We start from the raw sequence: 144,179 nt of genomic DNA, 5'->3' as shown, positions 1-144,179 counted from the left end.
TTAGCTGTGTTATATCTCCCAGCATCCCCTGCACTGAGACTGTACAGCTGAAGGGGATTTTGGGCTGGAGCTGATGAGCATAATAGTTCCTGATCTTAGTCCTACGATGCTATTGGCTGCCAGGTCTTTATAGCCTCTTTGCTCTCAGCTACAAGTGCCTGTTGTAGCATTTATCTGGGCTGATCTGTTGCTGGTGTGTGGTCAATCATCTGATTTACTGTTGCTGACCATTGCCTGTTCCTGACCTATCGACTGTATGCCCTTTGGACCGACCTTTTGCCTGTGACCCTGACTCTGCTTGTTCTACTCCCTGGATACCTCCTCTGGTGGACTGATCACATGTGTATGACCTTGGCTTTATACTCCGTGTAGAACCTTGTAATGCTTTATTTGTGGGGTCCTGGTCCTCTGCCAGCCCTTCCCCAGATGCAATCCCTTGCGCATTAAGTGCTGGGGGCAACCGTGTGCTGGAAGATGCAGCCAGTCTCCCAAGGCTGAGTGGCGTCTTGCTGGTGAGACTGAGTTAGATTGGGGGATTGGCGTCTGATGCCTCCGGCATTTCCGCGAAATTTTCTGCAAACTTCTGATGGATCAAATTTGGAAAACCGATTTTGCGAACCCATTGGAAGTTACAGGAAATCAGTACAGTACATTCGTTCATGCAACCCTAGGAATCCTCCTGTGTGCGATCCCCATGCACTAGAGGTTAGTTAACCTCTAGTGCCCGGGCATCGCAGTGGATTTTCCGGGCTGCAGTCAATCATGCAGCCCTGGGAATCCTGTGTGCGATCCCCAGGCACTAGAGGTTAATTACCCTCCAGTGCCCGGGGATCGTAGTGATTTTCCAGGACTGCATTTGTTCATGAAGCCCTGGGAATCCTGTGTGTGATCCCCGGCACAAGAGGTTAAATAAATTCATTATTCAGCACAGCCTGCAATTTTTTTTTTTTTGGAATTTTTTTTTTTAAATTAAAATTGTATCTTGTATTTACTCCTGCCATTCTCGCTTACAATTTTGGTAAGCGAGAACGGCAGAATTCGCTGTAAGATTACCAGGTCTTTCTGCCTGAGGCCAGGTTACGCAGATGGATGGGCTGGGTGTAGCCTATGTGGTGGGAGAGCCCAGGAGGTCTCCCAAAGTTGAGGTCTCTTTTTGTTTTCATGCTGTGATGACTAGGAATGAGCGAGCAAGATTTGTAAGTTCAATCTCGCAGCAAATTGGGCCATTCTCACTTACCGAACATTTAAGCAAGAACGGCCTTGTAATTCGCCATGAGGTCATGTTCTCCCCGAACAAATGAGGGAAAATGCAGGAGGCAGGAATGGCGTCTATTTCCGTCAGGAATGGCATGGCTGGGAGCTGGGAATCATTTCCTCCCAGGATGCACAGCAAGGCCCAACAGCCCAATCAGGAGAGATCTGAGCACAGGCATATATACAGGGAAGGGGGGAGGGATTAGTAATTCTATCTTGTGTTCTGTGTCAGAGAAAGAAGCAGGGAGAGAAGTGCATTGTGACAGGGACAAGTTAGGAGCCTTCTGTATATCTTAAAAAATATACAGATTGTGCAGTTTTTGATGCTACATTTTGTTATTTAGCGAAAAAAGCAGAAACATTTCTGTCCTACTTTCTAAAAAATACATATAATTCATTCTGATAGCACATGCTATCAAAAAAGCCAGAAAAATTTCTGTATTTCTCTCAAAGAATTAAGATATTTCATTCTGATCCCACTTCTTATCTATCAAAAAAAACAGAAAGGAGTGCGCATGCGCCGCCGTCCATGCTGGCAGCATTTTAGACGGCTCGGCGCTTCCCGGATCCCCTGAAGGCGTTCCCCGGTAACTATCTTCGGCAGCCACGCTACCTACACTCTCCTCGGGTACCGGATCTCCTGCTGCAGCCCCTCATGATGGTGGGAAAGTCCGGGGTGAAGGCGAAAGACCGCATTCTGCGGTCTCAATCTTCCAGGCCGGCCCCCAAGATGGCGGCCGCCCAGGACACACACGAGGCAGCGGCAGTCCCACAGCCTGAGAAGCAATCGGCTTCCCCATCAGGTACGGGCGGAGGGTTAGGGATAGAGGGGGGAGAGAGGAGTTTCTCCCATTCCCCACCATCCACCCTACAGGCAGTACAGGACTCACCCAGCCCTCAGCCCCCCCAGCACCATTTCTCACTGGGGCCTATGCCTGCATTGCAAAGCCTCCCTCATACACAAGGGGAAGGCTCAGCTTCATCTAGCCCTGAAACATGGCTGCACGCAGAGGGTTCCAGATATAGGGTTCTTACACAGGATTCCTCTGCACATTCTCCTCCACCTGAATTACCAGAGGCAGAGAATAGGCTCTACCTGAATCTGGCTGGCCTTTTACAGTCCGAGTTGGCTAAAGTCACAGAAACTATCACCTCTGAATTGCGGCAAGACATACAGTGTTTGGGTGCAAGAATTGATGCCTTTGAGAAAAAAGTGGATGATACGGTGGCCCAAGTCAATCAGAATTCCAAAGAGATATCGGTTCTACATGACAGGATTGATGACCTTCAGTTAAAGCTAGATGACCTGGAAAATAGGTCTCGCAGAAATAACTTTAGAATTAGAGGTCTTCCTGAATCAGTCAAAGATGTGCCAGAAGCAGTGCAACGATTTCTCCGTAATCTTTTACCTGACTTGCCAGATTCTCAGTTATTGCTAGACAGGGCTCACAGGGCTCTAATGGCGCCTAGACAAGATGGCCCCCCAAGGGATGTGATAGCCTACCTCAAGCATAGTGTACCCCTGTTTAGCACGGTTTCTTATTTTGAGCAGAGTTGTTGAGGGTACTCTATGCCTCATAGTATATCTTAGTGGGGGAGCGGGGATCCGGGGGGTTACACATGCCCTCATATCTCAGGGAATCCAGTTCAGGCCGTATTTATCTGATTTGGCCTGGAGGGACTTTCCCTGCCGAGATGGAGTTCTTGGGAGCTCCTTCTGGCACAGGGGTTGGGGCGGCTCCCTGGGCCCTGGGACTAGGTTGGTCCCGGGGATTGGGGTGGGGCCAAAACCCTGTTGATGTTTTTCTTCTAATTTTTATAAGCTGGTTTCTGTTTTTGAGTCTGTATTGTTTGTCCTGGGTGATGTCCTGCTGTCCCCGTCTTGTTTTGTCCATCCCCAGAGGAAGTACTAAACTGATGCTGTGTATGTTGATTCCCTATGTTGACTAAACCTCCAGTGGCCCCGGTGGTCCGCTCTACGCTGACGCTGCTATCTCATAATGTCCAGGGTCTCAACTCCCGTGTTAAACGCTCCAAGGCATTCCACTACTATAATTCTGTACATGTTGATATCCTGGCTTTACAGGAAACACATTTTTCCAATTCATCAATCCCTAAATATCTGCATAAAAACTACATGATGTTTTATAATGCTACTTCTGACAGGAAAAAAGGAGGAGTTCTCCTATGCTTTCGGAAAAGCCTGAACTTTTCGCCCCTAGAGGTCTTTAGGGACCCAGGAGGCAGGTTTCTAATAGTGGTTGGGCAGATTGGCTTGCAATTAATTACTATAGTATCATATTATGCGCCGAACGAGGGCCAAGTGGAGTTTTTTCATACTCTTTTGGAGGAGACCTGGCCTAAAGTGAAAGGCTCCCTGATTTTATTAGGTGATTCCAATATGGCATTGGATCACATTTTAGATAAATCTAAACTGAGTAGATATAGGGATCCTCCTAAAAAAAGCCACAACCTCTCGCTCTTGCTGAGAAAGTATGACCTAGTGGATGGCTGGAGGGAGATGAACCCTTCGGTTAGGGATTACACCTACTACTCGGCAGCCCACGAACAGTACTCCCGCATAGACCATGGCTTCCTCCAGTCCCATATGATACCTAATTTGTTAGGGGCTCGAATATTATCGACCCCATGGTCAGATCATGACCCCCTGGCCTTATACTTGAAGGGATTCAGCAGACCGCAACCTGGGTTTAGGTGGAGATTTAATGAAAGCTTTATATCTGATAATATGGTGAAGAATGAAATAGAGTCTTTGCTGAATACTTATTTTCAGATTAACTTAGCTGAAGATACGTCTCCTGCCATAAACTGGGAGGCCCACAAGGCCTATATTTAGGGGTGAGTTAATTAAAATAGGAGCGGCGCGCAAACGGGCCAATAATAAACGGATAGACACCTGCCTCCTGGACTATCATAATTTACAATTACAACATAAAAGAGCTCCACTTGTAGTTTCGAAAGCCCAATTAGAAGCGAAATGCACGGAACTTAATCTGTTACTAACTACTAGAGCTGAAAAGACTTTGCGGTGGTCGGCTCACAAATTTTTTATCTGGAGTGATAAGCCGGGCAGTCTTCTGGTCAACAAACTAAGCCCCAGACCCAGGACTCATGTTCTCCCTAAGATTAAGATTAAGGGTGGGAGGTTATCACAGAACCCAGAAAAGATTTTAATAGCTTTTGAGGATTTTTACAGCCGCTTGTATGGGTCTGATGACTCAATCAGCATGCAGGGTATAGAACATTTCCTTAACAGACTGGATCTACCCAAATTACAGCCAAAACATAAGGTGTACCTAGACAGGCCTTTTACAGTAGAAGAGTTGCAGGGTGTCATGGGTCTGCTTTGGGTGGGCAGCTCACCTGGTCCGGATGGCTTTTCCAATCTGTATTACAAGACATTCAGTCCAGTACTGGCCTCGCACATGGTGGCTTACTTTAATTACCTGAGGGAGGGGAACTCTCTGATGGGTGATGCCAACAAGGCATTTATCAGCGTAATCCCTAAACCGGGGAAGGATGCCTCGGAAGTAGCTAACTATAGACCTATTTCTCTGATTAATTGTGACTTAAAAATCATGACGAAGATCATGTCAGTTAGACTGAGCTTCTTTCTGGGGGCTTATATACATCCGGATCAGGTGGGTTTTGTGCTTCATAGGCAGGCTCCAGACCAAACTAGGAGGGCCATTGACCTTATATCAGTTATAAACTCGGGTTGGGATGGGGGCCCCTCACGTCAAGCCATGTTGCTCTCTCTTGACCTTCAGAAGGCATTTGATAGCATATCCTGGAAATACCTGTTTCAGGTCCTACTTAAAATGGATTTTGGTACTGCTTTTACCAATCTCTTGTTGGCTCTGTATGACTCACCTGCAGCCAGGATCTCACTTGGGGGGTTCCTATCTACAGCCATACCAATTAAGAGGGGAACTAGACAGGGTTGCCCCCTCTCCCCGCTCTTGTTTGCCCTAGCAATCGAACCGCTGGCGATAGCCTTAAGGGCAGATACCAACATCCAGGGTATTATGTGTGGCCAAACTGAACACAAATGTGCGCTTTTTGCGGATGACCTCTTAATGTTCATTACTTCTCCGATTACAACCCTGCGTAACTTGATGAGAATTCTAGATGAATTTGCGTTAAGTTCTGGCTTGACGGTTAATAAATCCAAATCTCAGGCTCTTAATATAAACCTCCCAACTGCGATGTTGTCGGCAATTCAAGAGAATTTTGACTTTATTTGGCACAAAGGATCCATTCAATACCTAGGTATTCAGTTGACTCCAACATACGATAGTCTATATAAATGTAATTATGGTCTGTTACTCAAGAAAATATATGCAGATATTCAACGGTGGTCTTTATCCCCCCCTTCGTGGTTGGGACGGATTGCGGCGGTTAAAATGAATTTGCTTCCCAGACTGCTTTACTTATTTCGCACACTCCCGATTCCGGTTCCTATGAAAGAGCTTGAACTCCTCCAAGCCAGACTAAATCAATTTATATGGGCAGGGAAGAAAGCCAGGTTTCATAAGGACACACTACTAGCCCCCAAGCGCATGGGAGGTCTAGGAGCCCCACATTTGAAGTATTACTATGTAGCAGCACAGGTAGCGCAGCTATCATTAAGCTCCCTACAGGGGGCGAAGCCTCAATGGGTGGATTTAGAGAACCAAGATAGCTTTTTGGGATCTATAGATCCGCTGATGTGGCGGAAAAAAAATAATAGAGGGCACGTGAGTTGCCCCACCCTATCTCACTCCATCCGGGTATGGGACAAATTTAGTTCCCATTCAAAGCTTACCTCCATTCATAAGCCTTTGACTCCCCTCTGGAACAATCCGGACTTTCCGCCGGGCATGTGCCAGACGACTTTTCAGTGGTGGATCTCTAAAGGCTTTAGACGAATTAGAGACTTGACAGATGTTCAGGCAGTATTTACATGGGAACACTTATCCGCTTAATTTGATGTCCCTGCCTCGGAATATTTCCACTATCGACAATTGCAGTCCTTTATTAATCAGACAATTAGAGACGCTCCAAGACCCTTGTGCTCCTCGTCATTTGAAAGTACCTGCTTCTCTATTGCTAACACAAAAGGTCAAATTTCCGTTATTTACTCGGTCTTAATTAACCAAAGCAAAAAATTGAGATATATGAGGGAATGGGAGAGTGAATTGGGTGTCACTTGGGACTTGGAGGATTGGCAGGACATGACTTATGCTCTCTCCAAAATATCTCTCAACACTGCAGTCGTGGAAGCAAACTACAAAGTGGCCCTTAGGTGGTATCTTATGCCAACTAAATTAGCAAAGATGTTTCCTTCAACTTCTCCTTTATGTTTCAGAGGTTGTGGGGACAGGGGATCCATGATACATATCTGGTGGACTTGCCCGGTAGCTAGGAGGTTTTGGGAGGACGTATTTAAATTAATTTCCAGAATTTTAAAACAGGAAATTAAAGGCTCGTTGGAGGCCGCTCTGTTTAACAAATTTGATACCGTCCACCCGAAACCCACCCAGAAATTGCTTAGATTGATTCTAGTGGCAAGTAAGATTGCATTAGCCAAAGCATGGAAATCTCCCATGATTTCTTTGGACCCCATAGTATCCAAGTTGAATTGGATCATGGTGAATTGTAGACTTACACACACATTGAATAATTCTCTAGACAAATTTGAAGACATATGGGAGCCATGGATCTCCTTTAATACTCCATAAATCTTGATCTTGGGAAACCTCTCATAGAACGTGGGAACTGAATTCCTCGCTCTAGTACTTCCTCTTTTCCCCCCTTTTCCTGATGTGTCTTTCCTGGTTTCCTAGTGCCCTCTCCCTTTTGTCCTTTTGTGTCTTATCCCTTTTATGTTCCATGTTATATGTTTAGATTCATGGTCCAAATATGGGAAGTAATATGGCAACGTTTACTTATTTACACCCCACGCCTATACCCTTGCTTGGTATGCAAATTTTAATGTTTACAATTTAATATGTCCTAGATAACACTCCAGGTGGGGCTCGTTAACAGGCTCTACCTATAGCGCTGATGGCATACATAATATTATGTTATTTGATGGGTTGATCTCCCGTATTTTGGACTCAGTTGGTTTCTTTTATCTTTTGGATATATCTTACTTTTGTTATGTACCTTTTTGTTGTTCTAAAATCTTAATAAAAATATTGAAATACAAAAAAAAACAGAAAAAATGTCTGTATTTCTTTCAAAAAATACAGATATTTTATTTTGATCCCACTTACTATCTATCAAAAAAAGCAGAAAAATGTAGGTATTTCTCTCAAAGAAATACAGATATTTCATTCTGATAGCACTTGCTATCCATCAAAAAAGCCAGAAAAATGTATTACTCTCAAAAAATACAGATATTTCATTCTGATAGCACTTGCTATCTATCAAAAAAGCCAGAAAAATTTCTGTATTTCTCTCAAAAAATATATGCACCTCTCCAGTGTGGTCCTTTTTTACACTGAAAGACAATGACGGGTGCGTAGCATTCTGCATTCTGTGCCACAGGCGGATTCCCAGAAGACATCTGGATACAACATCCCTGCTTTTCCACATGCACAAGAACCACAAACCAAAGTGGGAGCGGTACTTGCATTCTCTTGAAGGAGGTGTAACCACGTCATCATCTCTTCTTCCACCTCCACTGACTCCTTCTCCACCTCCAACTGTTATTGCTACTACGCCTCAGGAGGTTAGTGCCAGCCAGACTTTTAGAAGCAAAGAAGTATCAGCTTCTGGCTGCAGGTTTCGTGGTGTCAGATGACGTTTGTCGCTGGAAGATGAGTACTCCAGTGATGCCTTCAGCTCCCCTAGCTCTCAGTCCCTTCAGACCACCGGAGTTCTGTGCAAGGCATCAGGCTATGGACCCATACAACAAAAGAGTCATCAAACTCAATTCACTTCTAGCAGTAGTGGCAGCAGGCCGCACACATCCAAACGTCTATGTCAAGGCAGGGGGGATTTTCTGGATGCCTGGCAAAACCTGATGCAGCCAGCTCATCGAGAACGGATGAAGTGTATGGTGCACAATTACGCTGGCTCTTTATTGGCTGGTGGTGGTGGTGGTGTTGACGAGAGCAGTTATGAGGAGGATGTCTGTCCTGAAAGTAGTGACACCACACCCAGATCTAGATGGTAGTTACCAATGCCGTCCACGTTCCGTCTCAGGGCCCACTGCCTCCTACTTCTGCTGTTGCTGCTGCCGCCTGTCCAGTAATCCATTCACAAAAATTGTATTACACACTTCTGGGTGTCATTGACAATGCACTACACCCAGCTCTAGATGTCTGTTACCAATGCGATCCACGCTCTTTCTCAGGGCCCACCGCCTCCTCTTTTTGCTGCTTTTGCTGCCTCCTGTCAGTACTCCATTCACAAAATTTGTATTACACACTTCTGGGTGTCATTAATGATGCACTACACCCAGCTCTGGGTGGCGGTTACCAATGTCTTCTACGCTCCGTCTCAGGGCCCACTGCCTCCTCCTTCTGCTGTTGCTGCTGCTAGCTGTCCAGTACTCCATTCACAAAAATTGTATTACACACTTCTGGGTGTCATTGACGATGAACTATACGCAGCTCTAGATGTCAGCTACCAATGCGGTCAACACTCCTTCTCAGGGCCCCCCGCCTCCTGCCGCTGTTGCTGCCGCCTGTCAGTACTCCATTCACTTAAATTGTTTTACACACTTCGAGGTGGCATTCACGATGCACTACACACACCTTTTGATGGCAGTTACTAATGCAGTCTAGGCTCCTTCTCAGGGCCCTCCGCCTCCTCCTGCAGCTGTTGCTGCCACCTGTCAGTACTCCATTCACTTAAATTGTATTACACACTTCAGGTGGCATTAATAATGCACTACACACAGCTCTAGATGTCAGTTACCAATGCGCTCCCCGCTCCTTCCCAGGGCCCACCGCCTTCTCCTTCTGCTGCTGTTGCTGCTGCCACCTGTCAGTACTCTATTTACTTAAATTGTATTACACACTTCTGGGTGACAATGCACTACACCTAGATCTAGATGCCAGTTACCAATGCAGTCCTCCTGCTGCTGCTGCCGCCTGTCAGTACTCTATTCACTAAAATTGTAAACTTCTGGGTGGCATTGACAATGCACTACACCCAGCTGTAGATGCCAGTTACCAATGCGGTCCACTCTCTGTCTCAGGGCCCACTGCCTCCACCTCCTGCTGCTACTGCTGCCGCCTGTCATTACTCCATTCACAAAAATTGTATTACACACTTCTGGGTGGTATTGACGATGCACTACACCCAGCTCGAGATGCCAGTTATCAATGCGGTCCCCATATCGCCTTAGGGCCCACTGCCTTCTCCTCCTGCTGTTGCTGCTGCTGCCTGTCAGTACTCCATTCACTAAAATTGTACACTTCTGGGTGGCATTGATGATACACTACAACCAGCTCTCCATGACTCCTACCAATGTTGTCTCCCTGGTGATAGCTGACCAAGGCCACACACTGCTACTCCTCTCGCTGACCCACGCTCTGTCTTTGGTCCTCCATCCTTTTGCTTAATGTCACCGCACTACTTGTCCTTGGTTGGTATTCCTAACACATGTGATCCAGGTCATGATGCCAGCTAGCAATTATTAATAATAATAAACAGGATTTATATAGTGTAAACAAATATGCAGCTATGAAAATTCAATAGGGGGCATACATTAAATAGCAATGCATTTTCCTGCTGTTTTGACGGCAGAGACTGTTGCTAGTGGGTTGAGTTCACCCTTTCTCAGTGTCCTAATATTTATCCTGCCTTCTGGACGCTGTCCATCACGCAAAAATCCTATTTCCCTGCTGTCACTTTGCCTGCCAGTTTCTGGAAAACCACAACTTTATGGGTGGCAATCCTAACACATGTCATCAAGGTCATGATGCCAGCTAGCAATTATTATTATTAATATTATTATTAAACGGGATTTATATAGTGATAAGATATTTTGCAGCTTTGTAAGTTCAATAGGGGTGCGTACAAAAATTAGCAATGCATTTTCCTGCTTTTTTGACGGCAGAGACTGTTGCTTGTGGGTTGAGTTCACCCTTTTTCAATGTCCTAATGTTTGTGCTGCATTCTTGACGCTGTCCATCACGCAAAAGTTTTATTTGCCTGCTGTTACTTTGCATGATATTTTCTGGAAAACCACAAGGTCTTTTCAAACTTTTGTATTTTTTCCTTGTTGCCACTTTTATACTTACCTAACAAATTTGGTGGTTCTAACATGTATAGGGGCTTTGCTATTAATGTTTAAAGTTGGCCCATTGACTTTCGCAAGACTGTCAGAGGCTTTCTCGCTCATCCCTATCCATAACAACCAGGTGGGTTTTGTCCTGGGTAGACAGGCTCCTGATAGTACTAGGAAAATATCAGGTCTACTGCATATGGCTCATTAAAAAAATATTCCAAGCATGTTATTGGCCTTGGACATACACAAGGCATTTGATTCACTCTTATGGGAATATTTATTTTATATATTACCAAAATGAAGATTTCAAGGCCAAATTAATGGTCTGGTTATCTGCATTGTATTCAAGTCCAGTAGCCAGAAGTAGCCTTGAAGAATGATTGCAGCCCTGAGAACCCACTGCAATCCTGAACTGCTGATGAACTCTCAATGGAGAAATTCCACTGCGATCCCCGGCACTAGAGGTTAGATAACCTCTAGTGCCGGGGAGTTTCTCAATGATTTGCTGCCACACAACTCCTCTGTTCATTTGTAGTAGTGTTATAGGTATGTTCTCATTGTTCTGTGCTGCCTGATCTTAGCACTATTGTATACAAACACACTTCCACTTGCTGTTCAAACTGGTTGTCAATTACCGTGTTTCCCCGATTTTAAGTCATCCCCATTAAATAAGCCACCCCCGATTTTTGAAAAAATAATTAAAATAAGACAGTGCCTTATAATCGGGGAAACAGGGTAGTTGTCCAGCTGAGTTGCATACTTTTTTTAACACTCCTGATGGTAATGGAAGGAGGTCCAGGTTGCCAATCACAACATCAAACCATATTTATTGCCGAGCTCACAAGCAGGGTCAAGCACTTTTAGAAATGAACAGATGTTCTGTTGTTGCTCAACCTAATTTTACTCATTAAATACTGGATTGTATGCATTATTTAGGTGTTTACATAAAACAAATAGTACTAGTATCTAAAACTTCCATGGACAAATACACTTTGTGTCAAACACATGTTGGTGCTTTTCTAGCCTTTCAGGGTGTTCATATAGGTTTGAATGGCATTTTAGACCGTGGCCAATATTTATACATGTATTTATAATAATTATATATAATATATATATATGATTAATATTTTAATATATATATATTATATAATTAAATTGATGTATATAAATATATTTGTATATATATATATACCGTGTTTCCCCGATTTTAAGACATCCCCAATAAATAAGCCTTTTCCTCCTTTAAAATTGGGTGCGTCCTATATTCCGGAGCGTCTTATACAGCGAAAAATACTGCATGTTTGTGTCAAAATATAAATGTATTGATATATAAATGTATTGAGATATATATACATATATATCTAAAGAAGCAAACAAGAACTTGTGTTTGTGCTTGTGACTTTTGTGGAAAAAATCTAGTTCGCTGGCAAAAGCGAGCTCTCGTCCGCCAGAATTTATCACCAGGGGGATCCTCGGGTCCAGCATCATATGCGTTTAGATAGGCGCCTGTGTAAAGAGCTGAAATCAGTTAACTCTTGACTGCGGCAAAACATAGCCCTGTCAACTTGCCTACCCCCCACCACCAAACTAACCCTTCCAAATCTTCTCCCAAACTTTTCCACCAAAACTTACCCAATAAATATTTTCCAAAAAACGTTTCCCACCAAACTTTACCACTAAATTCCCCCACCCCCTATTTTGTTTAAGCCCCCCCTATTTTACACAATAAACCACACAAACATTGCTTAAATGGCCCGCAGGCATTTAATAACCAAATATTAATAAATAACACATTATTAACATACAATAATAATGAATAAGAAATCATATATTAAAATATTAAATGAAAATATATATATATATATAAATAACCATTACAAATATGTAAATATTCAACTAAACAAATAAATATGGTATATTATAACAAAGATACAAATCAACAATAACATTACAATACACTCTGAATTATTGTTTACTAGTTGCAGGTCCTTGGAGGTCCACCACTTTTAGAAACCTTGGGCTCTGCACCTTACAAACAATTGCTCCCAGCTGCCCATACACCCAGCTCGGGAACGTAATGACCTTACTTGTGCAGACCCCACTGACAAATACCATACCTTAGATGGGTCCCCCCAACATAATAATCAACAAAAAGCACTTTCCCCCAAGGACCTCAACCGCCAAAACATAATTTGACATTCCTAGCAACCATAGTGTACAAAAGGGGAGGGAGGGTGGGAAAACTTTACCCTTCCTACTGCCTCTTGTGAAAAAGGACTCTATTTCCGTTTCCTGACCTTTTTAACTCCTACTGACCCCTCCTATCATCCCCTCCCTTCTGAGCGAGCGATCATTTCAGTTGATAACTGCTGGGGGAATACGCCGGCGTATTCTCGCCTGCCGAAATTTGCCTTATATTTTGTTTGGCGTCCGACTTTGGATCACAGTTACGCGCATGTGAGCGATCTTCCGATTTGGCTTGATGAATTGAGCTCCCAGTGAGGGGAAATCTCTAAATTTAGCTGAAGTTCTACTTTAAGTCAGAACACCTAAACCACACACTTGCTTAACCTCCCCAGTGGTAATTCTGAGTGTGACTCGGGGTAAAAAACACCTGCTGAAAGCAGTAACTTTGAGCCACACTCAGGGTAGTTAAAGAAGTAAAAAACAAACATGTACTGGGTCCAAATCCAGACAGAAATCAACCGCCCAGGAGGTTAAAGCCCTATCTTCGAATTCTTTATTGTATGGTCACATGATTGTGTCTCTAGGCTGGTATATGTGATAATTGTAGTTCTGCTATAAACTTATTGTAAAATGCCTTATGCCTATTCAGTTAACTACTAAATGAATGCTTGTCTACATACTTTATAATCCTGTTCAGTACTGTATGCTTTAGCCATGATTAAAAATATACATAAGGTAACCTATTTAGTTAGGATAGTTGAATAGTTAGCTGTAGAAACCAAAACACGTAACACAGATTACTAAACTCAACTTTGGAACTGTTGCAACTGACTCACACATCTGAATGGGCTGCTCACTCATCCTGGCCTGGGCAATCAAGTTAGCAAAAGGTCAGACACCTGAAGTGAACTGCATAAGGATGGCAGTGCCCACAATGGAGCGAGGACAGGTGTAAGTGTTGTGGCAGTTGCAGGGAAAAAGTGTCTGAGAAACTGATATATAGTGTGTACATATGTCCCAGATTTCTGTACTCTGCACTGCTATTTTAAAAATCCATTTAGGGATTTGGCGTTCTCCCTGGGGTAAGTTCTCAGCTAATAAAAAGACTGAGCAGGTCAGTCTAACATATTCTGATCTGGGAACCACATGTCTATACTGGACTGAGGAGAACAAAAAGGTAGTTTGTTCTGAAAAGTCTGCTACCTGTTGTTTGGGACAAACACTGGGTTTGTGCCCAGTAGGGAGTGTTTCTCATTTTTTTGTTATAGTTAGTTGCCCATCTAGTGGCAAGGTTGTTTGCTTTTTGCTGCTTTATTTTTATACATTGTAATTAGCCTGTACAGCATAAATAAATTGTTGTTGTTTGTGAAATTAAGAGACTGTCCCAGAAAGCTAAAATCCCTGCTACCTAACCTGCAAGCTACAAGTGGGCGAGGGTTGCTCCTGTGAGATTGAGAAAATAGTTTTATAGTGCTATTTTCTCTGTTCAATGTTTGTAATTAATTATAGGACTACTGTCGTTCTGCATTTAAGCCACAAGATGCCGCTGTTTCTTAACACAGCTAAACAGGTTGCCAGGATTTGTTTATTGTTAGGAGGTGTGGTTGTTCTGAAAAGGGAGAGGAAGCAGGAGAGCAGACATCTTGCAAGGACTGTGTGTGAAACAGAATCTGCTCGCATCCAAGTGTCTCAGGAGCTGTGGCTGAGTGAGGATGACCACCGTCCAAGGCAGATCCTGTTCAGAGGAAAGAGGATTGTTTTCCAGAAAGGCTGAAAGGAGCTGAGGAACGGAGCGCTGTCTGTCTTGCAGGACCTCATGTTTGCTGAAGAGACTTGTTGCTGTTGTTCAGTTTAAAGACATTATTGGATCAAGACCCGGGTCAGTAAAATTGTGCACGCACCGCATTATAGGATTGACACCTGAAATACCAGAGACTGAGATTAGACCTGCAGTAGTTAGTAAGTTAGGGTCTATGTGTGTGGCAGGTCATGAGAACCAATTTTGAAAAAGGGTGCTGTGGTGTCCTCAGGGATGAGTGTATGTGATATATTTTCTTTGTCTTATTGTTTGGAATTTTGTTTATTGTTATATTACTCAGTAAAGTATGTTCTGTTTTATATAAACTGGTGTCAGTGCTGCTTTTCCTGTTTGTGACTTTGCTGTATCCTAGAAAGTCCCCGGTACACGGCTTACACTTCCAGTAGTGAAAGGGTGCATAAGTGGTCTGTGCTTAAGTTCAACACCTGAAAGATAAGAAGCTTTAGCTAGTTTTGGCTAATGCTGAAGAGAGGAATACAAATGCATAACATACAGGCTATGTTGCAGAAACTTGTGGATGAGGCAGAGAAGGATCATAAAGATGTGAGTGCTGACAGAAAAGTCCTGACTGAGACTGCCCAGTGAATGGCTGAAAAGTCTCAGGATCATCTTCAGTCATCTGCTGTAAAAATTTGCTGGGCACAAAGTCTGACCCTGGAGGCAAAGGTACTTTGGGTGCCTAGCCTAGAGCCTAGTGATGCTTGCCTGGAAGGTCTACTCCTATTAGCGGTATGAAAAATGTTTTTGTTGCCATGAAATGGGCCATGTGGCTGGGAACTGCTCTTACTGGTGAGCCCATGCATTTGTAATGTTTTTTACAGGGAACAACGTCAGTCATTGTTTGCTACCCTTAAATGTTCAGCTATGTCTGCTGAAAAAAAAAAAAAAAACTACACCCTGTCTATGAATGGTAAAAGTGTTACTGTTTTGTTACTTTAGTAAAACCTGATGCAGTAACATCTGTCAAGTTTCAACCTAAAAAAAATATTGCAAGTGTCGATGGTTACACCCAATAATACCCCACAGCTATTGTGGAATTTAAAACTGTGTTTGGTAAACTGTCATGTTGGTGGTGGCACCACATCTCCTGCATGATGCAATAGTTGGGAGGGACTTTCCTCAATCCTGGGGCTTATGGGAGAGTTCTGGTTCTCCCAAGGTTTCAGCGTCTCAGGAAAAGCGCATGATCATCTACCATTCTGAGTGATAAAAACTCTTCTGAGGAATCTGCCGCCTTTCGTTTGCCAATGTAGGCAGAGACTGTTTCTCTCTCATCTGGAGGAGGTCAAAGAATTTGTGATCCAAATTGAAGTCCCTCCCCTCAGGCATGTTGTCTTGGCGTCACCCTTGATTCTGCCCTCTCATTTACTCCCCATATTCAGAACATTTCCAGGTCCTATCACTTCACCTAAGCAACATCTCCAAATTCCACCCCTACCTGTCCCCAGAGACCACCAAGCTCTTTGTACATGTGCTTTTTTTTTCGTCTGGACTACTGTAACCTCCTCCTCTCTGGTATGTCACTAACCTGACTCTCTCCTCTACCTCTATTATGAATGCTGCAGCCAGAGTCATCCATCCTTCCCACCGTTCCTCTTCTGTTGTATCTTTGTAGTTCTTTTCATTGGCTTCCATTTCACCTGAGAATTTAAGCTCCTATGTTGTGCCTGCATGTGGTGGACAGAATAGACAAATTACTGGGAGGGGCTGAGCATGACCCAGCTGTCTTGGTCCATTTTGGAACCAAAACAGGATATATGGAAAATGGAGGATCCTTAAAAATCAGTTTAAAGAACTGGGTTTTAAGTTGAAGGGAAAAAGACCTCCAAGTTTATTCTCTGAAATATTGCCTGTGCCATGCACAACTTGGCAAAGGCAGAGGGAGCTTAGACAACTAATTGCATGGCTTAAGTCCTAGTGTAAAAGGGAAGGCTTTGGGTTCTTTGAGCACTAAGGTGACCTTTCATTGGGGTACAACCTTTATACCAGAGATGGTTTGCACCTAAATGGAAGGGGTCTGCTGTGCTAGGGGAAAGATTTAGGGAAATGCTGGAAGGAGTTTCCCATGTTATACACAAACATTGGTTTGTGCAGTACTATTTGTACTGAAAAACAAAAGGCTTTGGCAAACAGTGCAGGTAAATGCAGCAATTGTTTAAAGAGCCTGTTCACCAATGCTAGAAGTCTGGCAAACAAAAAAAGCGAGCTGGAAGCCTTAATAAATGAAGAGCAATATGACTTTGATGGCATTAATGAAACCTGGCTTTGTTCTGCATATGACTGGGCTGTCAATATTCTTGGTTATACTCTTTTATAAAGGCAGTCAAATGAAAAGGTGGTGATGTCTGTATTTGAGAAGTGAAATTGTTGATGGAGCATGTGAATGAGGTTGAGACATTATAGCTATACCCTCCCCCACCTGTAAACAGGAAGCAAAAACAGAGATAAAGATTAAAACATTAAATTTTAAGAGCAAATTTTCCATTATTACAGGCTCCCTGTGACTTGGACTGGGAGACAATATTGTCCTCAAAGAACACAGAACAGAAATGGGAATGATTCAAGTCTATTACACACACACACACACACACACACACACACACACACACACACACCTACCTACACACCTATTCCATTCTATTGGGTAATAGGTTGTAATTTTAGCCTCTTAAACTTATGTGAATCACAGCTGCTGATAAAAAAGCAGATTGTTTATAGATTGTACTTGTTCTCCTGTAATTTAATCATAAATTCCTTTAAACGCTGTACTGTACCAGTCCAAATCATATCATATCAGATATCAATGTATCTCCTCCATAACAAAATGAGTGAGCTACATTGAAATCTATCTTGTAAAAATGATTTCTTTCCCATCCTCCAGGAAAAAATTTGCATATGTAGGTGCACAATGAGTGCCAATGACAACCCCTTCAACTTGTAGAAAATATTTGTTATAGAATGTGAGTGCGTTTCTCGTTATAATGAACTTTAGGAGTTGACAGATAAATTCTACATATGGCCAAAATATTGATCTCCAACAAAAATCCTTAAATTGTCTGAATTTACAAATTATTGGGAATGCTCCAATAGAGCTTCTTTCTTCACAAGTTCAATAGAGGTTCTTTCTTCACAAGTAACACAAACTTAATCTTCATCTTTTTTTGAAGCCCAACTTTAGTTTAAATCTGTATATTGGCCTTTGTTTACCATGTTACTGAAGAAATCAAGATGCCAAAATATAAGAAGTGTTATCCAAAGATTAAGACAAGCACTAAATTTGTTAAAACAAAATACCCTTAACACTCTCTAAAGCCATCTGATAAGGGGGTAATATTGTAATACTAATTAATGAGCAATATAAAGTGCTATAAGGATTGTTAGAAAAAATTTCATTAGACCTGATATCCAAATTTGAAATGGAATACAATTCAAAAATTTTAATAAGTATCCAGGAAAATATAATCTCTAAGGGCACCTACGAGTATTTGTATACTCCATACCATAGGCAGCCCACTTTCTATGCCTTACCGAAGATCCATACCATAAAGATATTTCAAATCCACCAGGTCCTCCTAGAATTCCTGGAAATGGCTGTTTAACTAGCAATACCAGTATGCTAGGAGATTTATTCTTAAGACCACACATGTTTGGATTGCCGTCTTTAGTACACCAGATCTTCCAAAATGATTGATGGCCTTACCAATCCTCCAGAAGCTATTTAGGTAACAATAGACGTAATAGCTCCCAATTTGAGGATTCCCAATGATTTGGGAATTCAGACAATTAAAGGATTTTTATTGAAGGGAGATCAATCTTTATGGCCATATGGATTAAGACTTTCCAATGAAGAAAGTTCCCTTGGACTGTAGGCCAGAAACCATCTTTCTTGATCAATAACTTTTTGATCCTTCAGCTGGGGTCCAGATAGGAGATAAAGTGGAGAGAGCTCCACCTGCTGGCAATTTAGAAGATTAATCTGATATTAGACTCAAATCTTTGAGCAAGGATTCCTCCTCAGAAAATGTGGTAAAGGCTAAAATGTATTTGAAAAGTGAAAACATTGCCAAAAGGGGAATGCCCAGTGGTATTTTATATTATGTGACATCAGGAAGTGCGGAAGAGGGTTTAAATGCCTTCCACTTTTGTATTTCAACTGGAGAAAGGTCTGCAAAAATCTGTATTGGGTAGCCTTTGATGGTCAAATCGGGAGTGGATCACACAATTTTCATCATGGCATCCTTAAAAGTAATTTGTTATGACTTCATAGAGACTGCCTATGCTGACCTCCTTATAAAACCAGTATTTTCAAAAGCCCCTATATATATTTATATATTGGTACAGATTTGAATGTAGGGGACATTAAAGATATCCAACTGCTATTAGAAGGTTTTTTTTTTTTTTTTTTTTTTTTTTTATTGAATTGTCATAATCAACATTTCAGATGGATAGACTTGCATTCAGTGGAGTAATGGAGATGGCGAATGAGATGTATAGAATTCCAATATCCATATCCAAGAGGATTTCAAGGCTGTATTCCAATCACCTGAATATCCTGGCTGTGGTTGGTGCTGGTTTCATCATGTGGAATGTTTTCGACCACCTTCGTTTTTGGTATACTATGATACAGCAGTATGTCATGCCTTCTCTTCTAAGCAGGACCAAACATCTCAGACAGTATGGAGAATGGGCAGTAGTTACTGGTGAGTAGGAAGATTGATCAGCATAAAACCACATAGCTAAGTTATGTTTTATTTTCTACTGATTTTGTTTCATAAAATGCCTTACACTTTTTTGCTTTTTTTTTTTTTTTTGCTCACATTCCGGCTGTGTGCTGCATTCTTAAAAACTCTTGCACATTGCTATGTGTTGCATTTGGAAGCCCATTTACTTGACTGGCAAGCCCAATGCATCATATTGCACACAAATTGTAGTGCATGTTGAAATTTTAAAGCACAGGTTGACCATGCACAGGAGTATCCTGGTAAGGTACATTGTGGGTACTTTAAGAATAAGGGCAATCTGTACACTAACATAGCTCATGTGCATTTTGTCCACATTTTAATGCAACACCCTAGTGGGAATGAGACCCAAGTGTTATGTAGCTCATTCTTTTTAGAAAACCAACAGACGGAATATTGCTGGCTGTGTGCTTTTCAAAAGATGTCCAGGACAACTGCAATTTATCAACACGTATGCAGTGTAAAGTTAGGGGGATCAGGACATTGTGGGATATTTTGAAAGTCCAAGCTTTACTCAAACACATTGTCATTTTAACATAAAAACAGTTTTGTACAGTGAAACAAAAAAAGCTTATGTTAGCAAAAGTCCCCAATGGTTAGCAAGTAATGACCTGCAGCCCAAGCGGCTACTCCAGAATTGGACCTGGTACTCACAGGAAGCACATGTTGCAGCTTCAAAGTCTTTAGTGCCAACAACATGGGCTGCTCAGTCCTGCTCCCTTTAGCCTTACTCTCAGAATCTGGCTCAGATTTAGACTCCGACTGCCCCCAACTACTTCTTGACAGCCCCAGACATACCTGTCAGGTCAGTCCGAAATCCTGGGCGGTACTGCAGTGGGATAGGAAGGCCAAGCCAGATCCTTCCCTTCTATCCCAGGGTCTAAGCCCTGTAATAAGTTTAACATTATGGCTACAGCAGGACACCAAATACATGTTCTTGACTCTTTTGCAGTACACCATCTCTTTTCAGAGGGACCATGACCTAAAGATGGGAAGAATGTCTCTACCATCCAGGACCCACCTCTAGTGTCCTGTAAAATGTGTAAATACAACCATTAAAAACCCATATAACCATAAACATGTTACATTTTGAATAAATTTGCAGTTTTCATAAAACAATCTGGTCCCCCAGCAATGCTTCTCAGTTGTCCCCCTCATATGGTGCCCTTGGTGGACAATACAAGTGACCATTCTGACAGTCCAGCCAGTCCAGAGCAATGATAAGCAGCACTAAACTGCATGAAGAAAATTGATGAAAATAAGTAAATTATTAGTAAAAAAAAATTAAAAATAAAAATTATAAGTATTTGATTTTAAAAAAAAAAAAAAAAGAAAATGTCTAAATATGAAAACAATGTGGTTCTGTGAAGTGAACTTTAACTTAATGATGCTTACATAAATTTTTAGGTACTGTTTAGGTCTTAAAGACGGGGTCAAATTTTAGATGAATACTTCAAAATTACATTTAACACCGCAAAACTTGTAAAGCCCAGTTGCTGTTTTCCTAAAACCCATTAGAAAAATCAATACAACCATTTTGATGGCTTACCTGTAACATGTGTTTTCTTCTTCCTTTTTTTTTTCTTTTTTAGTTTGAGTGGGTTCCTAATGCCGTAAGAATGGTGGCGCATATTGTAAAATATTGACTAAACAGCATTATATATCCAAAGCCAGCATTGTACATCCATTATTAGTACTATTTATTCTAATAACATTTTAGTTAAAAATGCTATAAAACTAAAGAGAAAAACCCCGTGAATCCTATGGATACACATTAGTCTGCCTTAAGGATATATTTTTAGTGTAGAATACGTGTATTCACCAGACCATTTATGGGTTTCATACCATATCAAATCTTTACGTTTTAACACTTTCACTGTAGTAATCTTTTTCTTTTCTACAGGCGCGACAGGAGGTATTGGTAAAGCATATGCAGAAGAGTTGGCAAGTCATGGTGTGAACGTCATTTTGATTAGCCGCAACCCTGAGAAACTTAAGAATGTATCTGAAGCCATTACTGGAACTTATGGAGTGAAAACTCATCTTATAGTGGCTGATTTCAGCCTGGGGCATAAAGTCTATGCTCATATTAAGGAGGCTCTAAAGGATGTGGATGTGGGTATTTTAGTTAACAATGTTGGCGTTTTGAATGATTATCCACAGTTCACTACAGAGGTTCCAGAAGACAAACTATGGGAAATGATTAATATCAATATTGCAGCAGCTGTCATGATGGTTCATATAGTTCTTCCAGGAATGGTAGAGAGGAAGAGGGGAGCCATTGTCAATGTGTCCTCAGCTGTGTGTTGCAAACCCACACCTTTAGTAAACGTATATGCATCTTCCAAGGTAATGCACCTACCCGATATACTGTAAGGCTTAGTCTACACAGACGTTTTACCAGCGTTTAACCTGAGGTTTTGAAATTTCCATACATTCCAATGAGCTAATCCGCACTAGGGATGAGCGAGATTTTAAAATTCGATCTTGTGGCGAACGGCCTGTGTAAATTCAGCTGTCAAGATAGAATTTTTTTGGCACCTGCAGAGGAGTGAAGCTGACAGCTCTGCTCCCCTGATTATTCTTTCAGCCCTGTAGTATGTGTTCTTGGATAGAGATTCTCTATCCAAGAACACAAGAGTACCGCGGCTGTGCTCATCATAAATTCAGCCGTGGGAATCATCCTGTATTGATTTCTCGATCTTCCAATGGGTCAGCGAAATTGGTTCGCTGAAACTTTGCGGGCCCATCGGAAGTTCAAGGAAATTTTCTCAAGAATGTCAGAGGCATTCTCATTCATCCCTAATCTGCACCAGGACAATCGCTTGAGGCAAGTTTGGGCATTATCTATAACGTTCATTGCAACGTTTGAAACGCGCGGTAAAATGCTTCCATTGATTTCTGTGCGGCATAGACATTTTCCAGCATTTTAAAGGTAAGCTTTAAAACCCTAATGCATATAAACGCAGTAGGAATGCTTACATGCGTTTTTAAAAACGTCCGTGTAGACCCAGCCTGAGTAAGAAGTACAAGTATAGTATGTATGTTAAAAGCCTGATTTTTTTTAAAACCGAACTAAACCCAGTCTCTCCATTCCAGCGCTACCATCTTTCTTCTATTCTTTCTCTTCTGATCTTCAGCCATCTTGATTGCCCATGCATAACCATATATATGTGCATGTAAAGGAAGCCAGGAATATTGGGTTTCCCTGGCAACTAAAGTTGATGCTGCCCATGTGCAGCTCAACGTTTTGTCAGAAACTGGAAGCATTCAGGCAGGAATATTGCATTATTGCAGAAGGGAGGTCTTGCATGTTAATTTTCTGCAATGTCATAGATCCTTAAACAGGATAATGACTCAAAACACACACCTAAAACTACATAATAATGGCTTAGAATGCATTGCCACAGTAGTCCAACAGATTTGAATTCTATTAGGCAACAATGGAAAGAACTAAAGCTGTAATGAAATCTGGCGAAGTCACTCTTTAAACCTGGCACAGCTGAATGGTTTGCTCAAGAAACTTTCCATTGACAGGTGCAGAACTTTGAGTTCCTAGATAACTTTTTTGCAGTGATTGCCTCTAAAGTTTGTGTAGCAAGATATTGAGTTAACCTTCTTAGCGGTAATCCTGAGTGTTGCTCGGGGTTAATTTTAGTAACAAAAGCAAAACCCCAAGGTACACTCTGGGTGGAATTGCCGGGGAGTTTAAAAAGCTTACCTTGTAAGTGGTGCCCGCGACATCCTCCAGTGATGCCTGTCATCTTCTTCCCCTGGTGATGCCAGGCATCAAAATACTATGTATTTTTAAATGTACTGCTTTTACATTTGAAAATACCTAATATTCATACTGCCAGGGAGGTTAAAGGTCTTATCATTTTTGTATAAGGTATTTGACATATTCTGTGTCAAAACATGGAAGCAAACATGGAAGCGTTTCGCCCTTACGGGCCTCTACAGGGGATTAGTCAAGACCCTAGGAGATTGTTATATAATTAATATTAGGTAAGTCTATATCAAATAAGTAATCTTTTTCATTATTATTAAAAACATTTCTGTACATCAATGGCCGTTGATGTACAGAAATGTTTTATACCAGAAAAAGATTACTACAGCTGTCAGGGAATTTCAAACAAATTGACAGGGGAATCATTTATAAGTGGAGCTCTTAGACTAAATTTTACATTTACTGAATTTAGCCCATTGTTTTATTTTAATAGGCATACCTGTCAAAATGTAAAAGCATTTATTATACAATGTATATACCAAATCATATTAATTTTATTTAATTTTCTCATGTTTTGTTTTATGTTTTTCAGTCTTTCATTGATTTTTTTTCTCAAGCTCTTCATTATGAATATGCATCCAAGGGAATCTTTATTCAGAGTTTAGTTGCGTATTTTGTAAAAACCAATTTGATACCATATAGTACATGCATAAGGTTCCTTATGCTTGACCCAAAGAAATATGCTCGTCAAGCAGTAAGAACTATTGGAATATCACGGAGAACAGCAGGACACTTGTTACACTCTATCCAGGTGAGAGTTATTTAAAATACAAAAAAAGTATGGTGGAGCTTACTCACCAGAAAACACACATACATTTATTTGTTAATAAATACAGGACTGGAGCAACATCAGTCCAAAGGACTAAGATAAAATCTCATGGGGCCCATTTACACAACATTCTGCATTACTTCAATGCATGGCAATTTGTCTGTTTTCTGTGGTACATTGCTTTATTTATTGTAAATATTGTATAGTACTAGTATTGTATAGGAAAGCCTAATGCAATGCAAATACTATATTCCATGTTCTATGCATTTTGGTGTACAGTTAGTAAATATGAATTATAAACATGTTTAATGGCAACCCATTAATTATGATTGGCTGTTGTGTTTCCCAATGAGATATGGATAAAAAGCAAGAGTCAGACAAATTAAAACTCCTCTCTAACTAACAATGTTTAAGCAGCTGCAGGAACCATTTTATTTTTTCTTGGGGGGGGGGGGGGGTTAACCCATATTAACAAAATCTGACCATTGTAAGCACCCCTGTCAGATTTTTTTAACCTTTAGCAACCTGTCAGTTTTAACTGTTTTATATGTTAAAGTAAAAATATTGGTCTATCTGGCAGTATCAACACATAAAAAACCGTTTAGAGGATGCTATTGCTAGAATTCAACATACACTAACCAGCCACTTTATTGGATAAACCAAATCGGCTGCTTGTTAATGAAAATATTTAAACAACCAAATCACATAGCAGCAACTCATTGCATTTAGACATTGTCAATATGACCAGCTGAAGATTACACCAAGCATAAGAATGCAGAAGAAGGTGATAAAACTTTAAATGTGGCATTGTTGTTGGTGCTGGGTGGATTGATCTCAAGTATTTCAGAAACGGATAATCTGCTAGGATTTTTATGTACCACCATCTCTAGCTTTAAAGAATGGTCCATAAAAAAGTGAATATACCCAGTGAGTGGCAGTAGTCTGGGAAAAATTTGTTGCTGCTAGAGGTCAGAGGAGACTAGATTTGTTCAAGCTGTTGCGCAACAGAACTTTTTTAACAACCCCCTCATAACCAGCTTTTTTGGTAACAAATTCATTTTTTAAATTTTTTTTTTTTTTTTTTTTTTTACCAGTTTTCAATAACTTGTTGCTTACCGAATTGGCTTTGGGTATCTGCAATAAACTTCCTAAGCAACATGATTCGACATGAACAAAATCTCCAACCAGTGAAGTTATAAGAAAAAGCACATTCCAATTTCTCTAATATTAAAATGTTAAACTTATAAGAGTGACCTTATTCTATTACTGTATTTCTGTACACAAATTCATAATGCATACACACACTTTTACTAAGTAATGCACATGCACTCATCTTATTTTACATCAATTGATCATTGGCCCAATTAAGATGTACCTTTGCTTTCTGTCCTGTTAGCACAAAGTGAAACAAACTTTGTTGTTTTGTGGATAAGCCAATTTTTTTTTTTTTTTTTTTTTGTGCCAATGACAAGTCACTAGAATTAGACAATAAACACACAATTCCATTAAGCTAAGCATAGCAAAATGTGTCTTATGGTTGGTGACGGATCACAAATATTTCACAGGATTTTGCTACTATCTCTGTTCTACTAATGACTGCCTCCAGCGAGATAAGGTACAATATTGTAAATGACACAGCCAAAACTGTTTTCAAATGCAAAACCTGTAACTAATACAATGGTCAATGTTGACTAATGCGCTCCTTTGGTTATATTGTGGTATTTATTTCTTAAGAATTTTCACAATTTTGGGTAGGTTGGAGGGGGGGCTCCAAAATGTTTAATATTTTTGACTTGGAGCTGTTACTAAAAAAGTTTCATAATTGCATTTATAAAAAAAAATTCCACCTACTACAGATTCTCTATGGTATTCTAGATTGTAAGCTTGCAAGAGCAGCAGTCCTACCCATAATGTGTTTTGTCTTGCTCATTCTATCAAATCTAAATATTTTGCTATTTGTATTTCTAAATGGTGTGTGTGGGTTTTTTTTTTTCTATACTTGAGCTATGTATGTTTTAATGGTACCAACCATGGAAGATGATGGAATGTTACAAATCAGCTTTTTTCAAAAAAAAGTTATTACTGTTATTAATAATTCTATTTAGTAAAATAGGTAAATGTGACAAGTGGATTATGACATCATTCTCAGTGAAAACTACACAATGTTTGAATATAAATAAACAAATCGTCAACTGGACCTTAGTCAAACCATTCTTCTCACGAGGCAAGGTGAAGCTTTGTACATAGAAGTGCCACAAGGAATAGCAAGAGCAAAAACTCCCTCCTTATGCCTAGAAAACTGGAGTCTGCCTCTTTTGCTCTTGTTCTCAATTGTTCATAGCACATAGGAGAATAGGTTTGGTATTAGGCACTGCCTCAGGTTTTTACAAAATATCAAGTTGGGTCTGCTCATACTTGTTAGTACTAATGCAATCATTGGAACATTACTATAAAAGTTTCCAGTAACACAGTATTGGAAGAAAGATATTTTAATATTTGAACACATGTATGTCAAAGGTTCCCTAACAAAGTAATTTGTTTGACTACCTTGCAGGAATATGTTTTCTTTTTTCTTCAACAAAGGTAATTAACCTCTTCCTTTGTGTTCTTTAGCAAGCTGAGCTATAATCTCAATTTCTATAGTCTCAATAGCTATAGTCTCAATTTCCTATTGAACAGTCAGATGCCAAATCTTGGGTAGAAGTTAAGGTTCATATTACAATAGATATCCAGCTGTGTGCAGGTATAAACATTAAGCCTAAAAAGGTAATTGAAAGCACAAGTGCTTCTAGTTTTAAATCAAAAATAGACTAGACTTTATTAGATATACTTTTTTTTGGTATTTTATTTATTTATTTTTTCAAGCCAATAACCAAAGAGTTTCTATCAATTACAACATAATAGAAAATATCAACACAGGTGAATCAACATACCATATACTAACAAATTAACAATACTGAGATACAGACATTGAGTTAACATTACTTATCAGTTATCATGCAGTTACATTTGCATAAACAAAATCATACAATAGAGGATACATTAGAGAACCATCATAATTCTGCATAAAATGGATTACAAAACTACAGGTGGATCATTATCCAGTAGCCTGGTGGCATACCAGGAAGTCTGCTCATAAATAGATATTATACACCGTTTAGTAGCCAGTGGTATCATATTTATATATGACTCCCATAACTCAAAGAAATATTGTGTCTTTAGATCTTTGTGACTTGAAGCTTCTAACCAGTCCATTTGGAAGACGTGTCTAAGCTTTACTAAAAAAAAATGCAAAGTGAGGGGGTCTGCACTTATCCATTTATGTAAAATTGGCTTCTTGGCAACCATTGATATGACTGCGAGGAGTCTGCTGCATCCTCTGGTTACCCGGATCTGGTCAGAAAATACTCCAAACAGGGCCCAGATTGGAGTAAGCAGGAGATATGTTACCAGGTGGTTCAGTGTAAACTGCACCACCTGCCACCAAAATCTTTTAACTAGGGGACAACCCCAGAACATATGAAATAAATCTGCATCAACTGTACCACATTTCAACCAATGGGGTGTCTCACTCAAACCCATTAAATAGGAACGGTGTGGAGAAACATGGGCACCATGAAAAAATTTGAACACCATTTCTCTGTACATAGTGGAGGGGATTGCCCTCCAAGCTCTACGATGGTCAGTTGGGGACCTAGTCGGAAGAAACTCATGCCATCTACTTCAACCTGTACTCCTCTCCTCATAATTAAGTGTAGGGTAGAGACCAAATAAACTGCCGTTATAGCTCTCTTTTCTGGATTCGGCTTAAACAGCAATTTATCCAGAGCATTGGTCCAATCTTTATCCATTAATCTCTGTGTTATTGCGGAGACAAATGAGCAGATTTAATGGTACCCAAAAACCTTCCTTTCCATAAAAGGGTAAAGAGACACTGCAGCTGCGTAGGAAATGGGCTTCTTAGTCCGGTTATTAGTAAAAGATTTATTCTCCTCAATTGATCTGCCCTGGATTACCAATGGCAGATCTGGGTTATTCACTATCGGAAGGTGAAGGGTAGAGTGACTATTTAATTGAAAAAATCCCCTTATCTTGTGCCAGGCTTGCCAGCCTAAGTAAAAAAGTGGGTTTGTAATCACCTCAGCTGGGAGCAGCTCCCTGTGCAGATGTAGCATATATTTAAGGGGGTATTTTGGGAACATTTGCTGCTCCAAAAACGTATCAGCATAGTCATTTGTATCATGTAGGAAAATTCAGCCCTCCATTTTTAACAGATCGGTCCATAATTTACATACTAACTCGTGCTCTATTGCTTCCCCAAACAAAAAAAAACAAATAATCTATATACCGTATTTTTCGCCGTATAAGACGCTCCGGAATATAAGACGCACCAATTTTAAAGGAGGAAAATCTAGAAAAAAAAGATTCTGAAAGATTATTCCCCTTCTGATCACTCATGTGCCATTCATACCGGTATTCCCCTTCTGATCACTCATGTGCCATTCAAATTCCCTTTCTGATCACTCTGTGCCTTTCAAATTCCCCTTCTGATCACTCTGTGTCATTCAAATTCCCCTTCTGATCACTCTGTGCTTTTTTTCCACTGTATGGCAGTTAGGACAGGGAACAGCAGGGGGCACTGTGCCGGCTTCTATTGCTCTGCACTGCAGCCAGGAGGAGACACATGCTGCTGCCAGAGAGGAGAGGAGACACACGCAGGATCGGGTATCGGGTGAGTATCTTATTTTAATTATTTTATAACACATTTGTCGTATAGGACGCACCAACTTTTCCCCCCCAGTTTTGGGGAAGAAAAAGTGCGTCTTATACGGCAAAAAATACGGTAATTCTTTAAGATCTGGTTGACGGAGTAGAATTGGTAACATTTGAATAGTGTACAAAAGCTTAGAGAACAAAATCATCTTAATCAAGCTCGCTCTACCCAGATAACAAAGTGTAAATGAGGACCATAGTTGAGTCTTAACAACCCGCCACAATGGTTTGACATTAGCATTGTACAATTTAGCTGTGTTTTTGGTGATTTGGACTCCCAGGTATTGCAGTTTCTCCTTGCACCAGACCACGGGATATAAAGAACCCCAAACAGGTCTAACACAATTAGTCAGGTACAGGGCTTTAGATTTATTCAAATTAATAGAGTAGCCAGAGACCGAGCCGTACAGGGTAAAAAGATTCAAAATAGCCGGGAGGCTAGTCCTTGGGTTAGTAATATAAGGTAGTAAATCATCTGCAAATGCCGTTATTTTTACCCTCTTGGTACCTATTAGAATACCCACAAAATCCGGGGAACATTCAAGAAGTCTCAGCAATGGATCTAAAGCAAGATTAAACAGCAATGGCGAAAGCGGGCATCCCTGGTGGGTACCTCTGCTCATCTCCACTGGGGAAGACAGGAAACCTTTAATAAACAGTCGGGTTTGCGGTAGACTATTGAGATTTTGGATAAAGGTTGAAAAGTTATGGCCAAATGCCCGCTGAGCCAAAACTGCATGTAAAAGTAGCCATTCTACCTTATCAAATGCCTTTTCAGCATCCAAACTTAATAACATTGTTTTAGGGGAGTTGGGAGCGGATGCTGCGACTGTTGCTGCTATTGCTGTGCGGACATTTATAGTAGAATGTTTGTACCGGACAAATCCCAGTTGGTGCTTAGTAAACTGGGAGGGCAAAAAATTTTGGAGCCTATTGGCCATTACCTTCGCCAAAATCTTATAATCATAATTCAAAAGCGATATCGGCCTATAGGATGAGACCGAGGTTAGATCCCTACCTTCTTTGGGTATAAGTATTGTGTGGGCTTTGTTAAACTCAGGAAATGGAGATTTTTGTAGGAGGACAGTGTTATAAACCTCGGTCAGAGGGGGTGTTACTTCCTCCTGGAGTAATTTATAAAATTCAGCTGCATAGCCGTCTGGGCCAGGGGTTTTATGATTGGACATGGATTAAATTGTCTTCTGATCCTCTTCCAGTGAAATTGGTTTATTAGGAGCTTCCCTATCCTCTGAGCCTAGTTTAGGGAGCCCAGCCTTAGTCAGCAAATCATCCAATAACACCGGCTGTGCTGGTTGAGCCAAATAAAGTTGTTTATAGTAGTTCTCAAAAATTTCTATAATTTCCCTTGAAGAATTACTCGGGACATGGGATCAACTATCTTTAAAATATGATGTTTGGGTCCCTGGGGTTTAGTTAACTTTGCCAACAATGAGCCCACCTTATTACCCCACTTGTGCGTTTGGTATCTAAGGTTGTGTTTCTACTCTGGAGGCTACATAAGTAATAAAACAAGTGATCGCCTCCTGCCATTTCAATTTTGCAGCCTGTGAACCAGTTCCTAAAAAATCTCTATAAGCCCAAGTTTCCTTGCTCTGTAACTCCTCACATACCTTAAGGTGTTCCCTATGTTTACGCCTAGTATAGGCCATGAGGTCCAAGCCTCTCATGACTGGTTTCAAAGTGCGCCAGAGCAGTATGGGCGTATCCCAATGTTCAAGATTGTCATCGAGGCTATTGGCCCAGTGGGTTTTCACATAATTTGTGAAATACGGATGATCCTATTAAATATGTTGGGAACCTCCATTGAAATGTCCTATTAATGCCTTGGGGAAGGTCTAAAATCAACACAACAGGAGCATGGTCAGATATATTAAAAAATCCGCCATTAACGCGTCAGAAACTCTAGAGTAGAGAGATTCATCAATTAGAATATAATCAATTCTTGAAAAAAACATAATGTGTACCTTTGTCCTGCCAGTTCCAACACTACTATCGCATATCTACTCTCCTCGTCCAATAGTGTAGTAATAACCTTATAGAGGAGATTTTTGTTCAGGAGAAAAGCTACTCCTCTTTTCTTGGTAACATAAGTGGTGGCGATTGTGTCCCTAATCCAAGTGTCACGCAAAGTTGCAGTGTCACCATTGTTTTCCAATGAGTTTCCTGCAGAAACACAATATCAGGTTTTCTGCGTTTTAAATGTGTCAGTACTTTTTTACGCTTTTGGGGACTGTTAAGACCAGCCACATTCCAGGATATCAAGCGTAAATTAGTTAGAGAACTGGTCACTATGTGGGGAGAAATACGTGGTGGGGATGTCATGGTGGTAACCAAAACAGAAAACAACCAGCAGATCCCACTCCCAGCCAGTAGGGGTCACTCAAATCCTCTAGCAAATCAGTAGTAGTTCTGCACAAATATTACAAAATTACAAAATCTGTATTTCCTAACACCTGAAGTGCATTAATCACATTTACTTCACATTTACTTATATTCCAATTCCCCTGTATTCAATAAATAAACTCAAGCCTCTGCTAACTAATCCAGGCACTTTTTTTTATATATTTAACATTAAAATACACTGAAAGAAAATAGCCTTTCAGATGAAACACAGTTATGCAGGTCAAAATAGTATAAATCAAAAGCATGCTATAAGGGGCTTCCAACATGCTTATATAGCCATCAAGAGCCATAACGGTAAACTTAAGAGAAAAAAAAAGAAAAAAATAATACCAGCGTTTAGTGTCCATCATATATCTTACGTTTCCTGGAAGTTGCAGTGGTCCTGATTAATAAAATCCATCACAAGTTGGGGGTCATCAAACAACTTGTTTTCACCTTCCCACTGGAATCCAAGTTTTGCCGGGTACAATAAAGCAAAACACATTCCTTTTTCTGCGAGAAGGCGGCAAACCGGTACAAACAGTTTGCTTTTTTGGGCTACCGATGGGGAGAAGTCTGAAATAATAAAAGTTTGTCCTCACCCATTTTTAGGTCACGGTGCTTGCGACATGCTGATAGCAGCGATTCTTTGTCCAGAGTTTAAAAAAACTTTGCAATCACTGGCCTAGGCCTCTGGTTGTTTGTAGGGTGTTCAAGACCTACTCGATTAACCCTTTCCAAAGCCCGCAGGGTCAGAGGTGTAAGGTTAAGCACCAATGGCATATCAACCGTGATATATTTAATTAGATCCTGCCCTTTCCAAGATTTCAGAATGCCAATTATGCGTAAATTGGAGCACCCGTTTTATTTTCTAAATCTTCTACTTTTTCTTCTAATGAAGAGACCAGCTTTGTGTGAGTGATAAGTTTGCCTGGTGTTTCCAGTGCTTGGTCCTCAAGATCACTCACCCTCTGTTCCAGTTCCACTTTACGTGCAGTATTGGCAGCAATGGTCGCTAATGCTGTTTCAAATGTGGCCTGGAGGGTAGAGAACTTTTTGTCAAAGTATGGTGTAAGAGATTTTATCACCTCTGCTGCTGTGGCATTGGGCACTGATGAAGACATGGATGCCTCAAGATCAGAGGTAGAAAGGTCTTGTGAGTGTTGCATAGGCATTAATTCAGGTGATGGTGGGGAAAGCATTAAAGAGGACATACTAGATTTCTGGAGACCCTTTGATTTTGATTTAGATTGTTCTTTGCGAAGTGCTGTGGTTGGGTGTTTCCCCATGTATTTATCCATGATGTAAATATTGCAGTGATGGCCAGTTCAGCCCAATATGAGATGCAAATTCAGGAAGGTGCAAATATAATACTGCAGGAACCAAATAAGTCCAATACAAAATACAAAAAAGGAAAAAAAATATTTGCTGACACAGTAGTGTATAGGCCAACACAGCCTGGTACTGGATACATATGCAAATTTCAAAGACTTTTCAAGCACAGTGGTGTATAGGCCAATTAAGCTTGGTGCAGGATACAGATGCAAATTTCAGCAGCAGCAATCACAGTATGGGGGTCAAATCGGCTTGATATACTGCACAAATGCGAGTTTCAGTCGCTTGCAGCAATTGCTGATCTCAATAACTTGCAGGCACAGTGGTGTGCAGGCCAATTCAACCTAACACAGGATACAGATGCAAATATCAAAGAATATTTGCTAGCACAGTGGTGTATAGGCCCATGCAACCTAATACTGGATACAGATATAGATTCCTAAGGATTTTCAAGCACAGTGATGTATAGGCCAATTAAGCTTGGTACAGGATACAGATGCCAATTTCAGTAGCAGCAATCACTGTATGAGGGTCAAATCGGCTTAATATACAACACAAATGCGAGTATCCATCACTTGCAAGTACAACACTATTAAATACGATTCAATCTAGCACAAGGCACCAAGACAGGCTTCCCACGTTTACAAGCTCAACTCTCTAAGTTGAAGGTGAAGGGCTAGGAGTTTCCTTGGAAAACATCTATGAAGTCTCTGATAAGTAACTAAAGCCCTCCACAGCCACAATGCCACTCAGGTGTAAGGGAAAACCCCAGCACTCACCCCTCCATCAGTGTCCAAGGATTATTAGAAGACTCTTCCAAAGTGTGGTCCTCTGTCCCTCTGTGTGTGAAATTATGGCTTTTTTCTCTAATAGGATATAGCACGCTGCAGCTGGGCAGGCAAGATGGCGTGTGCATGGGTGCCCTGCTCCGGGTGTGTGCCACCGCTTGGTCCCCAGGGAATGTAAGAGGCTCTTCTATGTCTCAGAAGAGCCGAAGAAGAACACTGCAAGCCGGTGTAGCTATTCTCCTGGGGAGCCGAGGTTTGTCGTGTCCGCCTCGTTTGGGTCTGCCCCCGGAAGTCTAGATTTACTTTTTGAAAGCAAAAACATCCCAAAGCCTTTGAATATTCTACTGAAAAAAAGTGTTTCTGTTCTGTTTCCAGGTAAGCGCTAGTCACACACATCTCACTGGATTGTCATTGAAGTATAGCTTTGTAGAAGCAAATTTACAGTGGATACAGAGGACCACAAATGTGGCTTGATAATGCCCTGAAAGACACCATCACAACTCACTTTTTGATATTGGTTTTGGATACTGCTTGTTATCTCTACACATTGGGCAAAATTACAAGACACATTAAAGTGCAGATGCAATATAGGCTGAATAGAATTCAATTTGTTGGTCTTATGACTCCTGACTCCCTTAGTCTCTTAAAGCACAGTGACAAAATTGTAAATGATTTCCTTGGTAGGGAAGACTACCAGGGGAATAGGAACATTTCAAAACAAAATGCATCTTAATTCTAGCCATTAAGCCAGCACTTAAACAAATTTCATGTGATCCACCTAAAAGAAAATGTTGGTACTTTTTGTACTACCACGGAGGTCCTTATTGCTATGACTAGGTTCCATGCATACCTTGCTTAGTATTAACCATTATTTAATTGCCCCTAATTATTAATTTTCCTCTTTTACTTTAAATAAACCTAATGTAAGCTGCTCAGACACCAACACCCCAGACACCAAAACACAGGTGCAATCTTTAATGGAATATGAAGGGACAAAGATGAAAAGGAGACTAGGATCCTGCCAGGGCAATTTGGTTACCCTCAACTTGCTGCTGATCCATGATCATTGACCCCACTCGTTAAGCAACTACAGCATTTCCAAATCGAGCAGATAGATAAAAATACCCATGTGACTTTCCCCCTGTACCAATGACCATGGCCCATCCTATCCAATTGGTCTTGGAACCCAAAACCTCAGAAGTAAGAGAACTCGTCTTTGAAGACACCTCTTCCACTGAAAATAATCCACTCTAAAAGGCTGTGGTGATGTGAAGACTTTTCTTCCTCCCTGATAGTCCATCCTGACTCGTAGACAATTAAATTTGAGATTCCTTTGTGCTGGAGGTAACCAGGCAAGATGTGACATTCTCCTCTGGCTCCTTTCCATGGCATTAGTTCAAACTATGAGCCCCAGATATGTCATCAACCAGAGTACCTCAGGAGCCAAGCTTTACAAGCTTTCCAACTCCTTCGAGGTCTGACTGAATCCTCTCTATATTGTCCTTCCTTAGGATTTCATTCTTCTCTCTGTTTTCTTTCTTCTTACCTTCCTTCTGCTTCTTCTTTTTATTTTTAATAAAATTTGCCATAAGAAAATTTTTGGAATAGAATATTTGGAATTCCATCCTTATTTTTTTAACTACTCACATGCTAGATATACAGATGCCGGTATAATATATTTGTTTTATTCATTGGAGACTGGTCGATGTGTATGGAAGTATAAAAAGTATATGTTCAACACTGAGATAAAAGCACAAGGCACTTTTAAAATATACCTTGGGGTAGGTACACTGATTGGTAGAAGCCAGTGAATATAGCATACTGTTGTATAGTGCTATTTTGCCTTGGGTGGGCTGTGTCTCCCTGAAACATATTGATTTGATGTGTCCTCCTAATATTTGCAGTATAATGTGTCTATCTATAAATAGAGAACATAAAGTGCGAAACATACTTGATTTTGTGTTTGATATTAAACCCCATGGCTGTTACATTAATCCTCATAACCAGCTATTTAATGTCTGTTTGCTAAGGATATATTAATGTGCATGTGTGTGTTTTTTTTGCCATAAATTTTCAATACTGGATTTGAGATGTGTGCTTCAACAACAAATTTCATTGAGGTTAAGGGTACATTCAAAAGCATCATTGCTCACTACTAATGAGTGCCAGGCTCGTCAGCAGCCCAGTGCCTAGTATAGTGTGGAGTTAATTAAGGGAGGCTTAAGTACCAGAGCTTTCTCAGAGTGGGAATTTCATCACTGCTCAACTTGAAGAGGGACTTTGTTTCTGCCTCCATTTATATGCTGTCAGAGGATCATGTCAGATTTAATCAAAGGACATGAGAGGGGTTAATGCACATCATAATTTATGAAGAATTGTATTTCTCCTTTAGGTGACTTGTTCGAAAAAAAATGTTGTTGCTGTTTTTCACTAAAAATTAAATCAAATTACACCTCTATGTAGTTCCTATTTATATCACAAAGTGGACCCTCTGTGGTTGTTTGGCAGAAGTATGCATTGGGTCTACGGATCTACCCAGTGTTCACCTGAGCACTCCACAAAGGCACTCCCACTGCCAAATGGAGCCAGGAGAAATCCAACTTTCAAAAAATTTGGGAGGAGACAGAAAGAGACTCTGACTGTACCAGAAGCAGGGACTTCCAATGTAAAATAAATAAAAAGAAAGTGCTGAATTTCACTGACATGAGTTTGTGGACGCTCCCGTCCTCCGTAAGGTTGGGAGGTAGAACAACACAATTAAATGATAAAGAAATAAATGGAAAATTTTACATGATTCAATGCCCCTGATTCATCAATAAAATCCGCGCTCACTGGAAGCGCGAAAGTACGTGCGGCCATCGATCGCGGATTACCGCGGTCCGGACTCGAGTATGCGCGTACACTCGCCTCACTACCAGCCGGATTCCGATAATCCGATTCTGCTTGATGAATCAGGGGCAATGTATTGAACAGTAAATCTGGTTTCTCTTTGTAGGAGAATTTTATCTATGTCTCTGCCTCTTGGGTTTTGGAAAATCCTTTCCAATGCCATAAATTAAATACATTTGTAATGTCATTTGCTTGTCCAATATCCAAAGACATTGAGAACATTTCGCACATCTAAGCCTGGGCTTTAGAGCTATCCTTTTTTTGTATCTTTCTCTTTGAGTCCTACAGGGACATAGGTTTTCTGTAGGTGATACTTGGTCAGGGATGTAAATGTTTAACAGTTGTGGGGTCACTCATTAGTACATGCCAGGGATTAGACAATAGAGATAGAATGTCCTCAAGGTGTTTATTGTAGGTTGTGATCAGTCTCACGTGTTCAGTCAGGGTTTGAGTTTGTTCTAGAAAAGTAATGACTCTAATGATCTAAATCTAATGATTTAGCCTTTTGATAGAGCTCGTGCTTTAGAGCTTGTGCCTAGTATTTGAAATCTGTATTTGCAGTACAGTTACGCTTTAGCCTTAGGTATTGCTAAAGGGGATACTCTTGTAGTGGCTCAGGATGTGCGCTGGATGCATGGAGTGTGGTGTTTCTTGCTGTTTCTTTTGAAAAAAGAGTGGTATTTACAATATCATCCTGTAATATTCTCACATACTGTATGTATCTGTATGTATCACGTACTGTATGTGTAGAAAAGGTACTTGATAATTGTTGAAATTCATAGTGAATTTTAAGTTATAGGAGTTAGATTGTAAGTTGGAAAAAAATACTTGAAGGGATGAGATAGATCCTCTCCATATAATCAGATTTTCATCTATGTATCTCTTCCAAACGAGGAAACATTGATCAAATTTATGTAAATAGGGGTCAGGGAAGAGATTAGTCTCCCAATCTCCTAAATATAAGTTGGCATATGAAGGGGCACACCTTGTACCCCTTGGATTTGTAAGTAGTGAATATAGCTTAACAGAAATACAATAACTTTATAGAAGTTTTTGTTGTGTGGGTAAAAGTTATCCAGTTGTTTTTTTGTGATATCAGTCCCCCTCTGATGGGGTATGCTGCCCCCTCTGATGGGGTATTTTAAATAGGCGCCTATGGAGAGGCGTTGAACTCGGTTAACTCTTGCCTAACAGAAAAGAAATAAGTGATTATAAAATATGCTTTTTTCTTGGCGCACATAAATGTTTTAAACATTTCAACAGCGCAAACATTTTTTTTTAGGGCTAAGGGTAATATGTGTGCCATTAGAAAGAATGATTTTTTAGGGGAACAGTGACTTTTAATGCAAGCTCGCCAGTGTAAAGCTGCCGGAGATGCGCGGCTCCGGCCACGAGCTTTTTCAGTTGCTGAATTGCGCGACGGCGTACGATTTCGGATTGCGAATACGAATGCGCGAGCAAGCTTCCGATTTTGCTTGATGAATCAGCCTCCATATCTCATATACTTAGCATACTACTCTGTCACCTATAGTGTTTGCTATAATTCCCCTGAGGAAGCCGCATGGTAAAATGCATCAGGTAAGAAACCTCTAATATGACCCTGATTTTTCATCTACGGATCTTATTTGTCCAGTCAGTCAGTCTCCTACTCCATGATGTGCTAATGGGATTGACCAACCGCTCTCTATGTATACTATGTTATTGATTGTTTCTGATGTATTAAATACCTATATATTTTGACATCAATATAATTACTTACTGCCAACCCTATATTCTATACTTATTGCCACTCTATATTCCTATTAATGAATTGGGGTATTAGCACAACCACATAGGAGAAAGATTGATACTTTGGCCCTGATTCACCAAGCAAAATCCGAGGCTCGCTCATGCATTCGTATTCGCGATCAAAAATCGAAGCCTTCGATCAATTCATTCATTCAACAAAATTTCAGGCGCTGGCCTATTAGTGCAGAAGTTAGTAACAGAAATGATCTTGCTGCTGGAGCCGCGCATCCCTGGCAGTTTGACACTGGTGAGCTTGCATTAAAAGTCACTGTTCCCCTTAAAAAGCATTCTTTCTAATGGCACACATATTACTCTTAGCCCTAAAAAAAAATGTTTTTGCTGTTCAAATGTTTAAAACATCTATATGCGCTAAGAAAAAAGCATATTTTAAAATGACTTATTTCTTTCCTGTTGGGCAAGAGTTAACTGAGTTCAGCTCCTCTTCATAGGCACCTATATAAAGGCTTACGATGCCTGATCGGAGGAACCGCCTGGGGGTAAATCTTGCGACTTTCCGCAGGCGAAACCTGGGCTTTGCCATCGGACTAGATTTTCACACAAAAGTCACAAGCACACACACGTTCTTTTTTTTATATATATATTTATAATTATTGTAATAAATAATTATATATGTATCTAAATATATATATATATATATATATATATACATATAGAAAATACTTTTAACATTAAATTCTCCCCAATCCAATCCTTTTATTTTTAATTAATAGAATATCTGTTTACTGGTGTACAAATCCAAAGGATCATATCAATCAATGATTATGAAATGTCCAATTGCAAAAAAAAAAAAAAAAGCCACTTTTGACAGACTGCGCCATGGCTAATTGCAAGTGAATTTCTATCAACTGTGCGCTTAAATTTTAGTATATATAAGGGTGTGGTTTAACTTGCGTTTTCCTTTTGTCTTTTTTCTTTTCTTGGAGGGGCTGTTGTTTTGTGTGTTATCCTAATTAATCTATGTTGCTGCATTTGATACTTTGCTTACCCTTTAGCACAATAGCGTCTTTTTTTTTTTTTTTTTTACTTTGAATATTTTCAAGTCCATTTTGCAATTTTGAAGTCAATGGTAATAATATGGTATTGTGTTTGTGGCCATATTGTTTGATTGCAACTTTCAATGTTTGACCTGCATTAAAAATTTCCAATCCAGATTTCCACCCTTGATAGGCCAAAATTGCATATTGGTTTGGTAATTAGTTTTTGAATGCAAAATTTGTTGGGCCATTTTTGAACTATTTTGGCTTTACATGGAAGTGTGGGTTTACATGTGTTGTTTGTTTTTTTAATTTTTTTGTCATTTAGTTTAAATTTTTAGTGATGTGATGTGTTTTTTTTTTGTTTTGATGTGTTTTTAAATTTTATTGTGACCTTTTAGCAAACATTTCTTTTAAAAAAAGTTGTTTGTAAAATGTTGTTTTTTGGGGGTTGTTATGTGATCTCCCTTCCAATCTCCCAGGACACACAGTTTAAAAAGACAATTGTGATTGTTTTTAAGCTGTTTCTTTCTCTGAATTATTTGTAAGGCTAAAAACAGCACAATTGTCTTGTTAAAACTCAGTTGTTTGATGCGCATAGTCGTGCGCCAAACTTCAGACGCGTGTAGCTCATAGTTGTGCACCACGGCGGACCCACTATGTGCGCCTGAACTGTTTTAGCATTTTAAAAATGCATATATAGTGGGCCAAGATCTAAAATTCCATTCAAACCTCCAGAAACATCCTGAAGGGATGGGAAAAGCCAGAAAATGTTTGCCACAAAGTGGATTTGGCCTTGGAACTTTGATATACTAGTACTATTTGTTTTGTGTAAACATCTAAATAATGCATACAATCCAGTATTTATGAGCATTAATTAAAGCAACAACACAACATCTGCTGCCTCCATTACAAATACTGTAATACTGTGTATAAACTGATCTTTTTACATTTTCCCCAAAAAATAAGCATTTTCCTGCAACTCTTATAGTGCACTTAAGTACAAAATAAAACATAGGCATATTTTGCAGTTTTTGGCTTTCGTTTTGGTAGACAGGCAACAGACATAATTTAGCGTCTATGATTATTTTGTCTGTAATTGCATTAGGCAGTCAGACTATGGGAGGGATTTAAATTTATTGGAGAGAAAAAAACTTGCTCATCCACATTTGATCCTTGTACTTGTGGCTGTGTCTCTGGGAACATACAAATTTCTGACAGTGCAACAGGTTTGCAATTTTTCTGTTAAACTTCTTTAAATAAGAATACTACCGATTTTCTGTTAACTTGATTACCTAGTGTCTTCATATTATAGTTTTCTGGTTAGAGAGGATTAGTATAAGGTAAAGTTATTATTTGTTTTATTGGTAAGTGTTTATTATCTTTGTGAATGCATCCCTATATTGTAATTTATTGTGTGCTTTATGTTAGACATTACTATCCGTCTATATTCTTTGGAATGCATTAAATCCTAAAGTTGAGCGTTGCATACCATTTCCCTACCTGTATGTGGGGTGTCAGGGGTAGAATTTGATTGTATGGTGTAGAAGAAAGGATGTAAGAATGGCATGTATGTTAGGTTGTAAAAATATAAAATGGAAGTAAATTGAAGAGGTAAACTGGAATTGCAGAAAAAACAGAAAATTCCAAAAAGTTTGGAAATTGCATAAAAGACCAACGTATAAGGTATTTGTTTTTATCATCTTGTTTAAGGTAATGATGGCATGGGGTCTGAATGGGGTATGATAAAAGGTCGTATTTGTTAATGTACATAAAATGAAAATTCTGCTAAAAATTCAAAGTTAATCAAGTAAGAAGGCATGCTTTACTATAGGTTATATATTGTTTATAGTAAGTGTTATCTTTATTACCACAAAATAGCTTCCTCGTGTTGTAGGTATACCAGGGGAGAGGGGAAGCTGTCACACGTTTCTTATGTGGGGATTTTGAAGAATGAGGTGAGGGTGTTGTGCAACGGACAACTGCTAGGTTGCAGGTGACTGCCGACAGGCACAAAAAAGGAGTGGTACCAGAACGAGGGACAAAAAGTAGTCAGGCAATCCAGAGGTAAGGGCAGGCAGCAATCAGGAGTAGTCAAAGCCAATCCGAGGTCAATATACAAAGAATCAGGAACAAGAGAAGAAAACAACAGAAACCTATTAGCAAACCAAAGGAACTCCTTGTTTAGGCAACTTCCTGTTGCTATTCACTTCCTTTTAAAGGCGGGTCATGTGATGAATTGAAGCCATGTGACCTGCTGAATCCTATCCTTCCACCAGAGGGAGTCTAGGAGACGAGAGGTTGGTGGTGTTCACACCTCCACCAGCAGAGGGAGCGCATCTGCAAAACACTCTAGTCCTCTGAGGTAGTGGAGCAGCTGACTGGGAGTCACATGACCTCGACCTGGAAGTGAGCTGAGGAGGTGATGCCTTAGCAGAGCTGGTGATGGCAGCAGGGGAGTGTAAGGTGGATGACACTGAAAGGGAGTTGAAAAGACGGGTTGCGTTTCCCAGCACACGGTTGCCCCCAGGACTTAGTGCGCAAGGGATGGTGTCTGGGGAAGGGCTGGCAGAGGACCAGGAGCCCACAAATAAAGCAGTACCAATATTCCAACAGAGACTAGTCCAGAATATAGAGCAGAGGTCATACATAGATAATCGGTCCACCAGACAAGGTACAAAAGAGTAAGACACAAGCAGAGTTGGGGTCACAGGCAAAAGTTCACTTCAGGCGGCATAAATTCACAGGGTCAAAAACAGGCAAGGTCAGCAACAGTAAACCAGAGGGATAGCACACCAGCAGCAAGTTAGCCCAGCGTATGGGATTCCCTATTCTTGAGGGAAGGCATGGGGGCTCACATGCCTTCTATTTCATTGCTTACCAGCCAAGTACTGCCACTCTTTTTTATGCCTTCATGTCTAACATTGGGTATGCATTAAAAAAAATTATGCTTTTTTAAATTATTTTTAAGAGACAATAATGAACGCAGCCCTGGAAATCCTTCTGTATTGTTTTCCTGGAACTTCCCCTTTTCAAGACCTTGAATTTTTCCCACAGCATGGAGAATATCATTCGCCACCACCTCGACAGTAAGGATTTTTTTCCATATGCAAACCTGACACTGCATTCCAAGTGTAATATCAGATCACCACACTAACTATAAAAAGTGTCAAAATCAAAATCCTGGAGTCGAATGCTTTAAATACCCACTTGGCATAAACCATGCAATGTAGACAGGGAACTCCTATTGCCCTCTGCACCCTTTTGTAAACTTCTTTATTGAAAGGACATTAGAGCAGAATGTGCTCCATGGTCTTTTCTGATTCTCTACGTTCTGGTCTTAAGCTCACACTGAGGCCTGGTGCTGATAACTCCACAAGTAAAAATTACTGTGAAAGGCGAGCCAAGTCAGGTCCCTAAACTTCATGGGAATCATTTCTATATTAATTAGTCTCAGCCCTTCCCTTAAATCTGGACTTGGCCAATCTCCCAAGGTCAATGACCCATCAAAGTATGAAGACAAAATCCAACTCTCCAGAATTTTCCTAGAGAGGTAATATCCTCCGTTGTAATCTGCTATTATTTCTTAGTATTTTTAGACTCAGGGTAACATAAAATGGAAGCCTGTCCCATTGGATCCCCAGCTTTTTTACTTTTCCTCCAATTTCCCAATCATGGAAAAGGCTTGAACCAGGACTAGAATATACCCTCCCATCCAGGAGGGCATTTGTAAGCATGTTATTAAAATAAAATTAATAAACAGAAGAGAAAAGAATAACACCATACCACCCTTCGCTCTGGATAGGTAGGTCACATTCCACTTCACAGGGTTCATCTGGTTTTCCCAAGAGCATCTGCTGGACGTCAAGCACTGGGAGTTCTCTCAGTTCTCAATGAATCCTTCCACTTTGATAGGAGAATCACAGTGGATTGCCTCATGGAGGTAGGGTGCAAACCCTTTTCAGACAGCCGTTGAAACCTCTGCTAACGAAGGAGCCAGACTGGATTTAAAATGTATAAAACTCAGCTGTCAACTCTTCCGGCCCAGGCAATTTTTTGGTGGTCAGCTTATCTATAGCATGGTACACCTCATCTGCTGTGATTGGTCCTGCTATATTCACAGGAGAATGTGAAACATTTCCCAAACATGGAGTTGATCTTAGAAAACACTTAATCTTGTCTTGATCAAGAGGTTTTCTTCCCAGGAGATCTGCATTAAAAGTTCTGATGACATCCAGGATCCCTGCCCTGGACTTAACCAGTGAACCTGTATTGTCAATCAGACCTTCCACAGACTTACCTGCTGAGCCATGTTTGCATTAATGTGAACCCCAAGTCGTCCTGGTAGTGCTTAATGTGCGCATCCACTAGACCTGCCTGTCTAACCATCTTATAAAAAAAAGACTATCACATCCCAGCTTGTCTCCGAAACTTTTCCTGTTTTTAGGCCTAATAACAGTGTTCAAATATTCTTCAAATAAGGGCCTAACCTTGTTAAAGAGGTATTTCCTGTGCTATTTTGTCTGGGGCCCAAAGATGTTTAAAAGGTACTGGTCTTGCCTGTCCACCAAGGCATCCATGATCATTTACCTACCCATTTCTTCATTTTCTACATGTATCAGCAAAATGCAGAGAAGGGGACATGCTGTACAACAATCACAATCACTTTCAACTTTACATTTGCCTTCTATGCGCCCTTCCAAATCCAATATTCATTACACACATTCCCTAAAGGGGTCACAAGCTTGACATACCTCATCAACCATACCTCCGCAACAGTCTTTACCTGCACTTCAATGTCTCCTGGTAATCCTGCAGCAACCAACACAGCAGGACGACTGTTCCCATCATCTTCCAAACACATCCTGTCCTTACTGCATGCTGGTTTGCTCCCATCACCATGAACACTGCTTGCTTCTCCCTTCCTCCCTGTGCTGCTCTCAAGTCTATGCACATGTACGCAATGGGAGACTTCAGCTTGCAAAGGCTGAAAGTATGACACAGCCTAAACTCTTGTGCCAGCGCCAGGTACCTTGTTGTTATGCGTTGCCTCCCCCCGGTGGTTGACACAGGATTACCTGAGGCGTGGAATCTAAGTGACCCCTGGTCTTCACCAGCACACCCCGCAAGGAGTGATGGGCTGGTGACCTTAGGCTCTCCTCATCTGGGGGTGACACAGATCAGAAGGCTTACGCTTAGGAATGGTGATGAGGCCAGTAAACAGCGAGTCAAGGTAGCTAGAACGGCTGAGGTCAGGGCAGGCAGCAAGCAAGGCGAAGGCCAGATAACAGGCTGAGGTCAGGGAAGGCGGCAGGCAGTGCAAAGTCAGGTAACAGGCCGAGGTCAGGGCAGGCAAGGCAAGGTCAGGCAGCGGACAAAACAGAGTCAGGTAATAGACCACGTTCAAACACAGAGAATGCAAACAAACGACTAGCTAGCAGAGAGGCAGGAAGTGAACTGAGGATCCAGCAACCTTTACTCAATCTTGGCCAGTGAAACAAGTGGCTTGGAACCAATTTTTTTCATTAAAGAGTTTTTTTTCCTCTTTCCTTGCTGACCTCTAAGGGGGAGTGGTCAAGGTTTAACAGGTAATTTAAGTCCTGGGCAGACTCACCTTGAGCTTGCCCACTCTTGGATGTTGAGACAAGTGGCTTGGAATCAAGTGGAGTTAGAAAACAAGAGTTTGAAAATAAAAGGAGTTAAATCTTTATAGTAACTACAAGCTGTAAGTAAACTTTTATAACTCCTTGAAAACAAACATTGTAACTGGGTGAATGAGTTGCAGCAAGGTGGAAGGTTTTATTCAGTGCGCAATCTGCCATATGTATGCACAAATGTAGCAACTGCTCTTAGGTTAATACCGCTGTGACAGATGTGAACAAGTCGCCCTTCTGGTATCTCGCATTGAAAAGCTGGAGAAGTCCATTGCAACACTAAAATCACTGTATCACCTTGGCAAGGGTCTCCCGCTCACTGAGCAGGTAGTTAGTGCCTTAGATGTGGAAGGTGGAGAGGTTAATCAGGAAGAACATGTAGGGAGTTGGGTTACTTTAGTTAGAGGGAGTAATAGGGGCACCCAGAAAAAAGAAGGCCAATCCTGTGTTTGAGCACCCTAACAAATTTGCAAAGGTATGTGAAGATGTGCAGGTGGCAGACCCAGTGGTGGCAACTTTAGATGTTACCGCTTCTCCTAACAGCCAGGAGAGCAGCCCATTTAGTAGTTGTGGGGAAGGCAATGAAGGAAGGCTTGGACAATTGGTTGTGATAGGGGATTCTATGATCAGGAGGACTGATAACATAGTTTGTCACCCGGATCTCTTCAACCGAATGGTTTGCTCTCTCCCTGGTACCAGGGTTCGGCATTTAGTGGACCGAGTGGAAAAATTACTGCTGGGTCTGACTCAGCTGTCTTGGTCCATTTTGGAACCAATGACAGCATAGATGGAAGATGGAGGGTCCTTAAAAATCAGTTCAAAGAACTAGGTTTCAAGTTGAACGAAAGGACTTCCAAGGTTATATTCTCTGGAATATTGCCTGTGCCAACTAGAAATGATAATCTGCTAGACCTAGTTCTTTCTAACAATGTATGAGAAACAGGTTAGAAGGAGATAAGAAAGGGGCTTCAGGCTCCTTTTTTAGGTTATGTATTGTTTCAAAAAGCAGTTTAACAGTCTGGTGTCATACATCAGTACAATAGTGTGTTACATCACAAAAGACCATTCCCTATTGTAGAATCATGTGGTGGTGGTTGGCTAGGCTGAACAGTTGCGTTCTAGGCTAGAAAGAAGCTGTACATGAAAAATGTCTTGTTACCCGATGCGTTTCGCCACAGGGGCTTCTTCAGGGGTATATAAAAGCGTAATATATTGTCTAAGCGAGGTGGAAATGTTGTCACAGATAGGTATGACACAGATGATAAGGATAAGTGTTGCTGCTGATATGGGTTAAGTTGTAGATCATGTACAAAATGCCAAGTACGTGGATGAGGGAAGTGTGCAGTCTCTCCTCCCTCATCCATGGACTTGGCATTTCATACATTGAAAGACCAGAAAACATCTGTATTTTATATCACATTCTAACCCAAGGGCCCTGATTCATCAATGAAATCCGCGCTCGCTGGTTGTGCGTACTTTCGCGCTTCCAGCGAGCCGGTTTCCTGCGGTCCAGAGTCGAGTGCGCTCGTACACTCGCCTCCTCACTGCCAGCCGGATTCCTGCCTTGATAATAATGAACAATAGGGGTGGCGAATTTGCCAATTAAGGCGATTAGATTTCAGCTGCGCGATTAATGAGGATCTGTTAAGCTCACTGGTGAGATCATAGCAATTAATTAGTGCACACCTGCTCTCTGTTCTGTGCGTATCTACAGTCCTTTACAGGTCAATTAGAATCTTTAATGCTTCATTAGATTTCAGCTGCACGATTAAGGAGGATCTGTTAAGCTGTCACTGGTGAGATCATAGCAATTAATTAGCGCATACCTGCTCACTGTTTTGGATAAGTGCTACTCACAAAATAATTATTTATTGTTACATTTGTTGCACTGTTTTTATACTTTTTGGTTTGCTTTGCAACACTGTGAGATGACATATTATGAAGTGCTTACTAGTATATATACAGCTTGATCTCAATTAGTTTGCAGTGTTGCAAAGCAAACCAAAAAGTATAAAAACAGTGCAACAAATGTAACAATAAATTAATTATTTTGTGAATTAGTAAAATATTACCTAAAAAAGTAGCACTTATACAAAAGAAGATGAAGCATTAAAGATTCTAATTGACCTGTAAAGGACTGTAGATACGCAGAGAACAGAGAGCAGGTGTGCGCTAATAATTGCTATGATCTCACTAGTGACAGCTTAACAGATCCTTCTTAATCGCGCAGCTGAAATCTAATCGCCTTAATTGGCAGATTCACGACCCCTATTGCTCATTATTATCAAGGCAGGAATCCAGCTGGCAGTGAGGGGGCGAGTGTACGACCGCACTCGACTCCGGACCGTGGGAAACCGGCTCGTTGGAAGCGCGAAAGTATGCGCGACCAGCGAGCGCGGATTTTATTGCTAATTTAGGCCCTTTATCTGGTAATTGTATTGAAACTTTGGGTGGCATAAAAGGGTACAATATGGTCTACATGTTTTTAAATATAATACATCTGTTGTTGTAGGGGACATTAAAGTCAATAAATGCATACAAATTCTAAAAATAGATTTTTTTTTAAATTTTAATAATGATTTTTTCAGATGGAATGACTTGAACCTAGTGAAGTGATGGAGATAATGAATGAGATTTATAGGATTCCTACATTGGTATCCAATATGTTGTTACAGCTCTATTCCAATCACATGGAGATCCTGGCTGCGGTTGGTGTCTGTTTCATCATGTGGAACTTTTTCAGCCTTCTTCATTACTGGTATACAATGATAAAGCAGTATGTCATGCCCTGTCTTCTAGACAGGACCAAGCTTATCAGACAGTATGGAGAATGGGCTTTAGTTACTGGTAAGTAATAAGCATAATACTGTTAGTTAGGGGTTCTACGTTAGTTTGTGTAGTTCTAAAAGTCATGGATGAGTTTTAGAGAATTAACTTACCTTACTGTCCACTTGATTGGATACATTTCAACTGCTTGTTAACACAAATATTTAATCAGCCAGCCTTATGGCAGCAGATCAATGCATTTAGCCATGTAGACATTGTCAAGACTACCTGTTGAATTTCAATTCGAGCTTTAGAATTGGGAAGAAAAGTGATAACCATGGCATGGTTATTAGTGCCAGGTAGGCCTGTCTGGGTATTTCATAAATTGCTGGGATTTTTGATTACAACCCACCTCCAGGTTTTAAAGAGAATGGACTTAAAAAGGAAAAATATCTAGTAAATGGAGGTTCTCTGGGTGAAAAGGCTGTGGATATGCCAGAAGGAGAATGGCTAGACTGATTTGAGCTGACAGAAGAGCAACAGTAACTTAAATGACTGCTGGTTACAACCAAAATATGCAAAAAGAGTATCTATAAACACACAAGCAGCAGGAAGCCACTTCAGGTACTACTCCTGTCAGCTAAGAACAAACACCCAAGGCTAAAATACATGGGCTGCCCAAAATTGGTCAAGAGAAAGATTGGTATTGTTTAGTCTGATGAGTTTCAATCTCTGCTGTGCACATTCAGATGGTGGGGTCAAAATTTGGCATCAACAATATGAAAGCATGGATCCTTCCTACCTTGTATTAATGGTTCAGGCTAGTGGTGGCAGTGTAATGGTGTGAGGGATATTTTTCTGGTGCACTTTGGGCCTCTTAGCAGCATAATTGAGCATGATTGAAATGTCACAGCCTACCTTAGTATTTCTGCTAGGTCTAACCCAAATTGATTTCTTGAGCACGACTCTGCGTTTACTGTACTCAAATGGCCTCCACAGTCACCAGATCTCAATCCAATAGAGTATCTTTGGGAGTGGTGGCATGGAAGAAAAATATCATGGATGTGCAGCCAACACATCTGAAGCTGCTTGATGTTATTGTGTCAATATGGACCAAAATCCCTGAAGTTTTCAGCACCTTGTTTATTCCATGCTACAAAAAAATTAAGGCAGTTCTGAAGACACGGGGGGCTGCAACCTAGTACTAGCAAGATGTACCTACTAATAAAGGGGCTAATATGTGTAGGCGATAGTGTCAGAGAGGATATTATTGCATCAAAATGTGTTTTGTTTTTTGTTTTTAGCTTAAATAAAAGTTGAGTTGGGCTGTAAAGTATTTGGTAAATAGTGTCTATTCAGCACATCATTATAATACTAAGCCAGCCATGCTCCCCAATGTGAACACTGTATATCAGTTATTAACAATATACAATGAGCCTGGTTTATTACAGCTCTCCAAGGCTGGAGAGGATACACTTTCATCAGTGAAGCTGATCCAGAAAACCTGGAATGGATCTGATCCAGAAAACCTGGAATGGATCTGGTCCAGGATACAAAACATTTGCTAGCAAATGACTGAAGTAATCCGTTCAATGTTTGCTGGATCACCCAGCTTCACAGATGAAGCAGCATTGCTGCTTACTTACTTTATTAAATCATGCCCAATATATCAGTCAATGCACCATTATCCACTCCACACAGCCATAAGAACAAATCCATTGAATTCTGTAGACAGAGTGGCTACCTATCAATTCTTTTGGGAACAAAACATTTTTTTGTTCTTATTATTGGGATTGTTAGCTTGCCCTTGAATATGTTTTTTTATGAAGCATCAGTGTGTCCACAAGACCATTTTATTATATTTGAACATTAATCCACAGCTCAACACTATTTTTCTCCTCAGGAGCCACGGATGGCATTGGTAAAGCATATGCAGAGGAGCTGGCAAGTTCTGGTATGAATATAATTTTGGTCAGCCGTAACCCCAAGAAGCTTAAAAATGTATCTGAAACCATTACTGCAACGTACGCAGTGAAAACTCGTTACATAGTGGCTGATTTTGGCCTGGGGTGTGAAGTCTATCCTGATATTAAGGAGGCTCTAAAGGATGTGGATGTGGGTATTTTAGTTAACAACGTTGGAGTATTTTATCATCCACAATTAACTACAGAGGTTCCAGAAGACAAACTATGGGAAATAATAAATATTAATATTGGAGCAGCTGTCATGATGGTTCATATAGTTCTTCCAGGCATGGTACAGAGGAAGAGGGGAGCCATTATCAATGTGTCCTCAGCATCAGGTTCCAAACCCACACCTCTATTAAGTGTGTATGCATCTTCCAAGGTATTGTATCTACCTAATTACCTTTAAGTACACTCAAAATATATACAAATACTACAAATACTAAAAATCTGTGGTGATATTGGGGAGTGGATTTTAGTCCGTGAAACACATCGAACGCTTATTGCCTAAGGTCCTGCTCAAACAAATTTATGTCTATAATGGAGTAATGATTTTATGTTATTTTATTGAAAAATTCTAATAAATACAGTAAATGTTTTAAACGTATATATTGAAAGTGTGTAATGTGATGCCTTTAACGTCCCGAGGCAAAAATCTTCAAAAAAAATTTATTTTGTATTACAAAGTGGAATGTGGCATTGGAGACTTTTATGCTGAAATATAGTAATTGTCCAGCCAAAAGGATAGAAAAGTTATATACATATTTTGAGGTCCAAAATATTGAATAAATACATGAATAGAATACCTGTAAATACACAGAGCATTATTCTCCAGTAGGTAGCAAAGATGTCTAAATCCAACGCATAATATATAACAGAACAAATGCAATAAATATTAAGACAATGCAGAATCAAACTCAGAAAAGAGAAAATAAAAATGTTTAACTCACATATTCCACGCTACAATAGTTCAAGTAAAAACTGATGAGCCCCGCCAAAGATATGACAATAGATTTTCTTATTTAATGGTTGTAGCCTATACATATAAATAGATGTGGGTAAGATGTTAAGAAAAATATATATTATGTGTATAACATTATTTGGAGAGAAAGGAGGGAACAATAAATAGTAAAATATAGACCTGAGAGAATTGAGAGATATTTCTCAAAGTAGTTTGGACAGTGGAAGTAGATCCTGGCAAATTTGGATTTAATGCTTTATACATTTACTATCTGAGACTCCTAATCCTTATAGGCAAAGGTGTGCCCTTTCATTATTTATGAACATAGGTGTGCTGTTTTATTTTGCACATTTACTGATTGCCACATCTTGGTGATTGATCATGTCTGCATGGGTGGGACCTTAGGGTAAATGAGAATGGATCATTTCTATAGGTACATTGCCTTGAGGAAATGACCCTGTGTGGCCCCAACAATTTGTGACAATGTGCTTTTACAATAAAGCAAGAATCATGTACTTTGGAGTGCTGGTAACTGTATATTTTGTTTTCATTAACTCTACACAGCACCATTCATGGTTATCACTTTAAGCACTCTTAAGCTAGGTACACACTTCCAATTATTATCGTTGGTAAACGAACGACGAACAATCCTGCACGATATCTGCGAACGATCGTATAGCACCGATCCTGTACATACAGATAACGACACGATCGTTCGCAGATATTGTACACACGATAGATGCGATCGTTTGAACGATACAGGAAGTGACGTGCACCACAGGAAGTGAGCGAACGTTCGTTCACCGCGCATGCTCAGGCCATAGACGATCAATGAACGACCGTACACACGATAGATGGTCAACGATCGTCGTCCAATCCGATCCGCCGGTCCGGTCGTTCATTTCCAACGACTATCCTCGTTCGTCGGCGTCGTTGGTTACTTTTTTTACGAACGATTTTTGCCCAATCGATCGTTCGTCGTTCATTTCCAACGATAAAAATTGGAAGTGTGTACGCAGCTTTAGGAGTATAGAGTTTCTTCCCATCATGGACATTGCAACTCTGTACCTCTTGCTAATCTATCCAGATCTGAAACCCTTTAACTATGACTTCACAGAATTTAGCCCACTTTTATTTTAGTTTGACATACCTGCCATAATGGTAAAGTATTATTTATACCAATCTCCTGTTCTTGTCTACAGTCTTTCATAGATCATTTTACCCGAGCTCTACATTATGAATATGCTTCCAAGGGAATCTTTATTCAGAGTTTAGTCACATATTTTGTACAGACCAATATGACTGCATTTAGTACATTCTTGAAGTCAAAGCCTTATCTTGTTCCTGATGCAAAGGAATATGTTCGTCAAGCAGTAAAGACCATTGGAATATCCCGGAGAACAGCGGGACACTTGTCTCACTCTATTCAAGTAAGTGTATAAAATGCAATAAAAAAAAAAAAAGTACAGTCCAGCTTACCATAACACACATATATTTACTACTCATTAAATGTAGGACTGTGGTATAAGACTAAAATAAACAATCTCACAAGGCTCATTTTCACTTGTGTATTGTGGCAATGTTTACCAAAATGCACATTTATACATTGCATTGCAGTTTACCTGTTCTATGCATTACATTGCTGTTCTATGCATCACATCCTGTTCTACACATTACAAGGTGCATTGCTGTGCCATACACCACAATTAAAGCTGCCTAAATTTATTTAATAAGAAAATAACAGTATAAGAAAGATGTGGCCCATTGACTAGAAGAAGATACATTGTGGTGTATGGCACAGCAATGTATCACACATAGAACAAGTGAATGGCCATGCATTGTAATGCACCGCGATGCATATTCCATGCATTGTGGAGTGCTGCTTATTGTATTGGGTTCATTGGCAGCCTATTCATAATTAATATACTTTGTTGTTCATAAATAAGAGATAGGGTTTAGGAATTCTGACTGATGAATCTTCCAGGAGGTAAAGTCACTCAAAGATACAAAAAAAAGGCAACAGTAACTCAACCTGCCTACATAGAGAAAATATTAGTTTTGAAAAGATGTGGCTAAAAGCATAGAAGATGCATTGTGGTGCATTTGTTTACTTGGTTTCCTTAAAGTAGAACTAAACCATTAAAATAAGGAAGTGTGATCAGTTAGGTCCTTATATTTTAAGGGAGAGGGGATATACCTTCTTTAATACAGTAAAATAAACATACCCACCTGATTGTAGTTGTTTATATTAACTCACCTGTCCTTGCTCTGTCATAGGTGCCACTATCAGTATTTGGTGCTCCACCAGCAGGTAGGGAAGAAGTAGGCAAGTAAAATTAGATGATTGTGACCTAGCAGACCAGCCTGTGCTGTGTGTCATGTAAATTTCAGAAATGAATGGTTAAAAAAGTATTTGACAGATATGCTACCCATTATATAACTGTGTATTTATCAGTTTGTTCTGATTTTAGTATAAACATCTAGCTTTAGGTATAAAATAATTGCAGATAATAGATAGCTCTCTAATATTTGCAGATACAAGTTTGTACTGCTAACAAGAAAGTGTTCTGTTCATTTTGTAAAATCTTTTTTTTTTCCACAGCTGTCACTAACTTACTGGCTTCCAGAATGGCTTTGGGTATCCATGTTGAACATTCTCTTCAACATCTTTCGCAAGGAGCATAATCTCAAACCGTTGAAGTTATAAAAAGCCACCATTGCATATTTTCTCATGGGAAAAGCATAATTATATAATCATATTTCTTCTTTAATTATCTGAATCATAATAAATATGCATTTTTCATCTTTACTCTTCACTATTGGAAAAATTGGCTGTGTATGGTTACTCTGTTATACCTTTGTTAAAATGTGTTTAGTTTTCTTTGAAATTGTGTTAAATTTTCAACCAATGATAAAGCAAAAAATGTAAGAATGTGTATGATAAATGGCCGGTGTAGCTGTTTGGCTGTAGTAAAGATGTCTGTGGCAGTGTAGTTCAAGTTCAGGTATATTAATAAACTAAGCATCATCAGCAAAATGACTAATTCTGTGAGGTTCATGAGCAGGATCAATAACATTTTCCAGGCAGAATGTAGTGTAAGCATCTATGCACCCATTCAATTTATATCCACTAAAGTAGGCTATTACACTTAACATGTATTGGTAAAAAAGTAAAAAAAAAAACAGATTAGCAAAGTCAAAGTTGACCTAGTGTCAGATATATCTTTTTAAAACACATGTTAATTAAACTCTACATGTAACATTTCCATGTATTAAAGAGTGCACACAGTATTCACCTGACAATGCCTCAATTTCCTTAGAAGGAATGACGACCATCTACTTCTTGGACTGCAATTCTGGTTCAGAGATGCCACAATCCTGTCATGGCTGTCTTCACGCATGTCTGACACAAATTGTCCCTGTTGTAGTGTCTCACTATGTAAATTTCTACAAAGAAACAGTGTTACAGTCTGAACATTGGGAGAAGAGAATACTTAAAGTGGACCTTAATTCTACCACAGACCTAATAATATATACGATTTCTATTCTCACTTATTTGCGCTGAAATGTCAATCCCCCTTGGTGAGGCTGGTTGTGTTACACTGCATCCATGAAAAATAGAACAATAAATTATGTGCATGTAAGCAGCCATCTTGTGACTTTGGCATCATTGCCTGACCTTCTCTGCTCACAGCCCCCCTCACTGGTCAAGCATTATCACATGGGGTAAAGAGAAAAAAAAAAAAAAACAATAAGAGCACCATTTGTGGTTCTTGACCACTCCCACTGCCCTGATTGGTCAGTAATTTTAGTGTTTTTTTTCCTCTTTTACTAATGATGTCAATATCCCATGAGCCTCTGCAGTCCCCCCATTTGGCAGAGTAGTTTTTTTAACAGACAGATCAGTATAACCTGGCCTCTTATCATCCATAAGCCCAAGTTGAATGTGAGTTTAGATCCTCTATAAGAAATGCTTATTTCTTTCTGCAAAATTACAAAATATGGGGGAAAATGGAAGAAACTGGAAATCAAGTGTGAAATTTTTAGAATAGAAGATGAAACTTTTCGGAAATTACATTGCTCTAGGCAGAAAGCATCAATAAATGTATTATATAAATGCAAAATGTTTAGACACTCAAATTCAAATTGACCTTTTTCAGTCATTGTATAGCAGAGCCGGTGTGATGATCTGGGAACGGGCTCAGAGGCCAATAGCTGTAGCAAAAAGTGAATCTGCAATGAGAAAAAATTTGAGTTCAGTACACAGGTCCATGTAACAATGCAGGAGAATCATCAGGGCCAAAGTCAATATCAATATAAATCAGTTTAAAGTTAGCAAACAATAAAAAGTAGACAGTAATTCTGTATCCAAAAGTCAGTACACATGTGAATAGTAAGTAGTAGTCAATGGCAGGTACACAATAATCTGGCAGGAAATTCATGGTGGGGCTTAAATAGACAGTGATAGGAAGGAGCAGGGAATTTAGAGTTCATGACAACACAGGGTATCAGGGAAGTTTAACTGTGGGATAATTCAATGTCCCTACCATGGTCATAGGTCTTTAAATACAATCTAAGGTCAGTTTTAGGGGGAAGCCATTTAACATAACTGCATGTTTTTGCAAAGTGGAAGGAAACCTAAACACAGAGAGAACCTGCAAACTCCATGCAGATAGCTTCCTGGCTGAGATTTGAACCTGGGACCTAGCGCTGCAAAGGCCAGAGTGCTACCAAGAGACCAAGGTGCTGCTATTATATAGAACTTCTTTTTAACAAGTAAATCAGTTTTAAGCTACCCAAAAACATAATCTTTAAGACCAAGGACTATAGAATGGCACCTATTGATGCACAAGTAAAGCTTTAAAATAAAATGGACTACAGCAGAAGAACGTGCTCAGTTGTAATGCTTTTGTTTCAACAAAAAGCAAGGTGTAAAGCAAAGTGAAAAATGGGGCCTAAATAGTCTGTGGCACCCATTTCCATTATAGCCACGCCCACATGTTGCTGTGGCAACATGTGGGCGTGGCTATAATGGAAATGGGCGTGGTTACACTGTGGGTGTGGTTAAACAGTAATGTTACCGCTGTTTATTGCTGTTTCTAAGTATAAGTGCACTGTGCAGTCCCAATCGTTCAATGTTATCCAATCTGACCACAATACAATGGACAAAACAGTTAAGTAAAAAACAACATTACATGTGATTATCCTAAAGGCAGACCTGTAGAGATAATTTAAAGAAAAATTAAAAGTAAGAGAAAATAAAGCAAGAGAAGAAGTATTTGACAGGAAACACAATTATTTAAAAAATAATGTGAAATATACCAAAGCCACATATAAATATAGGAAAACAAATACAATTTTAACACTGTTTAATTATTCGGTGCTGACTAAGATCTATATTAGGATGTGCGTGCCACTATATGAAAACAGCTTTTTTTCTTTTTTTAATTTACCCAAGAACTAATACAATCTGTATCCAGCTGGGTTGCCTTAAATTTGTGACAAGCAGTATTGATCAGCATTATGAACTATGAAGGCAATCATTTATTTAGTAGTTAAATGAACAAGTACAAAGCATTTTACAATAAATTTAAAGCAGAACTACAATTATCACATATACCAGGCTACGGACACAATCAGCTGATTATAACATAAAGAGTTATAGAGAGGGCTTTAAATATATTTACGGTAACTTAAAAGTTGAATAGTTAGCTGTAGAAACCAAAGCTTGTAGCACAGATTACTACAACTCAGTTTTGGAATTGTTGCAAATGACTCACACACCTGAATGGGCTACTCACTCATCCTGGCCTGGGCAATCAAGTTGGCCAAAAAGCAGACATCTAAAGTGAACCACATAAGGATGGCAGTGCCCACAATAGAGGAGGGACAGGTGTAAGTGTTGTGGCAGTTGCAGGGAAAAAGTGCCTGGGAAAGTGATATATATATATATATATAATGTGTACATATGTCCCAGATTTCTTTACTCTGCACTGCCATTTTAAAAATCCACTCAGGGATTTGGTGTTCTCCCTGCGGTAAGTGCTAATAAAAGGCCTCAGCTGGTCAGTCTACCCTATCCTGCTCTGGGAACCATATGTCTGTATTGGACTGGGGAGAACAAAAAGGTAGTTTGTGTTGTTTAGGACAAACATTGGGTTTGTGCCCAGTAGAGAGTGTTTCTCATTTTTTTGTTATAGTTAGTTGCCTATCTAATGGAAAGTTTTTTGTTTTTTTGTAAATATTATAAATAATGTAAATAGCCTGTACAGCATAAATAAACTGTTGTTGGTGGTGAAATTAGGAGACTGTCCCAGAAAACTAAAAACCCTGCTACCTAACCTGCATGCTGCAAGTGGTGGAGGGTTGCTTCCAGTAGTGAAAGGGTGCATAAGTATTCTGTGCTGAAGTTCAACACCTGAAGGATGGAGGAGCTGTGAAACAACTAGTTTTGGCTAATGCTGAACACAGGAATACAAATGCGTACATACAGGCTATGTTGCACAAACTATGGGGCAGAGAAGGAAAATAAAGCTGTTTGCTGATGGAAAAGCCCTGACTGAGACTGCCCAGTGAATGGCTGTAAAAACTGGCTCTTGGACTGCTGAAGTGTTGCTTTGGGCAACCACATTGCATCTATGGAGTTTTTCAACCATTTGCTGGGCACAATGTCTGGAGGCAAATTTTTCCCTGGAAATGAGTAAGGTGCCTAGAGATTGGTGATCCTGGCCTGGAAGGTCTGCTCCTCTTAGCACAATGAACTATGAAAATAATAAATGTTCTCTTTGCCATGTGGCTGGGAACTGCTCTGATGAGCCCATGCAATGTGATGTTACAGGGAAAGATGTCAGTCATTATTTGCTACCCTTGCATGTTCAGCTATGTCAGCTGATAAACACACTGTCCCTGAATGGTAAACATGTTACTGTTTTCTTAGACTCTGGCAGTCTTGTGATTTGAGTGAAAACAAATGTAGTAACCACCTGTTAAGTTTTCAGTGTAAAAAAAATAAAAAATAAAAAAGCAGTGTTCTGTGTCCATGGTGATGTCCAATATTACCCCACAGCCATTGTGGAATTTTAAACTGTGTTTTGTACTTATGGGAGAGTTCAGGGTCTCAGTAATAGGGCAAGCTCATTGATTATTTTGATTAAGTGATGAGAACTCTTCCCAGGAATCTGCAGCTTTTCCTATCTCATTGTAGGCAGGAGATCTGGTGGAATTTTGAGGCTTTCTTCTTCATCTGGAGGAGGTCAATAAATTTGATCAAAATTGAAGACCTCTTCTGTACAGCCAGAAATCTGGTAATAAAGTGGACCTAAACTATTTATTTATTTTTACCCTACATAAAAGGGTAGCCAACCCTATTATATAAGGTTAAAATGATTGTTTTGGGGGGTAAGTTTGGAGTAAAACCCCTCCCCTTTCTCTTGATCACCGCAGAAGGAGCTTTTCCTATATGTATGGGCAGAATTTGCAGTTCACAGGTATTTCACATGAAGTAGGTGGTAAGCAATTGTAAGACCTCAAGCTAACGGGATACTACAATACCCAAGAGGTCCTGGAAGGGAGGATGGGTGCACAGATACTTCAAAGATAATACTTAAAATTTACACTAATAAACGTGATTGTTTTGGGAACCTTTCCTTAACATATTTTGGCATTAGTTGGGCTTAATTCTTGGTAGCAAAGCCATTACCTCACATATGTCTGTATGTAGTGCTCTCTGGAGGTGAAAGGTCTGGCAGAGTGTCTGGAGGATGAGGGGAGACCTTTGCTCTGCATACATTGTAAACTTGGTACCTCCATTAATAATGTATGCTCAGTCCTCCATCTATGCATCTATTATACACACTGGTTTATCTTGACTTGATGACTTGTATTTATATGGCAATTTGGAGGGCTAAGAACTCAATATATATTTTTTTTTAAATAAAAGGTTAACAAGATGTGATTTATTCTCGAACTGAAGAAAACATACTGCCATGGCAGAAACTGGGTGATTCAGCAAAGCTAGAATAGATCTGATCTAGGATTGAAAACATTTGCTAGTTACGAAGTTATATTTAGAAATCCATTCCAGGTTTGCTGGATCACCCACATTATCCCAAAAAAATCCTGTGTCTTGGAGAGCTTTATTAAATCAGACAGTCTTTTCTCCATGTTTTGGGTTTAGGTGTCATTCAGCTTGGAAGATAAATACCATCTTGTGGCTGAAAAGATGTACTTCAGGGACAGCTTTGGGTTTTAGTAGAATATTGGAATAACACCCCGGGAGGAACATTTAAAAAGAAAGCGTATGTAGATGGGGATGTCTAGGCTTTTGGTCTATAGAGGAGGGGGGTGAGAATGAGCAAGTAGCACCATGCTGTGCTCTCTTCACCCTTCAGTTCATTGCGGTTGTTTGTCTTCTGTCGTTTATGGTTTTGCCAGGATGGTACCATGAACGACGATGGATGGCCGCTGTATACATGTCCGATTCTCGTCCGAGATAAGCCCTGATATCTGATGTGTGTACGTAGCCTTACTTGCCTGGTGATCATATCAAACAGATGCAGTGATTGGACATCATTGAAGTAGGCTATCCAAATAACAAAGCTTCTGGTAAATGTGCTCTAAAATATTGACTAATAGGACTAATTTGGGCCTTCTGTGTTTTTTTGTTGAACACGAATGTAAATTGCCCATGTCCTAATAAGTGCATTATTTAAAAAAAAATCAGCTTACTTATACACTTGCAGTGTGTAACAATGTGGAGCAGGAAGCGGTGTCTGTATATATAATGAGCAAATATGCTTTCCTCATTTCAAGTAATACAAGCAGTAAAGCTTTACAAATAATATTAAAAACTTTCTGCATTCACTGTAACTGTGAATTTGCACTTAAACTTAGTTTAGTAAAGGCAATATTTTGCATTGATTTTTAGTAAATTACTTTTAATTCTGGCAGTCAGTTTGGGAGGAAATGAAGTTTAATTATAAGGGAAAATAAACTCGCTCATCCACATTTGATCATTGCACTTGAAAGTGGCTGTATCTTACCTAGCTTCCTTATATTGTAGTTTTGCTTTGCAAAAAGTTCATATAAGGCACGCTTGGCGGTCATTACTTGCCTCCATACTGTAATTTTTTGTTTTAATGTTTAAATATATATTGATATATTAATCTTATGGATCTCAATTTTAAAGCAGCTGTTCAAGTTGTAGCTATTCAGTATACCACTGCCCCATGATTGTATATCTGAAAGCCTATAACGGGTATGAAAAGAAGCAATATTATGAAAAAAAATTTCTGCAAAAAGCATTTGTTCACTAAGCAGGTACTGGTAAGGACAAGGAGAGATGTATTGGTGTTGCACAAACAGGTTGCAAATGCTATGAATTTGCAAATAAGGGAACATAATTCACTAATGCATTCAATAATTTGCAAGCAAACTCTAACTTGCAAAACATGTACAAGCCATTTACAAAGGTTTATTTTAAGTTTTATGGTAACCTACTGCTAAATAAAACGCACATATATGAAAGGGCATGGGATCTATTCATGATGATTTAAAATTCAGTTGCTGTATATGATTCCTAAAATTTGATATGCTTAAAATGTAACCTTTTGTTCCTCATATGATAAAAATCTCTAGTTCTTTTATATGGGAAGCTGCTATAAGTTAGTTTACTTGTTAGCTTCATAGATCAGAAGTATATTATGCTGGAAACGTGCATGTATAGTATCACACTCCCATATAACCATTAGATGGCAAATGGTGGAAAATCCAAAAAGTAAAAAAGTGTTTAAGTAGTTGTACAAGAGCAAAGTTTGCCAAGGGGGAAAGACTTTGGCATCAATGCAGTGTCATTTTACTTTGTGCAGTTTGCTTAATCCTAAACCACGTGGACAGAGCCATGTTACTAAAAGACTACAAAGAATTACATATTTTTATAAGGAATGTGCTAGAAATTGTACTCAAATAATGTTGCAAATTATTATAAATGGTTGATCAGGGATTGCATTTATGTATTTTGAAAGTTGCATAGCATGCTGGATACATTTCTGTTCCACACTGCCTAATCCTGTTTCTACTCGTTACTAATTAAATATCAGAAACTACTCTAAGGTTTTTTGGAAAGCTTTTGATGATACACTGGTACTTCTTTTTAGACTTGCTATAATGTTTGAACTATGTAATTATGTTGATACACTTATGTAAAAGTGGATGTATATCTGTATATTGTAATATAGGGACGCAGTGGTTCCCATTTTGGACACTGCAAAAATTGTCTCCTACTTTACTTTTTAATATGATGTACCAATAAAATAAATTATTAGGACTTTACCAGTATAAATAAAACTGTTTCTCTGCACATATCAATTTGGTTTTTAGAAAGCCACCTAAAATTATTTTTTCCCAATCTACTAAAGTCATATGGGTATTGTTTATCAAGCAATGCTTTCAGGTCTTTTGGATACATTTTTGTGTTCCAGACAACCTTATCTGCATATTATAATTGCCACTTGCAAATACACCCTGGACAGTTGTGTGTGTGTGGTGATGTAATCTCAACTTGAGAGAAAGTCTTTTGGGTGATCTATGCATGATGCAAGGGTTTTAAGAGTTGTTACCAATTCATAATCTTTTCTCTATTCTAAAGATAGAACTGTTTGTCCTTTACAAAATAATCTTGAATGCTTTCCTATTAAGGTCTGTTTTGTCATGGGGACAAGGTATATGCCCAGTTTCAGCAACCTCTATGGCTCTATTGTAAACTACTCTTTTAATATCAAAGTACAGCACTTGTCCTATGGTGTAGCTATATAGATGATATTTTATTTATCCGGAAAGACATAAGGAGTTGGTGGTTTTTCAAATATAAATACGAACACTTTAGGTCTGACATTTACAGAACAATATATAGAGATTCTATACTTGCAGTAAAGAATCTATTAATTTTTGGTTTTCCGGGAATAGATGTTAGGAACAGAGACTCGCTGTTGAAGAGAAAACAAATGGTAATGGGACATCTTTGTAAAATATAATGTGCAGGTACTAGAAGTACAACATGTAGTTAGATTTAGGTAAATACTACAAGTGGATAAGATCTTGGGGATGCTACTATCTTCCCAAGCAATTGCACAGCTCAATGTACAATGCCAGGTATCCTAGCATACGCCTAGCTTCCATGAAATAAATTAACAGGAGAGATATTGCCTGGACCTTCTGAAATAAAAGTGCTGATTACCTAATGAACTAATTTAGCAGTATAACAGTAGCTCATTTATCTTATATGTATATACCTTTACCTTTTATAGTTATAAGTTAATTTGTTCTAAAAAAAAAAATCTTGCTAGCGGTCAGTCAGATGCAATGGTGTTAACACATGCTGAGGATAAATAATTTGTTATGACTTAAATACGGAGACTGCCTATGCTGACCTCCCTTTTAAAGACTGTTTGGAGATGTCCAGCAATGTCCCTTTAGCCGTGCAGCCTGATGTATTTTATGGACATCCCCAGAACTATTCTGGGAGGCTGTGCACAGCTGAAAAGGATTTTAGAGGCATTAGCTCCCTACTCAGTCCTGCACTGCCATTAACTGCAGGGACTTTAAAGCCTCTCTGCTCCCAGTCACCAGTGCCCGTTGTAGTGTTTAGCTGGGCTAATCTGTGCAGGAGAGACATTTGTCTGATTAACTGTTGGCTGACTTTGCCTGTCTCTGACCCTGCGAGTTGCCTGGACTGACCTTTTGCCTGTGAAAGACTCTGCTTGTGTATTTCGTCTAGTGGACTGATTATCTGTGTATGACCTTTTACTGTATTCTGGACTTCTCTGTTAGAACTGCTTTATCTGTGGGCTCCTGGTCCTTTTCCAGCCCTTTCCCAGACACCATTCCTTGTGCACGAAGTCCCAGGAGCAATCTTGTGTTAGGAATCCCAACTGGTTTCCCCAAGCAGGGACTTGCTTATAGGTGAAAAGTGTTATGTTAGATTGGAAGATTGGTGTCTGGTGAGGACCAGGGCCTTACAGACGGTCCCTATACTGTATTTATTTTATTATTTTAGGTTTTCTAATCTTTACCTGTTATCCTGAAATGATGGGAGGCATAAAGGTGTCATTAACAAGATATATATTTTCTACATGTACTAGAAACATAGATGTTAATGTAGGAGACATTAAAGATATCTAACTACTATTAGGTTTTTCTTACATTTTTATGATGAATTTTTCAGATGGCTGGTTTCTCATTCGGCGGGGTAATGGAGATGGCGTTTGAGATGTATTGATATCCAAGAGGATTTCACGGTTGTCTTCCAATCACATGGAGATCCTGGCTGCAGTTTGTGTCTGTTTCATCATATGGAATGTTTTCGACCACCTTTATTTCTGGTATACGATGATACAGCAGTATGTCATGCCTTCTCTTCTAAGCAGGACCAAACATATCAAACAGTATGGAGAATGGGCAGTAGTTACAGGTGAGTAGGAAGATCGTATAAAATCATAGCTGAGTTGTTTATTTCTACTGATGCCTTACTCTTCACTTTTTTGCTGTGGCACCTTAAAATACCTATTTTTAAACAGCCAAAGTCCATTTATTTCCAGAATAAGGGTATTTCCATTCCAGCTGAGTGCTGGGTTCTTCAAAAGGCACACACATTGCCTTGCTTGTTGCAATGTTTTGTATTTGATAGCAAGGCATAGAATGGCAATCCCAATGTGCACAAATGTAGTGCCTGTTGAACTTTTTAGAGCACAGATTAACAATGCACAGCTGTATGCTAGTAAACTACATTGTGGGTACTTTAAGAATATAAGCAATCTGTACACTAACATAGCGCATGTTCATTTTGTGCACACTGTGTAAATGCAACACTTGAGTGGGAATGAGCCCTAATTGTTATGTAGCTCATTCTCGCTAGAAAATCAGCAAACCGAATTCATATATGGCTTTCTGCTTTTATAGTGATGTCCTGTACAACTGACATTTACCAATATGAAAAAAGTTAGAGGGATCAGCACAATTGTGGACACTGTGGGATATTTTGAAAGTCCATTTATTGAGGGACAAGCTTTACTCAAACTGTCACTTTATGTTATGATAAACAGTTTAGTACAGTGAAACACAATGGCTTATGTTGGCAAAAGTCCCCAATGGTTAGCAAATAAAGTCCTGAAGCCCAAGCGGCTACTCCAGGATTGGACCTGGTACTCGCAGGAAGCACATGTTGCAACTTCAAAGTCTCTAGGGCCAACAACATGGGCTGCTCAGTCCAGCTTCCTTTTAGCCTTACTCTCAGACTGGGGCTCCGATTTAGACTCCGACTGTTCCTGTTAGATTCCTGACAGCCCCAGACATATCTGTCCAGTCAGTCTGCAATCCTGGGCTGTACTGCAATCAGATAGGAAGGCCCACCCAGATCCTTCAGTCCATAGTTTGTAATAAGTTAACAAAAAATGGCCACAGTAGGTTGCCAAACAGAATTTCCCAGACTCTAGCTGTACAAAATCTGAATAAATGGTGGAATAGATCCACAATCCAGGTTCGACCATTAAAATCTCATAAAATCACCATAAACGTGTTACATTTTTTAATTTTGCAATTTTCATCAAAACAATACCTGGTGAGACTTACATAAAAGTCTTTGTGCAAGCACTTCTTGGAACTGTGCGAAACTTGTAAAGTACATTTGCTCTTTTCCTAAAACCCAATAAAAACAAATCAATATATAACCATTTTCATGGCTTGACTGTGGCATTGCAGTGTTTGAAGTGTTTGGGGATATAATGCTGTTTAGCCAATATTTACCCAAAGCCAGCATAGTGCATTTATTAATAGAAGTAAATATTTGCCAAGCTAGCACTATATATCTATCAATAGTTAATAGATACAGATTTGATACATTGTTAGACTGCCCTAAGGATTCGTGTATTCACCTGACCATTTCGATGTATCATAACACAACAAACCAAAGTTTACCACAATCATGAAGAAATCATTTTTTTTTTTTTTTTTTTAACAGGTGCCACAGGAGGTATTGGTAAAGCATATGCAGAGGAGCTGGCAAGTCATGGTGTGAACGTCCTTTTGATTAGCCGCAACCCTGAGAAACTTAAGAATGTATCTGAGGCCATTACTGAGACTTATGGAGTGAAAACTCGTTTTATAGTGGCTGATTTCAGCCTGGGACGTAAAGTCTATCCTGATATTAAGAAGTCTCTAAAGGATGTGGATGTGGGTATTTTAGTTAACAACGTTGGAGTGTTTTATGATTATCCACAATTCACTACAGAGGTTCCAGAAGACAAACTATGGGAAATGATTAATATCAATATTGCAGCAGCTGTCATGATGGTTCATATAGTTCTTCCTGGCATGGTACAGAGGGAGAGGGGAGCCATTGTCAATGTGTCCTCAGCTGTGTGTTGCAAACCCACACCTTTAGTAAACGTGTATGCATCTTCCAAGGTAATGTACCTACCTGATATACTGTAAGCACACAATAAGTAAGAAGTTCAAGTGTGGTGAAACCCCCAAAATGCACTTGGTAGAGTGGTTTGGGTTATGCCATCATGATGCTCCTGAACATGATGGCATACCCCGCCCACTCCCGTATTGCAGATCTGAACTTGCAATGGGAGAGTGGGCGGGTTGTGTGCCGTGACACAGCCGGCCCACACTCCCCTCGCAGGCCAACATCCGGGGATGTGTTCTGCGACTCTGGCCGGTGCGCCCCCTGGCAGGGTCCTTCTCCTGACCCTGCTCGGGGAGGCACAGGCCAGAGAAACATCCCCATTGGGCCATATGCGGCTGTAGTTTTCCCATGCCTGTCGTGTGACTAAATTGTACATTCACTGAATTTAGCCCACTGTTTTATTTCAATGAGCATACCTGTCAAAATGTAAAATAATTTATTATACAATGTATACCAAATCATTAACTTGTCATGTGTTTTTTTTCCAGTCCTTTATTGATTATTTTTCTGAATCCCTACATTATGAATATGCTTCCAAAGGAATCTTTATTCAGAGTTTAGTTGCATATTTTGTAAAAACCAATCTGATACCATATAGTACATGCATAAGGTTCCTTATGCTTGACCCAAAAGAATATGCTCGTCAAGCAGTAAGAACCATTGGAATATCACGGAGAACATCAGGACACTTGTTACACTCTATCCAGGTGAGTGTTATATGAAATACAAATATAGGTATGGTGGAGCTCGCTCACCATAAACACACATACATTTATTTGGTATTAAATATAGGACTGGAGCAACATCAGTCCAAAGGACTAGTATAAAGTCTCACAGGGTCTATTCACATTGACACTTTACACAAAATTCTGCGTTACTTCAATGAATGGCAATTTGTCTTGTGTGGTATGTTGCTTTGTCACTTTACTGTAAAAATCATGCAAATGCTTCGTAAATTAAAGTGTGTGCTGCAATGCATATACTGTATTCCATATTCTATGCATTGTGGTGTAGTAGTGTCACTAAATAAAAAAATATGTACATGTTTTTTACATATTGGACCATTAATTATGAATTGACTTCCTGGGTAAGTCATTGAAAGATACAGGAAAGTCAACACTAAACCTGCCAAAATCTATTCAATTAGAAAATTACAATTTGGGAAAGATGTGTCCTATATCCTCATAAGAGACAATGCTCAACAGTGATTAATCTTTTTATGTGGCTTTTTCATGGAGTAGAAATATGAGCAAATAAGACATAAGGCCATTGATTAGCACAGAAGGTTTTGCTTTCTTAAATAATTCATGCAGTATAGTTTTTCGCTAACTGTTCTACCAGTAGATCGTATGTGTCTTTCCTTTTTAGTTTTATTTTATTTTTTCACTTCCTTTTTAGTTGCACAACAAGCTAGAGTTAAGCTAGAAATGAAAGCTCAACTTCAACCTGATGATTAAGCGGCTGCAGCAACCATTTTATTTTCACTTGGGGGCGGGGGGGGGGGGTTGATGCATTTAAACAAAATATGACCGACCATTGTAGACACCCTGTGACAGTGTGTGGGTTTTTTTTTTTTTTTTTTCAGAATGGGGAAGATGATGATTAAACTTTAAATGTGGCATGGTTGTTGGTGCCAGGTGGGATTGATCCAAGTATTTCAGAAACTGCTGATCTGCTAGGATTTTTGTGTACAAATGATCTCTAGCGTTGGCGATTGGCCCAATAAAAAGTGAATGTACCCAGTGAGTGCTTGGTTCAGGCTATGGAAGTTGTTAGGCAAAAGTACCTTTAAACCCCTCATATTATGTTTTGGTAACAAATGTAATTTCTTTTTTTCTCCAGTTTTCAATATCTTGCTGGTTACCAGATTGGCTTTGGGTATCTGCAATAACCTTCCTAAGCAACATGGTTCGCCGTGAACAAAATCTCCAACCAGTGAAGTTATAAAAAAAAAAAAAAAAAATCACATTCCTATTTCTCTTAATGTTAAACTTGTGGGAGTGACCTTAATCTATATCTGTATTTCTGAATACAAAGTTCTTTCAGCTAAGCATAGAAAATGTCTATAGTTGGTGTAGGATCACATATTTGGTAATTTCTTACTGCCTCCAGATAGAAACAGCACTATATTGTAAATGACAGACAACATTGACCATTGTTTTAGCTACAGGATGTGCATTTGAAAACCGTTATTATAACAAATGAGCTTCTTTGGTTATATTAGTGTGGTTTCTTAGGAATCATTACTCAATTTTGGGTTGGTTGGGGGACAAAAAAGAACTCCAAAATGTTGGTTATAAAAATGTTTTGACTTGGGTGTTACACATTATGAAATTGTTTATTAAAAAAAAAAAAAAAAAAATTGCGGTCATTACTTCGCGCATTCTCTATGGTCCAAGATTGTAAGCTTGCAAGAGCAGCAGTCATACCCATAATATGTGTTTTGTCTTGTGTTTTGTCTTGCTCATTCTATCAAGTCAAAATCTTTTGCTATTTGTATTGCAAAATGTCATTTTTTTTTAACTATGTATATATTAATGGTACCCACTTTTGCCTCTATTGTACACCATGGAAGATAATGGCACTATATAAATAAAAATAAGATTTTTCAAAATGGGTTACTACTATTGATTTTATTTAGTAAAAAAGGTAAATGTGGATTATGACTGAAATCCTAGTGAAAACTAAGTAATACTTTGGTGTGTATAATATATACATACACTCGTTCTTAAAGAGGAACTAAACTCAAAAATCCACTTGCCTTTAATCCCACAGTGCAGTCGATCGGTCCGGAGGGGTCTTCTATCGCATCCTGCCAACCGTCTTTGAGCTGGCGCTGGGGGTGTTGCAATTAAAAGCAAAAGCAAATAGAATTTTTACTATACTTAAAAGGGGTTGTCTACCCTTTTCTTTAAAGTGAAATTTCCGAGTTTAGGTACGCTTTAATATTGCTTGCAGATATCCGTTATGCAATCGCTGTCATCCAACGTCACTGGATCTTGTAGACAAAACATTCTTCCCACAAGCCAAGGTAAACTCTTTGTGCATGGAATTGCCACAAGGCATAACAAGCCCACAACGTCCCACCTTGGCCCTAGAAAACTGGAGTCTGCCTTTTTGCATTTGTTCCCATTGTTCATAGGAGAATGGCTTTGGTATTAAGCACTGCCTCAGGTCTTACAAAAATTATAAGTCGCTCAACTCCCTAGGTCTGCTCACACTTGTCTGTTTGCATTGGTATTTAGTATAAATATTGGGAATTGAGTACAAAATGTTCAATAAAACTGTAATGGAAGGAAAAAATATTTTAATATTTGGAACACAAGTTTTCTATGTCAAAGGTTTTCCTACATGACAAAGTTAAGCCTAAAACGGTAATTGAAAGCACAGGTGCTTTTAGTTTAAAAAAATTAATAAATAAAATTGATTTTGCTTGTAACAGACTTTTTAACGCAAAAACAAGCATTTATTAGGCTTTTGGGTTTTTTTTTTTTTTCCCCCTCTTCAGTAGAAGTTTGAAAGTTTCCATTTTCTGTTTCCAGGTACCCTAGCCACACACCTTTCTAAGTACAGCTTTGTAGAAACACAACTACAGTGGTTGCAGAGGACCAAACGTGGTTTCATAATGCCCTGAATGTCACTATCACAACTCACGTTTTGGTATTAGTTTTGTAAACTGCACATCATGTATGGAAATGTAATTGTAGGGAGAAAATAAATTTAACCAATTTCTGTCAAAAACATATCACGCTGTAATTCTTAGAATAGAATTCCATGTTTCCTTTGTAACTAAGCAGTGATGGTGATGACGATTTCAGTGATGTCTATGCTGATGACCTCATGGCAAATGAAGCTCTGTTTGGACATACAGATGATGAGGAGAAATCCGCTGTTTTGAGCTAAGGGAGTAGTACTCTTAAGGTCTCATTGTCTACACCATATTGTTTTTGTTGAGCCTATTCTCCAGAGCTAGTTTACTAAAGTTAGGGTTTTTTTTTTTTTTTTTTTTTTTTTTTTTTTTTTTTTTCTTTTTAGTTTTTATAGGACTAAAGCTTGGACAGCTTCACTGTTGAGTATTGACAGTGTTTCTTTAAAGATGATTTTGTCAGAGCCTACCATATAATGAGCCTATACCAGTATAAAGTGCAGTCATTATTTAGACCCATGTTTTTTTTAATTATATTTATTGGCATTTATTTTGATTATTGAAACTCGCCAGTAGCTGCTGCATTTCACAGGCTTAAACCCGAGTCAATCAGTTTTTCCTGGTTTCTTAGGTGAAATTAAGTATCTCGGCTTAAATTCGGAACGGGTTATATTCGAGTATATAGGTAGCAGTTGCCCTATGGTAAAACCCTGATGACCGGGGTTTACAGGCCTGGTGAAAAGATTGCAAGCTTTTTCTCTTTGCAGATGATCTTCTACTGTATATTACCTCCCATGATATTTCAGTTCCCTCTACTTAAGGGTAGTTTGCTTAGCAATTTTGAAGGGAATTTTAATAAGCTAAGTTACCTTTTCTCTTACACAACCTGAGTTTACATTTTTTTTTTTTTTTTAAGTTTATGTATCTGACCCTGCTTAGCTGTTCTGTAACTATCCTTCCTATCTATGCTCCAAAAACTTCAATGTTACCTTAAAAAATATAGCTCTTTTTCTCTCCCATGCTTTTCCAGGATCAACACCCTAAAATGGACATATTGCCCCACCTCCTATACCTCTTTCAAACAATCCCTATATACCACTTTGCTACTTAACTATGTAAAGTACATAAGCTTTTTCAGATAATATTTTGGAAGGCAAGACACCTTCATATTGCAATTCACTATTTGATCCAGATAAAGCAGGGGGTGCTGGGGTACTTCTTGTGCTGATTCAGAGGTGACTTGTTTCACAGCTGGGAATAGAAAAGTTGTGTTCTTTCTGGAAGACTATGACTAGTGTTGGTCGAATAGCTCACTATTCGATTCGGCAGCTATTCTCTCGAATAGAGCAAAAAAATTCGGGTGGTCGAATGTCAAAGTCGAACACTAATTAAACTGTGTAGAGCTTCTACAGCCTCCAAACAGATGTAAAAAGATACATTGTAAAAGGATACATAACACTTTACACATTACATACCCTGTACTTTGCATGACGATTAAAGAGCACCTGTCACATCAATATTCTGCTAAAGCTAGGTACACACTTCCAATAATCATTGTTATAAAACGAACGATTATGACTGTGATCAACGATTATGCGCGATTATACTTGAACGATCATATTGTGCACAATTCTGTGCATGCTGTAACAATATGATCTTTCATATATAATCCACCAACAGCGTCTACACGCTAGATACAATCTGTGTATGCAGCTTTAGTCTACACGGACTGTTTCCCCAGCGTTTAACCTGAGGCTTTTTAAAGCTCATGTTTGAAGTCCCCATGCATTCCCATGGGCTAATCTACACCAGGACGTTTCTTTCAGGCACGTTTTTCAGTGTTATCTTAAACGTTGCTTGCAACATTTAAAAAATTAAAACGCTAGATAAACGCAGGAAAACGCTTCCATTGAACTCAATGGAGGCTTTTTCAAGTGTTTTTAAGCTTTTATGAAAGCTTCCATTGAAAACAATGGGGGCTTTTATAAACATTTTCAGCAGGACTTTGGAATCTGGAAGCCCCCTTTAATAAGGAGACTCCCAGATCTCCACCGCCCCACCCTGGGGAATGAGTACAGGGGTACATAAATCCCCTTACTCATTCCCTGAAAGGGTTAAAATATAAGTAAAAAATAGGACAAGGGTTTATTGTTAAATTATTTTATTAATGTGTGTGTTTGTGTAATTAAACTTTTTTTTTTTTTTTTACAGGTTATCCCAATGACAGGAGGATTTCCAGGGTTGCAATGAACACAGCCCTGGAAATCCTCCTGACAGTGAGGGATTGCAGGGCACTAGGGGTTAAATGAGGACAAGCCTCTCCATTCACCCCTAGTGCTCTGGCTGAGGTTTTACATTTCTCAGCCATTCAGCACTAGATATGAATGGGGAGACTTGTGCCCATTCATCTCTAGTGCTCTGTGATTGGCTGAGAAATAGGAAATCTTGATGACAGCTCAAGCATCATCAGGATTTCCCTTTCCTCAGCCAATCAGGGAGCAGAGCAATCAGCGGAGCTTTACTATGCTGACAGCTCTGCTCCCCTGATTGCTCCTGCAGCCCTATAGAGCTGTGACATGTTCTGTATGTGTAATACATGCCACAGCTCCACTAGGGCTGTGGGAGCGATCAGGGGAGCAGAGCTGTCAGCATAGTAAAGCTCCGCTGATTGCTCTGCTCCCTGATTGGCTGAGGAAAGGGAAATCCCTAATAGAATACTAAAATATCTTGGTTATGGGGACAGGTGCACTGCTACACAATGAGAATTTGAAATTGAAAAGTTCACTTCCAAGAAAATCTATAATTAAGGGAACTTCCCTTTGGCTTTAGTTGTGCTTATTTATTAGTAGTAAGGCCCAGTCACATGACCTGTCTATAACCAACTATAAGTAGGCCATATCTAAACAATACATAAACAGTCCACATACTAAAAGTACACCACTACTTCTGTTAGCATTTACCCTTCGAGTGCACACAAACCATCTTTAATTGGAAGATATTTGCAAACATTTGGTACATCATCAAACATGCAGAAATGTTTAGGCTTCTAAGTTCATGATTGGCAGGTGTCTTGCTCTTAGCGGTTGTGCACAATTTCTTTCTTCTTAAAACTTGAACTTATTACTGGAGTTTCTGCTGCATTGGGTCCTGGGTTCCAATTCTGGCCAGGACATTATCCTAAGACTTTGCATGTTCTCCCTGTGTTTCTATTGGTTTCCTCCAGGCTCTCCCCTTTTCCCCTACACCTCCAAAAACATTCAGTTAGGTTGAATCCCCTGGAAATTGTCCTTGGTATGTGTGGAAAACAAAACAAAATGCAGAATAGTCTGCTGGGTCCTGGCCTTGAACTGGATGCTTTATAATAATGATAAAAAAATAAACTAAAAATTTCTTTAACAATGAAGCTTATACATTACTCATTAGGAAAAAATTAGGACCAGTATTTTAGTGCAAAAAATGTATACCTCTCTTAAAGCTGTGCTCCGGACCAGTCTTTACACAACAGTAAACATTTCTGGATAATGCAGAAAGCATCTCTGGCATGAGAACCTCTTTAAGCATTAACATATTGGTAATGCAGGGCACCATAACACCCTGCACACCATCTTTTCATCATGTTGCAGGTTCAGTTATGCTAGATATTTTTCAAGGCAAATATTATCTTGCAGGTAGGGCCATTAAAACTTTATCAATACTAATTGTAGAACGTGCAAGAATAAAAAAACTGGATTTAAAAATCATGTTGTATCTTTCCCTGGAACACCATAATAGTAATCCTAGGGGTCTGAAAATCATGAGAATACCCAGAATAGAAAATCATTGGGGGGGAGGGGGATTTGAAACTATCTATTTTCTGTCAAGAAACCAAATGGATTTACTGTTGAAAAAATACTGTTTCTAAAGATTATTAAAAACAAGTAATGCAAGGTCACTTTATGTGAGTTATCATTTATTGTATCAAAAGATCAACTTTATTTTTTATTCTTGACAGTTTCATCCTATCCGTTTATGTATTTTCATATTTAGAGTGTTTATGTGCCTTAAGTGACTTTTGATATTGTAAGGGTTAATTTGCCCTTTTAATTGGAGAGGATGCTGTTTTGCCAGTTTTATTTTGGGTTTTAAAATAAAACAGAAACATGGCAGTATGGTGGCTCAGAAGTTAGCATTCCCGGTGTTTGCATGGGTTTCGTCCCATTCCAAAACATGCAGTTAGGTAAATTGGCTTCCCCCAAATGACTATGGAAGGGACATTAGATTGTAAGCCCATTTGATGGAAAGCTAGTGAAATACTGTGTAATAATATTAACTTAATACGCTACGTCAGCATTCATTCTATCTTCATTCCATCAAACAAATGCAATGCTTGGTCATTATGGAGGGAGGATCTAAATAATGAAGCTTCTGGTAAGTAAGTCCTAAAGTTTCGGCTGATAGGTTCAAGATAGGGCTTTGAGTGAACAAGGGGCTGTAGATGAGTAGCATACAGAAAAAAAAACCTTTGGTAGACTCAAGTTACAGTTACCACTATTTACCCAGGGTGTAATACTGCAAAACAGGAAGCAGTGTTTGTATATGTATTGAACAAGTATGCTTCCCTTATCACAGGAAACACAATAAACAAGGCTTTTAAAAATGACATAATAATAGGATTCTTTTTTATCAAGCCTATCTTTGATGCTTTTAAAAATTGAAGAGATTCAGTATTCCCTGTAACTGTGAATTTGCACTTTAAAGTACAGTTTAAAGTAAGAAATATTTTACAGTTTGTTTGCAGTAAGTGGCTTTTGATTTTGGCCATCAGACAGGGGGTGGGAGGAACTAAGGTTTAATTTTAAGGGAAACCAAAAACCTGCTCATCCACACTTGATCGGTGTCTGTTGAGGTGCCAGTGTCTCTGAGGTACAATTGCTGACGTGCAAAGTTATACAAGGTAATTGTTTTTTTGTTAGCTTCACTAATAGTTTCTTCATATTGTAGTTTTGTGGTTACAAAAGGTTATTATCAGACAGCCTTTCTCAACCATTTAACACGGGTGAACCCTTTAAGGAACCCCTTTCTATAATTACTATATCCACAGCTCACAGTACATTAGTGTGGTGGTCAGTGTGGTAGGAAGAATGCTTTTCCATTGCAGGTTAGTGGGAAAAATTACAGATAGCCAAAGATATCGGTGTCTGTTTAACTGACAAGAGAATACAAGTTTCTATGTTCTAACACCTAGCAACTTCTGGAGGAACCAAAGGGTTCCACAAAACCCTGGTATAAGGCATACTTGCTTTATGTTTTATTGGTGGTTGTATAATGTAGTGTGGTGTGATTTATGTTTGATATTGTTATTTGTATCTCTTTTCTCAGTTCTACAGCAGCTGTTCAAGGTTTCATAACATTGCCCTAAGCTTGAACGGGTTGTTTTTCTGCTAAGCATTTTGACATTTTAGGAAAGATATACTGTTTAATAAAGTCATAGACCATAATTCACGATAGCATAATTATTTGCCCGCTAACATTTACTTGCAAAAAGCACACACACCTTTGTGACCTGTATGTGATAATCCTCAATTAGTTAGTCAATATAATGTTGATATGATTCTCATATGTAACTTTTAACCAGTTTTGGTTTAACCTCCCTGGGGGTCAAAATAATAAAAGTTTGTAAATGTCAAAGTGGTACATTAAAAAATACTTACTATTGTAAATTTACTGCCTGGTTTCACCTCCCAGCCACACAGTCCCGACCCCAGCTGCAAGCTCGCACAACCCATCTGGGATCTGCTTCACCTGGCCTCCCGTCTCCAACATTAACACGCCGGGGACGCAGATGCTGGGCAGGCATCGCCAGGGGAAGCACATGCCGGGCATCGCTGGAGGACGCCGTGGCGCCACTGAAGGATGCCACGGGCACATGGGGACCAGTTATGTTTGAAAACTGCCTTGTAATTCCACCCCGAGTGTGGCTCAGGGTTACTGCTTTTGGTTATGAAAATTAACCCTGAGCCACACTTTAGAATACTGCCAGGGAGGTTAACCTAGATTGTTTATTAAATCAGATTACGTGTATCTAATGTACTTCCAAGGATCATGTAAGTTCTTAATTGAAACTGTATTTAATGATGTCTCATTACTTGTTGAACTGTTTACACAATATATTACCAGATTTCATTTTGAACTTGTTTCGCTATTATGCTAGCAAAAAATTAACTGCATAGATTGAATATGATAAAATTTTGAAAAATGTTTTTTTCAAACAAACTAACTACGAATACCTATACCACTCAAGCCTACATTATTATACAGTATTTTTAGGTATCACTATTTATGTGACATGTTATAACTATTAATTCATACCCTAATGATATGTGTATACTGAACATTTAGATAAATCACGAACCTGTGCATTGGACTGCTACATGTAGCACCACCCCTGAGGAAGCCCAAGTTGGGCAAAACATGTCGGGTAAACCCGTAAAGGCTGCGTAAAAAATACTTGCATGACTCGTGTTCTCTGCACATACCACTTCGCTCTACGTGATATGTTTAAATGTGACAAAAGCACCAAGTAGGTGATCTATGTTTAGTCAAACGGGTACCAAACCTCAAGGATTGAGATAGTACAAAATAATATATTGTTGATGCTACAAATATTGTTGAATCTGTAATATATAAGGATTTTTTTTCAATACAAAATAATTGTTTTGCCATAAAAACCTTGTCTGTGGACTTTATTTGCTTATATTATATATGATTTTCCAGGGTCAGCATAATCTCCCATGGAAGGGAATAATATATCTTTAAACATATCTTTCCACCTTTGTCTCTTGAACCCTCCCTCGGTCTGAGTATGTTGCAAATTAATATAAATGATTGATTAGGAATTGCTTTCATGTATTTTAAAGTTTGCATTACATGTTGAATACATCTCTCTTCCAGACTATATAATTGTATCCCGTTTAGTTACTAACTAGTTTTTAGTTTAGTTACTAACTAGCATTGCTTTCAAGTGCAGTGGTACCTCGGTATAAGTCCGCTTTGGAATAAGTCCAACTTGGTATTAATCCTGTTTGGACACGTAAAGGTTTGCTTGGTATACAACCTTTGCTTGGTATACAACCTTTGAGCTAGAACTTGTATGGGTCAAAATGAGTCACAACACCGTGTGCTACCCTTTTTTACCTCTCTCAAGACAAAGCCACGGCTGCCCACAAGCGTCAGTACGCCAGTTGCTACCATTCAGTGAACAACCCGCGCTATAACTCTCTGTGAAATACATAACATCTCCTCCTCCCTTCTCTGCACCATCCTAGTAAGCACTCCACTCTTCTCAGCAAGGTAAAGTGAGGTTAAATTTTCATTTATTTCATCTAATTGCTTTTGTATTTATGTTTTTAAGGATTAGCAGTGTTTAAATTATTTCATACAGCCCCCTCAAATTATAATATTCCAGTAACAATAGGATTTTTTTCATGGGAACGGATTACTCATTTTTCTTTTATTTCTTATGGGAAAAATTTGTTTGGTATAAGTCCAAGAATCGAGAACAGATTTAGAACTTTTACCAAGGTACCACTGTATTTTAAATTGCATTGTATGTAGGGCACATTTCTGTTCTCATTACATCTAAATGACAGACATTGATGCAAAGCCATCAGTATCTGCTGAGAATAAGTTGTTTGTTATGAGATAAATATAGTAACTGTCCTTGTGGACCTCCTTATAAAAGCAACGAGCATTTTCATAGGGTTGTCCTTATAATTTTCTCATGTGAGGTTTACTATTCTTTATTTGTTATTGAAATGTTGGGAGGCATTCAATGTCTACAATTTTTAACATATAGAAACAAATGTATTTAATTTGTTGTTGTAGGAAACATTAAACATTTTTTGTTTCATTTTAATAATTCAGATGGAAGAATCCGGATTCATTGGAGTGATGGAGATATTGAATGAAATGTATAGGATTCCATTACTGATATCCCGGAGTATGTTACAGTTGTATTCCAAACACATGGAAATCCTGGCTGTGGTTGGAACCTGTTTTATCATGTGGAACATTCTCAGCTTTCTTCTTTTCTTGTACTCCATGATACAGCAGTATGTTATACCCTGTCTTCTAAGCAGGACCAAACATCTCAGGCAATATGGAGAATGGGCTGTAGTTACTGGTGAGTAAGAAGATCAGCATAAAACCATACAGCTATTTTATAGATATTATAGCTGTTTTATTTACTATTGATATTGTTTCACACCATGCCTTCCTGCAATTCACACATCTAAAAAAAAGTCTGCCTAAAGCAGATCATACCAAATGTTTATCCCAAACTGATTGCTTTTCCCACAGCTAAATGCTGTATCCTCCAAAACACATACACCCAGCCTTGTTTGTTTCATTCGAAATCTTATTTATTTGAATGGCCAGCCCAATGCACCACATTTTATTTATTTATATAGCACAGCTCTTTACAAGGTCCATTGTTATTTCACTAACTGTCCCTCAAATAGACAAATCTAATATCCCAACCATAGTTATATGTCATGAGCCTAAGGCCAGTTTTTGAGGCCAATTACCCAATTGCATGTTTTTGGGATGTGGGAGATAACCCACGTAAACACAGGGAGAACATAGGAAGTCCTTGCAGATACTGTCCTGGCCAAGATTTGATCATGTAATATAGCATTGCGAAGCCAAATGTGCTAACCAATCATGCTGCACACAAATGTCGTGCATGTAGACCTTTTTAAGACACATGGTGACAATTCACAGCAGCACACTTGGTGCATTTGGGGTGCTAATAACATATGCAATGTATTTTTGTGCACTTTGCATTAATATAAATCATACCTAATTGTGTAAAGCACAAACCAGAATAGAATTTTCCTGGCTGTGTGGTTTTCGGGAGACACAGGATATAACTTACATGTACCGATAAATAAGAAAAAAATTTGTAAACTAAATTAAACATATTTAAACCCAAACACTAAAATCTCACATCACCCTATACATGATTATCAGATTTCAAAATCTTTGTGCAGCTCTTTTACATTTTTATTTTGCAGTTTTCATTTAAAATATTACCTTGTGACCTTGCCACAAAAGTTAGGGCTCGCTGGGTTTGTCGGGTTCAGCTTAAAGTTCAGGTCTGGGTACCCAAAATCGTAAAGTTCGGTAGGGACCTGAACTTTACAGTTCGGGTTCGCTCAACACTAATATTAATGGTTAGTAGGTAGGGATGAGCGAACACCTGGAAGTTCAGGTTTGCCGGGTTCGGCCGAACTTCGGCTCAAAGTTCGGGTTCGGGTCCGGGTACCCAAAAACGTAAAGTTCGGTACAGACCCAAACTTTACAGTTGGGGTTTGCTCAACACGGATTACAAATCTTATGCACCATATGGGTCTTACAAAGAATATATAGTTGAATTTAATTGTAAAACATTTACTATAAACATTGTGAAACTTGAATATAATCTTAGCTGAGATGGCCAAAGAAGAACACTGATGACAACCTAGGAATATTTATAGGTCTGAAGGCAAAGGTCTACCGTTTAATGATAAAGGTATTTCTTTTTAATATTTTGCTGATGTCATATATTGTAACTTGGAATCCATTGATGCAGAAATGTTAAGTACACTTTAAAGCCCGGTTGCAGTTTTTCTATTTATTTTCCCCAACAACCTTTAAAAAGAATGTTTAATACATATCTATTTCAATGGGTCCATTGTTTGATTTTGTGACATTACAAGTCCTTCAAGTTCTCCTTCTCTGGTGGTGGGAGGGTTCTAAATGCAGCTAGAATGGTGCCAAATAAAATTTGGCTGTTTTCTTCAGCATTTTGCTTTGAGCTCAGGGACTTGGAAGATCACAGCCTTTGGACCATGGAGCTCTGAGTCTGTAGAAGATGCAGGAATGGACCGTATTGCAGCTGGTGATACTTTTCTTTATGACCTCAAAAAGGCCTGGGCTGCTTATTGTTCCTTATCAAACAGTTTATTTTGAAGTATTTGGTTAACCATCATTTTAATATCTCTATGCCACCATTATATATCCCCAAAACCAGCATAATACATTCATTTACAGCACTACACAATATATCAATATTCCACTGTACATCCCAGACAGCAGTAATAATTACATTATAATTTTAGTTAAAATTTCTATAAAGCCATGGGAACAAATCCAGTGAACCAAATAGATATAGTTATCAGACTGGCTGTCCATCTATTCTTGTTTCATTTATTTTTTATGCTTATTATTTTTGATTACAGATATCTATAACACAGTAAACCTCGTCTCAACACAATCCCTCTAAATTACTGTAGCCCGTCATTTTTTTTTTTTTCACAGGAGCCACAAGTGGCATTGGTAAAGCATATGCAGAGGAGCTGGCGAGTTATGGTGTGAACATCATTTTGATTAGCCGCAACCCTGAGAAACTTAAAAATGTATCTGAAGCCATTACTGCAACTTATGGAGTGAAAACTCGTTTTGTAGTTGCTGATTTCAGCCTGGGACGCAAAGTCTATCCTGATATTAAGGAGGCTTTAAAGGATGTGGATGTGGGTATTTTAGTTAACAATGCTGGAGCGTCAAATGATTATCCACAATTCACTACAGAGGTTCCAGAAGACAAACTATGGGAAATGATTAATATCAATGTTGCAGCAGCTGTCATGATGGTTCATATAGTTCTTCCAGGCATGGTACAGAGAAAGAGGGGAGCCATTGTCAATGTGTCCTCTGGGACGTGTTGCAAACCCACACCTCTATTAAGTGTGTATTCATCCACCAAGGTAATATACCTATAAGCACCTAGAAAATAAGCATTAAAACTTTGGGAAACAGTCTTTAAGTATATGTAAATTCATTTGGTAAAACCCAATATATGTTATAACATGTTACATTTCAAAGTTTTTTTCAATATTTCAAATTCTTAGCTTCCGTTTACTTACTGATCCTGCTATGAAAGTCCCTGCGAGGGCACCTTATGTAAGAGGTGAAAAAATATAAAAATTACTTTAAAGGCAAACCAAACACCAATGAAATACTCTCTTTAAATAATAACCTTAAATGTGTTTTTGAAGCTGCTGCTTTTGTATCAGCATTTAGATTATTTGAACATACACAGCAGGAGATTACTCCAAAATGGTCAGAAAAATTGTGATAATCGTAAATAAAAAGCTAAGGATAACTTCCAAAGAGATACAAGCTGAACTGTGGGGTTAGGGTCCATCAGTTTCAGTGGAAGAAGTTCTAGGAGGGTTCCAGTGCTAAACGAAAAACATAAAAAGTCACACTGCTTTAACTGCATGCCGACAAGCCACAGCACCTCTGGGAGAATGTTCTTTGGACAGATGGAAACAAACTGGAGCTTTTTGGCAAGTCATCCTTGTTATGTCTACTTACAAAAAATGAAAATATTAAAGAAAAGAGTACCATACCTACTGTAAAACATTGAAAAGGCTTGGTTTTATCTGGGGCTGCTTTGTTGCCTCTAGCAAAAATTGCATTAAATGTATGCTGGTAACAAACAAATCCGGAGACTACCAGCTAAAAACATACTTGTCTCTGTCTCAGTAGCAGTCACGGATCCTTCCACAGGGTAATGACCCAAAACATTGGTTAAAGAATAGAAACTTCGGATTATTGTGAAGTGGCTTCATAGGAAAACTGATTTGAATCATATTGAACATTCATGGAAGACACTCTTTCTTGACACAGTTTGAGTAGTTTGTTTAGGGCAAAAATGTTGACAGGTTAAGAACTTTGAGAACTACTGACATCAATTGTTTGCAGTACATTGCCCCTGATTCATCAATGAAATCCGCGCTAAAAGAGTCCCATCATATTTGCCTGTGCCATTTAAATTTGTGAAATTCTTTAAAATATCCCAAACCAAATGTTTAAGTCAAAAGTATTGAAATTGTTTACATATGCGTTAGTATCATTAGATCTCTTGTGACCCTTTGAAGAAGTGTGCTTTTGGATAAAAAAGGGATGAAGCCTCCTGTCCCAGGGACACAAAATCTCTAAAAGGTAGAGGGATTTCCCTCCCGGTGATATAAAGATTTAAAGATCTTTTTCTAGTAACAACTCAAATGGTCACAGGACAAAATAATACAAGAAAACAAGCTGGAACAAAAGTTAAAAAAGCGTTTCTAACATTGCGCTAGGCTATTCAGAAACATTCTGACCATATGAAATCCCACAGAATCAGCTTATTGTTTTTTTAATGACATACCTGCCATACTGTAATTTTTTGTATACAATGCATATCAAATCATAATAATTTAATCTCATGTTCTCTTTCAGTCTTTCATTGATCATTTTTCTCAAGGTCTACATTATGAATATGCTTCCAAGGGAATCTTTATTCAAAGTTTAATCACATATTTTGTGAAAACCAATCTGACAGAATTAGGTAAATTCTTGAAATCAAAGCCTTACTTTGTTCTTGAGACAAAAGAATATGCCCATCAAGCGGTAAGGACCATTGGAATATCGCAGAGAACAGCTGGACACTTGTCTCACTCTATCCAGGTGAGTGTTATATGAAATACAAAAAAAATGACAGATCCACAAAATTAGACAAAAAACACTCACGGCAACGCCATGTAATTATTACATTACATGTAGGACTGCAGCCACATTAGGCCATAAGACTAGTATAAATAATCTTACAGGGTCCAATCACACTTGGCTATTGTGGCAATGTGTACATATTTCTGCAATGCATTGCAACTTGTTTGTTTTATGTGTGCTACATTACTGTGCCATTCATTGTGAAAAAAACCTGAATGCATTGTTTAGTAGTCCATACATTATTCCATACATTGTGGTGTTCTGCATCTCTAGGCTTATGTTCATGTATTGTGGTGTATGGTCAGCCTGCTCACAATAAATAAACTTAACTGTCCTGCTTTATGATAAGAGATAACATTTAGAAATTATGATATATAGATATCTTCCAGGCAAGATCACTGGACAATACGAAAATGTGAACAATAATTCTACCTGGCTATATTCATTCAATGAGAAAATAACAGTTTGGGATTTAACTATTTAATGTACAGCGCTGCGTAATATGTTGGCGCTATATAAATCCTGTTTAATAATAATAATAATAATAAAACTTGTTCCTTAAAGCAAAACTATGTGATATGTCACAAAGCTTAAACTTAACTGCGGGTGAAAAAAGTCAAGACTCCAGCCTATCTGTACTGTTTGACTGGGCTGTGTAAGTTTCCAAAAATGAATGGACAAAAATAAAAATTGTTTGACAGATAAGCTATCATACACTGTATATAATTTATTTAGGTATTTAGCTATTTGTCTACATTAAGCTTAAGTATAATAAAGGTTGCAGATTTTAAAAATAAAAACTTTTTGAACTAGTACTGCTAAGATTAGGATGTTTTGGTAGAAAATTAATTTTGAAAAAATCTTTTGTTTTCACAGTTTGCACTGACTAATTGGTTTCCAGATTGGCTTTGGGTATCCCTAACGATCTTCATCTCCAATACAATGCGCAATGAACAAAATCTCAAACCAGTGAAGTTATAAAAAGTCACCATTCCAATTTCTCAAATGTTAAATGTTAAAGATTTGTGGGATAGACTTACTTCGATACCCATGTTTCCTAAAATACCCAAGTTATTTTACATTCATATTTTCTTTTTTTTTAATTATACCCAATTGGTAGTTGTTTAATTATCATTTTCAGTTAATTCTACTACTGCATGTGGCATTTATTTTTACTATTCTCTTCTTCTGTCTAATACATTATCAATTAATCATTGGCACAATTTGGGATAAATGTAAAACACATTTTTTTAAGATTAGGGTTACAGCAAATTTCTGTCCTGTAGGCACAAGTGGATGTATTTTCTTCAAAGTTAGACAAAACATTTCCTTAGATAGTTGTCGGCAGAACAAGCCTCCCCATTTAAAAAATTTCCTTTTATTGTTTTGTGGGAAGCAAAATGTTTGATTTTTCTTTTACATTTAGTCCTAGTGGCAATGGTCACCTGGTCAAATAGAGAGGTTGAGACTCTTCAACAGGAACAAAAAAGACATAAAAACTTGGCAGAAATTCTAGCCCTTCCCCATTCTCTCTTTAAACCTAAAAAAAAAAATGTAGCCTTTAGATCTACTTCTTTGTTAGGAAAGGATTTTCTGGTTGGCCATCTGGCATTAAAAGCCACTGCAGTCCAGTGTGTCCTGTTTATTCCCTCCAACAGTGTTGCTTGCAGCGGCAAAGGAAATCAAGCAGTTAGATGTCTGTCCTCTTGCTTTGCAGGGTCCCCAGTTTCCCATCTTAGCCACGAATGTGTCTGAGCACACCTAGCACATACGTGGAGGCTGTGTGCAACTAAATGGGATTTTAGAGTATGTGCTGCAGCCAGAAAACAGATTTGTTCCTCTCTTCATTTCTGCCCTGCCATTGATTGCCAGGACATTATAGCCTCTCTGCTCCTAGTCACTAGTTGCCTGTTGTAGTGTTTTGCTTTGCTGACCGGCAGCTAGTGTGAATATCTGTGATTTACTGTTGCTGACTCGTCTTTACCATTGGATATCTTGTTTAATGGCCCGATTACCCATGTATGACTTCTGGCTCTATTTTCTAGACTTGCCTCTTTTGGGACTCTCCTGTAATGTAATATCTATGGCTCACCTGGTTATTGACCCTGGTCTGCTTGATGACCAGGGTCAATCAAACAGACCCTGGTCATCAAACTGTTTGATTGACCCTGGTCATCAAACAGACCAGGGTCAATAACCAGGTGAGCTCCAGACACCATTCTTTGTGTGAAAAAGTCCTGGGGCCATCTGTGTGCTGGGATGGCACAACTAGTCTCCAGAGGTTCACAAGCAAGGACCTGTTATAAGTGAAAATTACAGAATTAGATTGGGGGATTAGTGTCTGGTGAGCACTGGCGCTAAACCAGGGCATTACATTCTTGTTATTTTTACCAAGGGTATAATTTGTTAAATTGTTTTCTTTTTCATGATCATTAGGAGGATTAGCCTAAAAGTCAATCAGCAGAATTGACAACATTTACTAACTATGTAGTATGACAACCTAATTAATCCCTTCTATTTATAACAAGTGAAAATTGGAAGTGTACAGTAGGGCACCTCTAAATACAAAATTGACATTTTTAGAATGTATGTTTAAATGCCAGACCCTTTTATACACATATAGGCTCATCAAAACTGCTGGGAAGTGAAATACGGATTTATTAAAAAAACAAAAAACAAAAATAAGATACTCATAGCAAAATTTACCAGTTCTGCATTCTTTATAGATTATAACCTTTATAGGACCAACATTTTGCAGTCATTCTCTCTTTATAGATGATCTTCTAAATCAGTGTTTCTTCAAACCTTTGGTTCCTCCAGAGGTTGCTAGGGGTTCCTTGAGCAATTACCAGTTTGTACCTTTCCAGGTACATTTAGCTGACACCAATGATCTATTTGGCTATTTGTAAGGTTGACATTCTTCCCAATGATCATCACTCTAAGTTACTGTGAGCTGTGGATATAGTAAATATAGCAGGGGTTACCTAAAGATCTGATTTATTTCAAAGAATCCCCCTTTATTAAACACTGCTTTAGATAGTAAGCTTACAAAGGCAGCAGTCTTCCCCATAGTGTGTGTCTTGTCTCTGCTGCACCCATTCTATCAAATATTTTGCTGTTTCTATTTTAGGTATTGTATTGCCAAGTATTTTTTTCTTGTACTATCTTTACAAAACATTTGTGGTGAAAACTGGAACAGTGCTAATGATACATAAAGTGAACAATGAATCTTCTGCTGCAAAACTGTACTCTGCATATATGTATATTATGTATGAAGTAATGGTACCCACCATTGTCTCTATTGTACATAATTAACTGGTTTTACAGACACACGGACTGTTTCAGGTAAATATCACCACTGATGTCTCTAAAGGACTATAAGAAAACAATAAGTGTTTCAACACATTGCTATTTACCCAAAACTAATGCATAACTTTTTGTTCTTAACTACCTTGTCAGCTTTGTCAAAAGAAGTAAATGTTTGGGAAAATATTTAATAAAAGAGGTAAACTTGTCAAGAGGTTAATGACATCATTTTCATTGAAAATTCTACAATGTTTTAGAATATATAAAACAAATCTTCTATATAAAACAAAATCTGTCCTAAAGATTGCGTGCAGATGTCAGTTATGCAATCATCAGTTGAATCATAGTATCAAAAGTAACAAGATATGGGACTTTAACGGCAATTGAATATCATAAATGTGTCATATTTTGTTTACATTGTTTTAAAAAGGTTTATACATGCCTCTTTCCAATATATAAATTCAGGGGAAGTTAAATAACATCATAACATACATAGGCTTAATCCATTGTACACATTACATATGTAGGGATCTTCCGAAGCATTTTGCAGACTATGTCCGTTTTCTCAGTGATGTATTTAGTACAGACAATAGATGTATCAGCACTACAACACAATGCAGAGAAAATTATTAGTATAATAATAATTATAAATAAAAGATGTAAATAAAATATTAAATATTTATGATATTCAACTGCTGTTAAAGTCCCATATTTTGTTACTTTTGATACTATGAGTGAACTCTTTTAGGGATAGTGGCAGTATTGAGCGAAATTGAAATCGGGCAACAAAATATATAATCATCAGTTGAAACTCAGATCATTACTCATACAAGTGAAGGTAAGATCTTTGTCTATGTAAATCTCGCAAGAAATCACAAGAGCAACAAACTGCCAATTTGGCTCCCTTTTTGCATTTTTCCTCAACTGTTCATAGTACAAGGAGAACCGGTTTGGGTTAACAACTAATGCCAAGAGAGAAGAGTATCAAAAACCCATGTATTACTGTGGAGCAAATCACTCCTACTTCTCTCCCTAGGTGTACTTATACTTGCCTATATGTTACCAATAAAGATATTACAAAAATTTATTGGATTTACTTTTTAAAGCAGAAACGAACACTAGGTTTTAATATTGTACTTTAATAAGACAGTTCTGCAGTGAAGGCCTAAAAGTCCAAGTTTTTGTTAGAGGTAGTCTAGACAAACACCAGATTGCTTTTTAAGTACAGCTTTGTAGAAGCACAACTGCACTGGATAAGGATAATGCTCCGGCAAACTCTAAATGCCATCTCTGCACAAAAATTGCAAACCACAGAAATACGCAAGTAAACCACAGACTAAAATTAGATTTTTCCCTAAATAAAATGTGTGATTATAAATCCTGATCTCCCCTTTAAAATATAAAATTGTCTCTGTTGGAAATTGTCTTTCTAACAGACCAGGGTCAAAAATTTTCCCTTATCATATATTCCTCACTCTGACAACCAGCGTCCTTCAAGACCCTATAGTTGACAGTATCTATTGTAAAAGTTGAAGTTTTGCACCTCTAGGGCTAGAAGAGTGGCACATTTAATAATAATCTTTGTATTTCCAATATACCATTCTGTATAAAACAGTAGTTGACTGATTTGTAGTTGGATTGGTATGGTGAGCATTTTGAGACCAAGGGCTAGTCTCTTAGGGCTCAGGAAAGCCTGGAAACCATAGTTAGCCTGTCTTAGTGAACCATAGGTCCCATACATGCCTAGTTTGGTCTCTGATTACCTCTGGGGGCGTGGTAGTTCATAAAACCTGTACTTATGAAATTAATAATAATGGCTAGAACAGGAGAATTTTGGAAGTGTCCACAAAGCATCAAAATTCATGTGGCTACAGCCCTTCAGACAGCCGCCACCCTGCTGTCATTGGATTGTTGTATTAGACCTACCTCTGTTGTTGGCCTAGAGAAAGCCATGTAAGTTTAGCAGAGAAAGCTCTTACTGATTTCATCTTGTTGCTAAGGACATTGTTGTCCTTAGCAACAAGATAAAATCAGTAAGAGCTTTCTCTGCTAAACTCAAACACTGAGCACTGCACGGAGCCCAGTGAGTCTGACTTATAAATTTGACCAAGAAAACCAACTATAATTACCAGCTCTAAGTATTATTTCAGTTTTACCTTTTTATTTTATGCTGTTGCTATAGTTCTTCTATTCTTGGATTAGTCTTTATTTTTCTGTAATTTTTTATGCACTGGTTTTGTATGTTTTTACTTATTAAACACTATAAAAGTGTAAGCTGAAGCTCTGAATGCTCTACGTAGAAATAGTGTAACTTGCTAACCCTACTAAAACACTACTAAAAACATTGTGATTACTGAGACATCCATGTCTGGAGTGGCAGTGGGTGACACTAATGAAGCAAAAGCAGAACTGCGGTTGTCAAGAGTAACGGTGCGTGCTTCAGTACAAGCAAGTGGTGCCAGTCTACCGGTGATGGTGTGTTTGGCAAGGGTTAACAGAGTGGGTAACCCTGCCCTGTGATGGCCCTTCTCAGCCTGCTGATGCGTGGACTGTTGCTGAGCGTGCTGGAAAGTCTATGCGCAGGGGTGCAGGCTGAGAGAGCGGAGGACAGTTGCACTGAGAAGGATCGGGTGATCGCTCCCATGCTCTCTCCTGTTGGGGGAAGGTGTGATATTAAATCCTGATCTCCCCTTTAAAATATAAAATTGTCTTCTCCTAAAATGTCTGTTAGAAAGAAAATTTCCAACAGAGACATTTTACCGTATTTTTCGGTATATAAGATGCTCCGGCATATAAGACGCACCCAATTTTAAAGGAGGAAAATCTAGAAAAAAAAGATTCTGAAAGATTATTCCCCTTCTGATCACCCTGTGCCAATGGTAAATGAACACAATCCTATATTTTAAAGGGGAGATTAGGATTTAATATGATACCTTTCCCCAACTGGAGAGAGCATGGGAGGGATCACTAGATCCTTCTCAGCACAAATGTCCTCCGCTGACTCGGCCCGGCGAGGCAGGCCATCAGCGTTAACATGGGTTGTGTTGGATTGTAAAGTCATACTGCTGAAGAATCAGGCTCCAACAGAGCAACTTCCCATTGTCTCCTGCAGTACGGTTCAGCCAACTGAGTGGGTTGTGATCAATGATGACTGTGAAGCTTCAGCCATACAAGTATGGCTGCCAGCTTTTGTAGGGCCCACAGAATTGCAAGGCATTCTTTTTCAAATGGTGGCATATTCCACCTCCCTAGGATGCAATTTCCTACTAAGGTACAAAATTCGATGCTCATCTTCCACTTGATCCACCTGGCTTAGTACTGCACCTAAGCCATAAGAGGATGCATCGGTTTGTACTAAAAACTGGCGGGTAAAATCTGGGGCTTGAAGAACAGGAGCCCAGTAGGAGTAAGATACCTTTTTTGGAATGATACTCTCCTCAATGATCAGGGTGGGTTATATAAGGGTGACATCGGCACCTGTATCCTAAAAGCTAATCATGGTCTGGTTGTTCACGGGAACAGGTTAGTGATTGGTGGAATGACCCACTAGTCCACCAGCAACAAGCAACACAGAGGAGGAGTTGTTAGTGGGCTGTTGCGGTGCTGTCATCTGCTTGGGTGAAGGGCAGGCAATCCAGAGGTGTCCGGATTTGCCACAATTTAAGCATTTACAGGGATCCGCTGAACCAAATCTGATGGTAGAAGCTGGTGGCATTGGTTGCTGCAGTGTTTGGGTCGCTGTGGCAGAAGTTGTAGATGGTGGTGGTTTTCCTCCTCTCCAGGAGCTAGGAGGAGCTTTGCGATTATCAGGAACTGGGTAGTGACATAGAGGTCTGCTAACTCTGCTGTTTTATCAGCTTACATAGGCTGGCACTCTAACACAAACCGTTCGATTTCAGGGGAACAGCTATGCAAAAATTGGTTCTGGATTATTAGGTCCCCCAAGTGCTCATAAGTCTCTTTTTTCAGTCACTAGACCCACTGCCAGAAAGTGATGCGCATCTGATGGACAAGTTCCTTGTGGGTGTCAGTGGCCACTTTATGCAGGGACCTAAACCTCTTCTGGTAATTATCTGGGGTGAGCTTATTTTGTAATCATAGTGTCTTTTATGGCTATAGTTATCATTCATCTCAAAAGGCAATGTTACAAAAGCATTCAAAGATTTGCCTCTCAATCCTGGGGTCAGGTAACCACCCCACTTTCCTGGGGTAACTGGAACTAACGACACGCTTTTTCAAAAGACTGTGGATAGGTATCAATATCACTGTCTATATCCATCACTGGGAATTTAACGTCTCTCACCAGAGAATCTCTCTGCTCTGGGAAATTGGATGACCACACTTTAGGTTAAGGAATTTTACAAATAAATATGGATAGTTACAAAACACTTGATCACTTGATTACAAATCACTTGACCCAGGTAGAAATTAGCCACAGTGAATCTTGTTTTAACACAATGTTGCAGATATATACTTTCTGGAGTTCGTTGTATGACCAATTGAGTTTAGGATTAGAACATGTCTTGCCAGCTTGTCCACATATTCTTTACCGATGCCTTCTGTGCACCCTGCAGTAAAGGAAAGAATCATTGATGTGGTGCATGAGTAATTTAAAATGTGAGTCCACCTAAGTTTAAAGGTTTTGTTGAGACCTGTGGTAAAAAAGGAAGGCCTTAGAGCAGGGAAAGAAAAGAACCCGGGCAGTGTGACAATGTCAATTATACAGTGATGTAAGGGTCAGTTGGGCAACCTAGCATAGTAATGGTCACAAGCTTCCCAGACCTTCTCAAATTTGTCCACAGTGTTCCTAATGAGGGCGGTAAGATATTCCATAAGACGGATCACCTGGATCCATGCATAGAGATCCTCCAGAGAGAGGGGTAACGCCACTTTTCATCTGGTGGGAATCAATGTGCGAGCTGCCACTAAAATGTGGGATACCAGTTTACGAGAAAGATTTGGCAATGTTGGGGAGGGTTGACCCTAAAGATGGGTGAGAAGGTCCAGTGTCATTTGTTGCTGGGTCACATCAGATAATAGGTTGTTAACCTGGGACCAATATACCTGAATAAGTGGGCAGAACCAAAATATATGCGCTAAGGTATCCCGATGGCTCCCACACTGCCAGCATATGCCAGTGTATGATACCATACTATATAATTTTATAATTTTTATAATTTGTGCCGCCTCCCAAATATTCACCCAATCTTCTTGGTTTAAAGTCTGGCTTAAGACTTCCTCCCATTTATGTATGGTTCCCAACCTATGTGAGCTTCCACGTACCGAGTTATGCAGAGGTGGTAAATGGTAGAAACAACTCCCTTGGTGTACGGGCCCTCTGTATCTCAGTCTCTCGAAAGGGGTGTCAGAGTCTGAAATCTGGCAGATGGCTGGAGTTACAAAATATAGTGTCTTATTTGTAAGTAGGCATAAAAGGAAGTTCGAGGTAATTCCACCTTGTCACATAGCTCAGTGAAGAAGAGCAGTCTCCTCTCTACTGGGTGCAGTATGTGTCTGATTTGAAAAAGACCCCTTTCCCTCCATGGTCCTAACATTGACCCAGTAAGGCTATCCGGTATTTGCGGGGTAAGGATTATCCTCGAAGCTTGTGATACTAGACCATATTTGCTCCTACATAACCTCCACAAATTTCTCGTAAACACCATAGGTGCAGTTAAGTCATGTTCCGCCAGTAATAGGGAGGAGCTCCTGAGCATGACATAAGGATGTACAGGAGCTATCCAGCTCTCCTCTAGGTCTCTACAAACACTAGAGGGATGAGGCGATGTCCATAGCAGTAGGTACCGCAGTAGGGCTGCCACATAATATAATAAAGTCTGGAGCTCCCATGCCCCCCAATTCTCTGGGTGTGCAAACAAATTGTTTAACCACTCCTTTATTATTTTTATTTATATAAAGTATTGAAACAATACCATGATGATTTAGCATTTTACAGTAACAATAGTAAATAATGGAAGAGCAATGCACATTAAACAAATTGGATTAGCAGGTAATCCTACACACAAATCCTATACACAGCATAAAATCTTAGAATGGAACATCATGGAGTGGAAAAATTAGGCCAACAGAGTAATGTGTAAAGTAGGAGTAGAGGGACTAATAATTTTATACATTAATACATTATTCAGACACTTTTATTGCACATAACATTTTCATATGATGTAATTCAGTTTACCAAAAATTAAAAAAACAAAAGGAGATAACAGGTGGTAAGGGTTTACTCTTCCATAAAACTATTGCTTTACAATGTATGACACTAACCAAAGTATAAATAGGAAACAATGCCCCTGATTCATCAACAAAATCCGCGATCACTGGAAGCGCGAAAGTACGCGCGACCAGCAAGTGCGGTTTACACTCGCACTCGCCTCCTCACTGCCAGCCGGATTCCTGCCTTCATGATAATGAGCAATAGGGGGCGCGAATCTGCCAATTAAGGCGATTAGATTACAGCTGCGCAAATAAGAAGGATCTTTTAAGCTGTCAATTGTGAGATCATAGCAATAGCTCAGTTATGTTATATTTCCTACTATTATTGTTTCACATAATGAATTATTATTTGCCTTTTTCTGTGGCTTCCTGGAACACCTCATAATTTACAGAGTCAAAAAAATCTGGGTACACCAGATCACACAAAGTATGAAATATGTATGCAAAATGCATACACATTGGGCCTGATTTATTATAGCCTTCCAAGACTGAAGAAGTTAGAATATCATGGAAGTACCTGGCTGAAATGGATTTTTTTCAAATCATTTGCTGTTATTTGTCAAAAGTTTTCAAATATGAACCAGATTCATTCCTGGTTTGCTGGGTCACCCAGATTCACCCGTGATAGTTTAGGAAAGCTTTATTAAATCAGATCCATCACCTTGTTTATGTGTTGCATTTTAAAGCCTATTTATTTGAATAGCCATTTCAATGCAGGACATTGCACACAAATGTAATGCATGCTGACCTTTTTAAAACATCTGTAAACTAAATGTAATGTGCGGAACATTTATTGTTATTCACACTGAAAGTTAATTTTCACAGATAAAAATTTGTATTCACAGATTGTTTTTAAAATCAATAAAATATTGTACATAGCACTGTATAAAAGAGAACAATTTAAAAAAAACACAAGCAGGCTCTAAAAGTTTTTGCATTTCCCTAATGAAAGCAGTATTTTAAAATAACATCCACTACTTTTTCAGGACAAAATGTATTGAGTCTCATAAAGTGTGTTAGATTGCATGACCTTTATAAACAGAACTGGTAAAATCACATATCTGTTTCTGCAGAGGGAGTACAAGAGGGAAGGCAATCAGGAGCATCATATCTCAAATTGTAAAACCAAATGCAAGAACATTACTCTATGATAACTCGGAAAATAAAAGGAATATCGCTGGACATAAAGTTCAAATCTGTATGGGTTAATATATCTGTGAAGCTGGGGAGAAAACAATTTGGAGTGAGATATGCACACATTCTCTTTAGCAGGCCTGCTAGTGTTTTATTTTCCACAATGTGGTTTTGTAAAGTAAATACCATTCAGATAAGGTTCACACCAACTTTTGGGTGCTTCAGTGAAAGTCACATTTTAGAAGACTAACTAGACTTTGCCCAACAAATATTGTCCATTGCATTTGCCAGAAAGCAGAACTGTTGTAATAAGGATCTCCAGTATATATATATATATATATATATATATATAAAGACACTCCTCTGATGGCAGGCAGGTTTTGAATGCTGTGGGAATGGCACCGCATAATGATATAAACCTAATTTCTTAGGGGCCTGGATTAATTATTTTTCATTTACACTTAAAGTTGAGTTGGGTTTAAAATAGTTTGTCAAATAGTGACTAACCAGCATTATAATTCCCCAAAGCCAGCACTGCATGTTCCTTAATAGCAGTATATGTCTTTTAAGCCAGTACATTAATAGCAGTATACAATATATGTACCAATGCAGCATCATTATGCCATAGAAAGTAATAATGATGGCTAGTATATTATTAGTTCAAATTCTTTACAGCCATGATAATAATTCCAGTGAATGCTTTAGATTCACATTGGATTGGCTGCCAATTCAACATTCAATACACCCATTTTAATATTCTTGTTAAGTGTTATTAGACTGCCTTTAAAGATATCTTTTTAGTGTAACAGTGTGTCCAGAGCATTTTTTTATATCATAACACATTTAACAGTCCCTATTATCAATCACAACAGATATCTTTTTCCCATAGGAGCGACAGGAGATATTGGTAAAGCATATGCAGAGGAGCTGGCAAGTCATGGTGTGAACATCTTTTTAATAAGCCGCAATCCTGAGAAACTTAAGAATGTATCTGAAGCCATTACTGCAACTTACGGAGTAAAAACGCGTTACATAGTGGCTGATTTTGGCCTGGGCCATAAAGTCTATCCTCATATTAAGGAGGCTCTAAAGGATGTGGATGTGGGTATTTTAGTTAACAATGTTGGAGTGTTTTATAAATATACACAGTTCACTACAGAGGTTCCAGAAGACAAACTATGGGAAATTATTAATATTAACATTGCAGCAGCTGTTATGATGGTTTATATAGTTCTTCCGGGCATGGTTAAGAAGAAGAGGGGAGCCATTGTCAACGTGTCCTCTGTGACATGTTGCAAACCCTCACCTTTAATGAGCATGTATGCATCCACCAAGGTAATATACCTTTCTGATATACTGTAAGCACCCAGTAAATAAGTACAATCTATGTTTTTGGAACTTGGAACTCGTTTAGTTAAAATCCCATATATGCTATACCATGTTACATTTCAAAACACACAGTTAAAAGCACGCAAGGATGACTAAGAACAATACATAAGACTATTGTGAAGTGGCTTTCTAAATGAACTGATTAGAATTCTATTAAACATCTATGGAAATAACTGAAAGATGCAGCCTTGAGAAGGCACCTCTTAAACCTGACACAGTTTAAGTAGTTTGCTTAGTAAAATACCTGTTGACAGGTGCAGAAATATTGAGAGCTACACAGATCACTTGTTTGCAGTGTACTGCCTCTTAAGAGTTGTGCAATAAGATATTTGGATAAAGGTCCCATCATTTTTACCAATGCCAATCGAAATTGTGTAATCATTTAAAGTCAAAAATATAGAGCCATATGTGCAAATATAAGTATACACATTGTGGCTCTTTGACGATATGTGCTTTCGTATAGAAAACGCAATAGGTATCAGTTTATTTTGCTTTTCTTTGGGGAGATTCCTTTTATCTACCTTTCCCAGGGACAAAAATATCAACATCCTAAACATTTACCTTCATGTTTCTGGTAACAACTCCAAAACCTTGGATTTACCATTATGTCTTTTTTCAGTGACAATGGTCACAGGGCAAAATAATACTTTACCAATGAATGATACAGACAACAAAAAGAAAATTACAAAGTTTTTAACATTTTGCCAGGCTATCCAAAAATAACATACACATGTTGACCTTTTTATAAAATAATATATTTATTGATATATATATATATTAATATAATGTAAAATAACATTTTTCATGAATTTAATTCATGTTGTGCACTCCAACACAATGTATACCAAATAATATTAATTTAATCTCATGTTCTCTTCCAGTCTTTCCTAGATCATTTTTCTCAAGCTCTACATTATGAATATTCTTCCAAGGGAATCTTTATTCAAAGTTTAATCACCCATTTTGTTAAGACCAATCTACAGTATTTAGTATATTCTTAAAGACACACCCTTATCTTGTTCTTGAGACAAAAGATTATGCTCAACAAGCAGTAAGGACCATTGGTATATCACAGAGAACAGCTGGACATTTGTCTCACTCTATCCAGGTGAGGGTTCTATAGAATACAAGAAAAGGTGGAGGTCAGCGCACATTAATACCATGCATTTCTTAGTCATTAAATGTAGGACTGCAGCCATATCAGGCCATAAGACTAGCATTATTAATCATACAGGACCCAGTCACAATTGTGCATTGTGGCAATGTGCACTGAAACACACACTTCTGAAATGAATAGCATCATGCCTGTTTTATGTTTTGTATATTACTGTGCAAATCATTGTGAATAAGACATGAAAGCACTGTATAGTAAAGCCCAGTGTACTCTATTGCAATATAGTGCATACTGCGCATTATTTTCATCGCTAGATGAAAGCATATGTACACATATTCCAGCCTGGAATAGGTATACCTCATTTTTAGTTTTATTGGCTTTATTCATTTAATTTTACCAAGTACTGCATGTGTGTGTGTTTTTTTTTTTTTTGTTATGCTTTTTTTTCTGCATTTGTTTTACAATGTTTTTTTTTTGTGTCTCTATTATCATCATCATCATCATTATTAATATTATTGTTATTAATAAATCACTGGCACAATTTAATATCTAAAACAAAAGCATTCCATAAACGTATGGAAGAGATACATTGAAATCTTGCTTTTTGACATGAATGATGTCATGATGCCGGAACCCACCCATTCCCCCATGTCCAGAAACACAACCCGCCCACTGCCCTGAGCATGCAATGCGTACGGGAGACAGTCTGCGTCCTTGCCCGATGGGCACTGAAGACCTGTAGGGGGGCATTTCAATTCCTAGGAAAATTAGGGGAACTGTGAGTACCAGCCACTGCTCCCTTGGGCAATTCTCACGGGGATCCCTCTCCCCGTGTGCTGCCCAGCTCTTCCTCCTCAGTTTGATCCACAGCCCTGGCTGTGGATCATTGAGCCGCCCAGCATTTGCATATGGGCATCTTAATAATGCTGAGTCAGTGAGTTCAGTGAGAGCTCCCTGAGAGTGAATGTGTTGTATAGACCTTGGAGATCAGCTGTGGCTGCTCCCCGTCCATCTTGTACTGTGAGATAATCCCACTCCTGGTACACCAGCAGTATGAGAGCTGTGTCCATGCTTTTTGTCATTACCCTGCGCCCTCCCCCCCCCCATGTATATACCATCATATCTCCCACATCTTTTCTCATTAAAGTAGACCTAAAGTAAAAAATAAAAATTACACCTTTACTTGTAAAGATCGGTGACGTATGCCACAGGTAATGAATGTCTAGGCCCCATAAAGATTTTTTGTTTGTTTGTCATTAACTCACAGTGAGGATTTTATACAGTAACTGACACCACGCTGCCTAATAATATGTTGAAACAAACATCTGTCCTAATTGCATTTATTAAAATAATGTACCTGTTCCTACTTACATACAAACTCAACTTAAGAACAAACCTACAGTCCCTATCTTGTATGTAACCAGAGGACTACCTGTACTGTATTTGTAAAAAAAATAAAAAAAAGAAAGTTCCAATCTCACTGTGCATGTGTGAAATCGTCATCTTTCTTTTTTCAATTTCAGAAAAGTCCCTCCTGGAATTTGTGACGTGCATGCGCAGTGAGATCGTCAATTTTTTTTTTCATCCTGCGTCACTCGATCTCATGCCTGGATCAGGTGACGTAGGATGAAAAACCAGGAAATAGAGAAGAAAATTGTGGCACCTGGAGCGCCAGCTCCAGGACGGATGTTGGGACAACGCAGGACCTGATGCAGGACACCCCCGGAGCAATCAGACTGCCCTGAAGGATTAAAGGTCAAATAGTTTTTGACAGATATGCATCCATTTATATAAGTTAATAGTCTATTTAGCAGCTTTGAACATAAAAAGGGTTCCAGAAAAAAATGTGATTGTACTACGAAAAATAAGCTGTTCTGGTTACAGAGTTGAACCTTTTAAATCTTTTTTTTTTTTTTTTTTTTTTTTTACAGCTTTCACTAGCCTATTGGTTTCCAGATTGGCTTTGGGTATCCGCATTTACCTTCATCTGCAACACATTGCGCAATGAGCAAAATCTCAAACCAGTGAAGTTATAAAATTTCCATTTCTAATTCTAATGTTGAATGTTAATGACTTTTGGGAGAGACTATACAAATCTTTCTTGATTTACACAAATTATATTACACACATATTTTCCTTACTTTATAGGTATAACTCATTCTTAGGTGTATTGGCTTTATTCAGTTAGTTTTACCAAGTACTGCATGTGTTTTTTTTGTTATGCTTTTTTTTCTGTCCCTGTCATCATCATTAAATGATCATTGGTGCAATGTAATATCCAAAACCAAAGCATTCCATAAAAGTATGGAAGGGATATAGTAAAATCCTTTTTTCTCCCCATTTCTATGTTTAGCCTTCTTTCATCAATTTATATTAATGAGAGAAGTGTCAGGAATTGTGAGATACCCCAAAGAGCTTATATAAGAAGAATTTACCTATATATTCTCAATCTTTTGTTGAGCATGTGCAGGTCAGTGTATAATCTCGGAATTCCTGGTTGCTGGAAATGAACAAGTTCTTGACCACATATGCAGGAGTTATGTCATTCCAGCCTTGCCATGTGACTAAGGATCCAGAACCTGGAAAAGGACTGGGCTAAGATGATGGCGCCAGGGATGGAGAGAGGCGAGGTTTAGTTATTCTTTAACATTAACTGTGGCATCTGGCAGGATGAGGCACCATATCGCAAATTACACATCTTAAACTGATTCCACAAAAGTAACAGAGACCTCAGTATACTTCATTGGTCTTCCCAGTTCCTAGATATTATTCTATTGCAGCACCTTAAATGTAAGACAGAACAGTAGGCTTGGATCATGAACCCAAGCAAAAATCATAGAGTGATGCTAAAAAGTGAACATAAAAAAATAAATTTGTAAATAATACAGTGTTAGCCAATATTTTGCTATTAACTGCAGGGGCCATAGCAGAGTCCAAATGGCATAAGAAGTTAATCATAGTGACCATTTCAAGTGTTAAAAATCAAAATTAGTATTGTTTATTTTACTGTTCCCAGAACTTTGGGAAAAATGTATTTCTTTTAAATATTCTTTGTGGTATTTAAGTTTTTCTCTTCTTCTTTTCCCTTCATTTTAGTCTTATTTGTTATTGTTATGTACTATTTCTTGAAAAACTTTCAATAAAAAATTTACATTAAAAAAATGATTAATAGTGACTGATATTTTGAGGGGTAACATCAGATTTCTATGCTTAAAAGCTAGGCTCAGATCAATAAGGTTACCAGAACTAATCACTAATCAAGTTACAGAAGTTATATAGCAGTTGAACTAATGTTCAGAAATCTTTATATAATTAATTCTTTAGTAAATTTGAAAGGGAATAAATGAGGTAGATTGTTGGAAGAGGATCTTTTCTTCTGTGAAGTGACTTATACTTCTAAATCATATAATACATAGCTTTAAACTTCAAAGATGATGTTATATGACGCCTCAGAAGTTGGATCTCATTTTACCTAAAAATTCTACTCTTTCCTGTTGGGAGTGGGGATATACTACTTGTTTGTAAGGACTGTAGAGAAATCAAGGTCTTTTTGCATCAGATTTGATTGTGATTGTAACATTCAGATGCTCAAAGTAGGATAAAGAACTGATGCCAGACTACATTACTCAGCATTTCTGTTTTACAATAAAAATGTTTGGGTTTGTTTTTCTAAATGAGTTTGAGCTGTTCAAAGTACCGTATTTTCCGGCGTATAAGACGACCCCCAGCTTTTATAGGTAAAATATAGAGTTTGTTACAAAACAGTAACAAAGAAATTTTTTACTTTAAATAATAGAATTGTCTACCCTTCTATGTAAAGTAGTCGCACAGCGCCACCTAGTGGCTGATTTGTAAATCACAATATTCTTTAACACGCATATAAATCTATTCCGCATGGCTCACAGCGTTCCCCGAAGCTCTCTGACAGCTGACTCTTGCTAACCCGAGCCCGGATCTTCTCCCCGTTCAGGGGATTGGTAAGTACCCGGCGTATAAGACGACCCCCGACTTTGGCACAGATTTTTCGGGGTTAAAAAGTCGTCTTATACGCCGGAAAATACGGTAAATGATCTCTCTTCAACAGATATTTACCTTAGCTTAGTAAATGAGAAGAGGCTATACTTATTTCAGAGAAATCTGCAAGCAAGAATGTTTTTTTACATTTCTTTGGGCATTGCTTGCAAACTTAATTGTCACTGCATTATTTAAGCTAAGTGCATTATCTGTTGCAGAGTGATCATTCAAAAGTGAAAAGACTTCACAGTTTTGAACTGTAATCCTACCCCTATCCATACCCACAGGCTCACCCTTCACCTGTACAAACTCCACGCCACCAATATGAGTATCATCACTACCCTTCCTCCAGTACTCCAAATCAGTACAGTTTTGGCAATGAAAGCCTCCATTTCACTGATTTATAGTGGGGGTGTGTCACAAATGTTATTTGTTTTTATGTTGTTGTTAATATTGTTAAAATAGTTATGTTTTGTTTTTATGCTTATTTATTGTTATTTATACTTTTTTATTGGCAATTTGTTACACGCACTTTGTTAAATAAAATGTATCTTTTGGTTATGAAGCAAATGTGTCATTTTGTTTTAATGATTGTATGGGGCCTCTACCTTCATGTACTCATCTTTCAAGCAGTCGATAATTGCTGCACATGTCTCGAGGATGATATGACCCATTGCTTGTGGTGAGATCCCAGTGGAGAACTTCATGTCCTGCAGAGATCTTCCAGTGGCAAGGTATCTCAGGGTGGCGATCAACCTCTGCTCAGATGTAATGGACTTCCTCATGAAGGTATCAAAGAAAAGGTCTAACTGCAGAAAGTAATTGCTGGAAACAAACATCTGACATACGAAGATAATTCTTGTAGTCATGTGGGAATGAGTGGCGCAGTTCCCGTAGAAGATTCTCATGTGAAATGTTGTCTCGGTCCAACAACCAATCCTTACACCACATTCGCCGCTTCTTCTCAACGTCCTCCTCTTCAGCACTAAGCAGACATATCAAAGCAAGAGCTGCTTTCTTCTTCCTTGAGAACATTTTGAAGGGCATATTGCACAGAGTGACAAAGGAACAATGTGGTGAAAGGCGTTCGTTTGACCCGATCGTTCGTACACAGTATTCACTTCGTTTGGTGCGCGTCACTTCCTGTATTGTTCAAACGATCGCATTCATGGTGTGTACAATATCGTTGAATGATCGTGTCGTTATCTGTATGTACAGGATCGGTGCTATACGATCGTTAAAAGATATCGTGCAGGATCGTTCGTTGTTGGTTTACCAATAATTGGAAGTGTGTACGTAGCTTAAGACCTCAATCCAATAACAGACTACTAAATGGCATAAGATGTGTTGGCTGTTAGGATAGGTGCACAGATACAGCCAGGAACAGCAGTTCACTTACAGAGATAATACTTATAAGTTACACTAATAAACATGATTGTTGTGGCAACTTGCCTTAATAAAGTTTGGCATTAAATGGGCTTAATTAGTAGTAAAGCCCAGTCACACTTTTGCCACGATGCCCACTAAATGTGAGAATGCAATATTCAAGCAATGAGAGAAAATTGTGGAAAAAGCATACATTAAAATCAAAAAAATTTCTCTGACAAAACAAATCACCAAAATCCACATATTCAAGGTACACCTCTACGCCTGCTATAAGATAATCATTTATATTATGGGTTACATTTCAGAGCACATATTTATTTGTCTTGGTAGACAAATAACCTAAATATCTTGTGGCTGAATATAAGTAGCATAATAATAGTAATCCTTTAAATGCCAAGGTCCCCAACCCCCAGGCCACAAACCAGTGTCAGTCTGCGACCAGAATTTTGGGAGATGGCGGGAGGCAGGAGCGCAGGCAGAGGGATTGCCAGCGGACCCCTTTACACTGCTCTGTAGCTAATCAGTGTGACAACAGGAACATGACCAGTGGGAGCGTCTGTGGCCCTTTGCACACTGCTTAGACAGGAGCTGCTGGGAATGGAAGAGCAATGTATGTAAATCCTTACATACACTGCTCTGCCATTCTCAGCAGCTCTACCACCTGTTTGCACACTAGCTCTCTTCCCTTGCTCCGCTATAGCAGAGAAGTGTAAGCTGTACACATACCAGAATGATATGTAAGGCTACATGCACACGTCAGACAAAAGTCATTGGGCACCAACAATAAACGTCTGATCACCCATAATCATTGACGAAAAATAGTGTCTAATGATAGGCCAATGATGACTTTGATTGAAAAATCAAACAACCATCCAAGCAGATCTGTTTGTGCGATGACTGGTTGCTTGCTAGCGTGTGTACAGTCCATGTTCGTTTCTTCTATTTCTCTCCCTCTGTAATTGTCTGTCACTCAGTAATGCTTACCTATTATTTTTTCCTCTACTGGTGACTCAAGCGACCGAATTTACACTGCTTTCCAGCTGTCCAGATGTGTCAGGCTCTAGCGTTTGAGTGTTTACGATGATCTTTTCCTCAGCTCTAAAACAGTAGTTTTTTTAGTAAACATTTCTAAAATGAACTAGGTGACAACAATGATGAAGAGTTTGAAATTGAAGAGGACTCTGTTCGTAAGGGATTTGATCAGCATGAGTTGAGTGAATTGGCTCGTGATTTGGGACTATCAAAGAAGGCTTCAGAACTCCTAGCATCAAGACTGTGTGAGAAAAACTTACTTGAACAAAGAATTGTACTTTCAAACCAGAGAAATTGCATTTCTGCAGTACTTTAGAACTGACAGTGGCTTTGTGTATTGCCATACCATACCTGGTTTAATGGAGGAATTGGGAATTCCAATCTATAACTCAACCTAATGGTGACTTTTTATTGATAGCTCAAAGCAGAGCTTAAAGTGTGTCCTCCTTCACAATGGCAATATATTTGTGTCAGTCCCAATTGGCCATTCAGTTTTTCTTTATAAAGAATATGCAGACATAAAGAGAGTCATTGAGTTGTTGGAATATCACCAACACTATTGGGTTGTCTGTGTTAACCTTAAAATGCTATTTTTCCTTCTTGGTCAGCAACGCTTATACACCAAGTATCTCTGTTATCTGTGCATGTGGGACAGCAGAGCTCATGAGAAGCATTGGATGGAAAGGAATTGGCCTCCGGGATCTGCCCTAAAACAAGGTGATCCAAACATTCTACATAAGCCACTTGTTGATAGAAAGTATATTACATTCCCGCCTCTGCACATGAAACTAGGTCTGATGAAGCAGTTCATTAAAGCTTTGCCAACTGAAGGAGACTGTTTCAAGTACCTCATTTTGGCATTTCCTAGACTGTCATTTGAAAAAATAAAGGCCGGTGTGTTTTATCAGGACAATGTCAGAAGTCAAAAAGAATGCCTGGTTATCATTCAATACCATTGTCAAGGAATTTCTTGGAAACACACAAGCAAATAATTACACAGAAATTGTCCAGAAACTCTTTGAGAGCTTCAAAATGCTTAGTTGCAATATGAGAATCAAGGTGCATTTTCAGCATAGCCATCTTTCTAACTTCCCGGAAAACCTTGGTGCAGTCGGTGATGAGCAAGGTGTCACAAACCTATGTCTAAACGAACCTTATTGCACATGCTTAGTTTGCACCGCACTTCGAACATGCTCAGTGCGTATCCCTACTCTGCACATGCCAAGTGCAAGCTCCAATCATAGACTAGGACGGCACTATATGAAGGCTCTATGATTTCTTTCCAGTGCGAATTGATCATGACAACTTCCTGATTCCTGGTTCCTGCTCCTGATTCCTGGTTCCTGCTCCCGATTCCTGCTCCTGGTTCCCGCTCCTGATTCTTGGTTTCTGCTCCTGATTCTTGGTTCCTGCTCCTCGCTACATGTATGACTTCCAAGGTTTGTCTGCAATCTATTTTCACCACTGTTATCAGCAAAGTCATTGGACATTTACAAGCATTGTTATTTGCCCAGTGAAACTAAAGGGACATTTACCCATTACCCTATACATTTGTGTGTGATCTCCTGGTAATCACCGTCAAGATTCCCTCAAACAGAGCTCTCCTTTCTGAAGGCTGACACAAAGTGAACAATTCCACCAAGATTTGAAGGGCATGGTAGGATGGTATCAGGGTAGATGGGATGCACATATGATAGCTGACTAATATTGGAGCATCCGGCAGGATTGTCCTAACACTGAACACTCCAGGAAAAGCTACAAGTGTAAATGTTTACCTTAACCGCTTACCCGATTAGTTTCCAAATGTTTTAATGTAAAAAAAAATGTCATAGGGTAACAATAAATCCTTTGTATGAACAAAAGAAATTGAAATAAACAGTACATTCAATTTTTCATTTCATTATTTTTTAATTTCATGTAAAATTTGTATGTTGTTTGTATGTTGACAAAAATGGCACCCTAAATTCAGGTTTACATTTTGGTGGCACAGTAATGTCTGCATGATGGCCCACATTACATTATGATAGCCCATTCATTATTGCGGTAAACAACTTGTGGTAAACAACTCAAACTTGGAAAAGGTTTTTTTTTTACTAAACATCTAAGATATTTAGAAGTTCCCTGAATCTACAATGTTTTCTTTTAGATAGATATTAAAAACCTGTTTTGTGCATTTAAGAACAATCTACTAAGCCAGAGGTTCCCAACCCCCAGTCGGTCTGACAGATGGGCTGTGGCTCTGGCCTGCGCACCCCCCAGTGGGGTCAGGAGAAGGACCACGCTGGGGGGGAATGCACTGGCTAGAGCCACGGACCATTTCCCTGTACCAATCACAGGCCGAGGGTGGGTTGTGTCCAGAGACACAGGCTTAGACTTGCGATGCGAGAGTTGGTGGGCTCTGACATCATGACGTCACTATAGGGGAAGTTTCTTCCCCTTTGAGAGACACACAGCTCCCCACACAGCACTTGGCGGTCCGCTAGCTGCAAAAGTTTGGGGACCACTGTACTAAGCTATCTAGAAGTAGCTCCTGAGAAAGTCTGTTTTTTTTACAGCTCTATATTTGTGGTAAAGCCCTTCTGTATGTGGATGTAGCATTCACCCCTAAGGGGAGACGTGATTCTCTTCCGGATTCTTATTTCCTGTACCGCTACTAACATCAATACGCTGACAGGTGATATTATATTTTATGGATGACATACGATTTATTAAGCGTCAAAATAAATGCTGAACCCACATGGCTTTTTTTCATGACTTTTTCTTTTCAGACCATATGAGGTAATTTCGGTAGAACTATATATTTTAGCTTTAGGCAGAACTGTTCAAATAAAAAATTGTGACATCGCTTAAATCCATAAAACCGGGTAATAATAGCAGTGCCCATTGGAGCGACAGCATTTGGGTGTATTTAAAAAAAATGCAAACAGGCAAGTACGTTTACTTGATTGAAGAAGAGACTTTGCCTGTCACTTCAGCAATACAGCAACCTGCCTGCTCACCATTTTCTATTTGTAATATTTAGTTCCACTTTCGGTATTTAAATAGTATTTTTTATTCTAAAGTGTAACAGACAAAAATAAAGGACAGTTAAGAAGGCGAATGGCATTTTGGGGAGGGAAGGTGACACCAAATGATTGTTCCCGCTCTTCTTAAACTGTGAGGTATTGCAGAGTTTCCGGCGAAGAAGGAGGGCGTGTCCTAGCCGCGGAGGATTCTGGGTCTGAACGTTCTTGTTTCCATAGTAACATAGACGCGCTGCTCTCCCTGGACGTTGTACAGTATCGCTGGAAGTGGTAAATGGCTGGGTTTTGTGTGTTTTATGTAACTATTTCTCGTCTATTACTCAAAGCAAGATATTTGTTTCCAATGAGGTCAATGCGCTCTTGTTCGGTTTACAGGCACCAACAATGCAGCTGTGTGCAGGAGAGTGTAATGAAGGGGTAAGGGGGGAGAACACCGGACCGGTGCTCGGTGGGGAGAGCCAGCAGTCTGTACAGGAGGTCGCTTCAGGTAAGGTGTAGCAGCCGTACTCTCCAGTATTCCCAGTGCATGCTGATATTTGTAGTCCGTCTGATTTGCCTGAGACAAATGGCCCAAATACTTATTTCCTTTACCAGGACAGAACATAGTACAGGACAGGTGAAATAAACACAGAAAGCAGATATATGCATTGTGTATTTAATTTGTTAGGTGCAGTATGGTTTGTTTAAGCCCAAACTTAAAGCATATCTAAACTCAGAATTTTCACTTTATACAAAAGGAGAGATAACCCCTTTTAGGTAATGGTAAAATTCTGTTTTTTTGTGCAACACATTTAAAAAAAAAAAAAGGGTTCAGCACCACCCCCTACTGGGAGCACAAAGCCTCCTGGGATACCTGGGTCACGCATCCTAGGAGGCTCTTGGGTGCTCCTTGCACATGCCCGAGCATCTCAGGCATGCGCAGAAGGAGCTCTTTGCCACAAGGGAAAAAAATTGCCGATGCACATGTGCAGTGAGATCGGCAAGTTTTTCCACATCTACGTCACCTGATCTTGCGCCTGGGTCGGGTGACAAATGAACAAGAACCCAGAAGGAGAGGAAAAGATGGTGGCCCCCAGAGCGCCAGCCTGAAGACGCATGCTGGGACGGGACCCTATGGAAGAGACCTCTGGACCAATCGACTGTGCTGTGGGATTGAAGGTAAGTGTATTTTGTTTTGGGGGACTTTTGAGTTTAATTCCTCTTTAAAGTGAATCTAAAGTTACACTTTCAAAATTTGACATCAGAATTACTGTGGACAGGGGCAGGCGATGTACCTTCTGCCATAAATATTCCTACCTGCCTGATCGCTACCCAGCTCTCAAAATATGCTGAGCTCCACATGCACAACTCAGCATAGTTTGCCAGGGATACACAGCAATCCCAGTTTACCCTGCAGGTGATGTTAGAATTACATCGTCCTAGATCAGCCTATTAAGATGGCCAAAGTTTGGAATGCAGAATTGATGTTGCCAGCACTCACTAGAATGATATTAGGTAAGTATCCCCAGGGTTTAGTTCGGCTTTAAATCAGCTACAGATACATCAATGCTAAAGGCCACAAGATGAATAATAAACCCGTCTACTTCCAGCATTACAGAATAAGGATCCTTGGTCTCAGTGTGGAAGCAGTGGTCTCTCTGCAATGGTGTTACATATTGCCAATTTACTCAGAGTTAAAGCTCATGCTCCTTTCTGCTAAAAAGTTTTAGTTCTTACTCTGCATGGGGTGTCCTGGACTTTTACAGAAAGACCACTGTTTCCACACAAAGAGCAAGGGTCTTTTTATGAAGCATGGTGTAAGTGACGGGCTGGGGCTAATACCTAAAATGAGCAGGCTGTAAAGGATTTGGACTTCTTTACAGTTGAGAACCTGTTACAAATTATACAGGTAGAATGCAGGACCATCAAAGTTTAAAGTAGAGCTTTATATTGTCATTTCCTTTATATTGTCATTTGTCAGCCATTGTCATTTCCTGATCTCTTTTCTCACCGGCAGACACTGGGAGACAAATTAAACCCAAGACAAGCAGAATAAAGATGATCAAACTTTGCAAATATATATAGTTTCCTCTTCCACCAATACGCAGGAAGTATATTTGTTTTTGCCATTATCGCTTTCAATAAACCCTTTTAGGAAGGCAATTAAATAATGGAGCACCTATGACAGATAATATATTTTTCAGGCCATGTAGATACGTAGAATAACTGTCGCTGGAAACACACAAATGGGATAACTGTCACTGGAAACTCACACATAGGTTAGCTACCGATCTTTCTTGATCATTTCCAGTGACAGTTGACTTACCGAGAATTGTACACGTAGTACCGTTCTGTTTTATGAGGAGAGAGGAGGATGAACAAGTGGAGTCACTGCTGTTCTCTCCTCTGTTGAAAAGCACAGAGGTTGCTCCCAATCCATTGTTCATTTATCCACAGAACGAATGAATAAATGATGTTGGGGGACTGCTGCATAAATGTCAGACAACTAAAATTTGGGGTGTGTACTAAGCCTTACAGTGATGCTGGGTCACTTTTCATATTTATTGCTTGCGTTTCTGTACTAGAACACCAATTATAGCTATATGAAAGGGTCTCTCTTTCCTTCTTGCAATTTTAATTTATTAGATTTTATATTGATAATTTCTATCTTAATAACACATTTTTTATATATAATACATATTTATAATCATAATATTGAAACACCCTGTGCATGCAGCATAGGTTATGAAAATACGCAAAAGGTTGGGGAAACCGGTCTCTAGCTTTGAAATTCTTTAACACATGTCAAAAACAAAATGTTGATTTTGGTGGCCCTGGAAGGCCTGACAATCTAAAAAATCTACTTCTTGACACGCAATATTGAGAGGTGTGCAGTCATTCACCTACACAAGTATTGAAGAAATCCACTGACGTGAATAAACAAAGTACTAAAGAGACTTTACAGATGGCTACTATGTAAGCCAGGACATATTTCACAAAAGCTTATACATTCCAGGTGCATTAAAACTAGTTCTGTTCAGATGTAAGTAGATTAACACACTGTCCCACATGCCCCATCAACAAGCCATTGAAGCCTAGATGCCCAGGGTAAATTTAGCCTAAATAGTATACAAAAATAAGGGCATATAGGTACATAATACATAAGGGCCTGTAAGTCTTTTATTTTTTTTTTCAATATACCTAAATCAAGCAGAGTAGACAATACAAAGGAACAGAAATTATCTTGTAAACAACAGATAATAAAAGAAAAACATAAATTAACATCTTTGATTAGAAAAAACTCATAGAGTCCTTACTTATCATGGTTGTTACAAGCGGTAACTGACACCGAAAAATTAAGAATTTACCATTCCACATTATTTTAATACAAACACTGCTCTAATTTTTAAATAACACCTGCACCCTGAAAGTAATCTCTATGTTGGGAACCACTGTGGTTTGTTTCTGTTTCCCAGTTAGTGCGTGGGAGTAAGTGCGTCAGTTGAGACTAACATGTAGCCGCCATGCTTCATACAGAGGAAATTTTACTTACTTTGGGCTGCAAGTAGCTGATTTTATTATTACATTACAAGTATAACTCCAGCCAAACCATTTAATTTAACTTGAAGACGTGAGAAAGAAGCATGGGAAGATCAGTGAAAAAAGGACACAAACACCTGTGACAATTACAATCATTTTATAGTAGAGAAGAAGGTTTTGAACTATTGTCAGCATTTTATTCATAAATTCTTGCATCATTGTCTTTCTGCTTCCAGTCCTAGCTGTGTGTTTCAGGCAGAATAGAAATTAGGGGAATTAATATGGTCACAGCATAATAAATCTGTCAGCATAATCTCCACAGAGGTACATATACTTTATTTAAAACCAAACAGCAGTTATACTTCTTCTCTACAGTATAAAATGTAGAAAATGTGGCTGGAGTTGGGATCATTTTAATTGACTTTGGAAAGCTAATAAAAACACTGGAAGGTAAATACTTACCTGGCTGCACATACCAGTCAGATGTGTCGTTTGGGAAATTTAGGACATGTTACTGTATTTGTACTTTAACATACAAATATAATTAATTTGCTGGTCCATGAGATGATTTTATATCAATTAAAGGGGCCGTTTCCTTTCGGCTTCAACCTGTCCTATGGGCTTGTTGACTTTTAGAACCTCTCACAGAAACCCAAAGCCTTTTTATATTCACAAAATCACTCCGAAAGTAGTCAAATTCCGCATAAATGATAAAACCGGTCTGGAGATTTTAAAGAACAGTTGGGTATGGATTCCGAATCCATCTATACAGTTCGTAAATGTGTAATGAACACAACGTCCGTTTTTTTCCATTTTTTTATTTATTAGTAATTGTAAGGGAAAGTAGACAAATATAGTACAAAATATAAAGGAACAGAAGGGAGTCACATTTTTAAAGGGTACGTGTACCTTTGCTGAAAAAAACAGAGTACTGTACAGATTTGCCATATCTAAACCCTAAATAAATCATAGTATTAAGTTAAAAGTAATCCAGAGTGTGCTCTGCATGATACAGATACATATTCTCATTCATCCAGGGGTTAGCCATTACCAGTAGGGTTAAATAAGCATTATAATGGGCATTCCTAATTAATGTTTGATTGATATATTGATCAAATATTGGTTGGAAATGCCAAAGTTTGCAATAAATTTATGTTTGATTCACAATTGTTATCAAATCCCTTGTCATCTGATTGAAACATTGATTATTGTATGGCCACAGTAAAGCTCACAATACATATTCTATTCTGACTGTAAAATCTCATTTAGGTCTTCTGAAAGTTATTTAGTTCAAGGGCTAGTCTGACTGGTGACAGATTAATTGTATAGTTTAGTTAGGTGCTCATATTACAAGTTAAATAAATTTACAGTTGATTTTACAAAATATTAAACAATTAGAATACAACATAAATGGTTAGTTTAATTTTAAGATTAGATCATTTAGATTGTGTCGCTTGCAGTTATCAGTTTTTCTCCATAGCCCTTTTTAGCTGGGCACACCACCGGCACTTTTCAGTAACCACCCCGCTGTTTTTGGGTAGTTACTGAAAAGTTGGGTCTTCACCCGCCTACATCTTCTTCCCACTCAGCTTAAAAAAACTTCTAGGGAGAATACTGAGTTATGTTCCACGTAGACAGAATGGGTCTGATTTACTAAAGCTCTCCAAGGTAAACCTGGAATCCAGTCTTGGAAAGCTTTAAAAATCAGGGCCAATGATGCAAGGTCAAGGGATGGGCACTTCTGTTGTAGAGAGATCAGATAGGATTCTCCTATTATATGCTCAAGAAAAGCATAGAACAACCATTTTCTTTATTGCTGTTCCAAATGTTTGTGAGAATAATATTAGAAATTTACATATATCATTCTATTTTTTTTAGCTAACAGAACAGAATGTGGTGATCAGATTTTAGAAAAAACATCAGCACAATACAAGGTGGAGAAAGATAAGGACAGTGGCCCCAGGTAATTAAGATACATCATGTCAAAGATATATCTTCATTCTGTTATGTATATGTCCTGCTCAGGAAAGCTGCCCACTGAGAGAAAAGTCACATAGTTTGGCTGTTTACACTGAGATGATGAATAACCATTTGATTGTAGTTCTCTTTTTGGAGCTGGAGGATTTTCAGATGTTGGTCAGCTTGGGAGAAGGTCCATTGATCAATATACTTGCAACGCTTGCATACTTGCAACGCTTTGTGGGTGAACTTTCTTTTCCTTTTCTTTCTTTCCACAGTCGGCTGCTAATTTATCTTTTAGGCAGGGTTAGTTTAGTTAGGTGTTAACCAAATAACCTCATATAGCCTCATATGACACTAGTATTTATGCCATTCATATTTTGGCTGAAGTCCTTGGTCACTGCAGCTGCCAACTACCTGTATTGTTATTATTATTTTTATTATTCTTCAGGATTTATATAGCGCCAACATATTACGCAGCACCGTACATTAAATAGAGGTTGCAAATGACAGACTAGTGCAAACAGTGACAGAGGAGGGGAAGAGGAGCCTGCCCAGAAAGAAAAGCTTACAATCTAGGAGGTAGGGGAAGTCTCACACAATAGGAGGGGAGATTTGGAGTGGTGTGAAGTAGTGAGAGTTTTAAGGAACAAAAGAAGATGGGTAGGCAAGTTTGAAAAGATGGGTTTTGAGTGCTCTAGCCCAGGGGGTGGCAAAACTTTACATATATTGAGAAAAAGTGTTTTTGTTTTTTTGGGGGTTTTTTGAAAGGGGAGTACTCCTCTTCCTTCAAGGTAGTGAAGACTGAAGTGTAAGCCTGCAGCCCCTTGGGATATCTATGTCCCCCAACCTCCTGGACTTCTTCAGATGCAGGCCGGACATCAGGCACTGCCATCTTCTTGTGTCATCACCCAAGCTCAACACATTTTTTATTTTTACATTTGAGGAAAGAGGCTACCCTGAAATGTAAAAATAAGTGCCAATCTCACTTTCTAAAGTGTTGCTAAAGGAAGCTAAATAATCGATACATTGTATATTTGTTGCAGATCAGAGAACTTAGGGCAGTTTTTATCAACCTGGGTTCCTCCAGAGGTTGCTAGGGTTCTTGAACAGTTTACAAACAGCAATGAACAGTTTAAAACCGTCGGTCAGTTTAACTGGTACCAATGACTCTCAGGTCAGTTATTCCTACTGACTATCTGAAGACCTAAAATTTGTTGCAAGGAGTTCCTATGTTAAAAAAGTTGAGAAACGCTGCCTTAGGGCATTAAAATCTAAATGTTATTTGGATTCCATAGGGCTTTTTTTATATAAATGCAGTTTTTTGCATATAACTAATATTTATCTATTTATCTAATATACACATTATTTTAATACAATTCTTTTATTAAGGTATTGACATGTTTTATTGATTTTGTTCCTGTTCTTGACTTAGGTTAACCAAAAAGTATCTGAGAGATCTATGCAAGCAACACAAGCTGTATACAACTCCATATTTAAATGACACTCTATATTTACATTATAAAGGTATTTAATATAAGTAATCAAGGTATTTAATATTTCTGAAGCATGCTTTTTTTATTAGCAAGTACAGTATTCCAATAGTGAAAAGCTCTGATTCAAAGAAGTGTATGTAGGGGAGATAAGGGAATAATATATGCAGGGTCTTGGGAAAGGAGTAAGCTTGGTTCAGCTAAAGGTCACAAGTGATGGTTTTTACATACAGTGGGAGCTTTTGTTGATGAAATGCAGTTTACTTTTAAGTGCTAAAAGCTTGGCTATAAAATCAATTTTTTATCATTTTGTGAAAATCCTTTACAGTTTCTTCACGATTCTTTCGTGCAGTCGACTATTTCCTGGCCTGCATTTGACCTTCATTTTAAGCTGCTTCAGCAACCTAAATTAACCTTCTCATTGACTTGACATTTACTAGTTCGGATCCAAGCAAAAGCGACCACTACACCGTTTACCTAGTATTTGGATTTAAAAGGTCTTCTCCATCTATCATAGCTCATTTATTATTGGTCAATGCCATAACCCACTTTCCGGTATCCTCATGGATTCACACATTAGAGGCCAGTCTAACTCGAGTTATCATCAGGGTAGTCTTTGCAGTGAAATCATAGAAAAGAGGAGGGACCCTGTGGACTCATTACATGACTGATGAGTTGGAAAACTGGGAGGCAGTGGGGGGGGGTGGAATTTGGCTATTAATTTCACTATTTTGCACTACTTCTAGACAAACTTTAGTAAATGTATATATTGCTTTGTTAAATGTACATTGAACCTTTTCTTTTATGTATAAATTTAAAATATTTTTTCCCTCTTTTTACTGTTTTAGGATTTTTGCGTATTGAGAATCTTGAGGATTATACTGGTTTGAAGTGTCTTTGGCTGGAATGTAATGGTCTTCAGAAGATAGAGAACCTAGATGCTCAGATAGAGCTACGCTGCCTCTTCTTACACCAAAACCTTATTAATAAAATAGAGAATCTTGAGCATCTGCAGAAACTTGACTCACTTAACCTCTCGAACAACTACATCAGGACAATAGAGAACCTATGTAAGTAACTTCAAGAAATGTAAATACTAATAAAACTAAAAAATGGTGCGTTGATTAGTCCATGCTAAATAAAGATAGAGTTGGATTTAAACTGACTTTATATGCATCTGTGCATAACCACTTCCTATCAAAATCTTACACAACAAATTAGACAAATACACTTGTTTGATATTACAATGTGATTACCTTGTACAGGCTGATATGTGGTGACTATATCCTTGTCTTTTCTATAACTGTGCCCCTGCATTGTCACCCTGTTACACACTTCCCCAATGTGAGAATAGAGGAGACTATTCCAGATATATTTCTCCCAAAGGAAGGTAATATATCCGGTGCTGGAGCAAGAAACTGTAGAAAGGAAGTGACTGCAAGAAAGCTAGAGTACATTAGCAGTGCTGAAATGAAAAAGGTGTAAACAGTATATTATTATTATTATTATTAATAATAATAAAAATAATAATCCTGTTATTATAAAACATGATAATGTTTTGAGACACAGAACCTCATTTGTTAAAGTTCTCCAAGGCTGTCCAGAATACACTTTCATAAATAAAGTTGGGTGATCCAGCAAACGTGGAATGTTTTAAATCCTGAAACAGATACATTCCAGGTTCACTGGAACAGGAACTGGAATCCTGAAACAGATACATTCCAGAATCACCCAGCTTCACTGATGAAAGTGTATTCCGTGCAGTCACGGAGAGCTTTAATAAATAAGGCCCACAAAGAGATTTACCAGACTAAATGTAAACCAGTATGGGTTTGGATATACTTTAATTACGGCAGTGAAAAAGTGTCAAGGGTGAAGTTAGAGCTATAAAAACATATAATACATATTGATTAAACTTAGAGATGAAAATATTTGAAGTATGTTGTAAATTTAAAAGCCTTTTTGTATTTGTATTACAGCTTGTCTCCCAGCTTTGTCAACCTTGCAGATTGCACACAACCACTTACAAACAGTGGAAGATGTACAGCACCTTCAGGAATGCCACAATATCAGTGTTCTGGATCTATCCTATAATAAACTGGATGATCCTGCTGTGATTGATGTCCTTGAGAAAATGCAAAACCTGGTATGGAAGTAATAGCTATCATAAATAAAGCTCAGTTTCCATGTATGTGATTACTATTGCACAACTGCATAGATGTGGTGTCTAAAAAACCTGCTTCATTCTGTGATTTCTTCCTCTGACTCCAACATCAATACTCCTGTATAGGTTTTAAGTGGAAAATGTGCCTTTCTCCAAGCATGAACTTGTGGTGAATCAATCACTATTTGAAACACATGCACCTGAAATATTGTATTTAAGTTTAACCATTTTGCTGCCAATGACTTATCTTCATGTCATAGCTTTTGAGATTGCCACCTTTCAAGGCTGCTTGCCTCTCTAGCTTCCCCTGGGAGCCTTAAACAACGATAAATAGCATCAGGGGGCCATCACAGATGGCATAATTGCTAGCATGCTCAACTCTGCAGGGCCTAGGTTTGAATCTGGGTTTGGACATTATCTGCAATTAAATTGCATTTTGTTCCTCTGGTTGTGTGGGTTTCCTCTGAGAACCTCCTTAGTACTTGTGAAAAATTTGCAGCATAAATAAAGTGCAAAGAGCTGCCAGCTGCTGGGCATGGTATGAAGGTAATGATGCATATGACTGCATAGGAATAGTAATAAACTCTAATTTATTCTCTAATGTCTTCTGCAGACTGTAAATCAAAAAAGTGTCTAAACTCTGAATGCAAAGCAGGGCAAACATTTGATCAAACAGTCTTTGATTTATTATCTAAATCAGAGGGCAGAGAAAGATTTATCTGCCTAATGCTATCACATAGTGTATATCCAGTTGGCCTACCTACAACCTTTACACCCAGCAGTAAATTGGTCAAAACTGAGGTAGGATACACGTGTAGGCTTCTGATTGGGCCATGTGAGTCAAGTACAAATCGGCTGGATTATTTGTCTGACCCTTTTGCAGTCACTATCAAAAATTAATCGTTGGTACAAGCGTTTTCCAATCAACAAACTATCCTATGAACCTATGTTGTGCAGTTTAAGTTGCCTTCAGCACTCTGATACCCAAAGCTTATAACTTGTAACCTGGGGTCACTGAGAAACATTATATGTATAATTCTTGAAATTGGTTAGTTGATAATGCAAATTGCAACTCCTACATTTTAAAATTATAGATTGTACACACATGGAAACCTGGTTAATAAATGTTAACTCTTCTAAGTTATACCATATGATCGGGTGTTTCATGATTTATAGTCGCGGGTAAAATAGGTATACCCATTTTGTCGTATCCCTTTTTCTCAACACAACCAATGTTGGTACATTTAAGATTTCTGACTAAATTGTAGCTAAATAACCTTGAAGAATAATTTGATTTTTTTAAGTTTTCACACGTGGTTTGTCACAATTGTAATCTCTGCTTGCATTTATTTGTAGCATGTCCTGAATCTATTGGGAAATGGACTCATTAAGAATATACCCAATTATAGAAAAGTAATCACAGTTCGCCTTAAAGGACTAACTTACCTGGATGACAGACCAGTGTTTCCTAAAGACAGGTATAAATGCTGAAATGTGCCCAAACATTTGTTTTTCCACAATAATCTGCTCCCTGTTATTCATTTCTATGTTAAAAAGGGATTACTACTTTGTCCTGGAATATTATGGCATCACAGTAATACAGATGTACTGTAGTGTAAAAACTTATGACATATTGTAAATATTTGTTTACTAAAAATGGATTAAACTCATGAAAATTTTGGTTTAAAGAAAACCTTTCATGAAAGTCCTGCTACTTGTAGGCCTTCTTCATGTCTTAAAAAAAAATAGGTAAATCACCCAGCTTCACTGCCGCCTCCTGTGAAAGGTGGGGAATCATAAATATTGTAAAAATACACTTTACTGCACTATGCTAACATGCATTTTTGTAAGGTGTACAATCTTTAGTTTTCCAAAGATCCCTCCAAGCAGCCTGAATCTGAGGTCTTACCATTTTTTTCGGCTACATCCATTTTTCTCAGCAAAAACAATGCTTAAACCCTGTTTATTTTACATATATAAATGCAGCTGCACAAGTGAGAACCAGGACTGTAAAGTAACCTATAAAGTATGCATGTAGGCAGCAGATAAAGGAAATGTGTGCTGTTGTCTTTGAGTCATACAAAGGATCTGTTGGTAATTCATTGTTGTCCACCCTAAATCTGAGGTATGATTTCAGGTACACTTTTGGACCGGAACCAAGTTACCCAAAGCAACTGAAGTTTATTGGTTTGTCCTACTGGGGTTTTTGCTATGACTTTTCTACTTGCAACCAAATATGATTGTAAAGTGCATCAACCTGAATTTCTGTTTTTTGAGCATTAAAAAAGAGGCCTAGACTACCATTTTTGGCATTAGACTAAATACAATGGCTATTTTCATTTGTAAACTTGAAAAAGCTGCATTGACCTTTCCTTTACACCAATAACTTGTGTGCTGAAAAGTGAAATACTTGCGTGTTTGCCCTTGCAGAGCTTGTGCGGAGGCTTGGGCTAAAGGTGGAAGAGAGGCTGAGGCAGAAGAAAGAGAAAAATGGGAAAACAGAGAGAGAAAGAAGATCCAAGACAGTATTGATGCTTTATCTGAAATCAAAAGGAGAGCAGAAGAAAATATGAAAAGAAAAGAGAATGAACACAAAGGTAATGGATTAAGTAAAATGTGTCACTGTGTATAAAACCTCATCTTGAATTTCAGTGAATTGCACATTATATTGTATACAGTTTTTTATGTACAACATTAGGAGCTAAAAAGATACAGATTTGTATTTTTTTTCTACGTCAAATGAACATGAAATATTATATATAAATATTTTGGAGTATTATTTGCAGGTGTGCCTTTAACACCTTGTTAACAATTTCACGTAGCTCATATTTTGTATTGCTGATTGCTATGTTGAATATCGAACAGAATAACCAAAGCTCAAAATACACTCCCAGCTAAATGAAATGGCTGATGGAATACACCCCTCAGTGTATAATGAAGCAACGTGTACTTAGTTGTCAGTTTATAAAGTTTAAAATGCCATAAAAATGTTTCATGATCATAGCATGGGAAATGTTATTATATATTCAGGTAAATAAGAATTCGATAAAACTGTTAATCTAAAAAATTGTCTACAATACCATATACCCCTTCTAACTATAATTGCCTTTTATTTCTAATATTACCCAGTGTTTGCTAGGTATCTGCAATCATATGCTTACACATAATCGTGAGGACTGAAAACCAATAGAACAACGTGCAGTTTGCAGTTTCCAAAAGTATAAACAGTTCAACACAGAAAAAACAATATCCTGTAGACCAATATGTTTGAATTTTGCAATTTTACTTCGCCTAAATATAGGCCAGGAATTAAAAACTGACAAACAACAAGCCAGATACTATTTCTTTCTGGTGTTAATAGGTCTAGGTCCTCAAATTTGTTTTGTCTTTTTTAAAATATGTCCTAACTTACTGTTTAGATGAAATTCCCCCCGAGACTGCACCTTCTGAGGATGAGGTAAACCACTGTAGGAATGAAGAGTCACAGCAGAAAATCCAGAAGTTTGTTGAAGAGGCAATGGAGGCCTGCAATGAGTTGTATTCTGAGACCAACATTAAAGAGACACTTCAACCCAGGGGTCCACTTATACAGTTCATAGATGGAAATGAGAGAACAGATGATGACATTTATGAGCATACGAATCAAGAATCCCCTTCAGTTCCAGGCAAATTCTTATCTCAGGAGACACATTTAACAATCAACGAGGCAGCAAATCTGGGTAAGTTAATAGTCCACAGGGGGAAATCCTTACTATGAAGTTGGTAGGCATGAACCCTAAAATATGTTTTTTTTTTTATTACCAACACCTTGAGGTTGAATCTAATCTCAAAGCTCTCTTTGCTGAATGAGTATATAATATCCCACAAACATACTCCACTTTTTTGTAAATAGATACTTCAGAAGATTGTGGACGGCAATAAAGGTCAGGCAAAGTCCATTATATGCTTTACTGTTAAGGTAGCAAAAGTACTATGGTTAGGCATCAACAAATGTGTAGCCATAAAGTCTTTATTTTGCTGGACATCTGTTTAGTATTGTAGCTTCTTCTTTTATTTGATGGACTTGTCTCCTTCTTTGGGTCTTGAGGGTAGATAGTAGACCAGAAAGTGTAGACGGCATCAATAAATGTAAAAGAATGTAATTAGGTTATTACGATAGAGAGATATACTATACTGCCAGTTTCAGTTTGTTTTAAATACTACAAAGATAAAGTTATCCCTTATACTGCACGTCAGTATTAAGACTTGGATAACCAGTTTATGCTTTCCAATCAGCCCACAGGTCAGCATCTGTATATATGCTTAGCAAATAAAACAGTTGTTTAACTGGATAACACTTTTAAGATGTTTGATTCATTTGCTGTATAACACTTTCTCCATAGATTCATATAAAGACATGAACATGGAAGGCTCTTTGACTACACGGATGGTTGATTCTAAAGATATTGAATCAGTCTCTCTGAATGTCACAGAAAAACTCTACCTTGATGTAAGCTCAAATTGTTATATCTAATCTTTTCTATTTTAACTAACATATACAAAAAAAATTGTCCAGGTTGATTTATTATATTATTATATCCAACAGGCCACAATAAACTATGGAAATTACAAAAACAATCAACTAAAAACTCTGAGAAACTACATTTGAAAGACAATTGTGTTTATTGCAGAGACATTGGGTCTGATTTACCAATAGAGTTTAGGCTGCTATCTTATAAAAGAGATGCAACATTATTATTTTATTAGTTGAAAAAATGTGATGTTCCTACGTCCTGTAAGAAATCATTTTGGGTACCATAGGCTAATAACTTTTAGGTTGTTTGATTTAATGATTTTGGGAAGCTCATATGATGCTTCTTACAGTAATAACTGGGTTCCTGAATCTTAAAGCTTTGCATATAGCAGGTAAGAATAACAACTAACTATGTTTCTAAAATTTAGGATTTGCCTGATTTGGAAGATGTAGAAGTTGATGAACTCTTCGAAGACTTACAAAATAACAAGGTATACATGCTGTTTTAGTAAGAACTCTTTTTTTTTATTCATTTTAAATATTGCTTATGTGTCTAAAATAGTCATAGTTTTTGGCATTAAGCTTTTGCATCTAGGCAACATTGACTAATGAATAAAAATTAATGAATGAATGCTGTTAAGTGGTCAGTTTGTGCACACTAATGAGTGCTTAAGCTTGTACCTAATGCTTTTCCCTGGAACTGTAAGGGCCTGCAATGGCGGACTTCTGTTCGCTTTAGATGGGTTTGCATTTACACAATGCAATTGTCTATTTTTTGACGAGTCTGACGTATAGGAAATTATATTAACATGTATGAAAATGTTTTCATATATGTAATTTTCTTCCATTTTTTTAGTTTAGTTATTCAAATACTAGCAGCATTATCACTATTTGGTCAGTAGATGAAGTGGGAATGCACAGTATGGTTGATTGAATTTAGTAAGGATTTCACGTAACTATTTTCATATATCAGGGTAGGGTAGGCAGATTTTCATACACGTGAATTTGAAATTGTTTGAGAGAAAAAATGTCAAGATCACATTGTGACAGTATGCATGTATACAGCTGGTTTTTAGCATAAACCCCGTCTAAACTATAAATTCATTATAATAACACAACATATGTAGTAGCCTAAAAAATGCACACACCCTTTTACAAATGCAGCTGTGACAATTTGTAGAATGCTAGAGGTATGTAATGAGCACAGCTTTTATTTTGTCCAAAAGGCTCCATAAGGCTTTGCCATGTATATGTATACATACTGTAAGAATTATAGACTGACAATAAATAAGGGCATTAAAATGTAGAAGAGAAAAATAGAATTTTTTTTTAAAATGTGTTTTAATTTGCGTAGTAGTAATTTTAATGCTGTTGTCTAATATTCTGCATTTGGTAACTAAATCTCAGTTGACAGACTATGCTTTTATTCTCTGTGAATCAAAAGTACACATTACCCAATACTTTGGTAAAGATGACTAGACATTTCATAAGATGTAATATTTTTAGGGTAAGGGCAGCCCTTTATCAGTCATATATTTTTACCTGTTGTTCACAGTGGACTCCTGTCAAATGTACATGTTCACTTGCACAAAAGTGCACACTACCTCTACTTACTTTATTGTTTTACATTTCTATATCTTTTGTAGCAGACATATCGACCAAAGATTGAAGTGATATCCGGGGACAGTGATGACAGTGATGGTGAATGGGAGAAAAGTGATATGATTAAAGAAGTTTCTGAGAATGTAGAACAAATACATCCTGTGCTAAACATATTTAGCAAGCCTAGTAATGAACAACCCCTGAGAGTGAGTCATCAGCAAAAACACAGAGGGGACGAAACCAAACAGTTGAAACAAAGAGATGGACCACTTATTGAGGAGGTGAAGGACAGGCATGTGAAGGAGGAAAATATAGTGCAAGATAATACGATAGATTACAATCCTTGCATGGAATCCCTGGGTGCGCTAATTTCAGGTTAGTGTCGGAGTTTTTTTTATGTATTATTTATCTAATTTTGTATATGTAGTCTTTATTTTTTTACCTACTTTGTCAACACCACTAGAAGGCATTGATTGCTTTTTTTGCTCTTTGGAGTCTTGATAATGCCTTGTTTGTGTCTCTCTTGGGTTGTGTTTTGTTTTTTGTTTTTTAGATACTAGATCTGGGATAGTTGCTGCTTGTCTTAGATGCTTTATGCAGCCTATAAAGTACTTACAAGTTGCCTGAACAGATCCATTTTGTGGCAAAAGCACTCTTCGGTCTAACCTCCCCCCTTAGCCAGCATCTTTTTCCTAGAAGCCCTGAACACCCTAAAACCTCACCGATTTGCTTGTAAAGCTGGTTTCAGCCCTGATTGGGGGTAATGTGAATTTTGATTGTCTCATTCATCTCTTACAACCTTTTTTTTTTTTTTTACCTATATCATAAAATCTTAAAAAGTGTATCACATATATCATAAAAAGTGTTCACAATACAACTTTCTCAACAATACAATTTTCTTGCTAGGATCTGCTTCTGTAATGTCTCTGTTTGTCCATTATCTGACATGACATGAACAGGACTAATTTATGGGTCTTTTTACTAATATGCCTTTTTCTGCAATAGATGAAATCATTATGCATGACAGGACAATAGGACACTCCACCGTATCACCTAAATGTGAGGAATATGAAGACATTGAGTATGGATTGGATTGAGACAAAAAACATTGTTCATTACTTTCCCACTTTTACTGCACTGTTTCTTGACACCTTCCAGTTCCTGATTTGGAAGAACAGTCATGTCGCTTTACCCCATGTATTTTAATACCATGTTGGAGTTGTCCAGTATCCAGTATACTATGATCTCGGACTGTTTTCATTTTTCAGTGTCAGCATTTGTTTTGATTCTGCTTTAGGTTATACATAGTAAAAATACTCTAGGTTTGTTGACTTGTGTGTTTTTTTGCATTTATTACCATACAAAAGATCAAATTCTGGGTTGGTTTTACCAATAGCACAGTGCAAAGCCCAGAACAACAGATTATTGTTAGTGTTCCAGATCTAAATGCAATCATTTATTTAGAAATATTTATGTATTGTCGCGGACAATAACAACCGAGGTTAGTAATGTCCTTCTGTAGGTTTTCATCAATGGTTCTGCTTTAAGTTTTAATTTTAGAAAGCTATATAATAAGGTCTATACATTATGGAAAAAGCTCCCCAGCACAGTTACCAAATAGTAAAAATGAAAGAAATAATGTGTTCTATTCATTTGTAAAATGATTTAAAGCCCCACTGCCACAAATGGACACCTCTGCAAAATTTGGTTTATAGCTGTAGTCTAACTAAAACAAGTGGGATGCCTTGGATTTGGCCCATTCCTCCTCAAAGGTGAAGGTACAAAGCAGAATGCCAGCATAGTTCAATACTTTACATGGTGCAAATTTAAGGTGGCAACCACACCAATTAATTTATACCTAGTACATATAACATGTACCTGTGCAAGGTAGTTCACGGAACAATACAATACAAAAAGCCAACATATTACAGAGCTCTGTACATTGACATATTTACATTTAGTTAACCTGGTTTTGGGTGAAGATATACAAGATATTATTTGTATAATGCTTGACTTACCAGTTCCAAATGCACCATACAGTATACTTGTAGAGGATTTTTGAGCTTCTTTAGGTTAAATTTAATAAATAGTAAGTAAATGTGATCTGCATATTTGTTCTGGGTCACCAACTTAATAACCAGTGAAACTGGTTGTTGACTGTCGTAGCTACTATGTTGCCATCCCGACAGGATCCCATTTAAAGAGGAAGTAAACCTAAAAATGCCAAAAACAAGAAAAAAATCCACTTACCTTCAATCCCGCAGCACAGTCGATCAGTCCAGAGGTGTGTTCCGTCAGGTCCCACATCGTCCCGGCATCCGTCTCCATGCCGGCATGCTGGGCTCCGCCATCTTTGCCTCTTGATCCTGGTTCTTCCTATGTCACTCAACCCAGGCATTAGATTGGGTGACGTGGGTTGTAAAAAAACTTGCCAATCTCACTGCGCATGCACTTAAAAAAAAACAAACAAACAGACTTTTTACCTTACATAAAAGGCTTTTCTTCCCTTTTATGTAAAACAAAATTTCTGAGTTTAGGTACGCTTTAGTCAGTGTTAATTTGCTAGTAGAGGAAGTATATGTAAAGATTTATGTACACAACAGTGAGGGAAATAGTAAAAACTGTTCACAGTTCACAGCTTTTTTTCTTTAAGATGCCTGGCATGAAAAATATCACAATAGCATGTTCCTGGTTTCCATATTTAATTAAAAAAGAATATTGTTTTGTACCTTGGTGTGCAGTGTTTTGTTTTTTGCTGGTAAAGCTGTTCAGAGACTCCTATTGTTCTGTCTAGATTTTAAGCTCTTTTGTCAGGGTTCTTTTCTCTGCCTGATTGTTTGTATTTGTCAAATATGCTGGTTTGATATATCCAGTCCCTGTTTACTGTGCAGCGCTGCGTTATATGTTGGTGCTTTATTAATTAAAGTAAAATAAAAAAGGTTATCTATAATGCAATTTTTTATCATAGCCGATTGTTGATCAAACCCTAAACTCTGATCCCTTCTGTGCCTTTATGTTGACTGTGGAAACTCATTACAATGGTTAGTTGTAGGAGGAACTAGAATAAGGCTTTTGGTCACAATTTGCATAGCAGTGTGACTCGAAATACGTAAAACTTAAAACAACTCCCCAACTTTTAATTATAACTTTCTCTTGCTTTACCATACTAACCTTTCTAACAGTGAGTTCATGAAGTATAGGATTCATCAACGTTTACTGCATGCTATCACTGCTGTGCTGTGCAGAAAAACTAACACTAAAGGCTCAGTTCACAAAGTTAACTCACAGGGGTAAGAAATTCTTACCTTTGTTTTAAAGATTTGTGAATTGAGCCATTTCTGAGATGAAATACAGGTTCATTAAAGTTAATATTTGCTTTTGCTGGTAAAATATCTATTTAATGTAAGAAATTAGCTATTTATGTTGGCGAACTGAACATTTTGGAAAATGTTGAGAATCTGCACAAAGGTGGAGTTCAGGTAATTTAAAGGGTTTGATGGTCAAGTATCTCCCCTAGGTGGCATTAACAGACCAATAATGCATATAGGGGTGGTGCTCTACTAAATACATTTAGGCTCTCCACTTACCATGGTGAATTGTTGCAAAGGATTCATTTAAATTGGTGAAAGTGGGGGAAATTAAATTAAAGCAGAACTAAACCTCCAATACTTGCTTGGGCCACATTTATTAGTGAATTTGTGGAAAATTAAATTTTGCAAGAAGTATCCATTCACATGCAGGGGAATCTAAAAAAAAATGCACATGATTAAATGGTTAAAGTCAGCAGAGTTTAAAGCAGAACTAAACCTGCAATACTTGCTTGGCCCAATTCTGTTACATGGCACCACCATTTCTTCATATTTTTCCTGGATATGACCTTCGACCAGCTTGATTGGCCAGCCTGGGATGACAGGGGTGCGCAAAAGTCTATTCATTCCTGGCGACAAACATTGAGCGGCTCATAGGGAGCCTATCGAAATTTGACAGCTGGTGATAAGGCAGGTAAGAACAGTTATTGCTGAAGGGACATTGCCTGTCCCTTTCCTCAATAAACATCTGCCTTGGGACTTTCCACTGCAATCTGCTAATCTGTAATCTAGCCAAGTTATCTATGCCATGCAAGGGGTTGATTCACCCTGAAAAATGAACAGTCGATTGTCATTTAGTAAATCAACCCATGTGTGTATGTACACTAATCCAAAATAAAAGGGAACACTAAAATCACATGTCAGATCTTGGTGACAGAACTACTGAAAATCTTTAATACAACTAAGCGTAACTAGGAGGAAGATAATGTAATGCAAAATATTACTCTGTGTTACCCATGCCCTTCAAAAACAAGGAATATATTGTTTATCAGCTTTGAGGAGATGGAGGGGGGTTAAGCTTTTTTTTGCGTGATAATTTTACAATGCTTCAGGAACCAAACAAAACAGGTCGTGAATCACAGCAAAGTTGATATCCATTTGCATATATATGTAATGTAGCATCATGTTTCACAGTGTTAAACAAGTTTATCTACTCTTACTGTTATTTTTATCATTGTTAGATAGGTTTTCAATACACAGTGTCAGCTAGTCCGTCTCCCTGGTAAAATGTGTCTGAAGGGAGTGTTTGTGCTTTTAATGATTTCCTTAGTGGGTAAGTAATTCCACTTGTATATAATGCTTTTTTGGAAAATTGTTGATTTATTTTACCATCTGTAGTGACATTGATCATTTAATCCTAGCATGCATGACATTTCTATACAGGGTCTCAAGCTTTGCACCTTTTACATGGGGCTCTATTTTTAAAATAGAGAAACTGACATTCCCTCAAACATTCCCCCTTGGGAATCTTTTAGATCCCTGTGTTTTAATGGCATTAATTTATACTCAAGGGGAATGTTTGAGGGAATGTCAGATTCCCTGTTTTATAAATTGAGTCCATGATTACAGATGGATGTATGTTCCTGATTAATAAATATCATATTGAGTAATTAATGTTGTTGCCGAAATGCATAATTTAGTTTTTCGATTTTAGCATCCCAAGGTTTTCTCCCACATTATTAGATGACAAAATCTTTTGCAACTGTTATAATAAAATATGACATATTATGCTGATCCCAATAAACTATAAAGCAAAGTATTACAAGACAAAAAAAGTATGCTACTAAACTTTTAGTACTAACTACGGAGAAAGTTTTTTTTCTGTTAATTATATTTAAACTTACTACTGTCCATAGTTTGTTAGTTTATTTAATTTCTTTTAAACCTGCTGTAAATCTGTCTCTGTTGGCTGCTTGGGATTTCAGACACAGAGATCAATACCCAAAAAGACTAATGCACATATTTTGCTTGGGTGGAAGCTTGATTTACTTACAAATCTTTGCAATTAGAAAAAAAGTTTCAATATGTATCACCACCTATGCACTATTTCATATGTACCTTTTCTTTAAATAAGTTATTCTGTAACCCTTGGGAGTTACTGCTAACAACACATGCAAATGACCTGTTAAAACAAAGAGGGTAGGTAAATATACCTAATACCTAAACATACCTAAACATAAACATAAAATACCTAAACATTTTTGGATTGCACCAATATGTCTCCTTTTTCAGCATATTATCTCATAGAAATTGCTCATTTGTGGGTTACCATAATCTTGTGATGGAGTTATACACCCTCTCTGCTTATACTTGGTCATATGCCTTAATTTTCATTTTTAACTTGCATGTATCTACCCTATCAAACATATTTTAAAAAATATACACAAAGCAAAAATAAATACCAATACATCCAGTCTGAACAACCCCCAAGAGTGGTTCTGTTCTTTTTAATGTATAGCACACCTTTTCTTTTGTTTCTCCTTAGGTTTTTGCCACTGCACAACCTGCAACTTCACGTCACTATCAGAATATTTAAATTTGTCTTCTGACAGTCTGAATGTGCGCCCAGTACTAAACTGGACATCTCCAACTATAGTGAACGTTTCCATGGTTCTGTACACAGTCATAAAATTGGTGAGTTCCTGTGGGATACAATACAGATAGTCCCAAGGTTACATAGGAGATAGGGACTGTAGGTTTGTTCTTAAGTTGAATTTGTATGTAGGTCAGAACAGGTACATTATTTTAATAAATTCAATATGGACAGATGTTAGTCTCAACATAACTTTAGGCAGTGTGGTGTCAGTTACTGTATAAAATCCTCACTGTGAGCTAATCACAAACAAAGCAAAAAAAAGAAACTTTATGGAACCTAGACATTGATTAACTTCAAGAGCAAGCCGTGCTTTGATATGCAAAAAAAAACAAAACAAAAAACAATTGTAGAGTTTGCCTTGGTCATTAAATTGTTACAAGATGCTACAAATCAGCTCAGCTCTTAAGATCACCCACAACCTCAGTTGTGTTTACCAAAAGATTTCTTCTGCAAGTCTTGCAAACCGCTCCCTCCCCTCTAAGCCTCCGTCCTGCACACGAGGGTGCAGGGAAGCCCCATTTGTATCTAAGAGTCGTCTGTATGTCGGATGTCCTTGACCTGGGGACTACCTGTACTAGTATTATAAGCCAAAGAAGCAGCCCCAACTCTGAACAGTACATTCCAAAGTTATTTGTACGGCCTCTCAATCCTTAGTTCTTTATAGAAAGTATTAGGTGGACTCACCAACTAGTGGAGTAGCAGAAGTCCTTTAATAAATAGAACCTATACTGCAGAGACACAGTTTTAAATTACTTATTAGGACTGACCTTGAGGTGTTATTATACAAATTTGCTGCCCAAGAGTTTCTGATCCTGAGCAATATTTGAAGCCAAAACCACTTATTGCTGCAATGCAGTCCTAGTGGAATATTTTTAGTTAAGAATATCCTTGTTGAAGACACTGTTATATCCTTTTAGGAGGGACTGCTGTCACAAACAACGACAAGAAAATATTGCCACTATATTGTTTGTAAAATTAGAGGGATCAAGTGAATCAGCAGATTGTATGTTTTAGCAATATGATGCATCATTATAGCAATAAATATTAAATCAAGCCACCCAAAAAAGATGAGATTTATTATGACCTTTCAAATGGAGTGTTGGCATTATATTCACTCTCTTGAAAAGCTATGGGTGCTGCTGGTATCTAACACTCCTAGATGATTCTGATACTCCCACCATATGAAATGCCACTATTCTGCTCTGTAGTTATTTAACACTGGTAGGAGGAATCACAGCAGCCAACAGGAGGACCATGTGTCTGACACACCCAAAAGTGTGTCTTCAAGGGACTAAAGTCATAGTTTATCAAAAATGTAAGTGTTAAAAAAAATTTTAGGACAGTTTTTTTAATTTTAGGACTTTCTGTAGATTTGGTTATTTTTATGTGATGCATTGCTTTGTCAATCATTTGAAAATATGCAGTAAAATCCAGTCTTTCTGTCCAATCCAATAGGGACATTCGCCAAGTACCCTCTTTGACATATGCGTGTAAGCAATTGAAATAATTTGTGAAAATAGTATTTTTCATATATATGCTGTTTCATACTCTTTGCTGATTGTTTTTGTTTTTTTGTTTTTTTTTTAGGATACAAGCACACAGATTCTTACAACTTATTTATGGTATACCATGGTAAGAAAACTAATGAAAGTTTTATCTCTTGTCTAAATACACTACAACTAGTATTTGTGATAAATACCATCACATAAGAAAATCATATTGTCATTTGTAAAATAAATATGATTCTTCCAAGGTCCAACTCATCAGACATGGCAGTATTTTTACAATTTTTTCTTGTGCAGTTTTGGTAAGACTTTTCAAATTGAAGCCTCAATTGTCTGTTCTTAACTGTCACCCTGTGTGGTCTCCTGCTGCTGTAGCCCATCTTCTTCAGGTTTTACCATGTGATGCCCTTCTGCATTCCTTGGCTGTAATTGAATGGTTATTTGAGTTACTGTTGCCTTTTATCAGCCTTAACCAGTCTGCTTATTTTCCTATAAACTCTGGCATCAACAGGGCATTTCATGCTCAGAGAACCGTGTACAGGACAGAGGCTTGATAGGGGGCATGGGGCGGTTCGCATGACATCTGCAACCTTTTGTAACTAATGACCAACTATTGACTAAAAGGCAAACTTTTTATGGTTATCAAAGCACAGCTTGCTCCAAAAGTTAATGAATGTCTAGGCTCCAAGGTTTTTGTTTTTTTATTTCTTTGTGTTTTTGCTTTTTTTTTATTATTTCACAGTGAGGATTTTATACAGTACCTGACACCACACTGCCTAATAATATGTTGAGACAAACATCTGTCCTAATTGCATTCATTAAAATAATTTACCTGTTCTGACTTACATACAAATTCAACTTAAGAACAAACCTACCCTCCCTATCTTGTATGTAACTCGGGGACTACCTGTACTCTGATTACCCTGCCTGACACCAACAATTGTGCCACTATCAAAATCACTTAAACCACTAATATTCCCCATTCTGATGCTGGGTTTACATTTTAGCAAGTCATCTTCTCTATATTTAGGCATGAGTTTCTGTGTTATGATTGGCTGATTAGATATTTAGATTAAAAAGTAGTTGAAGAGGTGTACATGACAAAGTGGCTGGTAAGTGTTTGTACTTTTAGGGACTGCCCTATGTTGCATTTTGAATTTAAAGCCTCACAAAAACATCCGATGGATGTCAGAGGATTTTAACTGTAAACAATCGTGAAAGATGACAGGGGAATGTACGAGCATTGTACAGTGCGGCTCTGTTATTTGGAGAGGGGAGGGGGGTTCCCTCCTTTAGGGGGAGCTCTGTGTGCTCCCCCTATAGGAGGGAACATTGGTAATTCCCAATGGGTCATTTATTAATCCACCCTGGCAGATTGATAAACGTCAACACTGTCTTGATCTCTTATATGATTAACTCTGGCAACTATTATCTGTAGTGGGTACATAGCTTAAATAAAGTGACTAAATATAAAAAAAAAAAAAAGTTAAAGATGTTTTTTTTACTTTTCTAACTTCATTTCTAGGGCTGAGGGCTGAATAGGAAAGGGGAGGTTTTACATACAAAAAAAAAGCACAAGAGACCTATTTTGTTGTGGGGAAGTAACATAAGCATCCCAAGCAGCCACTGAGCAGTACCATATTGAAACCCCATGTTTATCACATAAAGTAGTCTTGCATATAGTACATAACAATAAAACAAAATGTAAATTTGTACTTGCAAATGTCAGACTGGAAACATAGTAAACATGAGATATAACAAACATGAAAATGTATTTGTGGAACTAAATTTTAATATTCAGTTACATGAACTTCCTAAACTGCCTAGCATACAAATGTATCTAATGTATCAGAATAATATTAGCTTCTATATTATATATTGCAGAAATGGAAAAATGAATTTATATCCTGGAATCCAAACGATCAATGTGGAATTAAAAGCTTTTTCGCATCATTTGACAACATTTGGCAACCAGACATCTATATTAATGAAATGTAAGTCTAAAATGTACATAACATCTTGCTAATGTCATGGAGAAAATTCAACTTACAATATAAAATATACAAAGCTTTCAAATGTATTCAAATAAATGTTGAAGAGTAAATATATTGGGTCTACTTTAGTGGCAGTCTCCAATACAAATACAAATACCAGTTGCTGTGTGGCCAAGTAGCTGTAGTGCAAATATTTAGAGGACAACCACTGTGACAGCAGTACAATCTTTAACAGCGTGCTTGCAAAATACTACTGGCAAAATCCACAGGTAATGCAATGTACATGGGGCAATTTAGGATATCAGAATTGCTGTTCTGTTTGCTAGTTCTACTGACTGTATCAATTTTTTTTGTAAAATCATTTTTTATTTTGTACATAGGTACAATATGATAGAGCAAATATTACTAGGATGAAGGGCTATAGCTTGAGGACAGGATGAACTTTTTGTTTGCGATGTGAATTTGAACAATACTAACTCTTATTTCATTCCATGTTTTTTTTTGTTTAGGACTGAGGCAGATGGCAACAGTCCTGTTAATCAATTCATCAATATTAGTTATGATGGAACCATTGAATCTAGCAAACCTCTACGAGTTGTGAGCACCTGCAACGCTGATATGTTCAAGTATCCTTTTGACACCCAGAAATGTACACTGACCTTCTTATCTTATATTGATTCAGGTAGGTTACTAAATACTAATAGGTTACCAACAAACATAATTTGCTTATCAGATAATTATAACTATGTAAATGATCTCTACATTATATCAAAATATAAAAGATGTAAAGGGGTGAATTCTGTTACTGGCAATACTTTAATTGAAGGATCACCAGGTATTATTTTAGTGATTGTTTTTACATATACTTTACTGCTCCTTTAAAGGTCATACAAATATTTTAAATTAAGGACATGGGATTTTCAGTGTATCCAGTGTAGTGGCTATATTGCTCTATTTACAGTAGAAGAGAATGCTATATATACCACAACTGCCATTGGCTGCAGCTGGGACCTAGCAGGTGGCACAAAAGGCCCCCAGAGCCAGCAGTTTGACAGACAGTGCTATATCTCATTGTTTTAAACTATTTTTCAAATAGGGATGTTTCACAAGCCTGGCAAACATCAAGCATTTCCATTATTTATGAAGAGTAAAACTGAGAATTGGTACTTATAAAGCAATAGGCTTAATTATTTTGAAGTACTTAAGGGTACATAAAATGTATGATATTAGCCAAGGAGCAGAGCATTAACAGGAGTTTATGAAAGATGGGTCTCTAATGCAAGAAAAAAAGGCCAAGTGATCTGCATTTTTTTCTATTGAATTGTAGTATAGATTTAAAGGCAGCTGGATACTCAGACATAATGAACACAGAATTATAAACAAAACTAAAAACAAAGGTAAATATGAATAGTAATATTTAGATTAATGATTAATAAACACTAACCCTAACTAAGGCTATAATTAATTCTAACCCAGAGTATGGAAGCAGCTGGATTTTTTTTTCTTCTTGTAATGCAAAATCAGCCCAACAGTTACATTTTTCAAAATACCGAAATGCATGCACATTGTACATTAATAATAAGATTATGAACAGGCAAGTCAGTTTGTTTTACTGCAGATGGGATATTGTCTTTCCCATGCAATTAGGAGCATGCCTGCTTGCTGTTTTTATTTTTAATTTCACTTTATTATTAAAGTGATCCACTACAAGATTTAAAATCAAATACATTTTGCGAGTAAATGAAGTGGATCTATAATCATTTCTTGATTAAAAAAGGTAAATTCATAACCTCTTCTCTTAAAAAAACTGGAATAATTTTACTGTAGTAACAGGATCACATTAAAAGTGAAAGCTGAACACGCATATCTTCAACTTCAACTCCATTAGCAAGCCAATCCTTATATATTTGAATATGAACTCTTCACAACCATTTTATTCTATTTTTCAGAGAAGATTCAAATAATAGAGGAATTTAATCCGGAAGATTTCAATGTATTCAGCATAGGGGAATGGAACGTGCTAAATGTTACAGTAGTTAGGGTTAAGTGTCATGATGGAATCACGTATACGGTAAGAAACACATAGTGTAGAAGTATGTATGTATGTATTTAAAATGAACTTATTGCTAAAATTCACATGTTGCATAAATCAGTAGAGCATGTCAGCATTACTAAGTGATTATTATAATATAATATATATATATAGTTTCCTTTATGCAATGCATTATATGATTTATATATTGATTATAATATATATTGCTTATACGGCACCTACCATATGCAGCATTGATTATAGACCCAGACATTGTAGGTGTTTCCTTTCATTAGAAGCTGTAATGTATATAGGATTTTAGTTAGACAGACCCTGTCTGTTAGACTTGCGGTGAACTATGAGAAAAGGAATGGTACAAATGTACATGTAATGGGCAAATCTCTCTCCCCTTCAACTTTTATAAGCATAGATATAAAGGCAAAATAATTGACCATGCCATCATCATCACGTGTTTATCGGTTAAAAAAAAAACGCAAACAACGCCTTAAAGCAAAGTGAATGTTCAAAGTCTAAACATAATAATTGTCATGGGGGAGAAAGAGAGATATGGAGACGGATGGCTGTGTACAAGTCTTTCTAAAAACAGGATGGGTGATCCCTGTAGTTCCCCATCCCGCATGCCATGTAAACAGCTCTTGTAATCCCATTGGCCCTGATTTATGAAAGCTCTCCAGGCTGGGGATAATACACTTTCAGAAGTGAAGCTGGGTGATCCACCAAACCTGGAATGGATCTGGTCCAGAATTCAAAACATTTGCTAGCAAATAGCAAATAATTTTGAAAAATCCTGTCCATGTTTTGTGGATCACCCAGCTTCACTTCTGAAAGTGTATTATCCCCAGCCTGGAGAGCTTTCATAAATCAGGGCCATTGGGTCCTTGAGCAGCTACACAGTTTACATAAATAGAAGGACCATGCATCTGTTTGATCTTTTATATGTCTGTCTGTACATACCTGGTTGACCACATAGCTTTTGATCTCAACCATCCTCCTCTCACAAAGTTTCCTGATTTTTATATTACAATTCTTCCATATGGCTTTCCCATCAAAATTTGAAAGTGTGTGCAAAATGACACTTCCTAATTTATTGAATGGATCAGCCCAGTTCCATTTAGGTTTCTATTGGTGGCTTAGGGCTAATTCCCATGTAGCTATGCATTGCTATAAGCTTCCCAATGAAGCACAATACACACAAATATAGTATTTGCTGCTTTTTTAATGCATTGCATTGCAAAAATGCTGAGTTTCTTATACAACAAATTCTGTTCTGTTTTGTAGATTACTTTGAAAAGGAATCCCACACTTCAAGTCATTTCAATTATCATTCCAATCTGCTTTCTGGTCATTTTGGATTTTGCTGGAATGTTTATCAATTTCACTGAGGGGGGTAGACTTATGTTCAAAGTTGTGGTTGTTTTGGGGCTTTCTGTGCTAATAATTGTCTTGACCACAATCTTTCCCACAACTCAACGTCTTCCATTGTTATGTAAGTTATATATATATTATATCTATCTATTCTAAAAAAAAAAAGATTGTTTGTAAATGTGGTGGGGTTTTCAGACAGAGCTTTTTTAATTTAAAACATAAGATGTGGTTTAGATAACTAAATTAGACTAGATTTATCAATTCAAAATCCAAGGGTCCCATTAATTATTATCCATGGGGAGAAAATTTGTCAATATGAGGGAAAACACAAACGCATTATAGGATAATAACATAATACCACAAGTGTATACTGAAGAACAGCTGTGTATTCAATACATTACATAAATGTAGCAAATGTTACATACCCTAATCCATTGCATCTGAACTGCTTTTTCTGCCCTATAAAAAAGTGAATCTCAATGTAAACAAAAATATTTCAGAAATAAGACAAAGATGGGTCATAAGCATTTTAGAATTAGCACAAGCTATTTAATCTAGTCTCCATTAAAACAAATATGCTTTGTTTGAGTTACCTTTCAGCCCACATATGCAAACCCTAAATAGATAACTCTCCTAAATATTTACAAGTTACTTAGTTACTAAGAATCTATGTTTGCACCTAACTTTACAAGTAGTTGCCAAACAGCAAAAGGAAAATACAAAAAAATAGACAGTTATGTATTTGGCTATATGCTGTCATCTTTTGATGACCCATAGAGATCTAATTTATAATAGCCCAAGCAATGATTTGTCACAGAAACCCAAAGCCCCAGATCTAAGAGGGTAAATACATGCAGCAGATAATTCACATTTTAAGAAGTATATTAGAAAATTTCTAGTTTAGATGCATTTGATTTTGTACATGAAACATTTGGGTTTCTATATAAAGCAGTAAATCTGGTGAAGAAACAATTAGTAACATTTAAAAAAACATAGATCTGGAAGATTCTACACCAGAGAATGTTTGGTAAATGTCAGAACCACTGCTTTAATAAATAAAGCACATTTTTATGTGCCACTTATATATACAATTTTTATTAATTAGTATTCCAGTATATTTATATTTCCTGTTATTTATAGTTGCTTTCCCTCACAAGCATACTGACTTTTGTTTTATTTTTTTCAAAGGTTTATTCTGCTTTATATGCATGTTCTTCATGATAGCCAGTCTTATGGGCTGCATCACAATTTTCTACATACTAAGTCTGTCTGAGACTTGTTCCCAAGCTCCACCTTGGATAAATTTCTGGATTAAAACATGTTTAGCACAAGTCCTCTTTTTCAAAAGAGATTTCTGTAAACAAGATCGTATCTCTGGAACTCAGCATGTTATAGAGAATGGTGAGTACATACAGTGGTATCAGAAAGACCTATTAAAACTGCTTATCACATTTATATGTTTTCTGTCTGAAATATTTGTGCTGTAAAGATTTAGTTACCTTTATTCCCACCTGTGGTGACATTAGTTCATTTAGATTGCTAGATATTTACCATCACTTGCTTGATTTATGCGGTGGCTATTGAGACAATTCTGTATCTTATCAATAACTGAAATGTAAAATATTGAAATAGTTAATACAAGCATATGGAAGACTTCCAGCTCTGACTTGTGTTAGTGGCTATTGTAGCAGAGCAAGATACCCTGGTATTATTACTTCATTAGAGCAGAATACCTTGGTATTATTACTTCATTAGTGCAGAATACCCTGGTATTATTACTTTATTAGAGCAGAATACCCTGGTAATATTATTTCATTAGAGCAGGATACCGGGGTATTCTTTTTTCATTAGAGCAGAATACCCTGTTATTATTACTTCATTAGAGCAGGATACCCTGGCATTATTACTTCATTAGAGCAGGATACTGGTGTATTATTATTTCATTTGAGCAGAATACCCTGGCATTATTGCTTCATTAGAGCAGGATACCCTGGTATTAATTCTTCATTAGAGCAGGATACCCTGTATTATAAATTCATTAGAGCAGGATACCTGGGTATTATTATTTCATTAGAGCAGGATACCCTGCTATTAATTCTTCATTAGAGCAGAAATTTCCTTTTTAAAAATGAATTTATCATTTTTATTACATTTTAGGAATCACTAATCCAAGCCATGGACTTGAGAGGGACAATTTACCTATAAATACAACTAATGTGACAGAAAACCAACTTTTAAAAGTGTTACTAAAAGAAGTTCAAACTATACAGCAAGAACTGACATCTCACAGGACTCAAGAGAATGCAGAATCAGACTGGCACGTTATTGCTGTGGTGTTGAATCGGTTGTTTATCATATTGTACTTGCTTGCCATTACCATTACTTTCATTGTAGTTTTCACTCTTTGGGGTACAAATTAAAAATATTTTTGTAATATGTACGATTCACCTATAGCTTTAAAGCAACTTATCTGCTTATCTGGCACAACGTTTTAGTGTTGTTAGGAAGAGTGATAATATTCTGCTTGCTGTATTAAATGAGCTCTCCTCCTGTACTTGATGATGGCAACCATTAAAAAGAGCTGTTTTTGTTCTTTGTTACTACTTATCCTTATTCCTGTCCTGGTGACCACAGTTGAGCAGCTAGGTTGCTAGACTGAACACCAGAACAGGTTCTGCTAGAAACATGTACTGCAAAATTGCCTCCCTCAGTTCAACTTTTTTTCCACTCAACACCTACGCAATTCAATGATATATGGAATCATGTAAAAAGAAACATGTAAACTTTATTATATACCAAAAAAAACTTTTTTTTTCTAAAAAGATATACAAAAAGCAATTTCTTACACTCCAAACAAAACAGAATTATAATAAAAAATTATGACATCATGTAACATTCAATAATTTAAGAAAATCACATGACCCAATTCACTGGTTGGATAAGAATGATATTTCATAATTACCGTTCAGATATTGCTTCATCGGGTCGAATAATCTGTAATATTATTAGAAAACATGGGCTATCTTACCCCAGTAAAAACACACTACATTTGATCATGTCACATATATAGCACTTACATATTAAGCTTTGTAATACTGCATCAAGCTGCATCAAGTTACATCAATAAGTCAAGCAGGGAACAAAATAAGTGAACAAGCTTTATTATATTACATATAATATTACAACAACACTCGCTGTGTTCCAGCAAACAAGTCCATTGACCAAACAGGTCAGAAGAAATGCTTCACCAGAGAGCAATATGTTTTTGTATAGAGAATTGCATCTGTGCATTCTCCATAGGTAGAAGTCCAACTTCTGAGGAAGTTGGACTTCTATCTATGGAGAAAGGCTTAGCACAGCAAAACAGAAATTGATATAGCTGCTGCTGTTGACACATTCCTTAAATGTACAAATATCACAATATATATATAATAAGCTATAAAGAAATATTATTATAACCATTACATAGTTAATGGAATGGATTTCTTAAAAGTCATTTGCTATTTATTAGCAAATGTTTTCAATCCTGGACCACATCCATTCCAGGTTTGCTGGATCACCCAGCTTCACTAAGAATTTCACAACTGATGGATCAAAATGATGACAACTACCCTTTTGCTTCACTACGGTTTGCATTAAAATACCCAGAAGTCCCTCTGACAGAGCAAGTTATGAACTATATACCTGAGCCACGATAAAATATTATTATTATTATTATTATTAAACAGTATTTATATAGTGCAAACATAATATGCAGTGCTTTACATTAAATAGGGGTTGCAGTTGACAGACACAGACAGTGACACAGGAGGTGGAGAGGTCCCTGCCCTGAGATACAGCACAGGAATAAAGAGAGATCCTCCCTGGCAAATAACTCCTGTTCCCAACGACCAAAATGAGTGACGATACTATTTAGAGGTGCTAATATTTCTAGATCAATATTCACAATATATAAATACAATAAGTAATAACCTGATTTCCTAAATATATGTCTGGCAGTCTCTTCACTATCAAGCCCAGTATCCAAGGACCTCTTTTTTGGAGCAAGGGATCTTGGAGATCACTCTCTGTAGTGTAATAGATTTAAATACCTACCAAACATATTTTAGTTTTCTAGAGTTCACTGCTGACATTATGATAGGAAAATAATAAGGATAAATAAGTAAAAGATAAACCTCATTGCTCAAAGATACCCCTCATGTGTGTAATTTATTTGCTTAACTTATGAATGGTGATTATATATGGTTATATCACTTCTTAAACTCTGTCCCATTATGTTATTTATGCCTAACCGCTATGTATATCTTCTTATCCTAATTGTCTTTATTTACTTGTGTATTTGTTGTAAATTAAAAAAAAATTTAATAAAAATCTATTGAAATACAAATAAACCTGAGAAGACAGTATAAATAGGGAGGAAGTACAGGATTTTAAAGAACAATATTAGCTGTCTGAATTACCAACTTCTACATAAAACAAGGTTACAGTAAGTCAGCCATGTTTCACTGAAGCCAAAGGAAACAAGGAAAAAAAAATAATATTCTGAATGCAAATTTTTCATGAGCCAAGTAAACATTTTAAAGTACGTGTTATCAAAACAGCAGAATAAGTTTGTTTAGGATATATGTTCCACCTGTGCTAGTATGAAAGCAAACTTTAGATGTTATCTTAGATGAGCTATGGAGGAAGTAAGAGAGAGAAAAATGGTCTCAAGACATATTAGCAGCAGGAGGAGAGAGGAGGTTACACTGAGAAAAGGACTGAATACTAAGATAGGAATTATTAAAAAAACCTGTCCATTGTAGAAAGTGCTGAAGGGTGGGATAGATGAAAGGGATGGTATAAAGAAAATTGTAATACTAAATGTGTAATAACCCAAAGCATTTAAATATTATTGTTATATTATTCCTGTTGAAAGCCCCAATGACTTATATGGGGCTTGTCTACTTTGTTGAACTAATATCCATAGAAGTCAATGGGGATAAACTCTGCAGAAGCAAGCAGGGGGTGGGAGGAAACACTGGACCACAGCCAATTGGACCTCTGTAAATACAGAAGTATGGAGGGGAGGATGCATTAGGTTAATGTTTGGAAGAAGAGGGAAAATAAGTGCACATTTGCTTATTCATTTTTTCATCTTTTTGAACCTTACCATTTCTGTTATTTTTTTTTTTATTGTTTTAAGCCTAATTCTGTATTCATGACCAGTGACGTAGAACTTTTCATGTACTGTATACATTAGCCACTGGCTCATAGCAAAGAAAGAAAGTAAAAGTTTTGATTACTAATATAATTTAATAATATAATATTAAAAATATTTAAGATGAGTTAAAACTGAATTTAGGCTATAAGTGAAACTGGGTTCTTAAGTATTAGTATACTAATACTAATATAGGTTCTTAGTATACTTATTGCATAAGTATTAGGTGTTAGGTTATTGTTGAGGTTGAGTGAAAGTAAACTTCTGTATTAGATAAGGAAATCGTATTAGGGTCATTTTTAACAACATATACTCTATATCTGTCCCAACAATCACAAACTCACGCTTTCTATTCCCCTAACCTAATCTATGCCAGAAATACCTACCACCCCCCGTCCATATTCACCTACCCATTGCTTCAGCAGACTCCAGTAGTATTTACATCACAAATGATGCCTAGCGCTTGCCAACTCTTAGGCACGTACACATGTGCAATAGTTATCATTAGAAAGTAAACGATTAATGACCTATCAACGATTATGCACAAATATTTTGAACAATCGTATTGTGTACAATTCTGTACATGTTGTAACAATGCGATTGTTCAAATATAATCCACCAATATTGTACACACACTAGATTGTGTTTACTAGAATCATTTGAACGATGCAGGAAGTGACGTGTACTGAAGAAAGTGTACGGCAGAACAATCCATGATCACTGAACGACCGTACACACAATAGATAGCGAATGATCGTCGCCCAATTAGATCCGCTGGGAAAGTTGTTCATTTCCAGCGACATTCATCGTTCATTGGCATCGTTGGACAGTCGTGAACTTTTTTTTAATTAACGATTATTGGATGAACAGTCGTTAGTTATTCAATTCCAACGATAATTATTGCAATATTGCGGGACTTTCATTTGCACAATGATTATGACATCTCTGTCTGTCTTAGTAGAAGTAAATGACAGTGATCGAGCAGGGGAAGATAAAGTGTTGTCTTCTCGTATGGAGTATTTTCAATGTGGTATGTGGGTGAGCTGTGGGCAGCCGTCCAAAAGGGGACAGTGACCCTTTTTTTTATATGTTAGCCTAGGATTCATTTATAGAGACACAGCTCTTAATCTTTTAAATTATGTTGTTTAAACAATAAAATGTGTTTTTAAGTTTAACTCTGGTTGCCCTTCAAAAGCCTGGCTTTCCCTCCCTCCTCCTTTTCTCTTCTTTCCACAGATACACGTATCACAGATATGTAATCACAGGCTGGGCAAATAGGACTCCACTCATCTTTGATTATCCATTGTGGCTATTCTTTCGGATAGAACAAACTTCCAATTAAATATAGAACGTTGCAGCCTTTGTGCTGTGTGAATTACTAAACAGGAAGTACTGGTATAAGGAGATCAATATCTCACTCCAGTGTTGTTTTTTTAGTCTAGCATGCATTATCTAAGTAACATTTTGAAAATTCATTGTACCTGTTACACATTTTAGTCCATATAGGATCAACCACAAACAGGTTCAGTTTCCCTCCCACAATCTTTTTTCCTCCCACAACTCTTTAAACGTGTCATAGAGAATTGCAGACGTTCTTGCCTATGACCATGTTTCCACACGGTTGGTGGTTGCATCTCACTCTTCTGACTGTGTTTGGTAAGTCAAAATTTATATAAATTACAATATAAAAGAGTTAACGTTACTTTTTATATGAAGTATTTCAAAAGGAATGTCATGGAAATGTAAAAAAATTTGTAGTTACGGGCAACACATCTGCAATCATTTGTCAATGTTTACGCTGTTGTAAACGGATTATTGCTGACATGTTTCTGAGCTATAGAACATTGTTGCTGTTTTAAGACTGAATGGCACTGAAACACAACGCACATAGCTAACATCTACAGAATAAAAGGAAATGCAATGCAATTTGGTGAAAATGTAAATAGAGGACTATAAAATAAGGTGCAGAAATCTAATGCAAGCCAAAAATGTACTGGTAAGTTATCTGATATATGTAAAAACACATCCAGGTAGTTGTATGGTATTGTATGGTATGGTATTGTACTTTTGCTCTGTGTACTATCCTCATAACTTACCTACTTTCCTCTGTACCAATAATTTGTCCTTCCATATATACTTGTTGTTTTCAATTATGATTAAACACTGTAGCTGTCTATGCCAGCATGGATGCCATGGACCAAGTTCTCCTGTGACAATTATATATTAATAACTGTTATGCTTAATAGAGGAATCATTTGCCACAATGGATTCCATTTGTCTCGGGTGATATTTATCTAATGTTTGTACATAGCCCTACTCACCCAATATGAGCTCTACTCATAACTCATGAGTGGCTGTTACCTGTTCAAATACATGTACTTACATTGCTTGCATTAAAGAATAATATGTGTAATGATCTATTTATTCATCACTGATCTACAGAACTGCATTAATTTGTGTCATTCATGTTTGCTTGCAAATCAGATTTAAAGTTCATTTTTTTTTTATGTTATACTTTAGGTATTGTTTACTGTGAGAATTGCAGTTACAATGATGTTAAATTGACGTATCCAAGTAAATATGTGCGCCCAGTAACAAACTGGACTATGCCTACTACAATACATGTGGATTTTAGATTGGTATCCATCATCAGTTTGGTGAGACATTCATTATTTTTCTAAATTGCATTGCTTTGAGCCATGAATCTAATATATATAAAACCCAAAAAAGGGAACATGTTTACATTCTTCGATAATTCTTCATACTTTTTAACAAAAATTTGAAATATGTTATTGAAGCATTGAATGAAAAGATGAACCTCTTTAGCTTTAACACAGCATCACAGATGTTTGACCTCATGTGGTCAGTGATTAAATTTTTTTGACCCTGACATATCAACAAAATGCGGGTGCACTCGACCTGCGTAAATCCGCACCGATTGCAAAGTTCTACTACCATGAGTCAGGGTCAAGTTCTAGTGTACTCGTTTGTCGGCTTCCTGCAAAAATGAGCAATGGGGTCGGGAATTTGCCAATTAAGGCAAATAATTTTCAGCTGCACAGTTCAGGAGGATCTGGTAATCTCTGTCAATGGTGATATCATTGCAATCAATTAGCACACACGTGTTCCCTGTTCTGTGCGCATCTCCAGTCCATTTTACAGGTCAGTTGGAATCCTTAGTGCATGATGTTTTTTTGGGTTAGTGCTACTTTTTTTATGTTACATTATACTCATTCACAAATTTGCTTCATTTATAGTTACATTTGTTGCACTAGTTGTTTTGATATTTTTTGGTTTGGTTGCAACACTGCAAACTAATTGCTATCAAAGCTGGATATATACTAAGTAGCACTTTCTAATATATCATCACACAATAGTATGAGTGAAAAAATAATGTGAACAAACATTTGTGACCTGATTAAAATTTCATTCTAGTTTGGCTTTAGAGAAATCAAATATTTTATTCAAGGATTATTGGCAAAAATGTTATAATACATGTATCAAGGACAATTTAGTGATTGGACTTGTGTGTGTATGTCAAAATACATTTAAATGTTTAAAAATACATATGCATTTTCATTATTACTATTTTAACTGGACTGGTTTGTAATGACAGTTTCTGTTGTTTAACAATTCTTCAGCTTGTCATTTACACAAATATTGAGTACAAATGTATGCATGGTTTCCACACCAAACTGCTACTTGAGCCCCTTCGTTGCCTTTGTCCCATTTTGTCACAAATTGGTATTTTAATGTATTATGTACATATTCCTTTTCTGAAAAATTTGTCATGGTTTTGATTTTTTTTTAATAGTCTAACATTTGCACCCATGTTGATTTGTCCCCACACAACCCCTCTGTTCATTTGTGGTAGTGTTATAGGTTTGTTGTCATTGTGCTGTGCTTTCTGATCTTAGCACTATTGTATACAAACACACTTCCACTTGCTGTCCAAACTGGTTGTGAATTAGTTGTCCACCTGAGTTGCATACTCATTCTTACACACCTGATGGTGATGGAAGGAGGTCCAGGTTGCCAAGCACAACATCAAACCACATTGATTGAAAAGCTCACAAGCAGGGTCAAAGAAAGGAACAGATGTTGTGTTGTTGCTTAACCTAATTTTGCTCATTAACCTTCCTAGCGGTAACCCCAAGTGTGACTCGGGGTAGAAAAAAATTGCTAAAAGCGAAAACCCCGAGTCACACTCGGGGTAGGTAAACCTATGGGAAGCTTAGTAAATACAGCGCTTACCTGATCCGCTAGCATCCCATGTCGTCTATCGCCGCGATCCCTGTCTTCTTCCTTCTTCCTCCGGCATCTTCTGCACACGATGAGTCACCTGGCAGTTCCTGGTGACGTTGGTGTGTTTATATGTTGCCGGCAGGGTGGGAAATTCAAAATCTATTTGTATTGCATTCAATACAAAATAACTGTATTGAATGAAATACATTGGATTTATTTGTGTAAAAGCAGTACAGTGTCTTTCATGAACATTTATTTTACAGTAAAATATTATAGTAGGAGTATATATTTTTTTTAATTTGAAAAAATTAAAAAAGAAAAATTCATTTTTTAAAATTCATTTAATGTATTATTTTTTACCTGATTTGGGGTTTTAAACTTTAATATACTCATACTATTATGTTATACTGTAAAATAAATGTTCATGAAAAAAATGTACCACTTTTAGACATTAATTGGCTATTTACACAAAACAAATAGTACTATTATATCAAACTTCAGAGTTCAGACGCACATAGCGGGTCTGCCTTGTCGCACAACTATTTTTAATAAGACAGTTAATAAAACAGAGAAAGGAACAGCTTAAAAACAATCCCAATTGACGTTTTAAACTGTATGTCCTGGGAGATTGTAAAGGAGATCACAAAAAAATAAACCCCCAAAAACCAAACATCGACACAATTTTAGAAACAACTTTATTCAAAATAAACACATTTGCTAAAACACCACATTAAAATATAGAGACCACACAGACTAACAAAAACAAAAAAAATAAACACATGTAAACCCACACATCCATATAAAACCAAAATAGTTCAAAACTGGCCCAAAAAATATTGCATTCAAAAAATACTTACCAAACCAATATGCAATTTTGACCTATCAAGGGGGAAAACTGGATTAGAAAATATTTATGCAGGACAAACATTTAAAAGTGGTAATAAAGACATATTGCAATGAAACAATAGGGCCGCAAACAACATAGCATTAACATTGAATCCTTAATTGCAAAATGGACATTGAAACATTCAAAGTTTAAAAAACAAAAGCAGCTAAATGGTAAGCAAAGTATGAAACGCAGCAACATAGATTCATTAGGATAACACACAAAACAACAGCCCCCCACCTCCATTCATATGCACAGCCATGGGACTACTGACAGTGTGGCATCCCCAGGCGCTAGGGGTTTAAATGAGGATAAGGCACCCCATTCAGCTCTAGTGCTCTGTGATTGGCTGAGCAAAGGGGACACCTGATGATGCTTGAGCCGTCATCAGGGTTTCCCTTGTTCATCCATTCATCCCTAAAGCTGAATGGGGAGACCTGTCCTCATGTAACCCCAAGCACCTGGGGATCCCACGCTGTCAGTAGTCTCACAGCTGGACTCACAAATGAATGCAGCTGTGGGAATCATACTGTCATTGTGGAATAACCTGTAAAAAAAGTAAAAGTTCAAAAGTTACACTAAACACGTGGCAGAAATGTTTACATGAGTAAATATATATATATATATATATATATATATATATATATATAAATAGAAATATAGTAAAAAAAAAAGAAAACTGCAGGGGCTGCGCGTCTCCAAGCAAGAGATCATTTCAGTTGATAACTTCCACGAGAATATGGCAACGGAGGGAATTTATTTGATAAATAGATTTTAGGGCTCCAATTTTGGATCATGAATACAAATGCGCGAGAAACTTCCAACTTTGCTTGATGAATCAGCCTCTTTGTGTCTTTAAGGTTTATAGGCCTATAGACAAAGTATGTTGTATAGTACAAAGTTTCCTTTGTACTATGAAAATACATTTAGTGGCTGTAGAAATGTGGAGAGCAGGTAAGGTTGAGATGGTGTTGGCCTCAGAGTTTTATAAATGCAACTGACACCACTGTTGCACTCAACACTTCATTTCTTTTTCATACCATACCACTCATGCTAGGTGCAAGCACAGATAATAATGCACCAGAAAAATACTTGTGATAACTTTTTTTCTATTTTTATCTTTTGCTTTTACAGGATACGAGTCAACAAATCATTACAACCATTGGTTATTTACTTTTGGTAAGAGTATTTTAAGTAATGTTACGAATAAGTTATAATGATGAGATGATGAAAGAACTATGTAATAGTTTTCCTAATCATGTACGGTGTTGGTTACTAGCAAACTCTGCCAAACAGGTACAGAAGAGATTTGTGAGTGTAATGAAATCTCCCACAAACATATAGTTTTATTTGTTATATTCTTGGTAAATGTACTGATACTTACATTTTTATCACTGGGTTATTTTGATTTATGGGACTTTATTAATAATACTTTTTTTAATTTTACTTAAAAATGTTTCTGTACTCCCCTGCCTCTTCCTGTTCCTTGCTGTGACCATGGCTGTATGTGAGGCTTTGGGATTCAATACAAGTGGGGTGTAGTCATAAAAAAAGAGGGGGCAAGGTATGTGCCCGCCCACTACACCCCTGATTGTGTCACTCAAAAGGAAAGACACCTCCTTCAGAGTGATGTCATGATACCAGGCCCCACCCACTCTCCCATGGCAGGTCTGATGGGAGTGTGGGCGGGTTGTGTTCAGAAACATCCCATCCACCTCCCTGATCCTAGAATTCGGCACTGGGGACATGGTCCACGGTTCTTGGCAGTGCACCCCCCAGTGGGGTCCTTCCCCTGATACCGCAGGGGGGGGCAGACTGGCCAGAGCCGTGGAAGAATTCTTTGTAAAAAAGAATACACCCTGAAGTGCGTAAGACTTGTGCTGGGTCATTTGCCTATGTGGAATAGCCTCTAATGATCTTGGTTGAAAGAGACCTCTGTTAAGTTGGCAGCTCAGGTCAGGGTGACAGTAGAGTGGTGGATTAGATGAGGGAATCACTGGCCTTGGAAATTATGTTAACTGAAAATTTATTGAGGAGGTGGGAGATCCGGTTTAACCACTTTATCACATTCACCTGTATACCCCTCATGACTCAATTTTTTAAATTTCTGGTTTGGCTTTCTTTATACAGAAATAACTTTGTCATTGCATAAGGTAACAAAGTAACACAAGACACCCAATGTCATTTTGTGACTTTTTTCTATATCTGTTTATCCAAATAAGTTCTTATTAAGCTTTAGAATGATATATATTCTACACTAGTACAGTTGTCAAATGTTCTGTTA

General features: G+C 38.0%; 6 protein-coding genes across 7 annotated transcripts; all 6 read left to right on the top strand.

The window, feature by feature from the left end:
* The first annotated feature begins 14,357 nt into the window (after positions 1 to 14,357).
* On the top strand, positions 14,358 to 25,052 carry LOC140338596 (inactive hydroxysteroid dehydrogenase-like protein 1). The gene is made up of 5 exons (XM_072422868.1): positions 14,358 to 14,570; positions 18,952 to 19,210; positions 21,153 to 21,598; positions 23,569 to 23,787; positions 24,900 to 25,052. Exons 2-5 carry the CDS (start codon positions 18,952 to 18,954, stop codon positions 25,002 to 25,004), a joined length of 1,029 nt encoding a protein of 342 aa, XP_072278969.1. The 5' UTR covers positions 14,358 to 14,570; the 3' UTR covers positions 25,005 to 25,052.
* Positions 25,053 to 47,152: 22,100 nt separating this feature from the next.
* LOC140338497 (inactive hydroxysteroid dehydrogenase-like protein 1) lies at positions 47,153 to 52,828 on the top strand. The gene is made up of 4 exons (XM_072422736.1): positions 47,153 to 47,277; positions 49,100 to 49,542; positions 51,324 to 51,551; positions 52,724 to 52,828. Exons 1-4 carry the CDS (start codon positions 47,157 to 47,159, stop codon positions 52,826 to 52,828), a joined length of 897 nt encoding a protein of 298 aa, XP_072278837.1. The 5' UTR covers positions 47,153 to 47,156.
* Positions 52,829 to 62,394: 9,566 nt separating this feature from the next.
* LOC140338274 (inactive hydroxysteroid dehydrogenase-like protein 1) lies at positions 62,395 to 67,191 on the top strand. Its single transcript, XM_072422418.1, has 4 exons — positions 62,395 to 62,587; positions 64,133 to 64,578; positions 65,074 to 65,292; positions 66,428 to 67,191. The coding sequence occupies exons 1-4, from the start codon at positions 62,431 to 62,433 to the stop codon at positions 66,530 to 66,532; spliced, it is 927 nt and encodes a 308-aa protein (XP_072278519.1). The 5' UTR covers positions 62,395 to 62,430; the 3' UTR covers positions 66,533 to 67,191.
* A 9,020-nt stretch (positions 67,192 to 76,211) lies between these two features.
* On the top strand, positions 76,212 to 83,249 carry LOC140338496 (inactive hydroxysteroid dehydrogenase-like protein 1). Its single transcript, XM_072422734.1, has 4 exons — positions 76,212 to 76,392; positions 78,570 to 79,015; positions 80,535 to 80,762; positions 83,241 to 83,249. The coding sequence occupies exons 1-4, from the start codon at positions 76,212 to 76,214 to the stop codon at positions 83,247 to 83,249; spliced, it is 864 nt and encodes a 287-aa protein (XP_072278835.1).
* A 5,622-nt stretch (positions 83,250 to 88,871) lies between these two features.
* Positions 88,872 to 96,014, top strand: LOC140338495 (inactive hydroxysteroid dehydrogenase-like protein 1). The gene is made up of 5 exons (XM_072422733.1): positions 88,872 to 88,929; positions 92,365 to 92,810; positions 93,746 to 93,853; positions 93,892 to 93,972; positions 95,910 to 96,014. Exons 1-5 carry the CDS (start codon positions 88,872 to 88,874, stop codon positions 96,012 to 96,014), a joined length of 798 nt encoding a protein of 265 aa, XP_072278834.1.
* Positions 96,015 to 103,657: 7,643 nt separating this feature from the next.
* On the top strand, positions 103,658 to 121,304 carry DNAAF1 (dynein axonemal assembly factor 1). 2 transcript variants are annotated; one of them, XM_072422867.1, is made up of 13 exons: positions 103,658 to 103,703; positions 103,809 to 103,920; positions 108,831 to 108,915; positions 110,347 to 110,438; positions 111,253 to 111,474; positions 112,384 to 112,550; positions 113,925 to 114,046; positions 114,999 to 115,165; positions 115,988 to 116,287; positions 116,951 to 117,057; positions 117,510 to 117,572; positions 118,731 to 119,058; positions 119,689 to 121,304. In XM_072422867.1, exons 2-13 carry the CDS (start codon positions 103,818 to 103,820, stop codon positions 119,778 to 119,780), a joined length of 1,848 nt encoding a protein of 615 aa, XP_072278968.1. In that variant the 5' UTR covers positions 103,658 to 103,703; positions 103,809 to 103,817; the 3' UTR covers positions 119,781 to 121,304. The 2 variants fall into 2 exon arrangements, with proteins under 2 accessions (XP_072278968.1, XP_072278967.1); XM_072422866.1 differs by having other exon boundaries at positions 118,728 to 119,058.
* Positions 121,305 to 144,179: the final 22,875 nt, after the last annotated feature.

The sequence above is a fragment of the Pyxicephalus adspersus genome, chromosome 9 (assembly GCF_032062135.1).
Source record: "Pyxicephalus adspersus chromosome 9, UCB_Pads_2.0, whole genome shotgun sequence".
In the NCBI taxonomy this organism is placed as follows: domain Eukaryota; kingdom Metazoa; phylum Chordata; class Amphibia; order Anura; family Pyxicephalidae; genus Pyxicephalus; species Pyxicephalus adspersus.
Note: the sequence above shows the minus strand (reverse complement) of the source record. Positions and strands in the feature narration are given on the sequence as shown.

Bases quoted from the DNA above. Each gene is read 5' to 3' on its own strand.
- LOC140338596 (XM_072422868.1), top strand. From the start codon at position 18,952: ATGGATAGACTTGCATTCAGTGGAGTAATGGAGATGGCGAATGAGATG. The intron at 21,599-23,568 runs GTAATGCACCTA...TATGTTTTTCAG, and splicing joins ACGTATATGCATCTTCCAAG to TCTTTCATTGATTTTTTTTC. The intron at 23,788-24,899 runs GTGAGAGTTATT...TTTTTTTACCAG, and splicing joins ACTTGTTACACTCTATCCAG to TTTTCAATAACTTGTTGCTT.
- LOC140338497 (XM_072422736.1), top strand. From the start codon at position 47,157: ATGTGGAACTTTTTCAGCCTTCTTCATTACTGGTATACAATGATAAAG. The intron at 49,543-51,323 runs GTATTGTATCTA...TCTTGTCTACAG, and splicing joins GTGTGTATGCATCTTCCAAG to TCTTTCATAGATCATTTTAC. The intron at 51,552-52,723 runs GTAAGTGTATAA...TTTTTTCCACAG, and splicing joins ACTTGTCTCACTCTATTCAA to CTGTCACTAACTTACTGGCT.
- LOC140338274 (XM_072422418.1), top strand. From the start codon at position 62,431: ATGGAGATCCTGGCTGCAGTTTGTGTCTGTTTCATCATATGGAATGTT. The intron at 64,579-65,073 runs GTAATGTACCTA...TTTTTTTTCCAG, and splicing joins ACGTGTATGCATCTTCCAAG to TCCTTTATTGATTATTTTTC. The intron at 65,293-66,427 runs GTGAGTGTTATA...TTTTTTCTCCAG, and splicing joins ACTTGTTACACTCTATCCAG to TTTTCAATATCTTGCTGGTT.
- LOC140338496 (XM_072422734.1), top strand. From the start codon at position 76,212: ATGTTACAGTTGTATTCCAAACACATGGAAATCCTGGCTGTGGTTGGA. The intron at 76,393-78,569 runs GTGAGTAAGAAG...TTTTTTTCACAG, and splicing joins AGAATGGGCTGTAGTTACTG to GAGCCACAAGTGGCATTGGT. The intron at 79,016-80,534 runs GTAATATACCTA...GTTCTCTTTCAG, and splicing joins GTGTGTATTCATCCACCAAG to TCTTTCATTGATCATTTTTC.
- LOC140338495 (XM_072422733.1), top strand. From the start codon at position 88,872: ATGGTCACAAGCTTCCCAGACCTTCTCAAATTTGTCCACAGTGTTCCT. The intron at 92,811-93,745 runs GTAATATACCTT...GTTCTCTTCCAG, and splicing joins GCATGTATGCATCCACCAAG to TCTTTCCTAGATCATTTTTC. The intron at 93,854-93,891 runs GTATATTCTTAA...CTTGTTCTTGAG, and splicing joins AGACCAATCTACAGTATTTA to ACAAAAGATTATGCTCAACA.
- DNAAF1 (XM_072422866.1), top strand. From the start codon at position 103,818: ATGCAGCTGTGTGCAGGAGAGTGTAATGAAGGGGTAAGGGGGGAGAAC. The intron at 103,921-108,830 runs GTAAGGTGTAGC...TATTTTTTTTAG, and splicing joins TGTACAGGAGGTCGCTTCAG to CTAACAGAACAGAATGTGGT. The intron at 108,916-110,346 runs GTAATTAAGATA...TTCTTGACTTAG, and splicing joins GATAAGGACAGTGGCCCCAG to GTTAACCAAAAAGTATCTGA.